The sequence below is a fragment of the Trichoplusia ni genome, chromosome 4, assembly GCF_003590095.1.
Source record: "Trichoplusia ni isolate ovarian cell line Hi5 chromosome 4, tn1, whole genome shotgun sequence".
Taxonomy (NCBI): Eukaryota; Metazoa; Arthropoda; class Insecta; order Lepidoptera; family Noctuidae; genus Trichoplusia; species Trichoplusia ni.
In genome coordinates, this window is record NC_039481.1 from 10,200,143 (window position 1) to 10,344,321 (window position 144,179).

General features: G+C 34.0%; 1 protein-coding gene and 1 long non-coding RNA gene across 2 annotated transcripts; one reads left to right on the forward strand and one right to left on the reverse strand.

Moving 5' to 3' along the window:
* Window positions 1-8,220: 8,220 nt before the first annotated feature.
* On the reverse strand, window positions 8,221-100,357 carry LOC113492984 (neuroligin-4, Y-linked-like). Its single transcript, XM_026870740.1, has 11 exons — window positions 99,428-100,357; window positions 43,367-43,878; window positions 40,121-40,338; window positions 23,231-23,383; window positions 19,942-20,142; window positions 18,097-18,595; window positions 16,853-16,943; window positions 14,900-15,061; window positions 14,234-14,385; window positions 10,337-10,455; window positions 8,221-10,031 (listed from the first exon to the last, which is right to left on the reverse strand). Exons 2-11 carry the CDS (start codon window positions 43,732-43,734, stop codon window positions 9,016-9,018), a joined length of 2,979 nt encoding a protein of 992 aa, XP_026726541.1. The 5' UTR covers window positions 43,735-43,878; window positions 99,428-100,357; the 3' UTR covers window positions 8,221-9,015.
* Window positions 36,602-38,417, forward strand: LOC113492985. Its single transcript, XR_003400539.1, has 3 exons — window positions 36,602-36,682; window positions 36,897-37,162; window positions 37,608-38,417. It is a non-coding gene; the product is annotated as an uncharacterized LOC113492985 (long non-coding RNA).
* Window positions 100,358-144,179: the final 43,822 nt, after the last annotated feature.

Sequence of the window (144,179 nt, forward strand, 5' to 3'; positions counted from 1 at the left end):
CAAATAATTTTCTCGATAACGCTACAATATTTAATCCGAATAAAAAGTGTATCACTAATGACGATCATTGCAGTGTTTCGACAGCCCTATTTGACGTTGCATACGCTGTGGCGACGGCAAGAGCCCTCGACGGGGCCCGAGGGTTCCATAATTTGGGTCAGCGGACGCAAAAGTTTCTGTCTAGCGAAAATTTTAATTTGATTAGTCTTCATTCCTGACGTTTTGAATTTGTTTCGGCGGCTGTTATTCTAGTTTTGACTTTTTGGGTCGGTTTAAGAGGTAGCTATGTAAGACGTCGGTTTAATTATTCAAGCGATCGTAAGTGGAGTAGTTTAAAACAAAATAAGGATTGTTTTCGATATAAACATGTCCTTCATCCAAACGGTTGAAGATGTTAGTCAAATGATGCATGTATTTAAAATATTTTCGTAATTATTTAGAATAAATAATAATAAAGCCTTAGTAACTTACAACATCATTAACATAAAATATAATTTATGAGAGCTCTATAAAATCATAATACATATTATATTTCGTAATTAAAAATTCTACGTTAAATAAAGGGAAGTCTCTCCAATTTTCTTTTTTAAATGATAATGTTATTTTAATGATGGTTATCAGAAATTAACGAATTTTCTAGCACTATCGAAAATTGGCTTCCATTAAATATTTATCGGATGATTAATATATTTTTATCGCCTCAACTTTGAACCAGTTGACGTTACCAAGTCTCCTGTGGAACAGTATCGATGTGACCTATTTTCTAGTGTGATAGCAGAGTTTTATCGGTACCTTAAAATCTGCAATATCGCGGTATATAACCAGTGCCTGTACCATGAGCTCTTGAACCAGCATTATCGCGATTCTGGATGCGAGATAGCACTTTACAATATATGTAGCGGCGTCTCGTTTTTTCAAGAGCAAACGATAGCAGCAGTGTTGCTCTACTAAATGATAGTAAGAGCACAGGTACTTGGTTATTAGAAACTTGTTGGTTTGCTGATAGTGGTTTCGTATCGTCTACTATAGTGGTTTTTGATGCTGTGAAGTGAAAGCTCCTTGTATTAAATGAAGTTTTTAGATTGTAGAGACCGTTATTGAGGAGGTGTCGAAAGATAATGTGTAGTTGTGATAAAAAATGACGATGCATGTCTGGGTATTACAAAGGTGAGTCTTTTATACTAAATTTATCGTCAGACACTGAGTGTGGGTGCGCTTCGCAGTTTACTCTATTATCGATACGTTTTAAAATTTTCACATCTACTCCGTTCTTAACTTCCTCATAGTTTCACGTATAGTAAGTCTGACACTATTTTATTATGATCATACGTTCATTATGAATACTCGGTTAGTCCACAATTACATTGAAAATAAACCAGAGAGATTTTATATGCGTTTTAAAAAGAGTCCAGCAAGCGATTGTCTTCAGCAATCCTTTAATCTGCTTTGCCTATATATCAGTAACGACTTACTTTATGACGGATGCTGCATAACACAAAATATTAAGACCTAAATACTCAGCGATATTAATACCGAACTAACGGAAAAAAAGTAATCTGCAACTCAATGGTCCTTGGTTGACTCTTCAACTCTCACTGCAAGCATTCACTTTGACCTGAATCTATCGTTGGGAAAAAGCTCATGTATATGCTACTGAATTGCCTACCTAACGCGGTAAAATATGTTTTATTATGTTCATATGTGATTGAAATTAATATTTGAAAGAGAGGCTGTTTAATAGTTTGAATGCCGTATTAATAAATACGAGCTCTTGAAAGGATGTTTTCAGCTTAATTTTCGAGTTATAAGAGTATTCTGGAATAAGAAAACCTCTTCTTGTAACCATTTTTGGTTTATCCGAAAAAAAACAATTCATTTTTTTAAAGGTTATTTTATGGTTTTTTTTCATTTGTTTATAAAACCTTCTCTACGTACAAAAATGTCTTAACCCAGCAAGAGACGCAGATAGAGGCTGGTGAACAGGATATATTTACGGATCTTGTGCAATTTATTTGTTTCAAACAGTATACGACTTTCGATTCACAAGATATCATCTAGCTAATGTAGAAACATGACGAGCAAAACTTTACACCTTACCCAACAAAATGTACTCTCATTTCTTCCACGAAAAATCACTGCATTTCACATTAGGTTTTATGTAAATAAAACAAGTCAAGAGCGAGTCAGACACGCGACACTGAAGGGTCCGTACCTACGAACAGGCTAAAAAAAAGAACTTTTGTAAAGGAAATTAATCAGCTGACAAATAAATCACTATCAATACTTGCTTCACTTAGATTTTTATTTGTATTAAATTTTCTGGTGACATTCGTACGGCAAGACGAGCAGATAGCTAAGCCTTAGTAATATTGTCTCGTTTTTACCCTTTAGCTGCAGAACCCTAAAAAGAAATAAAAGCTGCAATATTTCACGCCTCTGAACACCGCTACGTAACATAATGTGAACCATGAAAAAGATGAGAAAAGATAACTTCGTCAAAGGTGACTCTTTATGTGATATACGTAGGTATCCTTTGCAGCTAAAAAGCAGAGTGCTTTTCAAAAGAAAATGGACGCTCGCTTTTAGTCCCAGCGCTCTGCGACCTTTTATAACAGTTAGTAAATGTTCTTACTTATGTTTTGGTATTTTTTTAAGTGCTGCGTTTTTCAGATGCTTTTTTTGCACAAGGTAAACGTATTGATTTTGTTATGGACCGAACTTTATTTTCGACACGTTTTTTTTTATAACGATTCATTGTCGACTTATGAATCGTAGAAACATTAATGTTTTTCAACAGGTTTTTTTTTTATAAACGAATGATGTTTGATTTATGAATATACATAAAATACATAAATTCAAGTATAGTGTTTGATATTCAAAATGAAATAAAAAACTATTATCAATAAAAAAACTACGTGTATTGTAGCACAAAGTGTATTACTTCAGCAGAAATACCATATTGTTATTTAAAATATTTCATTATGTCAGTATCAATGTCAACGAATATAAAATTGTATTTAGACTCTACATAGAATTCTATAAACCATTTTTAAATAACCTCTTTTAAGGGCTACGTACCTATATATTATGGCTTTAAACATCTTTAATTTTAATATTTCCATACATTTCAAAAACATTGATAATTAAAATTTGAATAATTCCATCCACAAACCGAAACATTCTTCTGTGTCAACGGGAACAGTCATGTCACAAGTCTAGCGAACTATCAAACTTACTTTAAAATGTTTAAACAAGCATCTGTGCCCGTCACGCAAACCTAATCGAGTTTGAAACGCGTTTAGTTTTGAACTCCAACTTTTGGTGCTTATACAAAACTTTACTTTAAAAATATGTGTATTGTTTATTATAAGCGGTGTGCGCTTGTTCTTCTGTGTTCATGTTATTTGAAAGGAATAATATCGCGGTACGTACAACTGAAAGGTACAAGAATATAGTTCTAAAAAAAAGACGTTATTAAAAAGACGGAACAGACATTTAGGTTTTCGAAATGTTTCTTGCAAAATAAGTACAGGCAATGTTCAAATGACAGTTTATATCAAAATTGTTTTTTGTTTTTAGAATCAAGCATCCTTGAGTAGAAGTATTAAAAATATTATACCTTTTTGGCGGTTGTTTATGTAGTGTAGGAGTCTGATTAATTTTCTTCTTTTCAATACACACTGTACTAGCGTCGAAATTAATTGAAATTCAAATAAGCTTTTTTAATAAACGCACTAATATTCCATGTGAAATTTGAATTACTATTTATCAGTCCAAATAATTAGTTCTGGTCCACAGATTATTGTGTTATTATTTTATTGAAAATAAATAGACCATAAATTTGAAACATTTGCCAAATTTAAATAACAAACATGTTTGCAATAACATCACATGTTTTGAATGAATTTAATATTCAATATTCACGAGGATTATAACATACCAATACTCCATTTTGGATTCTGCTGTAGGAAAGCTTTCACTGTGTATTTGTTTAGTGCCTAAATGAAATTTTTTAGTGACATAAAATATTGTGTACTTAAAAGTCTTTTATACGATCAAATATGTATCGTAAATATTGGGGATAGAAAACAACGTAGTCTAATTGTTATAGTTCCTTCCGTGAAAAGGATTCATACTTAATAAATGCACCAGTTTACTTGTACGTATTTGTTGGGATAGCCCGACTAAATTAGTTTTGGACCTAACCAGTGATTACTCATGAACTCGAGACTCCAGTTAGGTCCAAATTAGTTGAGCAATCCCTATAAACAGGCATGAGTATTACGCTCGAGGTTAAGCTATAACCGCATAAGTGAATCGATCACAGGTTAAGCTATGCTTGACGCGGTTGGTCCGTAGATGAGTGACCATCTTTGTCATAGCGAGTGCTTCCGTGTTTCGGAAGGCACGTTAAAGTGTGGGCTGTTATTCCTACATCTTTGACAGTCGTTACAGGTAGTCAGAAGCTTGAAAAGTCTGACAACCAGTTTAACCAAGGGGTATCGTGTTACCCAGGTAACTGGGTTAAGGAGGTCAGATAGGCAGTCGCTCCTTGCAAAACGCTGGTACTTAGCTGAAACCGGTTGGACTGGTAGCCGACCCCAATATAGTTGGGAAAAGGCTAGGCCAATGATATTAAGTAATCTTTTAAGTTAGTAGTTTATTAAACTCGTCGCTGTCTGTCTGACCACCCGTTGGACACTCACCAACTTGTATCTCATGAGCCGTTATGGCTAGATCGTTGAAATTTCTATAGATGATTTGTTTGCACGCTTGTTTTAGAGCCTAAAAAAATAATTTCAGGTAAAAATAAAACAAAACCAAAAAAAGGGTTTTCACGAATTTTATTCTGTCTTATTTTTTTAAATTTTGATACTTGTCATAAGATTTCATAGTAACGGTTAGATAACTTGTTATCTTATAAATTTCCAACATATTATGATAATTACCAATTTAATAATAATTATACATTTTTACACAAACAATTTAGGTAAAATATACGATAAAAACTTACGTTAACACAAAATGTGTGTCGCTTTGAATTTTTTTGAACCAAGAAGTATCAAGTCTCCGCTTGCTCCTGTAAAAAGATCTTTATTCTTCAAGGCTTTAAGTTTAATTTCCAGTGAGATAATTTTAGCTATATTTGATGGTCAAAAAATTCAAAGCGATCCACGACACAAAATGTATGAATTATGTTACAACAGTCATACACCAATATAAAATTGACGGAATACGAGTAAAATAAATGAGTTTTAGCCGTACATGTGACACAGATTCCAAACTTATTACACATTTATTTCTTTAAAAATCATGAACATTTATTCCAATTTTATTACTTACTTTGAAAACACCGTTTCTTCGATATAATTCAGGTTATTCTGAAGCTAAATCAAATAACATCTCGGAATTATATTACTTAAATCCCAATAATACATCTAACATTCCCTCCCACCACAGTAAATTTATTAATTTACTCAGCAGTACTACACTCGCAGCCAACCAAAACTTTACCGTTGTTATAAGACCAGCTTAAGTCGAGAAACTTTGAGATCTCTGCAACTGAGCGGCAAAGTAGCTCCAGGCAACTAGAAGCAGCATTTTACCTGCCCAACCACACATGTTGCGACATTTTAGCTACACTTGTCTAGTAACTTGCACTTACTTCAAGCTAATCTAATTAGACGGTACAATTTGGGAGTTTATTAAGAAAATACGATGTTCAACTTAGATTTGTTTAGTTTGCAGACGTAGAATGAGAACAATAATCTGCAATGCAGAGAGAATTGTTAGAACAATGAGAATAAAGAAAACACAGATGTTTCTATGTTGGTAGAACTTGCTCATGCAGAAGAATTTGTTAAAATTCCAGATACATTCCCATCCATCCGCCACGTATTCGCGTTCAAAATAATTTAATTTATGGAAAAACAATTTTGCTTTTAACACCTTAAAATCAGTTAATGCGGTATTTGACTTAAAATCTAATTAGTCCTTTAGGCAGATTAAAAAAATATTAAAGATGTCAATAATAATAATGTCACTAGTTGGTAAAAATGTACTGGTATGTGACGTCACATGAGTTTTTTACTTACTATTATCATCTCAAATCTTTGTTTACATAATAAAAGTTTTATTTTGGAAGTATTGTTTAGATTTTTTTAAGTCAAACATTCCATTAGAGATGATATTTGCTTTTGTATCGGGCTGATCGAAAAACAAAACATAAGGTGAAGGGTCAATTTTTACCCTTTTTGAATCACACATAAACAACATAAAAATTGAAATCCCTAAAGTGTTACCAAAGGTATACAAAGAGTGATTTTCCATGGATCGGCTTATTTAATGCCCACAACCCATTTACCGGGTAAAATGACATCAAAAGTCTTATTTATATAGGCCCATAATAGGTGGCGAGTTTATAGCCATAGCGGTCACAATTTTTAATAAATTGAGGCTAAAATCCGATGTTTTCACAAAATTTACGGGAAACCAGTGCCGCTAATACTCGTATAAACCTATATGATTGCGGTCGCGTTGGTTGTTCGTAAATTGATGAAACGGGAATTTAAATTACTTTTGGGATCGGTAATGTACGAGCAGACATTGTTATTTTAAGTTAGGCTTTTGTTTTCAGATGAGTATTACGAGTGCGTACGTCATCGAGCCTGTTTTCGATTTAAGGGGAAGCTGATTGTGTGTTATTTGAAATAAGGCGTTTTTAAATTTTAGTGGCGTTAGGGGTTGGGATTTTTTGAAGTTGATGTTCCACGTGTGGGTTAATATTTCGACAAGCAATGCATAAAGATAGATTTAAACTGATTTTTTTTTAGATTTTTTGTACCTTAATTTGATGTAGAAGTTATTTTTCACTTGCTTTTTGCTCTTTTAGATTGTAAATACGAATAAAAGAATATATGTTACACTGTTATGATATTATACTATTTTGGGCCTAATATGTCTTACTGTAAAATTAGAATATGTTTTAGTGCACCAATAAAAAATTGTTACCTTTTTCCAACAAATGCCTGCATCAACAAAAAAAAAACAAACAATGGAAAATGTACAATTGAACCCCGGTACAAGTTTCAATACAAAATATTTAAACCTCCAAAGGCCCATTACAAATTCGTACGTTGTTGCACATGGCCGATTCAAAATGGCGACGCCCGACGTCCCCAAACTCTCAATAAATACAATTTTATTGATGACAATACAGATTGTTTTGACTTTTTTTTGTACATTTTTACGCATTTTCAACTAGTGAAACTACGGATATGTTGAAATATTAGGACATAATAATAAACAGATTTTTATTTAAACTTCTAACATTAGATTGCCATTAGGACCTTTATTTATTTCTGTTTAAGTATTTGTGTAGAAGACAGTACGAAACAAGAAGTGGCCAAGAACCCAAGAACTTGGGATCCAAGTTATGTCAAAATTCTAAGAGTTACAAAAATGTAAAACGACTTCCAAAAAAAAATGGGAAACTCATCACTTTGAAATCATCGGATTTCAAGACATTCATTTGCCCAAGTCCGTTGTGTACCAAGTCAAATTATACAAAACATTTCGAGTACATTTTAATTGGCTGGGGCACTGCCGTGTCCTCAGATCACGTATTGTTTCGGACAATTCTTTTTGAGGATCCTCTGACTGTATTAATAAATCATTATGTTCTCTTTGTACTCTCGTTAAGTGAAACAGTTTATTTATGCATGAAAAGGTAAAAAGTTTTTATTGGACGAAACATTACGAACCAATTCATATGTGAAAATGGAAACGTGGAAAATTTTATTTTCCTTTTTTATGCTAAAGTCCTGATTTGTTTGTTTCTCTGTTTGTGAATTTAAAATGCAATTTCATACAAGCAGTCAAGTTCTAATATCTATACTAATATATAAAGCTGAAGAGTTTGTTTGTTTGTTTGAACGCGCTAATCTCAGGAATTACTGGTTGAAATTGAAAAAATCTTTTTGAGTTCAATAGACCATTAATCGAGGAAAGTTTTAGGCTATATAGCATCACGCTGCAACTAATAGGAGCGAAGATCAATGGAAAATGTGGCAAAAACGGGGAAAATTTTAATCTTCGAGGGCTTGCGTTCAAAAATTCCTAACTTTCATGGACTTAACTGGCATGAATAGATTCCGATGCCTAATTACTGAAATAAATACAAACAAATCTACTATTTTCAACGAAGTGTACAATGTTTTAAAAACAATTCTTTGCGGACGTTGTTTTTATTTCATTTTCATTACTTACTTTACTCTGGTATCTCAATTTTATACTCGGTCAGGATCTCCGTGTAAATGAAACAAATTACTTTTTTTGTTCTAGAAACTTTGGAGCACGTACTTAGGCAGGAAAATAAAGATAATTTGCCGTCTTAAAAACTTCCTAATGCCGGCACTTTAACATCTCAAAGTAATTCGTTGCAAGAACCAAGTTGTCTGTGTCACATGGGCTGTTAGAACAGAAAATTGTCTTACTTTAAGTATACAGTCTTTAAGATTCTAGTTTATTTACAATATTAGTCATTTTCAATGACAGATCTAATGAAGTCACAATGTTTCCAGGTTCTGATTTTATTCCCGGTCTGATTCCATTGTTCCAATCATTCTCTGTTCACATTTATTTCGTTTATTCGTATGCTTAATGAGGTGACCGCGATTAATTTTTATCAAATGACTGGATCTCTGTCATCCATTTTCAATGGCGATGATATTACAAATTATAATATTTACATGATCAACGAACTTTTTTACAATTAATGTCGATTTCTGAAAAATTGGATTATCGTTTAAAAATGACAATTTATTCAGAAACCTAGAATTAGATACATTACATCTATGAATACTTAAAACGTTACCTGTATTACATATTACATTAATTTAACATCGTATATACACTTGTTTTAGTCCGATATTTACAACCATGGCTTGTCCCGTGACACTTTCACTGAAGGTTCCGACCGTCACTTTACACATAATTGTAAATATCTTCCATGTCTCATACGTTCATTTCAGACATGGCCGCCTGGGGGACTCGCGACTGCGAGAAGTGCTGCGCAGGGGGCGAGGCGGGCGGCGGCAGCACCGACCCGTTGCCCGGCCCTTGAGACTGCCCCGTCTGCGCCTGCACGTCGGGCAGATTACCCGCACTACTCATAAACGTCGTGTTCTTCGGCAACGTCATACAATTCGACGCGTTACATATCTGATTCTGCTGATAACTGAACCCCACTTTTCTCGGCAACGTCGTACATTGTCCCCTATTTGTTGGCGGACTCGATTTCTGTGACAAATTCGACATTTGTATCCCCGTGTGACAAACGTTCGGGCAATTGGCTGTAGTGAAGTGGGGAACTCGATTTGTCATTGCGATTATCGCGTTTTTGTCTTGATGATCGATGTCTACTATCGTACTCGAGCTTTGAGAGTGTCCGACGAAGTAATGGGGATGCTTCGAAGATACGCTATCAAACGTTGAGTTATGGTTTCGTTTCTGTTGCTGCTGGAGTGCTTTCACTTGCAGTCTAGTTTTATCTCTTTGGTAGTAAACGCCGGCGAATATGAGGACGTTCAATATGAGTAAAGAGCATCCTATCGCTATCGTGACACTTAAAGCTGTGGAGTACGCTGTATACCCTGCTACTTCTAAATTGGACACGTCTTGCGTGTGCGTGTTGTTTGGGACTTGGCTTTGTGTGACTGCGGAGCCAGGTCTGGCGGACATCACACTAATGCACGTCGTGACGTAAGCATCCATCGTAGTGGAGGGTATGTCTAATGAGAGGTTGTAGGTCGGTTTGCGGTACAGTTCCATCGTGGGATCGAAATAGTTGGCGCGTGTGAGCGGGTCGGGCCTGACGAGGCCGTCGTACAGCTCCGGGTCGTTGTGGTTCCTGAAAAGGTTGTGTTTCGCAACCACGTCCTTCATCCCCGCGCGGTGGATTTCGGGGATCAACCGTAGCCACACGGACAGCTGGTGTGCCCTATAATGGTTTTTCATCCGCGGTTTCATGCCTGCAATGGAATTTTGAGTGTGTAACGGGATAAAGAATTTAAAAGACGAAATTTGCGGTTGGCGTTTATGAAAAAGGTCGCTGTAATTAACTTTTGAAATTGGTATTACAGCGGTCAGGTGAGCGAGATTAAATTTTGTATGAGTTCAATATGGATATTGTCCTGTTTTCAACCGTTTATTAGCAATTTTTTTAAGGATACACCGATGAAATAATCAAGTTTTAGTCATTTAATTTGGTCTTTATTCTTTACAGCTTAAAACTCATTTTAGAAAAAATTAAATCTGGTTCAATTTAACGGCTTACCAATCTCCAGATACTTTTGGTACAGGGTGTCGTATTCGTCCCAGAGTATGCTCTTGTACTTATTCCGCTCTCGTGATATTGGCAGCACTGACTCTTGACGATGGACTTCGTTCGGGTTCCTAAAGAAAAATATAATATTAGAGTTAGCCACATGGTTGCGTTGCTGCGATTTATTACTTAACTGATTTTTGAATTCGGAAATGTTCAATTAAATTTAACCGCATCAGTTAGGATTATGTGGCGTTAAATAAAAAGAATTGAAATATATAAATGATTAAAAAAAACTCCCGCTATTAGAACTTTTACTTTGTGCGTCTTACAAACATTCAAGTCAATCAATCAATAACTTTATTGCATTCCATAATGTGTACAAAACTGGTGGGTAAAATTAAGAGAAACAATTATGGACCCTGTCGGGCACAGCAAAATTTGTTTTTTTAGAGGTCAAGTCATGTGCACAAAGACACCCAGACTTAAGCAGAGGTCGAACCCACGACAAGTGCCACAGTAGGTTTAGCGTGGTTTTCTATACCACTCAGATATCCATTTTGGTCAATACAAATTCCAATTCAAAATAGTTGTTCGTACTCTGTTGACTAAAGTTAGTATTCATTCAGACCAACACTAACGTGTTTAATTTTAATATCAGATACCTTTGCAAATTAAAATCCATAAAGAGTAAATTCACATAAAATATAATACTGGCAACCTTATCTTAAGCCTAAATCTGTTTATTGCCATTATTTAGGTCAAACTCAACGTTCTTGTCTATAATCCTTTCCATAATAGCAATAAACTTTTACGTAAAATTAATTCATTATAATAACAATAACAGTACTTCACGCAAACGATATTTGTTCGAAATTTAAACGATTCACCGCCTGTCTCTTGTTAGTTTAAATAAAATTATTTCACCTAAAACTTTGTTGACGGGTAGTTGGGAAATGTAACGGTTATTTCAATTAAATTGGAAAACAAACAATTGGGACTGGGAATAAAGTTTCTTCGTTGAAAATGTACGGGGAAACGCCGAAATACACTCAGTAAGCCTTGTAATGGATTTGTCGTATAAAATTTACAACTTAATGTAGGTTTTATTCAGTTTGTTGTCATTATTTGTTGCTACCTACGCATTTAAAATTTATTTTCGTTTCATGGTTATATAGAACAAAGGCGTTCTGGAGTATTGTTCGATAACGTTTATGAAACATAAGGTAAACAATGGCTGACTATTCAATTGTTTTATTTCCGGCTTTTTATTTTTTACTGTTGAGTAAAGGTAATCTTTGAAATTTTGTCACGCTATCTTTCATCATTCTCAAATAATATGAGTTTCTTTTTGTGATTGAATATACCTGAAATGCTTCTATGAATTATGAATTCCAATATACGAGGGCCAGAGGGAATACTTTCGCAGACTACGGCAAGGAGATGGGCATCTAAGTCAATAACAAATATGTAATCTATAAGACTTCTTTTCTTGATAAAACTTAGATTTAAAGCCAAACACACAATATCATTCGTTTAAAAGCTTACTACCAAGGGACCACAAAAAACGCCTCCCGCAATAAGGAATTTAATCACAAACATTCAAGTCACATGCATACGACACTCACTCATTGGTGAATTTTTACTTGGAGTCCAAAATCTTTACCGATATATAATAAAATAGTTATTTGAGAAAGAATTACCTTTATATTTCTTTTCTCCGAGAAAAATAATGATACGATATTTCGTTATATTCGCATTGATTAATACACGTTCGTGGGAAATAATGTTCACTCTTAAATGCCGAGTCGTATATAAATTTGGTACACACGCAACTATGATTTACGTAGCGTCAGCTAGAGTTATTGATTTTCTTTTAGCAAGGCTGAGTAAGGGTTAGGTAATTAGGTATAAACGTAGGTTATGCGTACGTTTACTTAATAAAGGTATTAACAATTCAATTTGGACGCTGCTGCTTTGATATTAAGGTAGGTATCTATGTTTTCCTTCAGCTGACTTATCACAGTCTGCTATTGACTGACCTTACTATGATGGTACTAAAAATTTACTACATCAAATATTCGTAAAAAAGAGAAAAGTTTTTAAGACTCTTTATTACCAATTAAAATAGATTACTCGTTATTTTCGTCGTGCCAAGGCATCAAGTATTCAATAGCAAAATTGAATTCCAAAGAAATTCTCTAAGACAAATATTTCAAATTCTTGGAAGCTAAAATCTGTTCTTTAATGGGAAAAACTCGTTTATCCATTTCCTAAACTCGACAAGGTCAAATATTATATTCAAATCGCCAATAAAAAAGGAAAAAGAAGAAATAAATCGCCGACAAATAAATCAAAGGGAGTCCTACATAAATAATAACAATTGCTTTGATTGATGAACGAGTATTGTGTTGAATTGTTGTAAGTAATGGTCTTAGTTGAATGCCCTTTTTGGCTACAATTCAATGTTTGTAGAGATTAGTACTTTGATTGATCTCATGTTGGGGCTAAGTGGTCCTTGTACTCTATAGGGATAAGTCGGTAAGTTGAGAGATATTATTTACTGAGGGAGGTCAACGTTTGATGGTTAATAGCTTTTGTGATGATAAGTATGTTTCGCTCATGAGAATCCAAAACATACTTTGCTTGCTTATTTGCGAACCATAGAGTCCTTTGCATTTAACTTTTCTTCTGATGTTATTTTCCACCTGGAGTTTTTGTAATCTTATTGAGTGTATAATCGTAGAAATATCAACTTACTAAACGGAATAAAAGTCAACAACAGTGCTGCAATTTTGCACATCATTCATCGCTCTTGAGGGCCTCAAGAGCGATCAATGATGTGCAAAATGGTTAGTCGAGCACCAATAGTGTATATAATAATAATAATACTGAATTAGATCTCTGTTTACTATTAAAAAAAAACAATTACGTTATCACAGAACACAAAAAAATACATAGACATTACAGTACCAATTTATAGGTGTCACGTTAAATATTGTGTCCCTCAATTTGATAACGATGATAACATTACTACCTCCATATCTCCAAGTGCATAGCAACACGAGGACATAAACTGGGGCAGAGCTACATGAGATGTTAGACTACACCCGCTGTGAGTGACACTCCATTAAGTACATCATAACTAGGTATTCACTTAACATAACTGAACTATGAGGACGCTACTGGCCACTAGAAATGTCTCGAATGTATAATTCATTTGAAAGTAATTTTCCTGACGATTCATACTTAGATTTGAATGATGCAGTTGTTTTTTCTTGCACTGCTAGACACCAGTTTGACTCACGACCCTACCGTGGCTTAGAGTCATAATTTGGCACACTGCTTTAAGTCGAAACTAGTCGGGCGACCTTTTAAAATTTAGTACGCTTAATTAGAGCTCATTTCATTATAGCAAGAAAGTCTGAAAGCAGTCTGACTAAAGGGTTGAGGAGGTGAAATAGGCAGTCACTCCTCTTAAAAGACTTGAACTTAGATGCATCCCCCGATATACTTGCCAAAAGGCAAGCAGGATAAAGACAAGAATTTTAAGCCGATTATGACTTTTTGTAATTGTAGGTACATAGGTGTCATATACAGTAATTGATCTTTAGTATAGATCATCACGAATGATTTGTCGCAGGTTAAATCTCCGTTTAGGACAAGCAAATGTGTGATCCACGAATGTTCGTTCTGAGTCTGTGTGTCTTGTGCATACGACTTGAATATTTGTGAAACCCCTCACGTAACAAATATTTTTTACCGGTTTATTTGTTCGGTGCAAAAAACAGCTTTAAATCAAAACAAACGTGACACTGAAATGATAATTTTAAATTTGTTTCCAAGTATGGAAAAGAACTTTCTCCCCGAATATGTTATAATTTTAAACATAGACGCAATAAAACTTACCCAGTCCTTGCAAAATTCGCCATATACAGTATGAAAGATTCAGATAACGCCACTTCAGATTTCGTGTAGTTTCTAGGAAAATGGCCGAGACCCTCGACTAATGGGGCCCCAAATAAATAAGGGAGCTCTTCTCCGTGTACCGAACCCATGCGCTAAAATATAAATTGATAATATTAGTTTTATATGCACTAGAAATATGAAATATGTATTTTAGTTGTACGCAGAGTTAGTTGGTAAGATGAAGAAGACATAGTGAAATAAAAATGAGCGCAACGTATCTATATACATATTATGTTGGTCGAGGACAACATTTTATATTAAGTAATCAAAATCAAAAGTTTTTGTTTTAAATAGGTCGTTTTCCAGGCGCTTTGATAACGTTACAATAATGAGTCGAGGCCATCAAATCATAAGGTTACCAAATGATAAAGTCTATTAATTAATTACGCACGAGTATAAATTGAATCAAAGTGTTTTTAATATGCCATGCATGGCATGCAAGTTATTAATTTATTATTAAGCTATCAAAATGACATTCAACATAAAAATCAACACAATAATTTACAAAAAACAAATCAGTGCGTACTGATTTGTTTTCAAACAATAAGTTCAACTAATACGAAAAATAAATAAAATAAAATAATATAAAAATATTCTAACCCTCACCTGAGGATAGTCCCCATCCTTGGTCTGGTAATCGAAGACGTAGAAGAATGTCCTGGGAGATGTGTCCGGGGAGCTGAGGAAGTCGCCGGTCTGCACCAGGGGCGCCACGTACTGCGCATCTGAGAGCGCCAGCACAGCTGCGTCCCGAGTGTTTATTGGATGCTGTTGGATAAACAAAGATTATAACTTATGGAAATAGGAAAAGAGAGGCAAGAAAATGGGTAAAAAATAGAATATTCAATTAAAGAACTGACGATCTAAAACAAGGTCTCGAAGTAAAAAATTTGCACCAAGTCTTAGTTACGAGGGGCGCCCAAATTAACGTGGATCCTACATAACGTACAGGGTTTGTCAAGTAATAAAATACATAGGAGTTTAACAAAACACCAGAAATTATTGAACATTAGTGTAACATTTCGACACCAAGAATTTTAAAATTGGTACAAGTGTATCCGAAATGTAATAAGTTTCACGTTTCGAATCCGATTTAATTTAGCTGATTTCTACACTACGAATAAAACGTCGTGAATTTTATCAAACAGAACGAATAGTTTTTACGAGCGAACCTTATTTTTGTAGGCAAGGCTGAAACAAGATTAACCTTTCCACCAAAGCTTTTGTAGAATGAATGCTAACGAAACTAGAATATATCCAACAAGCGTGATCTGCAAGTGTAATCACGTGCTTTCAAGCAATTCTAGACTTGAGAATAAAAAGCGTATCATTTCATGAGCAGGCAAAATTCTGCCCATTCTTTAGCATCAGAACTAATGATGGAAATTTCTGAGTCGTTTATGAGAATTCCTCAAAGCTAAATGTTTGTAAGTCCACCACAATCATTAACGGGGTCGGATTTGTACCGGTGACCTTTGGATTAGCGGTCAACAGCCCGCGGCTATATATACCAGGCGCTCACACGTTATGACACGCCTACTGAGAATGTGTTCCAGTATTATGAACCAGTTATTATAGACACGTGTATTTATAGATGGAAAATAATTTATGAGAAATTGAAAAGTTCGGAATTCAAGATCCGAATTAATTTAAAAGCAAAGCGATCAAAGTTTAATGTGAATGGCAGAATCAGAAAAAAGTTACAATCGTCATTATTTTTCTGATGAGATTCACGATATATACAAAGAAATAGTTGAATTGAAAATAACGGAGCCAACAAAAACGGAAAAGATTATTTGTATGACTACAAATGAATAATTTAAGTAAAATGAAACACCATAAATCGAATTCTGAGAGCTATTCAGAACTTATCCTATAAAATATATCCGGGACACCCAATACGAAGTCGCTTGAACTCGGAAACAGTGAGAATTTGGCAGTGCCAGGAATTTAGTGGCAAGTGCCAAACGCGCCTGTTGGTGCCATTGCCAAGTCATCACAAACGTGTGCCGTCTGAAGTTGGTTCAAGTAGGTTAACTTAGTTTAACTTTTAAAATCTTTAACTGAGATTGAGAGTTTGTTCGAAAAGTGGGAAGTTCTTGCAGGTGTTATTAGTTTTTGACATGTTAATTATGTGCTTCCCAAATGCACAGGTATATTATGGATATTTACTGCTTGCACTATCGAAGAACTTTCTATAATTTTGATACTTATGATTGTCATACTAAAATAAAAATAAAACAAAGTTTAAAAAAAACCTGGTCCCCATAAAACATTTTATGGGGACCAGGCTTTTTTAAACTTTGTTTTTTTTTAACGTAAAGATACCAAAGTATGGCCAGACAGGCAGTCTTAGAAAGAGGATTCCGTTTTACCCTATAAGTGCGTAATTCTAAAACATCTTCATCTCGCAATAAATAGAACCTTAGAGGAAGTCCCGAATAGCATTTTGCAGTTTGCGAAAAAATATTGTCTTGTGCATATTAGAAGAAGCATTTTTTATAATACTCAATTCTCTATTGTCTCTAAAGAGAGAAAAATACTGAATTTTATAATTACCTGGACTGTCCTTTCCCAATCGGTATATTCATTCACAATTGTGAAGAATATTTCACTTAAATGATATGTGTAGGCGTTTCTGACGTAAGTCCTGTGAACAATAATAATAATTTTTAATAACCATAATAATATATCAAATTTGTTAATGCACTTCAACATGAACCTTAGTTCTATCAGCTTAAGTCATACAATGTACAATTGTCGAAATGTCCCCATTTTGTTATCCTATTTAACGAATATCACATTAATCCACATATTTCCTTTATTTTGCACTCAAAACAAAATGCGTCACACATCTGCTACCGCACTAGTTAACAACTGTATCGCATAAAACCCCTTTTAAAAGCCTACGGATAAGCGTGTAATTGGTGCCTGTGTAAAAACAGCAAAAAGAAAGCTTCCACCGCGTGACAAGAACATTAAAAGGGGGATTTACAATGTTCATATTTTTCAAACAAAAGTAGGCTAATAAATGAAACGCAACTGTGTTTTTTCCAGTGGAAGTTTAGTTGAAGGAAACGTATTGCCTGAAATTACTTATGTACTTTAGAAGATGCTGAAAAAGGGCAATTATGTCGCCCCATATATAGGCGACCCTCCAGACAGAACAAATAACAAGCCCAATATTGGTTTAGAGAAACTTAGATCGGTAAAAGTTTCCTTTTTATTCGATTTTTGTTTTTCGTAAAATAGGCCTCGGATCAATACGCGTTGGTTGCTTTCAAGTACTCGAGTGCCTAATTGTTTTAAGAAATATTCAAACTTATTACAGGAGGCTTTTACACCCACAATATTTTACGTTTCAGGAGATTAACAGGGTAGAACAAACAAAATTGTAGGTAGTCAAATAAATTTCAATTACATCACGCCTGGCTTATTTTTGCGTATCTTTTACCTTGTCCTATTATAAATTTAGTAGCTACTGTTACATGTTCTAAAGAAGGTAACCACCGTTATTTTACAAAACGTACAAAATTTTACACTTCTTTTCGCTTATCTCAGTCTGAATAATTTATATTTGAACATGGCTTCACCGTTTTCCCTCTACAAACAAATTTTTCAAAGCGTGCGTCAGAAACATGAGTTTGCCTTGATGTAACAAATATACGAGTACTATGGAATTCGATGAAAAAAATATTTTGTGTTCACCTTCAATATCCAATACGTCTGATTACAACCTATTCACGAGGAGACGTCTATAGCCAAGTTCAAACACCAATTTGCTGAATAAACATCGACCTTACCTTATTATTCTATCCCTTCTTTCGCCTTCGAACCCATTTTGTATATCCTGAGCCGAGAATTTCCAGAGGGCTTCACTAGTGACAACACCGAAGAGCAGATCATACTTATTTTGTCCACCCCTTATCCCAAACATCCTTTCTCCGCTCCTTTTATCAGCTTTGAGGTTATTCACTCCGGATACACTGGAGAATCCTTGGAGATCGTTAGGTATAAAAAATGTGAGGAGTTCTTTGGCGTAATCAGTTTTGACGACAACGCCATCTACGGAAGGGCCAAAAGCTGTCAAATAACTCGGTGTACTGATCTCGGCTGACATCAGTTCTTCGAGTGGCACTTCTCGGAGGCAGTCAACTATGAGTTCGTGATCTTTGACGATGTCTTCTGGAAGCGTGCAGTTTGACTGTTTTGCTAATTGGACGGAAAAGCTGACTGGATCTTCGACTAACGCCCAGGAGCTTAGTGCTGATCCCGATAGAAGAATTGAACGATGAAATAGGCCTGTAAGAAGTGGAATATTTTAGTAGATGCCTGATAGATAATTATTTAATGTAGAATTTAGACTGTTCCAATACATTGATTAACTATTTTTTTATATTGCTCTTGTTAATTATCAAAGTTAATCAATTTTCAGTTCGAAACCATTTATTTTAGTAAAACTGAGAAATAAACCGACAAAGTTAGAGAAACCCAGAAAATTCTTTTTTACTACATAAGTAGATTTTAATGAAACGACTTCATGAAGTAGCCTTAAAAATAAAAATTTTATTTCGAAACAGAAATTATTTCATACAAATAAGGGCAAAAGCAATATCACGATATCAAAATGCAAAAAAAAAACTTTGAAATTTTCATTCCCTTTTATATTTTAGAATTTGCGCTCGAATGCGCTCTCAACACTTAATTGACTGAGTTTTTATACAAACACGAGAAAAGGGTCTGCTCACACATTTCTAATTAACTTTTTAATCTCGAGTCAGTTTCGTCCCATCATGAATATTCACGGTCCAAAGTCGTTGAAATAACATATGAATCAAAATGAACGGTTACGTTGAAAGTTCTAGTTTGATCGTCATCGACAAAAATACATTTGAAAATCCCAAATTCCCAAAGGAAGTCTAATTTTGAAACTGATGGAATAAATTCCGGGTTCAATTTTGCCAAATTTGTGCACAGCAAAGCGACTGATGATTACTTTGTTGAAATGCTCACTTTATACAACGTTTTACTGTCTAACTTGAACGTTGAGCCAATTAGGGATCACAAACGATTTTTACCTCTTCGAAAAGAATTTCTGACGTAAATAGCTGACAAAAAAAGATTGTCTGGAAAAATGGTACTGAACTTATGTTTTATTCTGTCTCATAAGGATTTTGTAATGGTATTTGATGTAAATAACAAAGTACCCTTAGCGATCTTGAACAAGTTGGACTATTTTTATTGAGGCTAATTTGATACTCAGGCTTCTTTTTCATTTGTAGAATTAGTATTTCAATAACTTAATAATTCATCTAGGACTACAACATTTTATTGAAATAAGGTTGAAAAAAAGCTTTGTAATAATTCCGACCCACTAGTATGGGGTGACTGAATAAAAGTTTACATTTTAACTTTTCTTGTATCAGCAAGCTTCATCTTGAACGGAATATCATAAAATACAAGCTGTTGCCCGCGGGCTCGCCCGCTACAAATCGAAAATAAAATCGGTATAAAAACTGTCCTATGTGTTAATACTGGTTATAAACTATCTGTGAACCAAATTTCGTCTAAATCCGTACTATGGTTTTTGTGTGATACAAGAACAAACTTTCGCGTTTATAATATTGTGGGATAAGTTCAAAACTTACCAGGCATCACGGTAGGTGATATCATGAGGAAATTGATACAAGCCGCTCCAGAGCCATGTCCCAGCATAGTGACATTGCCAGCGTCGCCTCCGAACAGCGCAATGTTCTGCTGCACCCAATGCAGGGCCGCTATCTGATCCATTAACCCGTAGTTCGCCACGCGGGCTTTTAAGTGAGGTATCGGGTTTGCGTTCAGGAAACCTAATGGAAGGAATATAGATAAGTTTGGGTGGAAGTGTGTTTGCAGTAGTACTGAAAAGACACAGCTGCAATGTCTTTTAGGAATCTGACAGACTGAGTGAAATAGTTGATGGAGATTGAGAATTTGTAAGACTTTTTTTCCTTAAAGAATTTGTAAGAGTCCTTCGTTGGACAAGAGAGAGCAGGCCATTAATAGTTTGAGCCCAAAATATACGTTCAGTAAAAATGTAATTAGTCTGTTTGGTAGACTGGTCGCTAAAATTCAGAAGACGCAAAAATACGAAATTAAAGGGTTTGGAAATGGACACTAGTAACGTTACTTCTTGGAAGAACGTGGATTGATAAGTGACGTCACACTAGATCTCAACTTACTGTATCATATCATTTTATTTTAACGCGATAAAGTTAATCCATCTGACGGACTTACTAGTTTTTTTAATCGAATACCTAATTACGAAGAGAAATTTAAATATCACTTATCCTATCACTATAATTATAAACATAGCTAAATGATTGAATAAATTTTCAAAGAAGTTTTTATTTCATTTAACATTTCAACTTTGATCGGGTTAACCTTTATCTAGTTTTGTAGCAGCCACCAAGAAGAAGCCTAACAATTAGGGTCTGCCCATTAAAATGATCTCTTCAATCAGAACTTTCACCGTGAGCAAACGAGACGCCGATAGACGCAGACCAGCTCTCTCACTTTCACAATGGCAGCCGTTTTGTAGTACAGATGCTGGTGTAACTTGAAATTATTCCGTTTTAATAATGTCTTTATTCTTTTGTTCCTTCACGTCTTTATTAAGAAGATTATAAAGCCCTTTGTGAGCTGACGACTTCAGAATCAGTTTGGTAGTTAAGATTATAAAGAACATCTTAACTGTGGCTGAATTAGACAAGGTTATCTGATGTCTGAGCTTTACCAGGAGGAGAGACGGTAAAATGGTTGTTAGGGTTCTGTAGGTAAAGGGTAAAACGTAATCCTTTTGCTGACAGTGGAGCTGTGTCTGTTACCTGGCTGTATCTCATGAATCGTGATAGATAGTTAAATTTTTAATAAAATTTTAAAGTAATAGAAAATTACATATTAAAACAGTTGCTGGAATCTAGACCTGCAACTATGTGCATAATAATTCAATCTTTGAATCCCTAGTTCACTTCTACTTAGACCTTTGTTAAGTCCTCGCTACCGCATTAGGTTCAGTAACCTATAATGGTAGATTAGTGTGATAATTAAATAAATAAATAATTTTCATAGATGATGAGTTCATGTTGGTGCTACAACAACACATACTAAATCAAGAATAATACGGGCTGTCACTGTCGTCAATTTGATGGACGAAGAATGTTGTTTGAAAATATCTTCATTGTCATATTTTGTAAGGGCCCTATCGTTCCACAAATCTGACTCGCACTTGACTGTTTTTTTTATATTTAAAAACTTTTTTTTATATTTGAAAGGTTTTATTTTAATGAAAGTTCGATTATAACCTCATCGCCTAATGATATAAAAACGCGAGTTTCAAGTCGCTCTGACTTGATTAGGCTTGACTAGGCATTTTAAGTTCAAAACAAACATTTTAAAAATGCGCATCACCGCAGTGTTACAACGAATAATAAAATTTAATTACTGTTTTACAAGAAAACCTTAAAGAAACGGAAGAACAACTGCCTGTGATTCACTGGCGAGAACTAATTAATATACACGAATAAAAGATAAACACTCCTCCACAAATCCTAATTTCGCGAAGAAAAATTCCTGTAACCTCAAGCGAGTTTAGACCTTACGTTACAGGAAATAAAGTTCACAATTACTTGTACCAATCGTGTAACCGAGTAATGTTTAATCAAGAAGAGTGGTACGTGACGAAAGCAAGAGTTTCGAGTTAATCATATAATTAGGTTGTATAGAAATAGGTCTAGCTAACAGCTTTGAGGATACATTAGCGTTAGACGTAATAGATTCAGTTGGAGATAAGATTATGATAACATTAATTAGAACTTTGATAGCAATATTTTTTTTGAGGGTGCTTTAACAAAAGGTCCTCATCATATGTTGAGGTCGGCTTCTAGTTGAACGTGCAGTGATTGGCCCGCAGCGCATCGCGTCATAGCCGTCACTCGCAATTGCATGCACCTCAAGACGACGAGTACGCACAACTGATTGGCGTTTTATTTTACCATGCGCAAAGCGATCCTCATCTTCCGCCGATTTCTGCGGCCGCTTCCGAGATTCGTGCCGGTAACTATACTTTGAACTACATTACTAGCGTACGTACTTAGTAGTAATACCTCAGTGAGTCTGTAACAGTTTTTATTCTTGCCATATTAAGGTTATGATTTTTAACATAATTCACAGCAATGTGTCTGCTGTGACTTTGATACAAGTTTAATTAGCTAGATATGTTATTCATTTATTTATTCGAATAGAATATTATTATATTCGCGCAATCTCTAAATGTATTCGCTATAGATAGCATCGGATATAAGTAAATAGTTTTTCAAACATGTTTTGTTTTCAAAACATTCATTAATGTTTCGCTTTGATAAAATATGATATTCATATTTTTATAAGCTCTGTCGTGTTTTAGTTTATACGTATGTTTACAATGTAGAAAAACAACAGTGATAGAGGATTAAAAAGTTATCAACAGAATTTGGCCTGTTTTTTTTATTTCCTTCTTTGCTTGTTAGTTTCTACTCGAATCCAAATCCTAGGTTCTTCGTTTAGAATTTAAACCTAGTTTTTGAGATGTTTAGGTTGAGTACCAATTAAATAATGACCTGCATTGGTGCAGGTCATTATTAGTTAGGACTACAAGCATTAAAATTAATTAAATAATTTATGGCTGATAAAGACTGTCATAATTACTTAAAATTATTGCTATAGACATACGACAGACTTGTTCCGATTATAAATGTTTACAGTTTTTTTGGCATAAAGGAAATAAAAGACACTAAAATTGAAATCCTTGTGTCGAGGGAGACTTTGAACAAGCATCCTTACACTACAAAAATGCTTGTTCTAAGCGAAGATCGACCTCGTGATTCATCGCGCAAACTCATATCTGTATTAAAAACTTACCCAGAATGCCAAGCCTGTAGTTGATGGTGATAACCACCATGCCTCCGTAGCTGGCTAAGACTGAGCCATCGTACACGTTCCCGGAGTTCCACTCGAACGATTCACCATGGATGAATATCACCACCGGATACTTCGCTTGCAGTGTTGGTCCAACTGTAACAACAGAAAACAACTTATTAAATCCACGTATTCAAATTTGGTAAGAAAGATATACTAGATTATAGTTCAAAATGCTAATACGAATTCGTGTTTTTTTTTCATTGACGGATTTAATAATAAACTTCATTGTTCGTTCCCATAATCTTCTCATTACTATAATAATAAACGGCAATTTTTCCCTTGGCGCTTCCCATTCCACCCTAATCCGACCCGGATTTTGTCAATCTCAACCAGGATTGTAGCATAATCCTTTTTATGTCACGCGTCCATCGCAAGACTAGTGCCATGTTGCTATATTTATGTTGACGCTTCCGTATTGTCATAATCACACCAGAATTTAGCCGAAGCTGTGAATATGACAACAACTCAATCAGTAGTTTCATTATTTATTTATTTACACTTTTATACATTACATTAAATGTACAATGGCGGACTTAATGCCTGAGGCATTCTCTACCAGTCAACCATTATTCTTAGGACGTTTTTGTGTGATTCACGAATGTATTATTTGTCCAGTCACACGATTTGCAACTTCGTTCGATTTGCAACAAATGCGTCTGATAACACTCAGTGGATCTTGGTTTGAGTTTAAATTGCCATTTCAGACCCTAAACGCGAAAACTCAAACATTACCAAAACAGTTTCGAGAATGAGCCAGCAAATTGACTAGATCATTAAAAATAATCTCATCATTTTTATGCACATCAAACCACTTTTACAACTACTAACTTTAGTCATTCATGTCATATTACGTACTTATAAAACCTGTGTAATCTCCTGCGTTATAAGTAGAATTAATATATTCCCTTCGTGAGCAAGCCGTGCGGGTGTTTACTGACTCGTAATATTAACATCAACACCTCGTGCCTTCAAAGATATTACTTAAAGGCTGCTTTTATCGTGGAATATGTTAAACGGGAATAAAATTAAGTTGATTTTTCATTTTCATGTGTTTTGTTTTGTTTAAATTAATCTTACACGTGTTTTGGTTTAAAAATGGCTTGGTATGAGCCTGGTTACATCTGGCGATGAGATTTTGAATCTTATTGACGTTTTTTTAGTGACTGAAATGGCTTAAACCTACATCGAGAACTAGAAAAACTTGTAAGAGGAATCATTCGAACTTTAATGTATATGCTTATAAAAATATACTGTCTTTACGTTCATAGAATGAACGTAAATACAGTGGTTGCGGCGGTCGTGTCGTTCTGTATATGGATTTGTCAACACGACATTGAGGTTCAATCCCAAGGCAGGCAAGGTACCAGTGTGACTTATTCATAATTAAATGTGCTTTTTTATTTTTCTATGACACCACTGACAAATAGTGATGGAAAATATTATCTTAAGGAAACCAAAATTCCGAACATTGCTGGTCTAACCCGTAGTCCGCTAGAATAGTGATCAATGCTCAAACCCTCCCCTTACGAGAACAGGCCTGTGCTCAGCACTGGAACTTAAACAGGCTAGTATAATTGTATTTTTTATACATAATATTATAGAGATAAAAAATACCATTGTTAAATGTAAACTTGTATTACAACAACAACTTTTCTTCGCAATTAATAATATTTATACGTTTCGGGTTACGCATGAAGAACTCGCTATTTCACGGTACATAAACTCAGAAAGATGAAGCCAAAATTTTAAAGTAACGAGTTAACTGCTCGCTACTTTTAGCCACAAACTACAATAATTTACAATTTTAATTATTTATAGAACTAAACATTTTTGCCAATTTTTGTACGAGAGAAAAGTTTTCAAAGATCACCTAACTCAAATTTATCCAATGCGTCCTGAGGGAAAAAAAACAAAGGATTCAAAATCCGATCCACATTTTTCAAATTTTCTTTGGTTTTAATGTTCGATGCAAAATAAATGATTGGTGAAAGCTCTACTAATGGACTCTTACTGGCTTGATGAAAGATTAGTATCTAACCTATATCCATTGCGTGATCCTTTTACAATCTATGATATGGGATCTACTTCTAGCTAAGCAAGGTTCAGCGAAATATCGTATTTTGCATGGAACAACTGACTTCTATTTCTCCAATCCCATTCGATGGGTAAAATAATAATCTCACCCCTACAAAGATGTGCATATGTTCCATTAGAACATTTTGTTGTAGCTTCTTATCATCACTTCTTACCGGCTCCAAAAACCCCCAAACGATTACAAATCAATCTTCCTTTTGTATTAAAAATGCTACATCGGCTTCAAAATTCAAAGAGTGTCTCGAAAGCGGATCGTTCGCCTTTCCGCAACTTTTGTTTATGTTATCAAGTTTATGCATGACAGCCCGTTGTATACTGTAGATAAAGTCGGAACATTGGATATGTGCCAACGGATATGAATTATATTTTTATCATTGAATAACAATGAATATACGCATTGTTTTCCAGATAAATAGCTTCAAATTTTCTGTGGAAGGTGTTCAAGGTTTTCGTTTTGGGATAAAGGTAAAATGTTTTCGTCTTTATGAAAATATTGCAAAGTCAGCCGACGTTGTAACCTAAAATTTTGATCACAGGACATGTTGATTTTCTTTAGAAAAGCATGTCCGACTACCAATACAAATAACCAGTCAAGTGCTAATTACACCCACGATAAACAGAACAACACTTCCTCATCCATCAAATTGAAGACCGTACCAACGGTTCCTCAACCAAATTTTTTTATGAAACTTAAACTTTCACTGTCAAAACTTCAACTAAATGGCTAGTATGGTTCATGAGACCGTCTGATGACAGAGCTATAAACATACGAGGCAACCTGAGTAATAGGGTTTCATATTTACCCATTAGGCATCGCGCAAAGTAGGTCATCTTGATATATTCATCGTTAAAAACTGCACGAGAACCTGCGTCAAGTACTAGGAAGGACACTAAAATGTGTTAAAACATTTTTATATTCTTAAGATATTAGAAGACAAGCAGTAAAGGAATATTACGGCGATGACACGTGGACGTAATGGAATAAAATCGCCAGCTCGCAGTGATCTTGGTCGTTCTTTTTTAGTATGCCGTGTGGGCCAGTAACAGGCTGATATTATTATCTTTTTTATTGGCATATAATAATATCTTATTGCTGTAATAATCTTAGTACAGCAAGACATTTGATGTCGTTATATTTTCAATTTTAAATCTACATTCATGTAAAATTTGTACGAGAATTGAATACATAATGTGCGTAGAGGGTAACTTTAAGAAGCTGAAGGTATGTATTTTAAACAGCGGTCAACTGAGTCAGAAATGGGACGCCGAGGGTTCTGTACAAATAAAAAATGGTAACAAAACATTTTTTTTGTTATCACAATTATAATTTGCGTTAATTCCAACTGTATGTGTGGCAGTTCATGAACAGACACTGCAGCTTTGTGACACACGGATAGATAGCCTTTTTTGAACTTTGGCTTCGGAAACCTAAAAATAATGACACGGCAAGAAGAAGAAGAATACCAAAATCAAATCTAGTTATCCATTCTATGACACCAGTCGAAGCTTTTCATAAACCTAAACTACTAAACACAAACAAAATAAAAGTCCGTTTCCTTATAAACTTGGCACAAAATCCAAGAAAATCACCGATCTATACGAAAACCTAACAACGTGGAAAAGTAATGCAACATTATCAAGCGCGCAATCTATTTTGTTTACCTATGATAATCCAAGTGACTTAACACAATGTGACTACAATCTAACCCTTCACGCCCTTCAAGACGTATTACCATAATATGAATGGAAGATGTTGCATTATTCAGATGCAAGGCGGTCTTTGCAGTTATGAAAGCGGTATAAATAATATTAAATGGAACACGATGGCTTGGATGGCATACAAAGGCTATGAATGTTGGAATAAGTCTAAAATAAATTTTATTGTAACGGGCATTTATATTTTAATTCAAATTCTCAATATGTATGATGTTCATGTCATTTTAATTGTATCGTTGCTTGAAGGTTTCGCATTTTAGATTTTGGGATCATGATTTTTGGGAACAAAGAGAAATTTTGCCAAAACACCATCATTTAAAGAACCCGGAGCAATAACATTGATTCATCTTCAACAACTTTGAAGGTATCTGCAGGTAAGATAGCAAAATATTATTCTTAAAAACTTAAGCGAAACTCTTTAACTCAAAATCCAAAACCAACCAACTTTCCAACAAATCACAAACCCCAATGTATTTTCAACTGAGTAATATTATACTGAGGAACGCGATATCAATTCGAGTTTCTCCGAAGAAATATCCCCTCGTGTTGGATTCCCGAATAACTAGTATTTTCGTATCGAATTCACAAGTCACTAGCGTAATAACATCGATAACGTTCAGTGTAACGTTCGTGCCCCTACTACAGATTTACAAGGTACAGAATTTATTTTACCGTGTTTAGTATTAATAAAATTGTGAACGCTGGATCGTAATTGAAGGTTTGTAGGGGAATGGGAGGCGATAGAGAATGCGATCGACAAATCGCTCGGTGATAAGGAAGAGGTTAGAGATGTTTATTGATTTATGCATGAGATGGTAATGTTTGCGGAACGAAAAACGTTGAGGATTGAATCTGTGGATGGAATCAACTTTTGTATGTCTTTGTTTTCTATGGAATTGTTGTTCTCGTTTAAATTGATTGTTTTTGTTGCAGTTGTAATTTTTATACAGTTAAAAGTAACAACGTTTATTTTGATTCAAAATTGTTTTCACTTTTTAATTTTCTCTTCGCGACATTTTTCTTTTGCGATTTAATTTAGTTCCTCCTTTATTAATGAAATTCTATGAAAAGTCTTAAGTATTTCTTAAATCTTAGTTCTGAAAATTTCATTTTGTAAAGTAATAAGGAATCTGTATAAATCTTGGTCTAAAAATATATTAACACTTACGATCACAAAGCACTTTCATTAGCCGTAATTCGGCTGAGGCAATACCTATTTCTGGAAAATAATCTACAATTTGTTCCAATCCACTTCTTGAGTGGTTACTTCAATTATCGATTTCTTGTTAAATTGTTACTGAGTTCCGTGTTTAGAAATTTTAGTGAAGCATGATTACTTTTTTAAGCCTCTAATAACTTTTCGTTAAATTAGTTTCTTTTGCAATTAACGTGATATGATACTTAAGTACATATGTTTTATTTACTTTAAGTTTTGTGATAATCTGGTTTGTGGATATGATGTTTTCATTTTCGTCATAATCAAAGAAAAAAACAATCTTTCTGTATTGATATTATTTTTACATGTATTGCTTAAAGATCCTAATTATAAAGCTATTGAAAAATGTTTGGCACATTTTCTCCTTCCGCTGTTGAGCCTATTATTAGCAACTGTAATGACTATGTTTAATAAGCTATACTTTTAGCGAACCTTTGAAAAAAAATAATGAATAAACATCGCTTATTGAAGTCTTCTCAATAAATATTGGCGTTCATAAACAGCACTTAGGTACAAGCTATTCTGAACATTAAAAGGACCTGAAAACCGTCCCTGTTTAGAATAAAATTATCCTCGTTTCAACCTCTTTTATTATGAAATGTATTTGAAATTCTCATACATTAGTACAAGGCATGTAAGCATGTCTAATGGAAGAATTTGCATTCCATTTGCCAATATTCCAGACGAGACATTTGACGAAATGTTGGGTACCTAAATGTTTTTGAAGTTGATGTTTCGTGATGTAATTTGAATGGTGTCGTTTCACAACATGTCAAGGTAGCTTAGGGGTTATTAGACTGGTTTAGTCGCTGATTGGAATATACTCATGTGGCGTTTTCATATGGAGACAAAATCTTAAAAATGTGTAGGAATGTCTTATGCCTTTTTTTAAGAAAAATGTTGTAATTATTGAAGAAAACGAAGTGTGGGATTCCATTATGGAATTTCAAATCGCTAACGCGTAATAGAGTAAGCTAAAGCATAAAAGTGAGAAAGTAGAAATTCTATTACGATCCTAAATTTTTTGCCTAAGTAAAATTTTCGCCCTGTTATTAACAGGTTGGTTTCGAAATTATACCAGACCACGTAATTATACCATCTCAAAATGAATTCCAATAAGATATACCCAAAAATGAACACAGACATACAATATTTATCCAACGTTTTTATTAAAACATACTCGAATGAAAAGTATTTTCACGTTCCCTTGTCTTAGCTTGTACGTCCACGTCTGCCATCCAAGAAATATATGGTATAAATATTTGTTCTACAACGTTCTGACGTCAGAACTCTTTTGATACATGTGATATTTTTCGGAGATAGAAATGTTTCATGCTTTTAAGAGATGATCAAATGTCATGTGGGGTAAGGAGCAATTTTGTTGCTGGATTGAATTGTAATTGAAGAACTTTTAATTACGTCAACGTTACCAATTAGAACCTGATTCATGCAAATCTGCTATTGTTAAATTTTCAAACAAATGTCTAACCCAATTTCGATGAAATTTGGGGTTAACTGGAATTTCCTTCATGATAGACCGATAACCTAAGAAAGATGGCTGGCTTGGATCTGGATGCAGAAGGCACATGAATAGAAATTGTAGTGCGACTTGAGGGAGGCATTATACGTCTGATTTTATAGTGGACGGCGACACTTCAATTTCAACCAATCTAGTCTATAGTCTAGTCTATAGTCTTCTCAGGTATTTTAACGATTTTGTCGCTGAAATATTGAAATGTTAAACAAAATTAAGTAAACTGATAGTTTAAAACAATACATAGCATCCGTATCCGCGTTTGCTCTGGCATAAAAGTTCCCCCACGCGCCCAACCTCAGACTAAAATCAAACATTAAACTAAATACGCAAATAACAAAATCAATTTCACTACAATGTAAAACCAATTTAATCTTATCAAAGTAAGTGATACGAACATAACAGCGAGTTGGAAATCAGAAACAAAAACAAGCGAGAAAGGCACGAAGATAAATTGTGTGCTAATTAACTACATGGTCTAAGAACGTCGTATTAATTAAGAGGATATCTGTAACGAGAGCGTAAGTAACTGACTGAACCGAGATCCTGTCACTGGGATGTTTTATTTATTGTATACTGCATTTGTTGGTAGAATTAATTTCTTCATTAATGACTTCGCTGTTCTCCTAATGCACGCTATGGTTTAATAATAGTTTTTTTTGTGTATCGAAGGAATGGGAAATGGGTTAAATAGTTTTGTGATGTAGTTCCAAAATTATATGAAGTGTATTTATTCTTTTTTATAGTGCAGGGTTAAAAAATATCTTTTGATGGTCCTTTGTCGCTGAAGATATTATAGATCTGTTAATTTCCATGTGAGATTTAGTTAAATTGTTTTTTTTGTGGTTAATTAACAAATAAGTATACGTTTATCTATTGAATACCAAAGTAAGTATAATACTATTTAATAATAAATCAATTAATGAAACGCTGCTTCACACGGTCTAGTCTACCGTCTCGCTTTCGAAACTTTAACAGTCTTTCTATGAGAGATTCATGGATCTTTAATATTCGACAACTTTTACTTAAAGATACAAGCTTTGTTCATCAACCAGTACTCATAGTACTCACATCGTACTTACTTAAATTTCCCTCAATACAATTAGAATATAGATAAGTTATAAAAATTCACAGAACAAATGATCGGGCTCATCGCACGAACATTTACCCTGGGTGGGAATCAAACCCACGCCTCTAATATAGAAGACAGTGCCACTAAACACTAGACCAACAAATTCAAACAGGATTAAAAAGTACCTAATTCGTATCAAATCCCCAATCATTACTGTTATCTTATGATTGAATCATTTGATACAGTTTGTCTTATTTCTGATTCAAAGCAACGAATCCCTTGAAATTTCTTCCTTCAGGATCATAGAAATAAAACACAGTTAAGTACTCCTGTTCAAGTACATTGAAGTTTTATAATGGAATATAGTTTAGAGCGACCCAAACTTTATGTTCGTGAAGCGCATGAGATAAGTTCTTAACTCCGTATAAAAGATGCCTGTTTCGACGCTTCACAAAAGGTGTATTATCTTTTATTTTATGAAAACTAAAAGTTGATGTAGTTGAACATTGTCTTTTATTATCTTTGATGTTTAAGACTTTGTACAATACGGGATAGGTAGTCAAATTTGGAGGTAATGTTGTAGGTAATGGTGAGGTTTTGTGGCAGATTGCATTAGATAAGTATTTTTTTAATTTCTGAATCAAATTATGGTGTGTGTAACAGTGTGATACTAGTATTTGCGTTGTATGTTTAGCTTGGTGGTGTGATCGTTCGTTAGGAAACCTTAACCTTAGAATATTTCAAAGGCGTGTTCAAAACAACGTCAGATTATAACGGTTTGTTTGACAACTCTGAAATATGGTTGAAAATCTAAATAAGAACACTATTATAACTTATTTTTTTTACGTCAAAACTATAAATTTTTCTGTATATATCCTTGGTTCACCGTCATGGTCATTCTTTGTTCTATACAACTGAAGGTTAAATGTAATTCCTAGAAGGAAACATGTTGTTCAAAACACAATAACATATTCATCAATTTATACCTCCCTACATATATTCACACTTTAAATAATTCTCTTTACGTCCTGATTGCAAACCTGACTCCATATTTACGAGGTTTGGTTGATAGACTGTATCTCAAACCTCGTGTAGGTTGCAAATGTCGAGGAAAACACATGTTTGCATGCATGCTGCAGTGTTTGTTCGAGTTAGTGTATGATTAGGGACATCAAAGAGATAATTAGTGGGGTGTGTGCTCATTTCTGTAACTGTTATTTGACTGAAAGCAGTTAGTCAATTATAGAGTTAGGTTACCACAGTGTTACCTAACTGGGTACTGGGTATACTATTTCTGGATTGTATACCAACAACTATGATAGGCTTATTTTTTAACGCTATTAATTGATTCAGCAAGATTTGAAGATGGGTGACCTTTTCTTTTTCATTTTACGGAACCCTCAAAGTCGTCAGCCCAATAAGGACGTGGCTTATTTTTGTATTACATACGCGGGTAGAAAATAACGAAAATCTGACCAACAAAATTAAAATCAATTTTAGTGTCAGTATAGGAAAATTGGCATTGTTTTTTTTGGAAAGAAAAAAGGTGTTGCAAAAAACCTGCATTTCCTTTCCAGTTTCAATTCACACATTTATCTTCGTTTCCAAATTGCAATCCAACACAGAGAGGCAAAAGGTCAAACAAAATGATAAACTCAATTCATCCAAGGCATATCAGGCGAGGATTATCTTGACATTATTGTATTGGCAGCTCTCCCCTTTGTTGATAGAACAAGGTATAATCAACCCAAATTTAATCAACTTTCGCAAAGGCGGTGTAGTAATTATTGAAACAACCGTACAAGCCTGTAGAAGTACTAGCAGAAACTGAATAAAGTAAAGTTTTCGTGAGTTGTAAATTTTAATGTATGGCTTGATTGGTTTCGAGAAAAGGACGTGCTGTTTTTTTTTGCCCGACTTGGCGGGTATTAACCATGCCTGTCGAAAGATTATGGTAATTACAAGTGTTGATACTAAGACAATTGGAATGGAATTTTATCAGTAGATATGAAGTTTGAATTTAAAATTGTTTAGATGCAGTATATTGTATTTTTTTTCCACGTTTTTTATTTAACAAATGCACTATAACAACACAACTAATTAAACATTCATAGTTTTATGTCAAAAGAGTAAACAATAAAATTATTTAGGATTTTCTATCACCGTTCTAGTTGTAAATATTAAGCGTAGGAAACGGTCGACTGGTATCGTAAACTGTAGACGTTCCTTGCTATGGGTAAACAGCACATCCTAATATATCGCGACAAATATCCAGTAAAATGATTATCAGAGCCAAAGTTTATGAGCCAAGTAATAAACTAGTGAAAATTGTAACCCTTTTTATGGTTATCGACTTTATAGCTTATACTTCGGGCGTCAACATTTTTGAAGAGGCACTAACGTTTAGGGCATTGCTTATTTATGTATTTATTTAGGGCTTCTTGTTCCGGGCAAAAACTGAAAATTATTTCTAAGACCTTTCGAAAGGCTATATCTCTGACGGGGACCTTGACAGCTAGAATATGAATTTTCACACATGATGTTTTTTTGTTAACGTACTAACAACAAATACAAAAACGATCGAGATTAAGAAACTGCTGTTGCGACCATAAATTTGTTGGGTGACCAATTTTTGCAAATAAAATAAATAATGCGGACAACATCACATACATTGTTCTGAACCTAAAGTAAGTTGCTAAAGCACTTGGGTTATGGAATTCAGATACAACGAAGGTACCACAAGCACCCAGGCCCGAGACAATATAGAAATGTGAATTTTTACATTGACTCGACCGGGGATCGAACCCGGGAGCTCAGAGCTAGCGACACCTTGAAACCGGTGCGTACGCCACTCGACCACGGAGGTCGTCAATCTATTTTACTTCGTGCTATTTGTACGGGAACCTCAGTATTTCAATCAGACTCCAACTTGACTGGTTCTACTTGCTTTTCTTCTTCCGATGTTGAAATACTTTTTAATTTTGACGTGACAACGTCTTAAATTAGGTTGCGGCTGGGAGTCACTCATGAAAAAGTGTAACGCCCGGTAACGTTACGATGAGTCACCGAACGAGAGAGAGGCCCGCCGAATGCCTTGCGCCTCTCTCCCATTCAACTATGATCGGTCTGCCGCGCGCGCAGCACTAGAGAATTAGGCGCATTGAATCGGCGCTTACATGTACAATGTTTTAGTAAACAAAATATATTTCTATAGTTAAAATTTGTGCAATTCTTATTTTCATTAAATTCCTTGTTCCTATTGTGCAATTTAATTATATTCATATCAATAAATATTCTACCGAGAAAAAGACGTTGTCACGTAAAATCTTCGCCCGTAAAACCGACTTTACAGGCAACCATTTTTTCTATCATTTTTGTTTTTCATAACTAATTCGATATTCAGCTACAAGTGTTTAATTGAAAGTCGACCTCACTCACACAGCGCTACAATCAACGATTTGGTTGGGTTACAGTGTAATGAATACACTTGACCGCACGTGGTAATATCATAATATGTTATTATATTAATTCGAACTTCAATAATGTTTACACGAATCATAAAACTGGTTAGCTTTTGTACGTGTTCATGCTCTTTGTTATTGATAAAATGCCTATCGATATGAGAAATACGAATATTTTCAGGGTCTAGTACCAAAAAGTTAAAAACAGAACTCTATTACTGAGGCTCCGCGAACCTACGTCTGTCCGTTTTTCTGTCCATTCGTCGGTTCACCCGTCTGTCCGTCCGTCCATCCGTTCGCGACTAGTTTTTATATCATGAATCGTGATAGCTAAAAAGTTATTTTTTTACAGATGTTATATAAATAAGTATTGATTTAAAGTATTTTTAATATCGCAAAGTAAACGTACATGTAGTTAAACAACAAGAAAACATTGCAAACATTTCTAACGAAAATAAACATTTTCATTATTTTTAGAGACTTTACAAACCATTATATTATACATTTTTATAACCACAATCCACAAACATTAATTTCTACTCCGAATCAGACATGGTTGACGTGTAATGGGTTCACGACATGCATTTCGTGCACCTTTTACACACACGTACGTACAAAGTTGTCACATTTCTATAAAAATCCATAGTTTTTATAAGTACAAAGGTCCTTGATACGTATAAAACGATTGAAGAACCCATCTTAGATCCAACAAACGCTTATTACATTCCAAAGAGCACTCAAATAATTTGTCTCCTTTATTCGATCTATATCTCAAGAGCAATCCAGCCTAACGTTAATAATTTCTTTACAAACTCTTCGCTCACAATCTTGCGCCTCTCATGTGACTATTGTTGCAGGCGAACAAAAGACTATCGTAACATAACTATCCCGATGAACGAGGAGACAAAACGTTGAAAACAGTGATTAAAATGTTCGGGCACAGTTTGCTTTCATTTCGCTTTTATGGTAAGATATTTCTGTATGCTAGGTAAAGTTAAAACTTACAATGAGTTTGTATTCAAAAGATAACGTGATATAGACAGCGATGTAGTTAAACAATCCGTTGTTCAATTTAAAATTGGTATATTTGAAGTATTTCATTTTGTAGATACATGAAAAGTTTTCAAGTCTCGAACATAAAATTTAAATTAAACTGAAATTGAAAATGTCAAAACTGTTCGAACATCACAAAGTTTTCCCGACTGTGTCTCTTTAATTCAATATGAAACCTGACTCATATTACGAAGTAATTCGAAGCAATATTATCGCGGTGTCCTCCAGCATACCGCGAATGCACTTTCCGAATAAATTGTATGGAAAAATGGAGTCAAATATTATTCTTTTTAGCCGTAAGTCAATGTTATTGCATTTTCGTTTGGCATTCCGACAGGATTTCGTGAAATCAAACAATTATTGAATGCGATTGTATAAGAATTTGTATTCAAATTTAACCAAATGCTTTTATTAGGTATTTACATATCGACTTCTATTGTTTCGTAAACCCTGATCGCTGCTATTGTGAAGTTGAATTGTAACCGTCGCTATTATTTAAGATTGATTGTATCTTTAACTTTAAATTGTCCATTCTAGATTTCGTTAATCTGATTAAGTTTGGCAGTAATTGAATTTGAGATCAAACTAATGGTATCTAAAGTTGTGTTTCAAAAAATAAAGTTACCAAATGATTAATATCTTTTTAATCTCGTTTAGATCTATCAATCAAGTTGGTTGACAATGAGATATTAAAATTAATATTTCGGCTTTTTTTCTATTTGGAAAGGCACATGATTTAGTTTGTCATCACATCACATAATCCAATGTAATAAAAATATCTGAACCGTACAAAACATCAAATCCCAGATAAGTACACATAAAAAGGCGAATATATAAAAACCATTACGGATTATAGCGAGAAATTCCCGATTATCATCATACCGACGCGACCTCTGAAATGCTGAAATACGTTTTCCTATGAACAATATGGAGGTTTGGCGTATCGAGGCAACTACGCGTAAGATCGAGTCGGCTTACATTTGGGTGCAATGAACCGTTGTATAGGTGCAGTGCGCGGAAACTGATTTATGACCGTACTATACTTGTGATTAGTTTCGTTGGATATTGTATTGGGATTCAGGTCTTGGTTGTGGTAGTAAAGATTTCGTGACTTATGATACAATTAAACCTTTGATCCATCTGTGGCATAAATAAAAATACCTTAAGGGATCCTTCACTGTCTGGACTAAAAACATCATATACATTGATCATATAATACGAATAATTTTTAATTATTTATTTGAAAGTAAGTTTTCAATGTCACAGCTGTATTTTATATCATCCTATCTTTCTCTCAAAAATACAAATAATAATACCTTATACCTTAAGTAAACGATATCTCTCATCATATTTGTAGTAATTTCGTGATACTAACTTCCCTAATACTATTTCACATCAAGACCTCAATCAAATCCATCCTAAATTATCCCAGACGTTAAGAAAAAGGCTTTTGTCAACAGGATTACGTAAGCAATAAAGGGAAAATTGGGTCAAAACAGGGACATACGTGAGTTGGGTACTGAATATCTTGTTTTTGGCCACAACTGTACCGACATATGAGGGTGACAAAGCATTCACACGAATGCAAGTTGAATAATAAGCAAAGGTAATTAGTCTATGGACCAAGGATCGAGGAAGACTGAGAATGAAGGTTACTCAAGATAATATTGTATCACATGAATTGGGTCGGATATAATTTCTTGTTACTCCACCAATTTCTATTATTGTAAGTAATGTAATTTCTTTGAAGGGATATCTTCTTATTTTTCCTCACTCCCTATTAATTCGTTTTGAATTATTGGCATCAAACGTGTTATTGAGATGAAGGATCAAATTGATGTTTTCGAGTGTAGGTAATAGGACAATAATATTGAAGAATAATTTGGAGGTTAGATTATATTTAGCCTAAAATATCTCTGTCTCTCGCCTTTATATCGAGAATGAGATCGTATACTCGTCACCATCATAATATAATTATATATTAGATATATAAAACCATTTTTTTTTTAAATATTATAAAATCAATCTGAATCTGAAGCAGTAAGCGACTAGACCTCACTTCATTTCAATAATAACCACTACAATAGAGGTAATAAGATTGAAGATCGAATGCTTCTGACACACTGACAAGGACTAATAAAAGAATACTAATATTAGTTTTATATTTGCAGACCTCTTCCTACAATGTTTAAGCCATTCCCTTTAGCAAGAGCTGGAAATGCAACCAACAGAGAAAATATTATTTTTCCTATCAAAGGACTTCCTTACAAGGTTCTCGTTTGCCTTGAACGATCGAGAACAAATACGTCGGGATAGCATCAATGGATATTTTCTACGATTTCCTCCAAAAATATTTCCGTACCTAGCCCAAAGGGGCCGAGCATCCGATGTTATAACACGATGCCTAAAACTGGGATCAAATTGGGAAAATAAGTGATATAAATAGACGCAAAGGTGTATTAATACATACTGGAGAAAATGGTGACCTTGAGACAGGCAGACTGACAAAGCTTTTGATCAAAGATAGATTGAGGGCAAGTTAATTATAAGCAGTTGGTAATTTAAATGGTTAATTATATCCTAAGGGCTTGATTTAAATTTATAAGACTGATACTAATAAGATTTTGTAATTAGTGGGTTAGATTCTGTTCTCGCTATTAAAGTTTTGTTAACTTACGATTTAGCCTTTAAGTTAGGCATTACAATTTTGTTTAAGTTTATACTAATTCTGGGTTAGTCTGTAAACTTGGTACAACATATTAAACTTACAGGACGGGCATGTAGAAAGCCACTGACAAAACTCTCTGCGACGGTAAATACCTTATGATTTTAAACAGACTTCAAAGAGATGTTTAATCATGCTTCCAAATATCCCTCTTGTATATACCCTATCATCAAGAGGCAGAACCATGGCAAGATTTGCCCTCGTCCAGCTAGCATTAGCGTCGGACAGCAGACTTGGGGAAGTCTGCTGAACAAGACATAGGCATGGGCTTTCACGCAGTGCTTCCACGAGCCTCTTAAAAGAAATAGAGAAAGCCTACTTCTACTCGTCACATGAACGAGAACGAGAATTCACGGGAACTACTCGTAAATTGTATCCCGTAATTTGAATGAGTTCACCCTTTGGGGTTCGCGGTGGCCAGCGAAAGTATTTCGCCCTCGGCTATAGAGAACAGAGAAGCATCCCGGTGATTGTAGCCGTGAAAAGTACGGCATACCCTTTCGCTTTCCTCAAGGCGAAGAAGTCCATGAGGATTTAAACCAATTCACAAAAAAATGTTCACATTCAAATGACACTCTAAGATGGTAAGTAGTGATAGGAAAACTATGAAGGCCAACCATTATTTAGTTAAACGAACGAGGGTAGGTATATTGGTTTTATAAAAGTGGTAGTTATTTAATTTATTGACATCAAGCGCCTCATTTTTACACTTTAAACTAATGACACCATAAACCATCAATTCGTGAGTTAAAAACATTTAAGCGAGTTGGCAATCAGATAATAGGACTATATTTTTCATTTATTCCCGTATTGGCATGGGAAGGGGTAATAAAATTCTAGACTACATTCATATCTTACTCAAATCGTCAGGGTTAAAATAATTTAAACCAATGCCAGAAATGGTATAAATTATTTCCGATTAATTTATGAATAATAGGCACACTATGTTTCAATTTATTGGTGTTCGTGATAAATATCTATTGGTATTGTTGGAGTATTATAGGGGTTGCGTTGTTTCTAAGGAATATTTGGTCGGTAGGGAACAATGCTTACGTACACTATAAATCTTTTTAATTTAAGTGCTACTTAGTTTAGTCTTTGAAAGAGAAAATTTCCAGCTTCGTACTGCTTTATAGCTCCTGTTTTGGAAATTGTAAAGAATTGTTTAGACATGATTTTAACCAGGTACTTTTGTCGAATGTTGGAATGATTGCCTATAATTTTCATCTGAGTTCAATTTTTATCCTTATGGGTACAGATTTATCTACCAGTAGAACAATTGCCTACTGGTATGATCATTAAAATTTTCCTTTAAAACAATAAAACCTCTTTAGTTAAGTGATAATTCAGTTTTTTCGGTCTCCACAGCTGAATTTAAAATTTATATTCCGGCGACAGTTCTGTAAATTAGGTTCTCTTTGTTATTTTTGTATGAACAAGTTAATGAGTATTCAGTTATTCAGTAACATTAATTTCGTCTGAAACTAACAATCTACAAATTAGTTCCGTCGCTCCTGGACCCTCGGGAATAACTAGTTGAGTTGTGTGTGAAATAGTTTTAGTAGATGAATAATTAGTTTTTCAACTATGCCCGTTATTTTGCTTTATTGTTTTGTTGAAAAGAATTTATGCGGCTCATTCACCCCTAGACTGTATGCTGGGTATAACGTACTTGTATGTTTAAAAATGATAACTTATATGACGTGGATTCATAGTTGTTTAAAAACGGTATATATTGGTATCGCCTACTAGGTTCGAACTCAACCGGAGTCATTAATCATGAGCTGATTGACATCATCATTATCATCGTTTTATCCTTATCAACAAAATATGCTGATGAACTACATGGTTGAACAAGGAATCACTTATTCAATTCCGATTCATATTTTATTTCAGCTGATTTCTGTATGTCCAGAACTAGCCCAATTAGCCCAAAATTATTAATAATTTTCAACTCACCTTGCACTGGCGTATAAATGTTCATGTACAGACAATCTTCGCTCTGGTTTTTGAGCCGTGGCAGTAATCTTCTCAGGTACTCCAGCCGGCCTTTGGGCATCCTCTCCAGAGCCAGGGTCTCGTTCGAGATGTCGGGTAACCTTTGCGGGCAGACCGGTCCCATTTGGTCTACCGTCTTGACGTCGTCCCACGGTGCTGGCGCTCTGGTTGGCGCGAACCTGGGGATAATGTAATTGTTAGGGTTTGTCTTTTGTGCTTACTTCCAGGTTAAAAGATTTGTCATTATTTACTGGAATTCCCTGAAGCCATAAAAGACCATAGTAGACCCAGGTGTAGATAGCGTGATTGGCTCAACTGGAAAGCACTTGTCCTATAGATGAACCAGGCAGTGGGACAGCATGGGCTTATAATAATAATATGGTCGCCGTTATCGAAAACGATAACTCCTGATATATACTGAAATATATATATAATAATAAATAATTTACTAGAATGGTTTCAAGGTGTTGGGTACAACTTTTACTCTCACATGTACGCACCTTATAAGGTGATAAATAGTGCAGGAAAGTTGAACAAAAATAATATAGTACGTAAAAAAAGTACCAATAACCACCTAAAAAAATAAATGTAGTCCATTCATATTCCTATTGCCCAAATTGCACTTTCAATGAATGCGCAATCAGCAATGTATCATTCATAGGCAAAATTCAAATTTATAGCTCTTGTTTTATATTTCTACAAAAATCAAACTAATTTGGATGTTTCGACGCTTCTGCTATTTTCTTTAGTTCAAAATGAATGAAATATTTTTTGAATGTATCTAGTTAGTCATTCTTTGTAGAACGCATTTTGATTATTTCACCCTTATCAAGCCATGTTTTGTGTAACTGTAGGCTTAGCGTTACAATTAAGTTTTGTTTAATTATTATTACTTGATAAACGCTCCGAAGTGTTTCTGCGCTTATTATAATTTACCGTCATTGAAGCAGATTGTCTGAAGAGGAGTATAATATAAACACAATATTTATTGGTGTACCTGAATCCCACCATCACGTAACTAGTGATGACTGTTGCCGCTTTAATAATAAAGATTGAGGTTAAGCAGCCACTGCTACGGTCTTAAATCCATTGGTGATGAAAATAAATTTAAAGCCACAATTTCACTAACCTAACCGAGTACCTTTTAATTGTACGGAACCTCCAGTGTTAAGAGTGCTAATTATTGACTTGATGTATCTATATTACATGTCATATTACATGTTTTATAGCAATAGTTTAATAATGTATCAATGTTCTTTGTTTGTTTGAAATGATTGGTTTATAATATATATATATACAGATACATATATATATATATATACATATATATATATATTATAAACCAATCATTTCAAACAAACAAAGAACATTGATACATTATTAAACTATTGCTATAAAACATGACACTATAATACATTATTCAGCCCCGATGTCATTAAAATGATAATATCACTCACTTCCGATCGGATCTCGTGATGTTAATAATCGAAGTGATACTGAATTTAAAATCGAAACGAACAAACGTTTTAAAATACATTAGTAGTAACATAGTAGCTTATATAATTTACTAGCTGCTGCCCGCGACGTCGTCCGCGTTGTTAGAAGATATACCTGCCCTGATTTTTCCACATTTTCCATTGTATCTTCGTTCCTATTAGTCGCAGCGTGATTTTATATAGCCTAAAACCTTCCTCGATTAAAGGTCCTTCAACACAAAAATATTTTTTCAATTTGAACCAGTAGTTTCTGAGATTAGCGCGTTCTAACAAACAATCAAATAAACTCTTCAGCTTTACATATTAATATAGATTAAAAATATAATATACATACATTAGCTTATATCATGTATCAAATTACTTAAAGCGCCCGACAACAACTTTTTAATGAATCAATTAATTATTGTTTCTGTAACATATTCAATAACTATTTTTTGCCTCTACTCAGAGGTACTGCCAACAATAGACGTCGGTCAATTCTTTGCGATTCTTTATCTACGCTATAGTAGAATTATCTCAATAGAACCTTATTGCATTTGATTGTTTGTAGTTATTTTAAAGCTCAGGTGCTTGCCACTAATTTCTTTTACTGACTGTACATAGTGTTTATTTTAGTATTTCGATAGTTTTTATATGACTGGATTAATATTCATCAATGCTTTTAATTAAATTTCAACTATAAAGATGTCTCTACAGGATTATTATAAAGCCCCAAAGGACGATTACATTTAAATAACTTGTCATGCGACTGATGGGTACCTACGTAATACTCGTAAATAAAACGTTGACTTAGCTTCTAGCTTCAAAAAATAAATACGTCGACAAATGATTTTCTACTAATTACATTTTCACCTTAAAAATTTCAAAAACTTAGTCTACAAAGGAATGTAATCAAGTAAAATATTTTTTAGAGTTGCTCGGAATAATGTCAAACAAGGTCACAATAAGCCCACGCTTCTATTACCAAAGAACATTTTTAATACTCGCTAATGATTTCTAAAAGTAATTTTTGACGAAACCTTCACTCATTTTTATTATTTCTACATTAAAATTGTTATTCGGGTGATAAATTTCCGTCTGTCTTAAGTCTTGACTCGAAGCTTAATGTAGCTGAGCTAAATGTTATAATTTCTGTAAGTATTTTGACTGTTGTAATTCATATTATGGATCTGTACTTCTAGAACATTATTATCAATTTCACGAGTACCTTAACATAGAATTGTAAAGATCTGGCTCAAATATACGTAATTTAACGATTGATAATAACTGGTATCAGAGTTTCGTTGAAAAACTTTGGTAGGTACATAATTAAACTTATCATTGATTGACCTTCTCACAAAACACCTTCGTTAGTGCCATAAACGATACAGCATAGCTTTATATTTAAAGCATTATATTCCATTTTGACTAACAACACAAGTACACGTCAGCCACAGCGACGAAACAGGAATAACATCCCTCGGGGTTTGATGATAACAAAGCGACAATGAAACTTCAACAATTCTAACTTCAGTTGCAACTAAAATGATATTCTAAACTTGTCTCGTACTCCATAAGAGCTATTATAGTTTCAGTTTAAACTACATCTTCACAAATAAATTCGTTCAAGAAACCGATCCATACATTCGACGTTTTCACTTTAGCGACACGTCGGGAGCTAGCCAAGCGTTTAATAAGATAAAACTGACCGACCATAAAATAGAGGACATACCTGTTTGACCCAGTCGGTGGAGTGGCGTAAGGAACCCCGAGGTACGCCTCTACCGGCTTCAAGTATTTATGTTGATCCATTGGCAATATCACTCCCTGGAGCTTCCCGTATCTCGTTCCAATCACTCTAGTTCTTAACATAGAATTCCTGCCACCAAATCCGTTGCAATTCGAATTTTGAGTCATTAACAGTATTAGCAACAACACTAGCTTCAACTTCTCCTGCAGTCCCAATTTCAATGTCAACTTTCTCTTCAGGTTATTTATCTTATTGTTGTGTAGCTTGACTATCTCCGTCACTATATCTACGTTTACCATATACTGTTTTATTGAATTGCAAATGTGTAGTGACAGTTTATGGGTGTCCATTTTCTGTGAATATCACCTTTGTATACCCATCTCTTTACTAGGTTCCTGTTTTATTTTGTTGTAAATTCATTTGATTTTTTATTACGACATCGTTGGGTCAGTGTTTATTTTGCTGGGTCAGCTTAACAACAGCCATGTTAGTAACTGAAACAAAAGGCATTGTTGTTACTCCAAAGGGTTTTGTTTACAGCACAATATTTAGTTCATGCCAACAACGTTATTATTTGCAGAGATGTAATTAAAACGGATTCTGTAGCAATAAAATGTGAATTAGCACTGGATCTCTCTGGCTTAACAGATTTAAAGCTTTGATCAATTTGTTTAGTCTTTAACGAAAATAAAACCGACTGTTTTTTCGAAGATGTGTCTTCAAATGGTTAGGACTTAACTTTGCATCGTTTAAAAAAATCTTTGGGAAAGCTTTATGTTTTAACTTTTCTTGAAGCTTCAATAACGCTTCAATAAGCTGAGCAATAACGACAAACAACTGAAACTTTAGAAAGAGACAGCTGTATGAACATTAGGTCGTGGAGAAAATCTCAGACATATTTCTTTAAGTCTTAGTAGCACATAATTTGATTATCCATACTGAAGTATTCAGACTGTAGCACGAAGTATTTAACGAAGTTCTGTTTCTCAAGCCAAGAAAAATAATTCCACAGTAAAAACTCACTCATTTAATTTCATTTGTATTCATAAGTATTTTTCTTTGCTGTTGAAATTATGAAATGTTAAGCTTCTAAAAGCCGGAAAAAACATTCGAAATGATTTTGTACAGTGATGTTGAAGAAAAGTTAGTCTCGGTTTTTTGTTTATCAGCAAACATAATTATTATAACAATGGCGTTTTGACTTACAAGTGAGGACTTAGTACTTGTTCAGCTAATATAATATTTACACAGGCTTATAAAATTAATATTTTCATAAAAAACAACACTCAATGTTCTTAATTACGCAGAATGGATATTTTCCTTATGACGGTATAGTATTGAACCAATTAATTTTATAGAACTTGATATCGTACAAGTATCAAAGTAATTAGTTTATCCGTACAAAATAAGCAACGTCAAAAGAGGCTGATGAAATTCCGTGGCACGGCGCGTTTGTAACGAGTAAAAAATACCAGCTCCCGTAGTCGTTACCGGGTGATGATATTTGACCGTTTTCATCCGGGGAACCGGATAGCCTTTGCCCCTGTGCCTCGTTAATATGAATTAATAATATCGTCCGGGTAAAAATTTTCCTCTTTTAACTATACATAGAAATTCAATACGAAAATACGAGTGTATACGATTCCGTTCAGAAATACAGGACGACTTGCTTCGTTTGTTCGGTGAACATAATTTATTATATTGTTGTATCTCTTTGTTTTTTCTGTTGCCGTGCATATTTGGGTAGGGATTAATTTTTCACCAGTGAAAAATGTGTTTAGAGGCTTTACATGTGTTAATGGGCGAACAAATTGTTTTGTTTGCTTCTAAATGGATGACGTATGACATTGTGACCTGTCCTTTACAACAATGAGAGAACAGAGTCAGTTAGAATCGGCGTCTTTTGTTTTATTGATACTGTTCTACTATTGTTCCAATTTAAATTGTTTGTTTGTCATATCCATGTTTCACTTTACTTTGTAACGCGACACCATAGTTTCGAACTAAACTATGAACAGTAAATTCACGCTTGCCAGCCGAGTTTTGCATAAAAACAAAAGAGCATACGCCAAGCGATGTTTGACAAAAAGCTATAGTTTCAATATCAAAAGCGCTTTACAGCTTAAACCTGCCGCAAAACTGGTGCTAAAGTTATTTACATGCTAAGATAGATCGTTAAAAGTATTTTAGCGGAAAGCGCTTTTAACGCTTGGTTTTGATTAGACGTCTTTATATTCTCATCAGTATTCATCACCTTTAATGGTACCTACATTTATTGATTTATAGCGAGCGTTCTCGGCGAATATAAAATAAGTAATTTGTCATATTTTTAATGTCTCCTGAGGTTTAAGTTCCTTTGTATCGATCGGATATTTTTAGCATGAGCGTGAAATTTTGATGATAGTATTCGTTTTTTTTAATGTTTATGATACGAAAGTTAAGAGAGAGTTATCCTTAAAAATATAATAGTTTAGAATTATGGATTCTATTTTTATAGTGACAATTTTCATAGGATAATTTATACTCAAATGCGACAAAGATTGGGTCTGGTAGGACAAGTGTTTGTGTGATTTACGAATGCTTGTTCCTAGTCTGGGTTTCCTGTGTATGTTGATTGAATTAATTGTATGTTTGTGGACACCCTCATATTCCGACATCAAATTCCTTGGAGACAACAACCTCATCTATTCCTATTACCAACACATATTTCCATCAGAACCCTTCAATAAAACGTGCTTTATTTATAACGTATTCGTATCTGAAAAATGAGTATTTGAAGGCGGGTGACGTCATAGGGTCCATAAAATATTACGCTTAAGGGTATAGGTGCCGTGAAAAGTAACGTTATCCGTCACATAAATATTTTAGTTTGCTCGAAATTGAGGCACGTACAAATTCTGAATGTAATTTTGTAACTTGTTAAACATATCTCCGAGGTATAATGTGTTACGTACTTAGAGAGATGTAGTGAATTTGTCGCTGTTGGATTTAGAATGGAATTTATTCTTTACGAGACAGTTTTAAGGTTCGTATGACAGATCAAATGAGATTTTGATTTATATTTATATGAACTGGTTTGCTGTTAAATGTAAGGAGGCTTTCTAGGGTTCTGTATATACAGTTTAGCACCAGAAACCGTTATAGGTAGACAGTAATTTTTACGGATAATGTATTTTTACAGTGTTATAACAAATATAATATTAACAGTAATCTGTAACCATTTTCTTTTGGGAAATTCTTTTCCTCTAGCATTTTTAACAAAACTCTCAGAATTGCAAATCCGACTCACACTTGAACGGCTTGATGTAAACTAACTCTTGAAAAACGTTTTGTTTTGATGCTGGCACTTGAGTGGCGAATAAAATATTTTGATGGTAGCTTATGAATAGGTTTTATCGCTTTTTTTCCGGGAAATCCCTTTGCAAATCGGAAAAACCAATATAATTCATCCCTACAAAACAAACCGCACATTTACAATTTCCTAAAATTTGCCTTTCCATTTTCAAATCAGGTGACTAAGGACAGAAGCGGCCGCAGAATGCCGGGGTTCGGTTAATAATTGTGCATAAATAATGAACAAGGTCTCTAGCATCGGTTACAGGGGCTATAATGACCCATTTCTTTTCGTCCCTCCCAACGTATGTTGAATGTTAAGTAGCTCACATATTGTACCGGTTTCTTCGTTCTCACGTTGTTGTATGCTTGAAATTTGATTTTTTTTTCAATAAATTGATTGTTTAAAATAGCAACGGATCATTTATTTTTCTTTCTAATATTTTTTGCTCTTCTTTTTTATATGTTTTAAACTAGATATACATATTTAAAATAACATATTATACATATTTTTTAACTAGATGTTTTTTGTCTAATGTTGAAACATGATCGTAAATTGATCCATCTACGTCTAAAATATAATCTAATCGTAAAAATATAAACCTTGCATACAACAAATCGACTTACTTACTGTTTAGTTCATGATCAATAAGAACATGGATACAAAGAAACCAAGAACAAATTTTCCTTACACGCAAACATTATAAGTTCAGTGTATAAAAGAAACATTTTCAAGTCTATCAGATTTGCATAGGAAATTGAGAGGACGAAGTGAATGTGAAATAGATCACGTTTCTCTCATAAATCTATGGGGCTAAGTTATATCGGGCTTACGAACTATTCCAGACTAAGTTTGGCGCGTCGCTTTGCCTACCGCCTTTGGAGTTATGTATTATATTATTGTTCTGTGTTATGCTTGTTTATTTGAGTAATGTTGTTTCGAGTTTAGAGTAGGTACATGTTGTATGGAATAACGGGAATTTAATTTTAAATTGATCCTTTTAATCATTTTCTTTTGTTGTGTTAGCGTTGGCTTGCAGTCATACTAAGTTTAGCAAAATATCGTACTAAGATTTCCATTTTAATTTTCTATGTGGCCACAGAATTACATAATTTTGAAATCGTTCTCACTTCGGAAAAACTTTTTAAAATAATACTTTTGGAGTTCTCATAGTTGTAACACAATATTTTCAAACAATTTATTCACTCATTGCATATATCACATACTGATTTTCCTACTTTACTTTACACTATTTTTTTCAAACCTAGTCTTGCATAACTCAACTCATTCCAGACTATTCTCTTCCTCAAGAGCATCATCATCAAGTTTTGATAACCCACTGCTGAACATAGGCTTCCTCTCCCCCCCCCTTATACCGTTAATACTATTCAACACGCACCGAGTCCGTTTTTGTATACATTTGAATATCAAACATTAACAATAAATGTTAGATCTATACAAAGGGTGGTCTTATCGTTAATAGCGATCCTTTCTCCATTAAGTACTTTTCTTCGGTATTGTGAGTGGTGTTCATGGAAACATCGAATTCTGTTTAATGTATTGATATTGCTTAACTTCTAACGTTATATGATCGTTTTGATTGTGATAGATATGTAAATGTCATCTTATTAATAATGTAATACAATTTAGGTATTGTCCTTCAAGTAAAATTGGTCCTTTTTTCGGTCATGTTTCTAGGTTTCTTTTTTCATCATTGTCCTAGCCTTTTCCTAAATTTTTTGATTTTATCTTATAGTCTAACCAGGATGCAGCTAAGTGCCAGTGTTTTGCAAGAAGCATTTGTGCAAATGATCTTCTCAACCCAGTTACCTGGGCAACACTATACATCCTAGTCGGACTGATTGTCATACTTTCTAGCTTCTCACTACCCATAACCACTGTCAAAGATGAACAAATTATGACATAGATGGTAACCCATACACTGATCAACCGTATCAAGTGATCTTACTTAACCTGTGATCGATCAACTTGTACAATTGTAGATTAGCCACGATAGTTATTTTAGATAGTTTTTTGAGATGTTTACATTCTTTCTAAATATTTTATTTTATAACCATCTAAAATCTTGGTTATTCAAAGGAAAACAGTTGGTTAAATTTGATCAAATTTAATAATAAATGGTTTTCGAAAGTTGTGTTCGATTTATCGAATTCTTAGAAATACTCTTTCAAACTTGTCACAGAAATATTTAACGCGTATTGTTGCAAAAATTTCATTATCACAATTTTATTTCGATTCTAAAAAAGCAAATTTACTCTCAGAAAATCATCATTGAATGGCACAAAATATTCAAGAATTTCAAGTAGTTATTTTTAAATTAAATTGTTGTAATGGGTTGGTGGTAAAATAATTGTTCTGCGAAATCATTTTTTATCAGGTGTGATGGGTTTAAACCTTCTGGTAATAGGCGCTAGTTACTAGAAGCAGTTCGATGAACAGATTTATTTTTATTAAATTTCGTGTTTAAATACAGTTAGTTCATTTACATCTCTGGTATGTACGCTGTCAATGTAGTAAAAATAATTGTGAGGATTTTGATGAACTTCAACTGACATTCTCAAGTACAATATTGTGGTAATGAATGCTCTTATTGTGTCTCCGTATTAACTGACGTTTGCCTAGTGGTGAAATCAAAAAACACTGTTTACGTTTTAAGCATTGCAGTGATATAGGTACGTACTTTAAGTATAAAAGTGTTAGATTACGCATTGTCTACCACGCTTATGACTACTTTGGCTTCAAACGACAAACTATTGTTTTTACCCAAGACAACTGATTCGGATAGTCAACTGTTATAGGTTACCATGCCAAATTCACAGTGCGGGATGTGCCGCGGATTCGATCCCCGCAAACGCTTCGACTTGATCATGTGACTTAGATCTCTGTGAGAGTCCTGCAGATACGAGGATTAAATTCCTTTCCGTCTTATTTGATACGCTGTCTCTGGGTCATCTCACGGAAATTTAACATCTAATAATGTTAAGATCGGACGGCCGATGAGGCAGAAAAGTTCTGTAGTGGAGACCACGCACCACCAAGCGTAGCGTGGGACGGCTACCTGCTAGATCTACCGACGACTTAGTGCAAGCCGCTGGGTCTCGTTGGATGCAGATAGCAATGGACCGATCGCGCTGGAGAACGTATGGAGAGGCCTATGTCCAGCAGTAGAAAACTATAGGCTGAGATGATGACGAAGGTTAAGTCCATGTCAATCCTTGAAGAGGTAAGAATAAAACTTGCACAAGCTTTTACTATCGAACAATATTATTTCAGTAATTATTTAATTAATGATTATGATGAATATCGTTATTTAAATAATAATAATGATAAATAGCATTATTAAATTAAATCCAAAAACAGTTGAAATAGTGTTTAAAACTAGTCGCTTTACAAACAACTGCAATAGCAAGAGAAAACTGATTGTTTAAATGTTTGTAACTCAATGAAATAGTGGAACAATTGATCACAGCGGGAAAATAGATTCGTTCAGTTGAGTTAGTATCGGACTTGAATGCAGCTACTAGCAAGTATTGGATTGCTTTTTGTGTTAAGATTGTCTTATGGTTTTTTAAGACGTTTGATTGAATTGAATTGAAACTGACCATTTAAAAGCTTAGTCTTATTTTGATTCACACAGAACTCGATCCTGCTGGTAACATTTTCATGTTTCTTAAAAATTAGATTAACGAAAAACATAACGTACGACGGCCATAAGAAGACGACCCCGAAAAAGAAAATGTCTGTAAAGTCATTGAATACTAAAATCATTTTAAAATTTAGAAGTATGTCTAAAATACGAAATTTGTTGTTGGGGAGAGAAATATGTGATGCCAAAAAACACATAAAGGTTTGTTCAAACATATTATATCTCTTTAATTTGGCCAAAATGTATCGAAAATACACGATACACAATATACGCGACTGACAAATTTGACAAAAAATATCTAAGTTTCAGATTCCTCAATATTAACACCTAAGAACCCGAACACATTTAACGAAAAGTCTTGTAGGCGTTAATACATGTACAATCGTAATAGCATCTTATATCTCATCCTCCCTACATAAAACTCTCATATTATAAAATTGGGATTCACAGTTTGGAAAGACGACAAAACTTTTGAGACTGGATAAAAGTTTAAAAGCGTTGGAAAAGTAGGGTTTCAGACACGTCTAAGAACGAGCGTTTTTACATTTTTAATAAGGAGCCATGACTTAAAAAATGTTATAATAGGTATATTGAAAGTGTAAAATAATTTACAATAATATTTTTTTCCCCTCGTATTTTTATACGTATTTTTAATTTAGTTTCCTATAGGAAACCTTATAGGCTTTACTCTGGTACCGGATACATAATTAACTCAATATAAAATATACCAGTATCGCGACCTAACTTCATGGTTGCTGGTAGATGACTGATGACAACGTGCGCCTTATATGTACAAACAAATGTGTCAGCAGTGTGTCCCTACACGCCCCAAATACTGAGATAAAGTAAATGTAAAAATATCGTATTGCCATCATATTACGTCATCAGAGATACTAACCTATTCATAATTCAAAGACGAAATCATATTGGTATAATCAGCAATATAAATTGCCAATGTCTAGAATATATTTTACCACATAAAAAGCGTCGAACGAAATTGTCCCTGAACCAAAACTCGATTATTTACAAAAGAAAACTTCTAGGCCTTGAGATTGAAATTACTTACCTTATGTAACAGAAATTGCTTAAGTTCAAAATTAAAATAAAAGTTTCTATAAAGTAAATAATGAATGAACAATTTGTACCTGGAGTTGGGTATTATTTTAATGATTCTCCAATCCACTGGGACTCGAACAGACTGTTTGAAACTAATTTAATAAATACAGATGAAGATTAAATTGATATACCTACTGAATTTGGATTAAAATTTGCTTGTCTGATTATAATAATGTCTTTATTAAATCAAAAGATTCACTTTAGTTACGAAAGAGTTTTTTATGACAATTATGGATCAAATAACTGTTTTTGAATTGGATATTATTTTTGTACGCAAAAACTACCGATTGATAATATGCTATGTATAGCATAAATTAATTAAGAGATAATATGCCTTCATGTGAACAGGTAAAATGATTGAAGAGTCTTGAAATTGAAAAATAATCTTCCATAAATAGGAAACAATTACACGTGTCATACAGAAAACTACCCAAAAAACAAGTACCTAACATTCAAATCTGTATTCATCCAAAAATTTGTTTATCTCACCGTACACGACTAGCAGCTGCTGGATAAGCATCCTAATTGAATTCAGTAACGTAACGTTCTCTAAACTTGAACACTTTCAAAGTATTAATCTTAATTAAATCAAAGTTCATAAATTTTGTTCAACAATATTTTTAGTTCTGAACAAAATTACTTGAAGGATTAAACACAAAACGCTAATGGAAGACATTGTCTGACATCGCGACCTTTGCGAAAACTATTCATAAATCCAAAAATCCTATTTATCGGATGAATGCAAACTAATGGATTTCTGTAATATATCTTTGTCGAATCGTTAGCTAATGTTTGACTGACATTTCTATTAATGGCAGCTGTAAATGAAAGGGTTTGAGTAGTTGGTGTATTTTAGTGTTTTGAGAGTGTCTATCTGTCTTCGAGGTCTCAGCTTTAGTTTGAAAGCTGAAATTAATAAGTTAGGAGCATTGGCCCAAGAACACCACCTTGAAGTAGCTTCTCGTCTCCTTATAAATTTTGGTTAAAAATGAGAGCAAATCCTTCGACCATACGTGGGTCAGATTTTAATAACAAATATACTCATTAAAATTAAGTGCTTGAATGTGTTGTGATGTGACACAACTTAGGAAAGATCTACTATGTAGGGCAGTTGACTGCGATTGGCAAAGTTGATTAATTGAATGCTTTTTAAATCACTTTCTAATATTATATAATCCGATGAGCTTACAAAATCGGACACAGATTAGCCAATTTTAAGTTTAACAAGGCTTCCAATTGTGTAGAATAAAATTGTACTTGCCAATAATATTTATTGAAATAACGTTACACATTTAATTCAGCCGCTCAATACTAAAATCCCTATTACAGGTATTACGAGAAAATTTTACCATCACTAAAAAGGTCAAATTAAATTTTTGTTTCCTTTACATTTTCCAATAAGGCTTTCCAATAAAACTGTCGCCGGTAAAGCAGGAATGAACTTAAAATCGTGGGAAGTCAGGTGAAAATTAAACCTAATAAGACCCTTGAAAGAAAGACCGAATGCTTTTAGTCAAACGATGTTAAGAAAAAACGTGACTAGATTTATTTAAGAAATTATTTGAATTAGAAACGAATACGTAATTAGTTAGTGAAGCTTAAGAATTGTTAAAAATATTTTGTGTATAGTAACATCTACTAATTTTAATGTTTGCTTTGCTTTGTCATAATAATAATAATACAGAAGGGAAAGGTTAAAACAACTCAAAATTGAAAATATTTTCCAGCAATTTTTAATAGATCCTAACATAACAGAGAAGCTCAACTTCGTTGAAAAAGATTAGAATAGAGCGAAACATGAATAAGCGAAGTCAAAAAGGAACGAATGAATTAAAGAAACAAAATATTATTTCAAAAATCATTATCATTGGCTAAGCCTTTTCTCAACTATGTTGGGGTCGACTACCAGTCTTACTGATTTCAGCTAAGTACTATTGTTTACAAAGAGCGACTGCCTACCTGACTTTACAAGCTACTGACTACCTGTAACGACTGTCAAAGATGTAGGAGTAACAGCCGGGACTCACAATTTAACGTGCCTTCCGAAACTCGTTATGTCAAAGATGGACACCCATCTACGCACTAACCGCGTCAAGCATAGCTTAACCTGTGATCGCTTCACTTATCACTATTATACATTTATCAAAATATTATTGCACCTTCCGCTATCCTGCACAAGGCTCTTGAGCACTAACTGTCAGTAGCCTTGTCCTGTAATTACATTCTCGTCAACACTGTTTCAAGCGGTTGGGACACAATGCATAATTATGTACTCGAGTTTCGTGGCATTTTGCTGCAGTCTAGTCTAAACGACACACCTGAATTAAATATACACCGAAATGAGTTTGCTGTTAAGTATTTGTAGTTTTAACCGCCACTTAGATGTTGTATTAAGCTTGGAGTTGAGAATATTGCTTAGGATTGAAGTAATTTTGTGTTAAAGTTTAGATAATTTTTAGTGTCCAGAAGTGGATTCAATTTGAGTACTCTGTCTATTTATTAACACTATGATCTGTGATAATTTTATTCTATTGATGAATATTTTCTATTTTTCCTCCATGCGAATGAAATTTTGAAACTAGGAAATTGTGATTATTAATTTAAGATCTAGAACGTTTTAAAGAGTTTACTTAAACTGTTATCAAATATATCACAATCGAAGTAATAAATATATCAGAATCATAAGACTACCCAAATTCAAATTTTCGAATTTACGAATCTTTGATTTATTGGACCTTCAAGGAAAATTTAATACAAATCCCGAACGAAGACTCAAAAGTACAGGTGAAATAAATAGCAAAGGAAATTTCCCAAGTATTTGCAACGACTCGAAAAACACAAAACGGATGAGGTTGGGGCAATCAATTGTTTCGAAGTTTTTAATTTTCACCTCGTTTTTTCCTTCCCGTTCTCCATTCGCCGTTTCCCTGGCATTTCTAAGTTTGTCACGTTTTAATCTACTTGAGAAAAAGTACTTCACCTTTACCTTTTTAGGTGTTTAATTACGTCCTTTATTCTTACTTTTTTTTGTAAAAATAGTGTCGAATCAGAATAGTGTTTCGATGTGTTTTAAAAGTGATTTTATCTATGGCAACTCTCCTCTTGAAAAGTTTGTGTTAGGTTAGTAAAGCAACGTTCAACGAATTCAGCTCTAGATTTGGCTTTTCACGTTTATTCAATCCATATACACATCGAAGCTTGAAGCAATACATGGATCACGCTCAAATTGTTTAAACCAAGCGAGGATCAAAGTCGCAGCATATTGCACACCTCGGCAATTGGCGTGATGACTTGTCACTCGACTATCCGTCCAGTGACCATGGAGGGCAGACTAAAGTTTTGACAGTGAACTTATAAGTATTTGCGTTACTTACTGGTTTTAATTACAGTAAAAAAAATCTTAAAAGCAGGTTAGTATGTTGTTAATATCATAAATTTGATAATTTGTAGACTTATTTTTGTATTGATTTGTTATAGTTTATTGGTAAGAAACCAAAATATCACACTTGACCAAACTTTATAGAAGAACTCAAATAATAATATTCATAGAAAAGACAAATTCATACAAGAAAGAAATCCTACTCAACAATTTCAACACATAAAATGGAATACAAAGTCAATAATAAATGGTAACAATAAAAACTGACTCGAACAGACGGAACACCTATCAACCCACATTCAATATCCAAAGAGGATGAAAAAAATCGCCTCACACCCCGTGTTACGTACCTTCGAGATATATTGGTAATTGAAATCGATGCACGGTACCGTAAAGGTGGCGCCACAGTAGAAAATGAGCGAGAAATGAATGTCGACAAATGTTTAGGTGAAAAACATGTTAACGTGCTTTTTGAATGTTGGCTTTGTCTAGATGTTGACTTAAACAAATCTTTGAGTTATTGGACTCAGTGGAGTCAAGTGAGTTGGACTGAGGGCTGAGGGCTCCGTAGCGGTAAGCGGTTGGGTGACAAATAAATTTATTTAACCAATCTAAAAAAAATATGACCGTAACAACTTGCTTAATCTCAATTTTTGTTTTGGTATTTATTGTTTCTACTATCACTACCACGGTTATAGATACAGCCTAATGATTCACAGACTAATAGAAGGAAAGTCAGTGGAGCCTCAGAATAAGAATCATTTTTAGTCATTGGGTATGATTTAATAAAAACGAATAGAAAATAAGCAGCTATAGATGATTAACTTTACCTCGAATTTCAGTAAGAAATTAACAAAGAAGATGAACTAACTTTGGAAAATAAACGAGATTTTCCAGATGATCAAATTCATTGAGAAACTAATTATGAAATGTTTATTGACTTTGATGAAAGTGCTTCAGTTTTATTACTTCTTTTGAAGTCTGAAGACTTTATCGATTTCAAAGAAAACAGATTGAAAGAAGACTTAATGGCAGGTAAAGTGATTTTTGCGGTAGACAGTTTACTGAATCTAATAATATCTATTGTAGGACTTGAGAGAGCCTCTTGATATTGTTGATATTGTTTAAATGTTTTATTGCAAATGGCTGCTTTTGATTCCGAAACTAAACAAGTAACCAAACCTGAACACAACTGTAATGAATATGACATTTGGAAGAAAATAGAAAAAAAGCTTTTGTTGGAAAGAAGAAAGTCGTGACAAAAATTCTGTTCTACAAAAGTCTTGTCAAAATCACTCCCAACCATAACTAACAGTTCGTTTATTCTCTAAGTGGTTGTAAATCTAACTTATCTCTTATGATTTATACCTCTTTTAGCTCAAACCTCTCTCTCGCTTAGCTACCGGTATCCTTAGCCGAACGCTTGTGATGTATGGAAGCAATTCAGTTTATTCCCCTTTTGTGAGCCTCACGACATATGAGAATTGTTGCGAAATTACCGAATAATTTGCTTACGGACTTTAAGAGGTAGGAAATTTAATTTGTTAGTTCTGAGTGGTTTGTTTTTTTATGCGATACGATGCATATCATGAAAGCAGTTTTCATGAATTTATTCATGACGCTAAACTTTGTTCACTAACATATTTCAATAAACTTATGCTCTATCGTTTGTTTGATAAACAGCTCACGTCACCAATTATTTATTTGCATACCAATCATATAAACGCAGTAATAATATCAATTCCACAATAACAGTGGTATTTATCAAATTCCCGATGTGATTATTATTTAACACGCTTACTTAATTATCCGTTTCCAGATCACATATTGTAATTACCTCACAAGCGCACAAAGCTCTAATAATAGCAACGTTTGAAACTTACATAATGGAGCAAATCACACTTACAACAGGTGAACGGAAATTCCCTCGTAATTCGAGTCATTACACACATTGCGTCGTAAGCACTTGTGTAACACGATGACTCATAATCGAAACCAGTAATGGAAGTAAAACAATTCCACCTTCCCGCTAAATTTACACAGCTGCGTGATATACATAGCCTGCTAAGTATGCACATACTAAAATATTTCACGTGTTAAGCCGGCCATGTAACAGGGCGCGCTGATTGGTTCGCCCACGAGGTAGTTGCTACTGAAATATTCAACCTTACAAAAGCATTTTAAACAGCAATGTTTCCCGGGAGTCGCGCCTTAATTTAAGGTTTCAAGTGTAAAGTTAAAAGTGGTCAAGTGCGTGATGTTTTCAAGTAGGTACCTAAATAAAATTAATAGTATGTACAAGGGCATATTGAGGCTAGATACGTTATTCAGTGTTTCGAATTGAAGATGCTTGTTTTCCGTTAGAGTTAAAAAAATACAGTCGATCCCTGAAGGGTTAAAATAATTCTACGGAAAACCAAAGAAAATTAATTATGAATTTATTAAATAAACTTAAATCTATAGCCTAAAAACATCATTAAACCTAATATAGGGAAACTAGCTCGTTTCCAAAAAAAAACAAGCCCTCTACTTGACTGGTACACAAATATTTCCTATTGTGGTGTTAGTGCGTGTGGATCGATATCGCTACATACCTTCGGAATTCCAGTACTTAATCACTGCGGTAATATTACTCTAACACAAGTTAACTACGAATTAACACACAAGGAAATGATGAAAGTAAATTGATATTTAGGGACTACAAAAGGGCCAAAGTGTTAGAAGCATATATTTTCCCATGGTGAAGAAGTTTCGCTAGCCAAAATTGCAAATTTGAGACTTGAACTTCTAATTTCTATTCCACCCCTCACGCCAAATTAAATTACAACGTATTTTGAACGTGTGCAAATCAATCAATACAAAAAGCTCATATTTATGAAGGTTTAATTCACGATCATCTGAGTGAAAATCTGAGTTTTCCCTATTCACGCTTACGAGTACAAATTGTATCTTGGCTTGATATAGGAACCGGCTAGATATAAGCTCAAACATAGCTTTACTATTACACCGTATGATTAATTAAAAAAACCGTTGCAAACATAGAGACTGAACAGGGTTTTAGGTCAAGCCCTGTATAGAAAAACCTATGCAGAATACAAGCAACTTGTATTACAAACAAAACCCTCCTAATTTGTTTTAACGAATATCAATACAAAATAAAGCACACAACACTTAAATATAATGCAAATTTGTATCGCAAATGGATATTAAACTGAATTTTGGTTAATACAATTTCCATTACTATGAATGATTAGTCTGTGGGTCATTAGAAATGTAAGGCCGGCTACAGTCGAGCGGTCGAAACGCGCGGTTTTGATGTTTCAAATTAAATGTTCGTCGGGAACTATGAATTGTTATTGTTTTGCCTAACGAGGGCCGCTCGCTGCAGTTAAAATTAATGTTCGAGGCTTATATTTTAGCGGCACGTATTTTTTTCTTCATTGTTTTGAGTGAGGCTTTAATGAAAACTGTTTTGTTTGAGGTAGCAGTTTTTTATTATGTGTTTTTGAGTGTGTTTTGTTATTGCTTTTTGTTCTGTGAGCGGGTGCATATGGAAAGCTTGTGTTGTAGTGTTATTAACAAAATAGTTATTTCTTAAAAGAATAGTTATTATAGACATAGCTCTTATTACAATGTGATGATATATGATGAATAGCCGGTTATTTTATTTTACGTATGTATGTTTTTCTTACCGAACTGGTCACTCGCGGCTCATGACAGAGACAAGTGGAGGAAGAGTGGGGAGGCCTTTGCCCAGCAGTGGGACATTCCAGGCTAGTAATAATAATAATAATGTATGTTTTGAGATGCTATATTGACTTTTTTTTACTTGAATGGTACCATTTTGAACTTGATTAATCATGTCAATAAAACGCGAAACAGTGAACTGCCTTAGCAATTACCGCTAACATTAAATCCACAAATAAAATTGAAATCTCAGTCACGCGAATTGAATGTTTTCACATTTTTTACATAGCTAATCTATTTTGTTCTACTAAATGGTTGAGGGCAACGCAATACGATCTAAAGTGAAGTTATTTTTAAAAGGAAATTGTAAAGAGAATTGAATGTCATAGAAGCTTACGAATGTAATGTAGTTTGTGCTGATTGTGGATAACTTTGAATTACATATGAGTTTCTTAGGTTTACGCGAATGTTAGACATTGAAATGAATCTACGTTTACGATTTTAGCTCCCAACGTTTCGACACCTTTGCAGGTATCATGGTCTGCCTGTGACCGCGATAAAATCCGTAAAAGTAGTTTCATTTCAATATATATAAGTTGCCAATTATAGTTTCAGTTTAGAAAGAAGAAATAGAGATAAACCATAAAAAATGTAATGTGCATGCATTACATTTTTTTATGGTTGTATGGTTGGTTTAGACAAAGATAAACTGCTTTAAAGCTTAAGAGAGGGGCTAGTGACGTAATTTCTTCGCGAAGTATTTACACAGAGGTGACGTCGAGTAAGTACCAATCACTTTAGTTTGAACAATTTAGTTTTAATAATTTAATTTCAATTTAGTTTAATGCAAGAGTAAAGACTTATTTCAAGAGTTGCAGCTCAAAACCAATACTGTAAACTAAAAACTCGACAAAAAGAACCACGACCACAAAACATTTAGAAAAAACAACCTATTTATTAAAGTCATCCACGAAAACATCAATACAATCCGATACAAATACCCGAAATCAGTTCAACGAGAGGAGAACAAAAATAGCCCCATTATTGTCACCCCGTGTGGTGATTTTATTACTACTTCTAGCCCATTACATGTTGGGGTGAATTACGTGAGGTTCTTACGTTTCCGTACTCGCAATAAAATAGAGGTTATGTTACTGGCATGTGTGACTGAGCAATCGATAGATAATGGGGATAGGTGGGTGTTTATATTTTCTTTTGCTGAAGAGTTTTTGAGACGAATGTTAGAATAGTTGCGATTTTGGGACTATGTTAATTTCCTGCAGGTTTAACAGTAGTATTAGGACTACCAGCTTCTGAAGCAGAATTGTTTTCAAAAGTGAGATGGCTTAATCTATTAGAAATTTTATAGCAGAGTGATTATTACATAAATAGTTTTAAAATAATGTGTATTTGATAATGATAATCTATAATTCCCATAAAATTATTTAAAATACATGTTATTCTAGACCGTTACAGACCGATGTTTCCGCTGCTTATGAATCTGATTTGAATCTAAATTGTAATTGAATACAAATTTCAATTCAATCTAAACTCTTTCTCTACACACATAAGATTTAAAATCAAATATCTTGCTCACCAAAAGGAGGTCTAAATTAAAGGCGATAAATACACATGTTGTTGTGTTTGGAGCCTCAATCTTGAATCGTGTTTAATACATGTCGAACCTCTTAAAGGCAGCCTATCAGTCACGCTTTGTGTATCAAGGCATTGATTAAATACGGTACTGAGGGAGTTTTAATGTCGATGTATACGCGTTTAATGTAGCTGCGTAAGCCGTCAATGTGTACCATTCCTTAAGATAAATTGAATATACGTATATTTTTATAGGACCGTAGAAATTAGCACGAGAAAGGGGAGGCCTATACCCAGCAGTGGGAGGATAAAGGCTGTGGATGATGATGATGATGATGAGACAGGGATAGGGGTTTTATAAGGACCTACATATATTTTTAAAGGCCCGGAATTTTTTTTTTTTAATTCTAACTGTTATTGTATTTGAACACGTTCCTGAATTTGTAGGTAATTGCCTACAAATTAAGGAACGCGCGTTTTATTAAAAAGAAAATTGACAAATCTACTGTAATTACTGACAGTAGATTTACCTAACAGCAGCAACCCTAGCTGTCAGTCAAATGAAACCAAAGAAAAGAGGTTTTTCCATTCACTTCTCTTATTTAACAATGAGATCAATGCTTCTATGCTAAATATCAAATAACCATAAAACCAAATAACAGTAATATGATACACAATTTAGAAAGTCTCCAAAATCCTATACGTACAGCTCTAAGAAATATTTTCCACCTTCGTGAGTGATTCAGCAAAAGTTCCGAGTAATATCCAGAGAGAAAAACCTCGTTTCTAGTTGTCAAGCGGCAGAAATCTGCAAAGTAATGCCCCTCCCCTATACGGCCGGCAGAAACAGGTCAAGATGTAGGTAACTGCTGTAGGGTTGCCACGAGACAAGACTTATGGGAATAAGGTTTGACAAAATGTGCTGATAGTTACTAAGGTACTAATTGGAAACAAAAGATTTATCCTTTAAATGTGTTTTTTTTACGCTTTCACCAATAAACTATTCTTAAAGTGGAGTATTTTTTTTTGTTTTTCGTATATTCGTTTAAATGTAAAATCAAATTTGTTGATTTTATTCGTTTTCTATTTCATCAAAATTAATGTAGCAATGCTTTACAAATATAAAACGCATACTATACGTCCTAAAATGCGTTGACACTACTACTGTTACTGACAACCCTATACAAAATTGGTCAGTCTGAGCATTTTTCGAATCTGATATTTTTTTTTGTGGCAAACAAAATTGTTTTATTATTCATTCTAGGCTTCGGAATACAATTGAAATCCTTTAGTGAGCATTTACTTTTTTACATATCTGAATGTAACTGAAATTACTTTTTGAAAGTAACGAAATTTATTTTCAATTTCATCTAAAGTTTCGAATCAGATATTTTCGAATCGAAATCTCCATATAGTAAGCTTCAATAAAAAACAAACCTAAAAGGTTAATTTAATTTCTTTTTATACATCAGTGCTTATTGGAATTATATTTTACATCGTAGAAGCTCGAACCAAAGCTGCTAAGGAACTTTCGCCTTCTGGTCACCGTCAATATTTCACTATATTATAAGTATACACCACATAGTTAACAAATCCAATTTTTAAGACATGGATCCTTTAATATTTTCGCATTTCCTTTTTTCTAATTTGCGAAAATTATTAGCCATAGATCTCGATGACATGCAATAGGAGAGGGCTATGTCCAGCAGTGGACGAAAATGGGCTGATGATGATGATGGACATGGACAAGATATTAACTATGACGGTACAGAAATATTCTTCTACCATATGTACCTACATTTTATAGCGACAATTTCTAGCACATTTCAAAGAAAATGTTCTCGAAATTTCTGAAGAAAATCGAACTCGCACATGTTATTTTAATACATCGCTGTTGAAACAGACAAAGTTCTCTTTGAAATAAACTTTATGAATACGTTGATTATAATAACGTTCTTACTTGTTATTGTTAAGATTTAGATTGTTAGCTTTTGTTCGCGGTTTTGCCTGTAATTTGTGAATTTTGGAAACTTTGTGAACGAAATTTTGTTGAACGTTGAAATTGCAAATTAAATTGTTATTATTCTTATTTGTTTCAGTAACATTTAAATAGATTACTCTGTTGGATACCGAGTCTTGTGCAACTCTTGATTTTAATACTTGAATAATAATCGAAAGTTCAAAGTGTTGTTATGTTGGATGCCATATTTCCTGCACCACCCAACTTAACACAAAGACAAGGTATCCTTACTCACTTAGTGACGTCATAATGTACTATTTACAAACGCTGTGTTTGATGACGGTTGTCACGCTGCTCTCGAAAATCGAATAGTAGATGTTGATATGACATGAGTACTAATGAAAATATTCATATCATTAACATTTTATCAGGTTGAAACAAAAAACATATTTAAAAAAAAAGAAGATTAAAAAGTTCTTTCGTATAGGGTTTAAAATCATTACTAGTTTAATCGTGTATACATGTTTGGGTAGATTTTTTGAGTTCAACCTGTCGCTCACAAATATCAATAGCCTTCTATCAATCAAAAAATCTGTGATTGGTTAAGTAAACCCTAAAATTATTACTACCCCCAACAACGGAACAATCTCACAAACTTCTTAATAATATTACTCGTACTATTATCACAGAAAACATAACAAAACTACCCCATTAGAGCAAGGAACAACAACACAAACAAAATATGAACAAAGCAAAATATTCTTGAACAAAACTCGATCGTCTAATATTCCCTTAAAGAAAAACGCCCACACACAAAATGTCTCTTAACTGTAACTCGATATAAGTCTTGCAATGCCGACATCGGTTCTATGCATTGTAAAGTATGTCCCCATAAAACAGGGGTCGTATTACTAAGAGTCCATTAGCGAACGTCTTGAAGAAAAGCGATTTTAATTATGTCTTGAAGAATAGAATATGTGAGATGTTGAAACACCTCTTTGAAAAAAGAGTATTTTGAGAACAATGTGAGGACGTTTATCGGCATTTACTATGTATGTATTGTTGTATCTAGTCCTATACTGTTTTGTTGTAGGGCAATGGAAACCTTCATGTTGTAACACAATAATAATATTTTCTTTAATATTGTGTAGCTTTTTTGGCAATCTGACTGCGTTAAGCGACATTACTGACTATATTAAAAGTGAAATCAATTTCTACATTTACAGTAATTCCAACATTTACAAAAATGTGTTCATGCTACGAGCTCTGACGTCTAACTACCACCAAATACCGCACTACAGACAAAAGTGAAATGAGATTCAAGCCCTCAGCAACGCAAGACTGTTTATACAAATTGCAATTACACAGGTAATACAAAACACAAAAGTAAGACAACACGAACAACAAACGCGTCTTTTCAAATCAATCATCATTACGCATTCCTTCACGAAGAGCTCTAACTACTAAGGAAAACCTTGAATTTCGTCGTGCCTCTGTGAACCCCGTAAAGAAAACGCGAAGACATTCACCCATTCTATCGCAGCAGTAAAAAAAAGTCTTTCCCCATAAAGCAATGAAGATCATATCGGTTGTTCTCTTTTAACAAAATTGTTCGACTTGATTGCGTCGAATTTAACTTTTCTTAGATCCATGATCATAAAGCTTGGTTGTTTAGGAAAATTTGTGGCTCGAAGAGTATAAGGAATTTATGGGGTTTTAATGGCAGAGTTTTTTCAAAGTTTGCGCAAAAAGTTCCGAGGAAAATTATTGATAATTAAGGCTTCTTTTTATGGGCTGGGTAAGTTTTTAAATATATTGAGGAAATTTATAGCCGGTTTGTAATAAATTTATAAACAAACATAAAAGTAAATTTCAAAAGCTTGTCAAAAATGTTGTTCTTAATATTTAATTAGCAAATAAAGAAGGTTTTTTTTAAGTATAAAAAGTTCATAATCATGAGTTCCTTCGATGTTTTTATACTCCCAATTTCTTCAACACATCTAAACAATTGATCAAACCTTATTTAATTTAAACCTTGAGAAAATGTCTTACATGTAAATCCTTATATCCCGGAAAATAAACCTGAGAGGAAAACTAATACAAAGCTCAAAGGTGTAATATTTTCACCTAAAATATTATGCCATACCACATCAAGAGTGCGAAACGTGATAAAATTTTACATCCGACTAAAAATATTGTTCCAAAATTTCGGGTCTCAAGAAATTCCTCTCTCGTTATACCTGACAAACAGGGCAAAAACTAGACCCCTAATACACGTAGATTATTCACAAAGAATTTAGTCAAGAATTTTGGCGAGAACAAATTCTTATCAACCACACCATTCTTCAGCTAAGACCGTCGAAAAACGTCCCATTTATATTTTCACACAACCCTTAAAATGAGCTACTATGTGAAGTAAACTCACAAATATGTCGCCCGCAATTTATGGTAACAAAAACGATATTTAGTCACAAAAGGGATAAAGGTTGACTTTTTGTCTTCTGAAGTTATGAATGTGTTAAAAAAGGGTTGACTTATGAAGTCATTAGGTTAGTCATGAGGTAATTATACTGGTCTTGACCCTATTTGGAGACATTTGGTCTTTCCTTAATTAGAGTCGTAACAAGGCTGGATGAAAAACCAAAGATAGCGGTAACAAGAAACTGGAAGTTCTGGTCACGTAGAATTTTTGTATAGTCTGTGAATAAGGGCTAAAATAATTTGTTGATATAAAGCTTATCTCTGACTTTTTTGGAGATATTCGACACCAGTCCAAACCAAATTGAAACCAGCATTATGTATCCTTGATTATGTTCAAGCTATAAAAACTGTCCAAGCGCGCAGCTCCTTCATCACATTGCGCTTTCATAGCTCTGGTCATTTACCAGCTGAAAAATAGGATATGGAAAAAAAATACTGCGAACTGTGACACACTTTTTATGTCCTATTTTATGAAAATACCTCGGTTTATTTCAATTTAATTGATAAGAAATCAGTTTTCTAAAACTAAATCAGTTCATATTGTATTCTATTCCAGTTGTTTATGGAATATTATATGCGACAACCCGTAGTAATTTTAATACTGTAGATCCATTTTGTCTTGGCAACCAAACAACCGGCAATTTTCAATGAAAAACCGCCTTCGCCTTTACATCGTTTAATTTATGGCTTAATTTATCAGAACAACGACCTAAGTATGGGAAAACAGTCGAGCAATTTAAAAGTATATTCAGCTAATCAGCTCATTTAGAAGTTCAAGGGATTGGAAAATGGATGATTATTTTCCTTGCTTTAACTTATAAGAGACCAATTCATTTTCACTTACTTTAACTGTTATGCGAGTTTAAATAACAAAACTGTTTTTTACTGCTGTTATTTTTGATACTGGATAACTAGTTTCAATTAATCCTTTCTTCGATTAAAAAAAAACTGTCAAATATGAGTTAAACCGGCAAAAATGAGGGTACCTCAAAAATTAAAAAAAAAAATGATTGATTTGATTTGTTGTTGATCTAACCTGTTTTTTTGTTGTTGTTATGGCGGTAACTGAAATACAAATTTGTAAATTTAAATGTAAATTTTCTAATTTCTAGCAATAGCGTTTCATTTAGCACATTATGGTGACATACGGACCGACAACGGAGCTTAAATAAAACGGTCTGTTTCTACCCTTTGGATACTAAACTCTGAAAATAATGTACCTAAATAATACCTGGGGAAAATTTTCATCAACATTGTTGGTTATCTTTTTAGTTTTACTTAGATATGTAGTTAAGATGTCTCCTTTGTTCTCAGTAATCTTATATCAGTAGAAATATCTAGACTTGAAAAAGATCTTAATCCTAGTTTGTTCTGGCATTTTTTCTCAAAGTTAGTCAGACCCACACCAACGTCCTATTTAAATAAAACTGCCTTGTAAAAGTGTTTTTGTAAAACCTATCTTCCTTCCTATCTTTGCTGGTACAGATGGCAAATTTACTGCTTCAGACTCAATTTCGCTCCTTGAAAACTTGTCGTTAAATGTTTAATAGCATCAGGAGCGTTGAAACTCAAAATCTAAAGTGTCTTCCAAATGTGTACATACTGATAGTGATAGACAATATTTAGAATGCTACTTCTGCCATGCAAAATAAAACCTTTCTACAAAATAACCTGTCAAGTATTTTGGGTCAAATGTGATTTAGACTCTCAACACGAGGTTCCATGAAAATTAACAAATAATAATAATATTCCACAAGTCTCACACAACGCCATCTAGGCTCAAAGTAAGCAAATCTTACTACTATGAGTATTATGTTTACTAGATGACTGATAAACATACTGAAATATTTGTACACAAATTGCAGCCAGACACAGAACAAATAATCGTGCTCATCAGACAAGCACGTGTCCTGGATGAGAATCAAAACCACGACCTCCGGTATAGCAGTCAGGGTTACTAACCGCTAGCAGGCCAGTCAAAATAGAAAGATTAAAAAAAATGGTAACATTTTTTTTGAATTTTTAATGTCACTTGCTTCACCTCCATATTGATTTTTTTTATTGCTAGATTCTATTCCTTTTTCTATTACACACCACTACACCTACATTGTAAACTTTTTACAGAGCGTAATTTCCAGTGCATAAACCACTTTCAACACTATATCCCTATTTAAATTCCGCGGATACTATTTCTCATTCTTCACATTTTAGGTCAAACGCCTTCCATTATAGCTTAATAGGTAAGCTTAGTGCTTTCCCATACTTACACAACTATTTTCCCCGTTTAAGCTCGCGTGTTACATGAGCCGGTTCTAGATAATAATATTTGTTTCTTATGGCGTTCATTTTTGTATCACGAACGGGGGAGTTTATGGGAAATCGATATGTGTTCGACTCGAGTTATATATTTCGAAGGTTTATGGTTTTCTTCCTGTGTTCTGAGGTTTTGTTCATGGCAAGTATACTTTTGTTTCGGGAGGTAATGGGGATGTGTTTGTGTGTAGTTCTGAGTGCCGTGGTATTTATTGTGTTTGTAATCTGGAGGGTTTTATGTTTCACTGTATTGGTTGGGTTTTATTTAATATTATGTATATTTTTTAAGTCCTCTCACATTAGGGCTTTCTTCTTGTATCGCAGGAAGTTATGCAATTTACAGGCACAAAGACACCGTGACTTAAGACAAACGCTTGTCCTGCATGGGTTCGGCGTGGTGACCTCAACGATTTGATTGACTGTGCAGGAATTATAACTCCTAGTCGGTAAGATTCGAGTTGCAATACACGGAAACTTTGGTTATCCGTCAAAAAGTACTCAATCATTCGACATTTTTAACTACCATCTTGCAATTTAAATGCAACTATCATTGTGCTATTTCCCTATCACAGCATTCCCTCGAACTTTATTCATTGGCCTAGCCTTTTCCCAACTATGTTGGGGTCGGCTACCAGTCTAACCGATTTCAGCTAAGTACCAGTGTTTTACAAGGAGCGACTGCCTCCTCAACCCAGTTACCTGGGCAACACGATACCCCATGGTTAAATTGGTTGTCAAACTTTTTCAAGCTTCTGACTACCTGTAACGACTATCAAAGATGTAGGAATACCAGCCGGGACCCACAATTTAACGTGCCTTCCGAAACACGGAGGAACTCATTATGACAAAGATGGTCACCCATCCACAGATCCGCGTCAAGCATAGCTTAACCTGTGATCGATTCACTTATGCGGTTATTCCCTCGAACTTTATTATCAAGGAAATCAAAATGACTAAGAATATCTGACGTACCATTATAAAAATGCAATCAGCTCTTTTGTGTTCCTTTACAACTACCCCAATCCATCAAAATATTTAATTAGCGACTCATATCGTACAGATCTGTACAATACTGCAAAGTGCTCACTGCAATATACTCGTAGTTTATGGGTACAATTGCAAGTAACTTGTTATTACACTGACGCTTACGACTGCAATTTGCCTTTATTAATTTTCTTGCGATCACGGTATTGTGTTCACATTCCTTTTGTATTACAGAACAAAATTTAAATGAGTTTATTTTCTTTGCAGTTTAGATCTACTTTATCAAATAAACTGTCCGCGTAATATTGTAATTCTTATTTAACTGTTTTTTTTTAAACCTATTACCACTTCAATTTGAAAATATGAAAATAATGATGGTCCTAGCCTAGAAAAGTATTCCACTTACGTTTAAATTCTAAAACCTGTACCTTCAAATAAATTACCAAATGACGTACTTAATAAAACATTTTCAATACATAATCACATCGTTCTACCGCCTACGGAAAAAGTTCCCTGAAATTGAGCGCCGAAAACTGGGTGAGTAAGCAAACGATATTTTTCCAAGGAAATTTATTAGTTTAGGAGTTATAATAATGTGTGTACATCGCTCCAGGGGTCCTGGTGTACGAATAGGTGTATTACATGAAAAAATATATCAAAAATCCTCATAATAAGTTACGTGTAGTTCGGCGTACAACGCGCGTAATAAGGATGTGGAGTGATACACCTGAGTCCCTTGAATATAAGAAAGATGTATTTAGATTAATTTAAGCTTCATTCTGATTTAAATTGTAAGCTTGTCATAAGCTTTTACAGAGGAATAGATTATGATATAAGTACTTTTGGGGCGACGAATGGTATCGTGCGTCGTGTTGCTTTTAAAATAGGGGCTATCATGCTACAAGAGGCTTGAAGGCTTGTTTCAAATAAGTCAAGACAAGAAACCAGTCGAGTACGAGTCAGACTATCGCAGTTCAGGGCTTCGTACTTAGATTCTAAAATAAAATAATTTTTCAATAGAACATATGTGATTGGACTAACCGTTGCCTAGCCACAATTTTGAAATTATTTATTTTTGTGCTTGCGGTTACAGCTAATACATCATAATATGTCTCAAACGGTTTATGAATTTCAGCAAAGTGCCCGATGCACGAACAGACGGACGGCAAAGACGTAGCAAATACGTTTTTACCCTTTATATACGGAAGCCCAATAAAAACAAACCCATTTCTTTTTGTAAAATTATAACGCAAGTGTAACCGTACACAATTGTTACTCTATACACTTTCCGTCTCTAAAGTGTCGCATCACTAGTTCAAACAAACAAATTCCCTTTTATCCCGTGTACTCTTACATCTTTATAGAGTAATGTGGGTGGATGGTTAACATCCCCTTTTTTCTAAGTAACGACGATAAAGTGCCTTTGTTGTTCAAGGCAGAGTTATTTCGGGTAACAGTTTACGTACTAAATTATGCAAAGGAGATAGATATTACGATGATAATAATAATAATAAACGTTTATTTTCTCACCACAATATAAACACATTATATATGTACATTTTAGAATCTCATAAAAATAAAAGTAAACAGTATATTGTGTGAGACTGGTGCCTAAGCTAGGCTTTATGGGCCTGTATTTCAGGTCACCAGGTCTCCACCCTTTAGCCATTATTGCTTTTTACAAAATTTTGTGCTATAACTATTATTGCGGTAAGTAATGTTAGTTAACAAATTTTACTTACTTAAACTAATAAAACAAAGTTATTAAAATTAAGAAAACAAAACGAGAATAGGTATTTAAAATAAGTTTAGTTGTGTAGTGTAGTGTGTTTGTAGTGCGAGTGTACATGTGAGTGTTTGTGTTTTGTGTGTGTTCGTGTGTGTGTGTGAGGGTGTGCGTGTGTGTATGTTTTTATTACATTACCTAGTTGTACATAGTACATAGACAGGAATTAGACTGGTATGCTAAGTAACTTTTCGGTTTCGATATAGTTTAATTGTAAAAGCCATGAATTTAACTTTTTTTTACACATTTTATTATTTAGGTTATAGATGGTTAGAAGATTATTTATTTTGTTATATAAAAATCCACCAAGGTGGCAGAAAAAGCGGTTAGAAAAAGCGGTTTTGAGATAGATGCCATGCCGATTTACAGGATTGAATCGCCTTCTACTTTCAGCCAAGGAGGGTTGGTAGGTGAGAAGAGAGTGCTGCCTTAAGATAGTGTTAAGTATGAACAGCTGACGCACCGTTAAAACTTTAGAGCATTTATATAGGTCTTCAGTAGGATAGCGATATGGTAGAAAATTGGAAACTTTTAGAATTGCTCTCTGGGCCCGTTCGAGTGCAATTAATGATGTTTTATGAGTCCCACCCCAGATAGTGACGCAGTAGCTAAGTAGCGACTGAGCCAGCGCGAAGTAGACTGATCTCTTACAGTTTTCATCAGCTACTGCTCTTAAGGTTTTGAAGACGTATATCAGCTTCCGTAATCTGGCACAGAGTGTATCTATGTGTTGCTGAAATCTTAAAGTGCTGTCGATTTGTACTCCTAGATACTTTATACTGTCTGTTCTATTTAGGTAGATGCATGTACAAGTATTATCTTGAGGTTTCGAACACAGGTGAGCTGTCAGTAAAAATTGATTGGACATCGGAGTATTGTTCTTCTTTAGGGAAAAGGTGATATACATCGTTTTGTCAGCGTTAAGGGTCAGTATATTATTTCTAAGCCATTTTGATACGGTGTTGAAGCCCGTTTGAGCATGGGTATAAACTTCTGGCCAAGAGTCGGCGTTGAATAATAAAGCAGTGTCATCTGCAAAACCGATAATTCTGCCTTGAGGTAGAGAGAGCATGCCCAGCTCGTTAATGTAGATGAGAAAGAGGGTAGGTCCGAGCACGCTCCCTTGAGGGGTGCCGTATGTAACAATTCGTTCACTACTGATGAACTCATCCACCTTAACGCACTGAACACGCTCACTCAGATAGTCTTCAAAAAGTTGGAGTGGTGTTCCTCTAATGCCCATATTCTCCATCTTATCTATTAGGATAGGCACAGAAACCGTGTCAAAGGCCTTGGCGAGGTCTAAGAATATGCCAAGAACTTTCTGACCTTTGTCTATATTTGTAACAATATAATTTGTTAATTCATGAATTGCGTCAGACGTTGATTTACCAGCCCGAAAACCATACTGTGATTCAGAAAGTAAGTTGTTCTTTTCTAGGTAGTCTACAAGTCTATTATTTAGGATCCGCTCCAGCACTTTAGACATGGCAGGTAGTACAGCTATAGGCCTGTAGTTGTTGACGCGATTCCTGTCCCCACTCTTATAAATTGGATGTATTATCGACTTTTTAAACGGTTTTGGAAATTTGCCGGTTTCAAGAGACAAATTGCAAATGTAAGTTAGTGGTGGTACAATAGTTGTCTTATGTTTCTTTAAAAGATCACTCGATATTCCATCCCAGCCCATCGCACAGTTGCTTCGTAGAGACATTATCAGCCTTGCGACTTCAGTCTCGTCCGTCGGCAAGAGTGCCATGGATTGAGAGCAGTGCTTTCCGAGTGCTTTGTGTTTACAAGACACTATTTTTTCTGCTAGGTTTTTGCCAATTTCAGCAAAATAATTGTTAACTAGTTTTAACGATAGTTCGGGTGTACTAGACAGTTTCAGCAAATTATTAGGGGATTCCTTCTTTTTGGATCTGTTAGTTATCTGATTGATTGCTGTCCACAGGTGTTTTGGGTTATTTCCGGCTTTATTTAATTCATTTTTCTCATAATCATTTTTTAATTTTTTTAATAGTTTGTTACAAAAATTTCTATACCTACTGAAAGTTATTTTTAATATATCGTTATTTGGTGTTATTTTAGTCTTTCTATGAAGGTTGTCTCTATGTCTTATGCAGCGGAGAAGGCCTGGGGTCATCCAAGGTTTGATAACTTTTTTACGATTTGGGACTTTAACTGTTTTGGAGTTTGCATCAATCACTTGCTTTACTAGTCCAATCAATACGTCTGCGGCTTTATGGGGGTCTTTAGAGTTATATACTTCACTAAAATCAAGTTGCTTTATGTCCTTATCCAACTGTTCTGAGTTCATACGTATAACTGTTCTTTTTGCAATTTTCCTTGTAATTTTTTTAGCAAGAAACAGTAGAACTGTTTCATGGTCTGTAAGAGACGAGTGGGCAACAAGAGTAGAAGCAGGGCGCTGAGTTTTTAATATGAAGTGGTCAAGGCAAGTGTTATGTCTTGTGGGAATCGTGTGGGCAGGTAGAAGACCATGTGATGCTAGTAAGTTAAGATACTCATATTTATTTGAGTCACGACATTCATCACTAATATTGATATTAATATCTCCACAGACTATAATATTATTATAACGTGCAATACTGGTTAGGATTGTATTTAACGACTGAAGAAAGTTGGTAATATCTTTAACGCCCGGTGGCCTATATATAGCAAGTAGCACAGTGTTTTGGTCAATTATTATCTGGAGACAATTTGCATTTATAAGTGGTGGTTCTTCTACCGAAACATTAAGTTCTTGGTGCACGTAGACAACGACACCTTCATTTTGAGTAAGATTGTTTTTGGTATTAAAAGAATTGTACCCATTAAGAGGGGGAATATTAAAAGTATTTGGAAGCCAGCATTCCGTTAGAGTAATGATGTCCCAGTCAATTTTTGTTCTACTTAGTATTGTTTCAAAACCACATATATTTTTTGTTATACTTCTTATGTTCTGATTAATAATTTTGAGTGATTGATTTAGCAAGATATTAGCGGGAACACAGTTATCTAAATCACAAGTGGCTGAGTCTGACACCGATACTGAGTCTATGTTTAGAGTGTTATTTATTAAATTATCGAATTTTAAAGTTATTTATTTGTGATTGCGTTTTTAAATTGTCTTTTATTTTAGAACCACGTAAAGACAGATTTATAAAATTATACAAAAGAGTAGTAAATAAATTATGTGTTTTAGCATATTTAAGTTTTATAGACAAGAATGTCATGATTAATGTATTTATTGTACTATTTATTAAAGCTTTCGTATTAGCTGTAATAACCTGGTAGGTATTGTATGAGTTTGTAAAAAGGGTGTGCATGTTTTTTTGTATAAGTTTTATTTTGTATGTATATGTTTGTGTTTTATCGTGTAATTTAGCAAGTGTTATGTGTATAATATAAGTTTGGTATTGTGTAAAAGCGTGAGTTTCATGTAGAGTGTTAGTACAAAAAATTATAAAATGTTTAAAATTAGAAAGTAACAAAATTAGTGAGTATAACAAAATTAGTGAGTATAACAAAATTGGTGAGTATAACAAAATAGACTTCAAAAAGTAAAATTCTAGTCATTTACATTGTTTACGTAGTTTTGCTAAGTCATCTTCAGACTTAATCAAACAACTCGGCATACCTTGTTTTTGACGTACGTACACTTTTCCATTGGCCGTCCAACATTGCTCGTACTCACTGCTTTTAACAAACTCGCGTGCTAGATAGTGTAGACGTTTCGCCATGGTGGTCAGCGCTTCTGATACGTAAAGAGGAACTTTAGGGCATTTATCTTGCAAATGAGTTGAGGAAAGGCGGTTATCCTTATGCTGCTTATTATAATTTCTTATTGATGTTAGGAACTGCTCTTTAGTGTTTGACGACGAGAATTCAGCAATGACAGTGCCCACTGACGCCGTTTTGCTCTTGAGGCGGAAGATATTTTTAATATCAGAATTTCGAACAGGTTGGTTTATAAGATTGCCGAGCTGCTGGACCTAGATAGGGTGCTAAAGGAATAACTTCTTGTATTTTAAGCTGTCAGCAACTGTTTTTATTGATATTTAACCTTATATTGGGGACGTAAAGTCTAATTTCGAAACTTTACTTATAGCAAATGAAAAGTGTTTCTTTTTATTGAAACGTATAAAATAATAGAACGATAATAATTCGAAAGAACAATTTAAAAAACCCATCTATAAAATCACTTTGGTAAATTAAGATTAAAAACCTTCCGAAAAATACAAAAAGAGCATTTCAGCTTCTAAATAAACAAATAGATAACAAAATTCCGAAAAATCCTTTTACTTTTACTCTTCCCTCATAAAATTATCTCAGAATTGTTTTACCAGCCATTTTTTTACAAAAGACTGTCACTCTCAAGATTAAAGGATTAAAATATGGAAAAGTGGAATCGGACTAATGCAGAGTGAAGAAAAATTCTTAATCTTACGATAAAAATCGACAGTGAATTTATAAGGAAACGCCTGGAATTGAAGCCCTGGAGGTTAGAGGGGTGATGGAGGGGGGGGGGGGATTCCTTTGGGATGAATAATTGTTTCGATGCGCATTGTTTGTTAAAAAGAATTGGATATGAAAATGTTTGGCGTGAATATTGAAAAGTAAATGAACGGTTTAAGCGAGGTTTGAAGGATGAAAGGTATAGACTTAATAATAGTTTTGTCGAAAAATTAATTGATTATAAAGTGTAATTGTAAAAAAATATTTAGATTCACCAGACTGAAAAAAAACTTGTGGAAATATAGCATTCAAGTAATCATGTAGTAACAATATTCGATTCAAAGTAATATTCCTATAAATTTTCCATTCAGTTTTAAATTAAGATTAAGTTTATAATATATTGGAAATTAGCATATTCATAATTTTTTTTCACAAATTTATCAAAGATCCTTCTTCCTTAAATTTTATGCAAAATGCTTGATGTAAAGCACGTTAACGAAACAACGTAATAGAAAAGCGTTTTCCACCAAATCGTTTTGGTAAGCGGGTACATAAGCGCTCAGTATTCCTTCGCAGAAAGGCGAGTAGATCGAATCAGTTGGACCCTTGCCAAGCTACGGAACCCCTTGAACTACTTCCCTGATGGTAGGGACCAACCTGGGATTTTCCTACTTAATGGGGCAGGGCATGGATAAGATAAACTGGCACAATTTTAAAATTAAAATATGTTCAGGTTTATTCAACCCATGCCTTTGTTTCAGGCTCCTTTGTTCTTTTTAAATAAGTGAAGTGTTTTAAATTCTGTACTTTTTCTTTGAAACACATTATCACAGATACAATTATTCTGAGTGATTCTTTATTATTGGACAATAACGCTTTGATTTCTTTCCAAATCTTTTTTTTTTTGTCGTAACCTTTAAACGGTGAGCAAATAGTGATATTCGATCCAGAAAAACACCATCTTCCCATTAGGAACTCACATAAATTGACTACTTTCGGAACCCCTGACATAAAAGGAAGTCCGTTCGATTCTATGAAACTATACAACGCGTATAAAGTTACAGATTGAATGTAATTACTTCCCTAGTTCGCTAATAGGTTAATTAATAAGGTTGTCTTGACCCTTCAGGCCCTTAAGATGAGACAGGAAGCCAATTTTGCCAATTTTGGGATGGTGTAGTGATTTGATCTCAAAATTTTGAGACATTAAATTATTTTGAGTGGATATTAGTCGTTGTTTTGTGACAAAGAGAGAGGTTATAATAACGGTATCGAGTAATATTTTGAAAATATAAATCTTTTGTAAATAAGGTTCACGTTCCACTGAAATTCCAATGAAATTATTGAACATGTTATTTTATGCTTCGTTACCGTGGTTCAAAAAGCTTAGACTTGAAAAAGTATAATCGCCATCATCAATAAAAAATCGGTTGGTATTTCACCAGAATTGTCTTTAACACTCAAATCTCATAGGAAAACTGAAGAGTTTCGTAATATTAACTCAGTATAGTTGGTCTCAGATCAAGAGCCAATTATGTTTATGACAGCACACGTAGCCATCAGTGTTCACTCCAAATAATCCACATATATATACATTAGGCTATATACACATTTGCGGTTTCCTCGCGCGATAACTTGTGGGAAACCGCGTCCCGCAGTGTGCGGCCAGCCTAAACGTTACACATTTAATATACATAGGTCTGTTATTACTTGAATTGTGTCCAACATCAACGTCAAGCTGTTTGGTCTTAATTAAACTTGGAGAACTTATTGTTTGCTCTTCTTTAAGCTTAGGTATTTTGCTGTACGTTTTCGACGGCTAGATTGAGGCAGATGCGAAATTATTGGGATGTTTCCGTAAGTTAGAGTTTTCATTAGTTGGTATAAGTTTCTGTTTTTATATTGCAATTTACATGGCGTTAATTCCTTCATATTTCCGAGGTCAGATGGATATAATATTCGTGTAATGGGGTAAAAAATGAATGATGGTAAAAAATGACCATAAATTGCAGGTTTAGCCGTCAAATGGAAAGCAGTAAGTTGTAAAGTAAATGTAGGGAAAAAATAACCATTTAAAGCAATTCTACAATTCGTTAACTATTCCAAAGCGGCTTCATTAACACCTCGCTATACGCGTGTCGTGCATGAACCTAACGTGTGCATTCGTGTTTAAAACTTGTATACATTTGATGTTTATTTTTTCGTCTATAATTTTCCGCATGTGCGCGCTGGGGGTTATTAAAAATCGTGACGCACGAAACTGTGTTGTCGTCACGTGAGCCTGGGAAATCCATTACCAGCAAATGCGGTTCGGTCGTGTGCCCTATTTTATAAGTGGTAGCTGTTTTATACAACATTATGATGAAATAGGTGTCGATTGGAATGATAAAGTATTGGGGAAGCTTGCTCGAGAATTGATTTTGTTTTTTCAGCGCAGTAAATAATTAAAGTTTTTTTAAGAGTCCGTGGCTAAATAAAACCTATACATGTTGATCGATCACAGTTTAAGCTACGCTTGATACGGTTGGTCTGTGGATGGATGACCATATAAGTTTAGAGCTATTCTGTGTTTCAGAAGGCACGTTAAATTGTGGTCCCGGCCCCGGATTATTATTGACACATCTTTAACAGTCATTATGGTTAGTCAGAAGCTAGATAATTTGACAACGAGTCTGTCTACGGGGTATCGAGTTATCGTGTTACCCAAGTACAGACGAGACTTATTTTATTTAATAACAATACTAAATATACAAAGGTTTTCAGAAAATATTGTGCAGATTTTTTTCCTAACAATATATTGTATTTATATTCCAGAAAATTAATATTTACTTTAAAATTTTTCATAAAACAAACTCAAACATATATCCATGTTCGCGGTCATATGACCAAATTCAGCGAAATGTATGTATACAGAACAAACTGTTTATTGGAGTTATTAATTTATTTGCAAAAAGATACTATGACAATATTCAAGCCTTATTGTGAAAAGCAAACAATACATCTGATATTTCACCGAGAACTCTATGCACGTGTAATAGTTTTATTCCGATAGCTCTTTAAAAACAGTTTTAAATAAATCAGCAAAGAATATCTGGCTATACACGGTGATTTTTTAGTCGTCTTACAAAAGGAGCCCATTTCATGTATCCGACGTAAAATACCCCTAGGCGCGATTATTATTTTTTTATCATCAACTAAGATAATAGGCACGAAGAAAAATGAAACATGAGAAATCTGAAACATACTCTTAAAAATGATAAAAACGCCATCGCCCGTGCCTCTCTCCATTGTTACAAGGCTCGGACCGCGCTCGCAACAGAGCTGTGTTTCTAAAACTACGAATTGCATCATAATCTATACATATAATAAAATTGTAGAAAAGTGAAAACTGTACATTGAATAATTTTTTAAAAGAATAATTGCTGGGTGGTCTACGAACGATTCCGATGCCGAAAATATGATTTTTAGAATTTTTGTCTGTTTGTCTGTTTGTCTGTTTGTCTGTTTGTCTGTATGTATGTCCGGAAAGATCTCGGAAAGTACTGGATAGATTTGATTAAAATTTTCTGAGAATATCAACAAGAGGTCCGGTCAACATACTTTTTACTTATTATCCCGCTTTTCGTTACAAGGGGTGAGCAGGAGCCTTTTATATCTATAAACAAATATCAAATTATATCATAATTTACTGAATATATTTCGTTCAAATTTTGCATGAACCTTATCATACACATGATACAACAAATATACAAAAACCATAACGCTACTATGAAGGGGGCATGAGCAGTAAAGTTTTAAATATTTGGACTCACCTGTAACATCGTTTAATACAATTATGAGGTGTATTTTCACCCCATTGAGTAGTAGGCAGAACGGTCATCAATTTACACAAAAAACATCACGCTATTTACCTTAAGACTTTTGGCAGAGCAATAATAGGATTTTTCGAAAATAAATCATTTTCACAAAATTAGTCATTTTATTCTCTTTCAAGTCTGATAGAGGCCTACTGCGACTATTTCACAAGTAAAATAAAAGAAACATAAACTAATACGTTTGTTTTATGTAATTGTTACCGTAATCGGTACATTCTTGAAAGAAAGGAACTTAAATTATTTTTATTTTTATTGATGTACTAAAATTACTCAAGTTCAAATGTGGAATGCCGTAATATGATTTTGTATTTATTTACATAGGTTTATATACCTATGTTTTTAGCTCGGTAACATTGGCGATGCTACTTCAAGATCAAAACATTTGCAGTGACACTCAACCCAAAGTTGCATGTAGTTCACATTGATCTCATCTATAATTATGCATAACAAAAAAATACTGAACGACACAGTTAATTATTACCTTGCATTACATTACCTATAACACAGTTAATTGTTAATTATTAATTGTAAAGATGTAGATGGTACATGGTAGATGCAGATGGTACATCTGTAACAACTAGAAACAATTTTTTTTTCTTCAATTTGCCACATTACATAGGCCAAATGTATTTCGGATAAAAAAGCCCAGAAAACTTGCATAATAGGTATGCAATGTGAAAGATCTATAAGACCAAAGCTATCAATGAATAGACATTATGTATCTATTGATAGAATAATGTCTACTGATACCTGGGATTTTCCAATATTTTAACGATTTGATCGGTCTACATCCGCCATTATAGAGACCGCACACGTGGTCCTTCCAAAAATTCCTTTAACAATTTATTGTAATCTCTACTTATTTAACATTTTCTTCTTTCGTAGTCTGGTAAAAACTGGGAAAGGAACGAGACTGAATGAGTTTCTGAGATCACTAAGCCGACGAGGATTAGGAACATATTTTTGGAAATTTCCCCAATAAGGCTGATAATAGAGTGTAGCTATCAGCACTTACATCCGTCATACAATGTCTGGAAAATTCATTTTGGCTATCGGTATCGACAGCGTAACCTCATAACCAACCTCATGTAGTCTTTATTTAAGTTCCATTTATGCAGTAGGGATGATGGTATTTTACTTCAATGATCGACAGGTAGGTTAACGAATAAAATACGTAATTTTTCTTTGTAAATTGGTACAGTAAATAGAACTCATGCGCATGAAGTCACTTTTATGTTCATATTTTGCTTTGTCGTAACATCACAAATTAAACATATCCTATACTATAAATTTTTGTCATTGTCAATTTTGAGAAAAGGGGTGTCTGTTATTTTTTTTATTATCACGCTATTTATTTATCAGCAATTTAAAGGCAAATCATGATCAAAACACCAGGGGGCCAAGATAACACGTTTACCAACTTTTTTATTTTGGAAATATTTCAAATGTTTGTGAGGAAGATCAGTTTTAATATTAAGACAACAATCAAACATAACGTGTTTCAGGACACCGTTTATTTGGGCGCAATTTTGCAAAATCTTTTATCTTATGACACTATGTAAAATCCACAGTTACCGAGCCCAACTCTCACTTCACCAGCTCCGTTCACAAAAATAATTTGACATCTTCTTTATATCGTCAGAAAACATCGTGTGTGAAAATAACAACTGTCTGGCTATCACTGTTCCTGAGAAACAGCCAGGTGACAGACAGAAAAACGGACACCGGGGCCTCAGTAATATGGTTCTGGTTAACCTTTTTGGTTACAGTACAATAATAATTTTTATGATACCTCATAATCACTGTCATAATCCCTCTAGCAATTTCAGGTGTAGGCCGGCCCAAGAACAGACGTGCTCGAAAATCATAACCCACTCAATTAGAAAATGGAAAACCCTCGAAAGTAAAACATTTTTAGCAGAAGTGCTAAGACTGAGTTATACCTTCTGTTATTTTGTACTACTAATCCCCCCCCCCCTATTTTTAAACGGCTCGATTTGTCAAACATGTCTCTAAACGAACACTCGCACATAATCCATGTTTAAATTAAAATCGTTCAATTCGTTCGGAAGCTATGATGTCACAGACAAACAGGCAGGCAGATATGTCAAAGTTATAAACCCCTCTTTTTGGGATTAAATAAGAAAAAGTCATTAAAACAGCTGTGAAATATATGACACCAGGATAGAATCGTAAACGATGAAATGTGTTTGATTCAAACATTTGATAGTCTTTGGGCCGCTCAAGATTCATTATAATTTAGAAATAAAAAAAGTGTTTCATTTTCAATATTGCATTACTTTTTTGAGATGATCGTTATTATTAAACTTCATAGTTTTACACGTCTTGAAAATCACGCAGACAAAGTCGCGGGCAACAGCTAGTATTGAATAAAAATTGCATTTTAAATTTATTCAAATATCATAAATACCATTTTTTTATCATGAACGTGTTCCAGTCATTGGATAGATGAACTGGGCTGCTTTTGTAAGACGACAAAAAAATCACGTTGTATTTTTTTCCTTATTTCTTTTTTGCAGCCAATACTTTTTCCACCGATTTGTTTATAACTTTAATATGCATACTAATAACTGAAAACTAATGGGTTGCTTCCAGTAGTTTAATGGGTTGATGCCAATTAACCAGGCCAATAGTGCAAATAAAATTAATTGTTTCACATGAACACTTAGTAAACGTCACGAACGTCATAGGATTCAAATACGTTCATGAAGTGTGGGAAAATAATTTTGCATTTTTACTTGCTGTGGCGGTATCGTCTGAAGGGGTTACCGTGGCTCCGGTTCACGAAGGGCAAAGGAAAGCACATGGGTGGGTTTTTGTCTGCGAACTAAAACAGACTTCAGACTTCTACTGAAGTCTGACACTCCCTTCAGCTCAATCCAAAGCTAAAGGTATCATTGAATGTTTTTTCATCCGAGAAAAAAAAATAAATTATTCGTCGCTGTAAGCAAGCCATAAAATCGCTATCTCTCATGACTAATAACACAATTTAACACGCCGAACACGGATTGGAAGTAGTAACGAAATTCGCTCGGGGACCAAAAGCATCACCTAACTTAAAATACGTACAAAGTTAAACCTATGTAATAGTTTCTACACATTTTATCTTCCAAAGTTTTCGGTAAGGCAATCGTCGTGTTTTTACTTTGTTACATGAGATTCCATTGCTTGTTTCGCACAAAAATTTTGCGTCGTTACTTCGTCGGTAAGATGTTAGCTAACATGCCCAAAGATGTTTTATTGGAAAGTTTCTTGAAACAAAAGCGACGTGGATATTCGATTTGGCCTTGTTTCTGATAGCCTTGTAAGGGATAGTATTATATTGTAAGTTTCTAAACGATATTGAGGCTATGAGAACACACGGACCCCACTAGCTCAAGGTACTTGTATTCTAGTGAGACTATCAGATCATCAGGTATGGGTTCGTTCAAAACTGATAAACACACTAGACTTGAAAAATTTTGTTTCATTCGGCATTGGGTCGTAAGAAGTCGTTGAAACCTGAAATGGTACCTGTGCTATTTATTTAAAAAGTTGTCATTAAACACCAACGGTCTCTTTCGTCTTAATAGGGAGGCCAAATATAGCTATACCATGCCAGGGGTGTAGTAAATAGATTCCGCATCAGAGGATTGATAAGCATCGGATTAAATCATCGAACTTGTTAAACTAATTTTGGACTACGATAATAAATTTTCTGTGCGATGGAATTTTTAGCAATCCTTTTGAAGTAAACCATCTGTAACTTTTGTTATATATTTATAGATTCAAATAATAGCTAATAATACATTTATGGTTTCCTCGGCGAAAGTAATTACAACTTCTAAGTCTTCATAGGCCCTTCAAAATTCAATATCACATTTCAAATAAGGTTACAGAAATAGACTAAATAGATATTTACATAATAAATGAAATAAGTAAAAAAATGTGTTCAGAAGTACATTATACTTCAATCTTTCTCACAATGGGATTTAATCAAGGCATAATATTTGCTGGTGACAGACGATTCGAGATGAAATCAACTCCTGATTGACAATACCCGGATCTTATTTATGACACCTTATTTTATTTAAATGGAAAATTCAATTAAATATATTTTTTTGGTAGGAACTTTGGGCGTGTTCCATTTGTTTTGGACTACGTGGCATAAAATGACTAGTACGAGTATACATGTTAATACTAGCTGTTCATTGGCTTCATTCTGCTACGTATCGGTTAAAGTTGCAAAAACTCCCCTATTTCAAATCTAAGATGTCAAGATTCAAGATGTCTGAGTATTAAATTTAATCGAAACCGGCCTACGTAACATACAGACACGTTTACATACTCTCGCATTAATATTATTTGTGATATTAGTCTGATGTATGTCTATAGTAGATACGGATATTATTTTCTGCAGTATTCACAAGAGTGCATCAGTTGTCACCTTTGTATAGATCTTTGTTGTCCATCCAAATGTTGTCTGTAATATATCGCCATTAGCGATAAGAACGCCATCGTGCTCCTCTACAATGGATCCAATAATTGTAATGCTTTAAATGTAAACTATATTAGAAATAACATCCTATTCTACTTCATTAAAATTGGTGACTATAAAAAAGGACCTTCAAATAAAGCAAGACTTAAAGTCAGTTAGCTAAAACGAATGTCCGTAAAACATTTCACAAAAAAAAATCAACAAAGGAATTCTGAACCCTAAAACACCAACCACGTGCCCTAATAAAAAACTAAATTAAAATGCCTCACCTTAAGCGAACCCTTTGAATTAAATTCAGCCACCTATGAAATTAAAACGTGCAACGTATAGGAGAAATAACAGAATCTGCAAGACAGAGGGCAGAGCGACATTACCCACCTCGTGTAGGATAAATTAACTTTATAATGGACTGTTTTGACAACTGTAATAAAATGTCAATTGACTTCGAGGGTAACTGTCGCAAACGGATAATGTCTTTGATGTTTGCAATTAATATTGCTTTCAGAGAACATCCTCTGGCCATTTTGAGAAATTACTTTTGGGTTGGTGTAATTTGAACTGGGAATATTATTTTAATGGCCTCAGTAGATGTTTTGTTAAATTTGCGTGCCCTAAACGAAAATGTTTATTCGTGTTGGCGTATGTTGACTGAATTTATTCTGCTAGTGGAAATATCAAATTGTCCGATAGCATATTGAAAGGAAGATCGATCTTAATGTTTATCAGGGTAGCCAATTTCATATTGACGACGTGATGAATGGCTTCACTATGTAAAGCATTAAGGGTATCGCCTACGCCAACGAAGCTAGTGAATAAATATTTGTCAAAAAAATCAGAAACAAAGTAAGCAAAAGGAATAAATCCTCAGCTGACCCAATACTGTTTCCATTGCCGCTAAATCGCCCAAAATACGAAAAAGTCATCGAAGAACTAAATCATCTACGTTAAAAGTTTCTTCTGTATCTGTATTAAGCTTCCACGGACTACCAAAAACTTTTTCTGTCCTTGAGGAACATATTTTCCCGGTCACGACATATGCCAAATATTACATCACACTTAACCGAAACTTCTGGATGGATAACGCAAAAATGAAATGGTTGTTCAAAAAGATTGGAGAGAGTTCGTCTAAGTAATCTAAGCTGGCTAAGTTTCGTGGTATTTCTTTGGTGATATAACAATAAATTATTGTGTCAATCATTTTAGTTTGACCATTCTGGTATGGAAGAGAAATTGTTGTAGGAAAAAGAGTAATAAAGAGAGATGGCAGTGTGCCATAATTGTGTTAAATACTAAACGTTTATTATAAGAGATAAGTCAAGCAGAGCAATTTTGTTCTTTTGACTTTTCAAGCAGCAGAACTATTATGGGAGTGAAATACAATAACCAACGTATTTGACTGATGAGGTTTAATTCAGCTTTAAGGTAGGTATAGTAGGTAATCCGAATTCAGAATCAAAATCGTAGTACTGCTAAAAAGGGTGAAATATGAGGGCCTACCACCACCGGCCAGCTGGACAGTCCGAAGAGAGAAGCTGCTTTTCGCTGTTTAGTGCGCTGTTAAGCTTTAATTACTGTAAGGCTTTTACGTTTAAAGTACCATGCAAAGACTGATTCTTCTAACTCGCAAAACTATTACATGAAGTAGTTGAAGACTAAAAAAAAAAAAGGTTTACAGATTTGGAGTTTTGATGAAATCGTGAATAAATGAACAAATATTTAGCTTTTCTTAGACTTAAACTTTTATTATAGATCCATTCTTCTTTAATTTATTTGCAAAACACGATTTAATCTTATAAAACTTCTACCTGAATATTGAAACTGGTTTCAGTGAATACAAAAATATTACTTCAGTAACAGGCTCATTTAATGAGATACACGGGATACTAAGAGGGAATTTTCGAAATAAATTGATGGAATATTTTCTCGTTATGAAAAATATAAAGCCAAGGTAGCTGAATTTTTAAAGCATTAAATCTATGAAGTCTGTGACGGGGTTTATTTAAATAAAATCCTGTCACTTAATTTCATTTAAGGGGCATTTTAATAAACAGATATTTCAGCTTAAAGCTCAAGTCATTTATCGATAACTATTTTCCTTTGACTGCTTGTATTGGTAGGGGTTTGGTTGAGGTCCCATGCCAAACCTACTATGCGTAAAATGTCGCGAGTTCGATCAACGCGTAGGACATGCGTTTATGTGATCCACGAATGCAAGTCTGATTCTGGGTGTCTTTGTACGTGTGACTTAATAGTCACCTTTTTTTGGGTACCTACTCTCTCGTGGTAGGGAACGGATAGTGTCGGACTCTTACTGACTAACGCCATGCTACGTCATCCTCGTTTTTGTGTCATTCTACGGCAATGCTTTGCAATCGTTTATGATAAAAATATAAATATAAAAAATAAAATGATAAAAAGTTTAGCTGTATTTATTTTACGTCAAATTTCTGACAACACCTCTTTTTCGTTGTTTAATTTGTGTAAGGTAATTCAAGTGTAATTTTGTGTGTGAGATTTTCAACAAGCAGTGTCCACTGAGACCTTTGATCTAATTTATCAAGAACTAACCTTATTTCTCGGTAGTACAGAGCGGATACTAAATGCATTCATGGATACGAGATACGTGCTGCGCTATTAAATAAATTATGGTCACTGAAATATTCAACATTCTACTCGGTTTGTGAGCAGAAATTCAAGATTTTCTCTGTAAGGGTAAAAATTTGGGGAAAATTGTTATGGTTGTAATAATAATTTTAAATGATTTCGAATTGGTATTTTCCACAAGTATAAATAAATAAGAGACTCCCCACAAAAAAAAATCTTGAACATCTTTTTTGGGTTCCATGGTCAAAGGGCAGGGTCGGAGCACGTCACGCAGACCCCTTGAAAGTCATGAACTCTGATTGCTAGAGTTATTTTTTATAACAAGGAATATCGAAAATAAAAATCGAATTTAACAACCGTAAATTGTTATTGTACAATTTTATTGACCGTTCTTTTGAAGCTTTAGGGAGTGACCAAAATGAATTGTGAATTTTGCGGTAGTGCTGTAATATTATTTTGGTTCATTCCCTCACTTTACAAATTCGCGAAAGCGGTAACACCTGAGAGATTTCTTCTGCACTCGTAAGAAAAAACCAAACGAAGCCCACTGAACCGAATGAAACATTAACTTTTCTTGCTAAATTGATGATATCCTGAGATTTAGGGTCATCAGCTGTTACGCTACATTGACCAAGGTCCACAAATTAATTTATTGAGTTGGAAAATACAGCGCTTTTGTTTCAACTGAACATTTTGAAAGAATGAACGCTTGGGCTGTCTCGTCTTGATGTGATAAAGGAACATTTATATAAGAATGGTTTTAGTTTTCAGTGGGTGTTCCAGTTTTTTTAGTTGCTATGGCAACGAAACGTCTTCGGAGGTTTCTTTGTTAGTTTAAATATGGTAACAATATCAATCGCAATTTTTGACGATAATTGTTTTCAGTTTGATTTACATAAATTCAATTCCATACTTGGTCCATTATATTCCAAAGACAATAATTATAGAGGTTAAAGCTTGAAATCGATGTCCAAAAACCAATTTAAATTAATCTCAATAAATAACATTAAATACAATGAAGGATGATGCCTCACTTTTATATCGTTATACATCGACCGCTACCGCCCAGTAATTAAAATATCTATTGTTTTAAAACCATCGTTGGTTAACGCTTTGTATCTGCTAATGGCGCCCGTGACGTCAGATTGGGTTGGTTTTTTGTGTTATCGCTAATGAAGCGGTGTATTGGCAGTTTTGTTTTGTGGTTAATGTTGGGTTAAATACCTTTCAGGGTCACTGCCGATGTGGAAAGAAGCTTGTGGAGGAATGTATTGTGGCCTTAATTGAGGGTCAAACGCAAATATTTCTGAAAATTCATGGAGAAAATTATATTTCATTTTGTTACAGCAAAAGGTACCCACTAAGGAGAGCGTTTGAAATATATATTTGTCTTTGCATTTTGTTGCCATAACAGTTAAGGTCGTATGTTACTATGCATCCTCTATGCGTCGTAGCATGAGATGGGTAAGCCTTTTGAACACCAACTGTGGCCGTTGGTATTATAAAGTTTTTTTACACGAAAAATTCACAAAAATGACCACCTTCTTTTATTTTTACATTAAGTAGGTAAGTAGGTACCGTTTCTGATCTTTAGTTTAAATAAGCTACTTTGTACTATGATCATATCCGCCACCCGCCCCATTAATAGCCTCTATAAGCCCGGATTAACCTCACAACACTATTGATCTGTGGCACCCGCCATCGCTTGTCTCTATTATTATTCACCACATTATTGTGCATTATTTAATGTCATCCCGATAACAATAACAAAAATACCCGTTCTGGATGTTTGCCAAGCTTTTCTGGGATGGTGTATGATTGTTGTGCTCTTTCTGTCATGTTAAATACAGTCAACCAAACGTCATATTGTTCTGTATTATCAAAAGTCGCCCTCATTGATAGTATTAATAAGGTTGAGTTCGATTATTTGCTATCACGGTTGTGTGGTCCTGTTCTTATTGCATTCTGACAAACAAGCAAAAAATGCAACGAAATGAGAAAATAAAATTTTTTTCCGAACTTTCAATTCAATAGTAATTTTAAAAGAAAAAGAGGTGACTGCAGGCTAAAAATTAAATTATTCAGACAATCTTAAAAATTGCTCCCTCAAATTCTTAAAAATCATTAAATATGTATTGTTTAATAAAATTATATACAATATTGATTAGAATTGCCCTTAAACTAAAGCCATTAATAAGTTTATAATTCAATTAGCAAGTTACCAACGTAAGGAATAAGTTGTCTGCCGCACAATTATAAGTTTCAAGAGTCGTATTACTGAGCTGAACTTCCCTCAAAATGTATAGGTAATGTATTTATTGTTGCTATAGTGTTTACTCTGACGTCAAAATGTTACAAGTAGTAACCATTCATTCATTTATATCGTCATGTAAATAAAAAGACTGTATACGAATAGAATAAATGTTACATACTGTTTAGTAATGATAAAAACGAAGACAGACAAAGGTATAATAACCTTGTTCTCATAAAATGGAATTTACGTGAGCCAATACGAAAGGATGAACATTCCGTTAAGAGTGATACCGACTAAGAAGAAAAAGGACACATATACATCCATACGCGTTGACTTATTATGGAAAGATACTTCATTTTTTTATAATAACTATCGTGAGACTGATTCATTATTAAATGATGTAACGTTTTACTCACGCGTATTTATCGGGGTAGCCCGACTAGTTTCGGACCCAACCGGAGTCCTGTTCGACCCCCCGAGTTCGACTCGCGATCCCGCCGCGTCTGCTCATGATTAAGGACTCCGGTTGAGTCCGAAACTAGTCGGGCTACCCCGATAAATACGCGTGAGTAAACCGTTACATCATTTAATAAAGATACTTCATATTACTCTGCGTTTCGAATGAGAAGATATTATTTACAATTGTCGAAACTTCACTTCATAATCATCAAATATTTACAGGTTGTCAACTAAATATCCCCTTTCAATGAGTACAGAGAGCATCACTAAAAACCAATTAATTAAACTATCTGTACATAATATGTTTTTTTTTGTAGGTAAAATTATAAGAATATAGTGGTTTCTTAGGTTTACGCGAATGTTAGACATTGAAATGAAACTACTTTTACTTAACCTAACCTAACCATGATACCTGCAAAGGTTTCGAAACGTCGGGAACTAAAATCTAAAATTAAACCGCGATAAAATCCGTAAAAGTAGTTTCATTTCAATTACAAGAATAGTTTTTTTTTAACTTATTTGCAACGGGTTGGCACATCTTACCAGTACTTAGACATTATGTCAAATATATATGTACAGAAATTTTGTAGATTAAAAGCATCTATTCTTGTAAAAGGGCTCTGCAATTTCATCCGATTCGATTTAGCTTGACTTGATATGGGTAAGGAAAATCAAAATGTCCAAACCAATAAACGGTCTAATAATAAAAAGAAAAAGAAAATAGAAGAAAAGTCTAACTTAATAATCAAAATAACTTAAGATAAAACGTTGATCTGTCGAAGAAAGAATGACTTTGAAATTATGACGAGGAACATTTTATTTTAGGATCTGATGACAATGATCGATCACAAACCTAAACAAATGTTCTGTATTTATTGAAAAGTAATTTGACTAAGTTTCTAGAGCAAACACCGAAACGAAAATTTATAAGGAATCCTGACAAATTCATAAGTCACGCGTGTTTATCTTTTAAGGAAATTTGAGCTTTACGTAATTAGAATAAGAACAAGTTTCCTTTGATACTTCCAGATGAACGCTTCAAGCCAGCGCAGGGGGATAAATAAACATGTTGGCTGAAACAGTATTTTCTTAAGTCACCTGAGGGTAAAATAAGTATTGAGGTTATATAAACTATTTAGCTCTTACGAATATTCAGATGAGGGATCCAAAATCTATTCCTAACACCTAAACTAGGGAAACAGCTCAGTACGATGATGCCGATAAGAAATTCGTTCAAAGATTACATTTTCCACCAAAATTCAGTATACTGACCTAATTCCGCAAACTTTTATACATACGTGTGTTCAAAAAGTTCTTGTAGAATGTATATTACGGAGGTTTCAGAATAAATTTTGGAAGACTTCCACCGGGACGCCTACCATGAAGTTTTACAGCAAAATGTGTTTTATCGTGTGAGCGAGATGTGGCTACGTACAGAGTATAGCGCCATCTTGCTTCCACAGCGGCAAAAGTTTCACCCTGTCGTGTTTAAGAGTTCGTGGTACAGGAACAGATTGTGTGGTGGCTTAATAATTTACGAATAAATTTTGCTCGCGTTATTTTGTATGGAATTATTTGGCAGAGCAATGGATTATGAATATGTATCGGTGCGTGCGTTGAATTAACGTTTTGTTTTTTTTATCTAAAGAAGGTTTTACTGTGTTAAGTTTGTTGGTAATTATAATTCGAAGTTATATTTATTATTGTTGCTTTTGTATTTGGACAGTATTTATCTTAAGTTAAATAATAATTTGGTATATAAATAAAAACTAATTTTGCATTTGGTTCAATTTGTCATGACTCTTAGTATACCTGCTGATTGTCATTTTTGTCGCCCTTAGTTTTAATAGTTACGCCTGCAAAACTAAACGTTAATAATATCTATCACATCGTAAAACACGTATCTTTTTAAGTTTCGAGATCCCCCACTATTACACTGTTCAAATAGAGAAACCCTCTTTACTAGACTACGTCACAATGCTTTCAAAAAACACACTCTCAACCCACCTCGCCAATATTTACGACCAGATTTATGAAAGTCGTTCCTAATAACATAATAGCCACACAACATGTTATCAAACGCGTGAGGGATGCATATAACCCTCTTTTAACCCTGCAACGTTTACTGCGTGACTTTAATTACGTGCGTGTCACTAACTAGTTACAGTTACCGCCCTAGCAAGGGTTCTGGGTTCTGTACTGTAATTTGATGGAAACCTTATTGTTAAATAATAGTTGTCGATTAAAGATGGTATGGAAAGTATTCGAGATTGATGAGTTTTTTTGAGTAATAGATATGCTTAGCACGCTTGTTATGTTACTATCAAATCGTGATAGATTTTTAGAGATCCGTATAGAAAATTGTAATAACGGAACCCTACTAATAAAGCTAGTCTAGACTCCGCTATCTGTGCTTCCTTCTGTCATCTGTCAGGTTTAAGTATATTATTATCCGTCAACTACATATTGATAAGAGACGAAAATATTTTTCCAAATTAGTTTTTAGTATTTTTGTACGGAACTCTCAGTGTCGCTATTTCAGTCACATTTGTCAGACTTTCAAACAAGATTTAAAACGCGCTAAACATTTCGAACAAACATTCCTTATGTATGAAAGAAAAAGTAATTAAAGACAACGAAAAACAAACCCGAGTTCAGCACATTGTTATTGTATAAGTAGAATGCAGCTCAATGCAGAACACAGCGTAGAACACTTGGTTAAATAAATAAAAGCTCTGGGTATCGGTAATCCCTGCGGTAACAGTGAGGTTGCATATTGTAACACTTGCTATTCCGAAGGATTTGAAACTTACGTAGATTTTTTAACTAGAAAGAAACAGATTTTTCATCTCTCCCTCTATCTTTTACGGCAGCGTATTGGATGAAATGGGAAAATATAATTAATTTTTATATTCGTCAATTTCTCCATTTCCCAAGTTCACATTTTTGTGGAAATTTGAACTCTATTGGCGTTTAGTTTAGTCATTAAGACAATTATAAACAAAACATTAATAAAGCATAGACTTCCACACAAAATTATAATTTAATAAGAATAATAATTTATGTCGTTCAAAATCAGTTGCTTATTAAAATTTCTGAGCTTGAGATGAGACTAATTAGAAGAAAAACTCAATATCATGGAGTTATTGGCATAAAAAATATCCTAGATATATTTTAGTAGTTTTTATCATAATTAAATCCGCACAAATATTCACATTTTTAGTGCTATTAGTGTATCAGACATTTGAACGGATTAACTGTTTAAAAAGCTTGCTATCAATCAAATTTTGTATGCAATTTCGTTTTACAAACATACATTTCATTTTCACTAAAAAATAAAAACAGCATTTTGATCGCATTATTTTATTTTATTGTAGATACAGCTATCCCTAAAATCTAATTTAGATTGGATCACATTTTAAAAAACGAAAAAAAAATCAGGAGACTTTTTCATTTTCATAATTTCAAACGCAGTATTCATATGTAACAGATCTCTTGTAAGCATTTAAGCTACAGCATACTAATGTTCCGGACGTTAATCTTCGCTGTTTTTTCAACTCAAATCCTAAATGCATAGACACTCATTTGTTTTTGCACTGCGATTCTTAGTATACTAGCCAAATAAGAATCCATTTTTTTTCTGGTTATTTAAATTCGAAAACATATACACAATCAATCATTCCAAAAAGATCAAGATCAAGTGTTGTAGAGTCTCGCTTTATCCGAATGTATAGACGCTGATATCTCAAACTCACAACTTTGCATACAGATTCGAGAATAAAGGAAAACAGAGGATCAATCTCTTATCGTTGCGCTCAATTTGCCTTAGTCAACTGAGCGGAAAGGGTTAGTACCGTACTCGAAAACGAATGAAAGGCTACAATTGTTTTTTTGGAGAATATAAACAAAACGAATGGTAAAATATATGAGGATAGATATATACATATGAGTGATATATGGAACATGGCCCTTAATAAATCGAAGCTTGAAACTATTCTTAAAGTCAAACAACGAAAAAAATCTTTTCTTTTTCATTTTAACACTGTCTGTTGTTGTCTGACGCGAAAAATGAAAACCTTACTTCAAAAAAGAAATTGCAACCTTACAGCTAATATTCTCAAAGTTCATATTTTCTGGACAATGACACCCCAAAAAGTTAAACGAATATTCGATTATTAAATAAATAAAATAAAATAAGCCTTTATTGCTGATTTTACAATATCATTCAATGTTTGTTATGGATCGGTACTTCTTCCCCCAGCTTGTCCTTCGACATAGGCCTCCTCCAAAGATTTCCATTTATTTCTATCCCTCGCAATTCTCATCCATTCTGGTCCAGCAGTTCTCTTTAGGTCATCCTCCCAACGGTTTGGTTGTCGCCCTTTGCTCCTCCTATTCGATTATTATGAAATAATTAATAAAGAGATTCTCATTTGACTCAAACCTAGCATTGTTTTAATCTTAAGATTTTCGACTGTGAAGTACTACAATCGATTCATTGTCCTTCTACATTTTGATGTTTTAATGAATGTCAATTTTTCGAAGTCGCAATGCAATCCCATTTATATAATAAAATGCAAAAGTGAGTGTTTTTTGTAGAAGTGTGTATGTTTGATACCTCATGATCACGGAACGACTATGCCGATTTAAATAAAATTTGGTATGAACTTAGCTGACTCCTTAGATTAGCATATTAGCTACTTGTATCCTGGTATTTGGTATTATCTTTGAAGCTATCAACATTCAGGTGGACGAAGCCGCAAGCAATAGTTGGTATGTTAATAAAAAACAAAATGTTCAATAAACGACGATCAAAGACAAATATTTAACCAAAATAGGTCCTTAAAACAATTTCATCCTCAATAAAGGGGTAATTTTACTGAAATAATATTAAAATTGACAATTGTAATGCTTTTATAACTTTTATTAAATGAAATAAAAAATACAGGTAACATTTTCAGCTATCAAATTCCGCACTAAAATTGGAATTCGAATATCATGAAATATATAAAATCACTTTCGTTTCGATATAACTATAAATGGATGGTCCGATAAAGGGTCTATCTGACCCAATTAGAGATTTCTACTATTAGGGCGATAGCAGAAGGAGGGTTGGACTTGTTTCGACGTTTTTGGGTGCGACAAATTAATTTGTAGGCCTCGAAAAGTCCTTAATGACACATTTACAATTTTTTTCCTTACTTATTATTTCTGAAACAACTATGTAGCTGTTGCTCGCGGCATTGCCCGTTAGGAAGTCGATTATAGCTGCAAAAAATATTACCGACCTTTTACCAATTTGGATAAAATTAAATATAATCCTATGTGTAAATCAGTAGCTTGTTAATCCAAGGTCACAGCGGTCTCAACAAAAAATTACTAAACACCATATACAAAAATATTCACATAGTTTCGCATTTGTAATGTTAGTGTAATTAGTGTGGTCCGGATAAAGCATTTATTCGGTCCACTTTTACAAAGCTGATATCAAAAAAAGACTTTTTTCAATAAACCTCTCTTGGTATCTGATTCTTCAATCACTTATGCTAACTTTTAGCCGTATACCTAGCCACTGTAACTAGCCTAACCTAGCAACTGTCTTTGCTAACTAAATGAAAAACGTTAAAAATACGAATATTCTGTCAATTGTATTCATGATAGAAGCTGTTTTCAATACGATGTATCAGAATAAAGGGTCAGTTTCCAAAACGTTGTACGTCAATGCAATTTCTGTTAAGGAATTTAGGACATTATCATCATCATCTTAAGCTTCATAATCGTCAAAAGATTAATGCCTAATTACAACAGACCGAGTGACTATTTCAACATTATTCACATCCCTAAAATCAAATATTGCCTTTGTATTTAATAGTCCACGGTTTAATAGCTCTCTTTATTTGGAACTTGTTCCTCGAAGTCCATTCCTTTAAGTTTTTATGATCGTTTATATAGGTTTTTGATTGTTTCAGGGCCTGCGTTAATTTATTCTTTATGGCGCCACTTCGAGTCTCTGTTTTATAGTTAGATTTAAATATTTCCTAAAATGTCACGTGCCAGATTGGTTTTTGAATTGTTGAAAAGTGGTTTCAGCAATTAGTGATGTATTTCTTTTTTGTAATTGCTTGTGTAAGAAACAAGGGTCTTGTTGCGACACTAAATGCAAAGAAAAAACTAATGCTTTAATAAAAATATTTATTAATAATTCGTTTGTGCATATATAGTAGTTGTTTGTTAATAGAAATAGTAACAAACAAACAAACAAACTATATTATACTGCAACTTGTTTTAGAACGAAGGAAACTACAACAATATTGTGAACATGTTATAAGCCTCCCCACCGTTGTTTATATTTACCCACCTTTCTCACTAAAGCCGGTATCGATACTTACAAGACAAATGAGAGGCTTAGTATAAGCTGTTACATGCAGTTAAGGTAATGTATCACAATCATTTTCTAAAGTAACTTAATTGCTGGTAAGGGAAATTTTGGTACCATGGAATATTTTATATTTTAGGAAATTATACGATGTTTTTGTACAAAACCTTATATCTATCTACCTTTCTTTAATACTAAATAATTAATTTATTCCTTTTACATCATCTTTCTTTGTTAATGATCATGACGCGATCATGACACGTATCAAGTATCATGTAAAGTTGTTTAGTGTTTTGGAGGGGCATCCTGGCCAGATTGTTTGTAATAAAAATCATAATAACAAAAGCGTCTCATCCAATGGTGCTAAAAATCCAAAAACCGATAAAAGAAAATCTCACACAACACTTGCTATAAACTCCCATAATTCCAAAATCCGAGACATTTATCATGTCAGTACTGGAGTAAGGAATTCCATTATCCTGTGAAGACATACGTTCATTTGATTGCTACCAATTGAAAATTGGGGGAACGCACGTTTCGATTTCCGAAGGAAATCATCGTAACGTACGGGCAAATTAAATGTTAGATCTACGTGTGTTCGTAATTTCATTGGTTTTGGGATAAATGAGAAACTACTATGAATAGTTGATGGAGAAAATAATGTAATACAGATTATCCTATCTTTATCCAACCAATTAGGGACTAGTAAAGCTTTGTGAGAAACTAATAGCATTATACTAGGGTATATTTGTCTAATAATCTTATCTTTACTGATGCAAAATTAAGATCTAAATAGAAGAGATCGAAGTTTTTAGATTTCCATCTCATGTTTTACATTATCTTATTATACTAAAACGATGCCATCTTCTAAAGCACAGGTGAGAAAGAAAATATTAGCAACTTCAAAAATACTATTTGATATCAGATTTTTTGGCGGCCTTTCAAAAGCAACAATGTGATTTGTCCAAAAACTAAGCTGTCTTATCGACTCTATTAAGGTTCCGAATCCGTTTTATCCGCCCGGTTTTCCCTCTGCAAGTCCAGTCCAACCAGATGCTTCTGAATCGTATTTCACACGCTCTGACCTCCAGAACCCAATTATTGGAGGATCTCGATATATGGCCACATTTGGGTCAGGCATTAAATGGGTGACCATTCTTTACACATCGAGACCCTCTCTGGAGAACACGTTAAGCCGTTGGTTTCGCTTGTCATACAAATATCTACGGAGAATGTTACGGAAACCACGAAGTTGACGGTTCTGAATTGAGACATGTTGTGTTCGTACGGCTCAGTAATTGCATTTCGTAGTGTTTAGGAGTATGATGAGAGTTGAGTATTATTGTCAGAAATATTCTGGAAAGAGATCTCTTAATTTACGTCAAATACTTTGAGATAAGTTTAACTTATTACAGGTACAACTTATCCATTATGTTAAAAAGAATATCAAAAGCGTAGACATGACCGAAAAATTGACAATCAACCAATATCTGTTTACGAACTTTGCAAATCAAAGACAAGCCACCACGATATCGCGACCTAACACACCTCAAACCTATCACAGCTCCAAAAAAACTAACATTAAGTAACTTTTATTGTCTTTTTATAGTTTGGCTTTTATTTTACCAAGTTTTCTGGTCACGGTTTGACTGTAAACGGTACCGTAGTGGAAAAGGTTCAAGGGGAAATAAAACTAAAGTCTTCTGAGAAATTCTAAAATTAGATTTGTTCCTTCAGGTAGTCAAGGGATCGAGCTATTGTAGTTTAAGGGAGATATCGCAATAGATTGGAGGAAAGATTCTCAGCTTTTTTAAATGTGATTATTTTTTAAAGTGATTTAGAGAATAAATGGCTTCGATACAGCAGAAATTGAAAAGGTTTTGTGTTTGTATCATATGATATCAAAATTGGCCTGTCGACTAACACGTTCCCAGATATACTTAAGTGTTCAGTTTCGAAATTTAGTTATCCGAGAATCTATTTTTTTGGTGTGTATCTTTGTTCAGATAATTGTAGCAACCATATTGAGGATGTAAATCTAGCCACATATTTCAATTTTATAAAATCTGGCTATCCCAAAAAATGCCAATACCCAATGTCACAATGACATTTATCGTCGCTATTTTTCGCATAAAAATATTGGGATTTTAAAATAATAACCAACATTAAAAAAAATAGGCTTACCATTTAACATTTTTAAACGAATTTACACAGCCGAACATTATTTTTGGAATAATCTAATGGTTTAAAATAAAAAAAAAACGTTTATTGACACTCACAAAAATTGACTTTACAATCGTACTTCGCTGAAAACAGCTGTGTATTTATTTGAGTAGCATACATTTCGCGAATATTCAACATAGGCTTACACGTGCGAAACGCAAAGTGCAGTCAAGCAAATAATTGTTTACTTTCATGTGTCTCCTGCCTTTGTTTGATACATTTGCTCATGCCTATCAAGTAAAGGTTATACATGCAAGAGTTTTAACACAATGGTTGAGTAAGCATATATTGTTACACAAGTATCGTGGGTGGACAGTTTTCGGTTCACGAAGAAAATTCTGTGACATTTTTGTGTTTGCCTTTTCTGATTGGGTTTTTAAGGCTGATCGATTTCATCTCTTGTCAAATACAAATCATGACTGTGATTGATAATTCAATAATATCAGGTATTTGCCTAAAAAAAAATGTTTTTTGTTGTATCTTTTTTAGAAAAGGAAAGTAGGTTTGATATGATATATTATTGTTTAAAAATTGAAACCATTTTATTAACCGGTTTGGAAAGGTAATTATTGAAAACAGCAACCCTTAATCGCCTGCAGCAAGCAGAGCTACACAGTTCAGGTTAAATAGAGTTATAATAAAAGTTGACATAGAAAAGTTTAAAAGCAACCAAATGTAGGTACATGACATCATTAATGTTGTATATTAAACGCTGTATATAAAAAAAAAACTCTTAATAAACCTTTAAGCATCAAATAAAACCACGAACAAAAAGATTTACAACATAGATCCAACATTGTTTTTAAACTAGAAAATACGGATAAAACAAAAATATTATTATAATAAAGATGAGTCAGCTTCCTTGTCTGCACAAGAATACATTTCCCCTGCAGCGGGCTAAGTTAATAAACTAAATAAAATCCCTATGTAACTTCCGTTTATTTTGAGAAAGGAAAATAAGAGACTTCAATACTCTTGAATTACGTGACGGCAAACACGAAGCAACGGTCGACTTCTCTTCAATATTAAAGTTTCCCTGTAACGAAACTCTTAGTATAAAAAGACTGGTATAACAATTTATTGTTAGTAAATTTCATATGGTTTAATAGTTTTCATCATGATCCCAGCCTTTTCCCCAACTCTGTTGGGGTCGGCTTCCAGCCCAAGCGGTTGCAACTTGGTACCAGTGTTTTAGCAGGAGCGACTGCCTATCTGACCTGGGTTCAATAGGTTTATTAAGTCAAAATCAAGTTAAAATATGTTCCAATGTGATTGAGATGGAGTTGGTACATTGGAAGCGGACACTAGCGCTTATCCGTGCATAGTAGCAGTAAAAAATGGGCAAAGGAAGGAATATTGTGTGGGTTTTAGCCAGTAGAAGTCTGACACACCCCCCTCTACTCAACCAAAGCCGAAGGAGTCATTTGATGATTGATTTCCCATCCAAAAAAAGAAAGGGTACTATTTGAAACTATGCTCGATCCACGCACTAATGACTCTGATAATAGTGGACCAGCATTAAGCATTTAGAAGAGTTTTAAACATTTAGGCCTCATAGTATAATGTAGCAGGTTTCAAACACACTATTGAATAATACATTCTCAGGTGTGGGGGCTTCCTCACGATATTGTCCTTCACCGTATAAGCAAGTAATAATTGCTTAATAATACGCACATGAGTTCGTAAAGACATAGTTTAGAGCCGGGCTTTGAACCAACCACTTTTGGCTTGGCAGTCGAACAGCCACACTACTGGGCTATCACTGCTGTAAGTTAAATAAAATATGTGTTTATTATTCTTTCTTAAATTACAAATATGTTTTCCATTGTATAATAAATATACAAAAGAATGGTTATTGTCAACATCACCACAGCTGTAACAATATATTCATGTCAACGGGTTATGTTGCAAAAAAGGAGTTATTGTTAAAATTTATAGTTTATTTAAGCTGAATTGACTATTATGGTGACATTCTGGATACGTACAGAACGTACATACAACATTTTAGAACATTATGTTTTTTTTTTGTTATGAATAAATTAATTTACTTTCAGTCATAGCGAATTATTGTTAATTTGATAAATGTACTGTTTTCCTGCAAATAAAAAGATTCTAACATTTTAATACAGACATATCACTAGTTCATCATTACGATTATTTGTATGTGATATAAAAGAAAAAAAAACGAAAAGATTTTATTTAAATATACAATGCACAATTATAACTATAAATGTGTGCTGCATTCTAACAACACTAATTATCACAACTAATTAAATTCTCATTAATTAAACCAGAACCAAAAAGTACGTAAAACACTAATTTAATTACTCCAAATCCCTTGCCTGCAAAACTGGAGCTAAAATGAAACATTAAAAGCTTTAGTCAGATCATCTGATAATGCCATGTCTAAACAACATTATGTCTTTAGAAACCCACCTCACAAAAACAAATAAATCTCGAAATCATAATTTGAAATTTAAATTTGCCATTGCAGGTTAGGAATTGCATTACCATAACGAAAATTATTAGCAGTACTATAATTTGAATGGATAGTATGAATGTTTAAAGAGAAATTATACAGCAAAATAGTAATAATATGTGAATAATAATGATACGTATAGTAATAGGTATAATACTGTATTTATCAAATTGTAAATCTTCGAAAGGAATCGTTTAAAATACTAGGTTACTTTCGGTCAACATTCTGATTACAAAATTAAGTACGTCACGACTTAGTGCAAATACTAGAAATTGAATCTCTAATGTAAATGATTTTTTAATTGAATTGCTTTTTGGTAACGTAAAAAAGCTCTTTAACCTCAAATTTTGAACGAACGCTTCAAAACATCAAAGATCTCGAGGAAACGGGAAATATATGAGGATTCCATTTATTCCTTTTGCGATTTCAAGTACCTATACATCCCGCGTCAAGAAGACACACATCAAAGACGTTCAAAAAATCTGTCAAATGTAAAATTCATGATATTACTCACATTCAAACGAGTCTCGCGCGAACGAACAAATCACTGGAACACAACACAACACAGTAGTTTGAACACACTAATTAGTTGGAAAACACTGCACTGGTCCTTACACTGTCTTGCCATAAACATGCGACACCGTGTCTATATTTTGGCAATTTTTTCCTTACGCACGTGTTTTTGTGAGGGATCGCGTCGAACCGAGGCTTGCAAACGTTCGGGGTATACTGAAACGTGCGGGCCTAGCCGTGTGCTCCGTTACGTCTGTCTCTTTCTGCCGCGTTCGTTTAGTGGCTCTGAGGGTCTCCCCTCTCGCTCGCACGCCCTGAAACTGTTCGGAGAGTACTCGTAATACGTATAGGTCAATATGAAAGCTCCTCGGGTGCTGGAGGCTGCAGTTAGGGTAGATATATGTTAGAATCTTTGAAAGGATATGTCAAGTTAAGTCGCGGAAGAAGATGAGTTCCGGAAATTTAGGGCTTTGATATTGTAGCCTAGGTTTATGTTTTATAAGCCTGCATTTTGGACATTTTTAACTTAACTTTTAAATTAAGGCTTTTATGAGGTGCTTTTGATGTTATTCAATTAATAAAAAGACTCAAATATAGCGAAATAACTCTAAAATGAAAATTAACAACTAGAAATCCTGATACATCTTAAACTCAAAGCTATGCATAAAGTTACGATAAATTTAAACTAAAAACATTTACTACAAACCTTTTTGATTGAAATTCCAAGAACCACACCTATTTACGTTTCCGTACATTTTTATTTAAAAGGAAATTAATTTTTAAATAAGTGTAAGTAATTTCATGTTCTCCGAAATACTCAAACAGCCAGTCTCGTGTTCGCCGCAGTACGTTCGCACCCTAGTCAATCCGGCTCGTATCAGCGTCTCTACGCATGCGCGGAACAGACGTCGCCTCACCGAGGTTCGTCACACACCCCTGAAAATTAATTATTTCAAACACTAAACTGTTCAGTGATACATTATTTAGTTTATTATAATTTTAATTTTGTTTTAAAAAAAATGGGTGTATTTTTTTTGCTGTGAAGCGTTTTCGATATACTCGTACCAGGCGATCATAAAATAAAAAAGCTAGTTTAGCTTAAGGTAAGGTCCCGGTAACTGACAGTCTTAAGATTAAACAAGTGTGATGATGTTTCACATTTCATTGGCGGTAAAAGCTTCTGTACAGCCTCCGCGACTGTATTTCGCATAGTGCAGCCGTAAAAACACCAGTTAGTACGCCATTCCTTTTAAGACTAAAATGTTTTAAACCTCTGCATATAACAGGCTCTTTCGATGATAGTGGCGTACTTTACTCGTAAAAGATATCACTGAAATATACTGACTCTTTTTGCAGGATTTTTTGTCTTTGGACTTATTTTTTATTATAATGAATTCTTAAAAAGATTTTTATAAAAACATCGTTACATTAAATGTCTTAGGAAGAAAAGAAAATACTTCTAAAATTAAAAGCAAAAAGTAAGGATAAATTCTCGTACCTTCAAAGATCCTGACGGAATTCATTGACCCACTTGCTTGTAAACATGGAGTCCCATGGGCAACTCACCTAGTTAGGAACAAGTATTTAAAATTATAATCTCGTCCAATTTTCGGCAAGTCTCCCCTTCCCATTCAAGCTTTCCCAATCCAATTATTCGTAAGTTTACATTACTTAACGTATAACATTGTTTTATATCTTAGAATTCCTTTGGAACTTAACTCGACTTTTAAGGTAAATTGAGCATTTAACAGGCTTTGATCGGGAGTCTGTCGCCAACATTCAAATGTCTGAAACGTTGGCCATTTTCAGACTAAATTGGACCGGATGATCCTTTACACAAAATACGAAGTTAATTAATTATTGTTTATACCGCAATCTCTTTCTTAAAACAGTGAACAAGTGTTCCGAAGTATTTTTCAATATTTCTCCTTTTTAATTAAGTGAATGCGTTGGGGATTTTTTTTTTGTGAAAGGCAGTCGGATTGTGAATAATTAATTTTAGGGGAATTCTGCGAGTTTTTGAGCTTTATTGAATCGTGTCGGTTTTGTTTTTGACTTTGAGGTTTATTGCTTATAGGAAATTGCACTGTTTCTGAATCGAAGCTTCGTGTTGCTTAGGTAACTAGGTTGAACAGATCAGATAGGTAGTCGGTCCTTGTAAAATACTGGTCCTTACCTGCATCCAGTTCGACTGGAAGCAAATCCCCACTTATTTTAGAAAAAGGCGAAGATGATGATGATCATGGAAGAGAGACGCCACTGCACGAGGTGTAGAGTGCAAGCACACTTCCACAATTACAAATATTTTTAGGTCATAGGGACAAATTGCAACAAAATTTAATAACTTTCTTCCTAATGTTGTGCCCCCTGCTGAACATAACATACACAACAGTGTGCTTTAAATATAATATTTCAGTATAATTTTGGTATCCAACATAAATTCTGTCGTCATTACAATTTCGTTTCTATTTTCCGTAAACAGTCTAATTGGCTGACAAATTAGCCTTAATTACGTCTACTTTGTGGGTCTACGTAACGACGCTTAATTTTTAGAAGATGTTTGTACAGAAACATACATTCTGTTTGGTGAATGTGTGCTACATGTTATACTAAACTTAACTCTACGTATGAATATAACATTGACGTAGACAGCTACGTCAGAGTTTGAATGTGGGTGTTCATAAGTTTAAATAATAAAATGGAAAGTAGAATTTACAGTCAACTTATATTACCAGCCTTTATCTCCCATTGGTAGGTACAGACACTTTCCATATGGGGAAGGTATGACCGCGGATCATCACCCTAGCTCACTGTATTTCAGTGTTAAGTTTCCCTGAGATGTTTTCCTTCACAGCTATTCAGTCGTAAATTAATATAGAAAATAAACTTAACTTTGAAACAACATTGTTACCTTAAAGCGTTGGGGGTGGAACCTCCACTACATAAAAATCACTACATTATTTCTCACCTTCACAAATTTCGAAACTTGGAACATGTTGTATCTAAGCATTAAATTGGCAGCTTGTCTCGAAAGCAATAGGCATGGTTACCTATTATACCACTCAGATGTCCGTGCATTCTATGAACAAATAGTGAAACATGGTTATCAATAACAAAACAAAGATGAGGTATCATACCTATATCGTTCTTTTGCACCCAAAATTTGACGTCATAATTATTTTTCAGGGGTGTAACAAATTTTATATAGAAGAGAAATGATAGATCAATGTTACCTGACGTTTATCATGTTTCCCCATCAAAGATGACTGATGGCGGTAATATTATTTTATTTACCACTTCTTAATATAATGGCTTGAGATTAAAGACGATTGCTTAGGGATATAAGAGTGAAAAATTCTTTAATATTTATTAAGATGTGATGTATCAGAATTACATACTTATATTTAAATTGTGATCTTTTTTGCTTTATATCTATTGCCACTTGGGAGCATGAATTTTAATACATCTGAAGGATGATTATTCCCATTTCAATTTCTGATAACAGTCTAGAATTTTCGTATTGAGGACTATATTATGGAAACATTTAGATCGTATGGGCTCAGAATTCAAAGCTCTTAAATTTAAGAGTGCTTCGATAGTATCTGGTAGATAGGTACTCGCTTTACGCAAAATTCAGTATTCAGGTGAATTAATTAACTTCGAAAGCCTACACCATCACAGCTTGGGGAAAATTCCCCATTAATAACGCTCGTCACGTACCCTGAAAGCTTGATAGGTAACAGATGATGTCTATATGCTGCCACTGTATCAAAAAATAATTAAACAAAATCGAGATTAAGCAACTGTTGGAGCGGTCTTAAATTTGATAGGTGATCAATTGCTTTTCTTTGCCTCATTTGTACGGAATCCTCAGTGTCTCGAGTCCGACTCACACTTAACTGGTCAGTTATAACAGGGACATACACATGCTAAGTTGTAAGTTACTTCAAATTTCCTTGTGGGATCCTCAGCCAAGGCCCGGGTATTATCCATTCTTCTCGGCAATAAATCAGTTCACGTCGGCAAAAGACTCACGTTCCATTGTACTCTCAGCACAAAACTGCAAAATTAGCATCCCCTATCTCACTTTACTTAACTTTACGACGTTAGCAACAATTTCTAGCCTCTTATCATTGAAAATTCAACGCTAAGATAATATTTGGTAAATAAAATGGAGAATGATTTAATTTCGGAGGCAACGGTGCAGAATACTAATTTTCTGGCTTGAAACGAGACAGGTATAAACAAGGAACATTGATGTTCTAAGAAATGAGGAAGCCCGAGAGTTATGAGGCCGTTTCTTAAATTTAAAATTATGATTTTTAATTTTATGCATATTTTATTTCCGCAGTTTTCGTTGGGCTTTATTAACGCTGTCTGATTTTGCTACCATAGTATTTTTGCTTGGCAAGAAATCATTTATCACAATCATGTTTATCTACTACTAGCTGTTGCCCGCGACTTCGTCCACGTGATCGATTGTATCTTCGCTCCTATTAGTCGCAGCGTGATGTTATATAGCCTATAGCCTTCCTTGATAAATGGTCTATACAACACAAAAAGAATTTTTCAATTCGAACCAGTAGTTCCTGAGATTAGCGCGTTCAAACAAACAAACAAACAAACAAACAAACTCTTCAGCTTTATATATTAGTATAGATTTCACTACTATCTACTTATATTTACTGTTAACGTACCATCACCAATTCTAGCCTAAATTTTGTTACAACAACTGTAAGCCAAAGCACAGGGGAAACGATTCTCTAAAACCATTTAGGAAATGTCATTATTTTAAAATCCTTGCGTTCCCGATATTGAACATCAAACCGCTGCAGTGTATAGTTCTGAGGAAATCCCAATAACATTTCTATTTCATCCTTGATCTGAGAATCGAGTGTATCAGCTGCATGCAATCCGGAGCTATTGAGTTGTGGGAAAGGTTTATTGGAGTGCTGCTAAATGAGGAGTGAGTTATCTCCGTACTTATAGCTATAGCCTTGGACTTGCTTGTTTTGTAATGTCTAAGCGAACGAGGAATTGAAGACGCTCGAGCTGATGAAGCTTGTTAAGTCGACACCGATAATCAATTCCTACGATTCGATGCAAGCTTTAAGATAAGTGATACCAAAACAAAGGATTGTTGAATAGAGGCCCTGGTGGTGCTCCCTGTCCAACTCTAGTGCATCTATGAGCTCGAGTTTTCTATGTAGCACTCCTAGAAGGTTAACACAAGATATTTTAATTGAAGGTTGCATGTTGTATGAGTACATGAAATAGCTGACACACTAATTAGCAACATATTTTATGAATTGTATTTGACAAAGGAGTTACCGAAATAGGAAGAAGAAGTCTGAATCCAAACTATGATTAAGAATAATAGACACTGGCTTATCAAAGGCTTTTTATAATTTAATTTTAAGATTTACAAAATAAATTTACCGCTATAACTCTGAACCAATATTGTGAATTGAGTTTTATTTTCTCTAAAAGCTGCTTATTATTCCGGTCGCACGGATCCAAGGGACACAGTAATTAGACAGCCGTAAGTAGTATTGTCCGTGATTGGCAATTGTTCACTTTATATTAAGGATTGAAACACAGTTTATTTTTGAGGAGTGTTTATTCGGATTTCAAGTTTAAACGGGTGTTTTTTTATTATGTAATGTATGTAATTCGCGTAGAGTGATAATTTGCGCAAGATGGGTGGCAGAAGTTATATGCGAACAACCGACGATAGATCAGGGAGGCCTATGTCCAGCAATGGAGATTATGAGCTGATGCTGCTGCTAATAGGGCAGTCAAGAAATTGATTTCAGCTTAAAGAAACAATAAACCATCCACATTTCGTAACCAACCACGAGAATATCCGAAGAACTCATAAAATGTGACCCAAAAATCCACTGACATCCATGAAGAAAAAAAAATCTCAAATAACAAAAGTCATTCGCATTTCTGTGAGGCAAACAAAACTGTCCCACTTCCCGGCAAAGAAACTCAAAGTGTAGCTGAATGAATAGCAAGGTTTCAAACCAAACACGATACGTTGTTTCGAGGGAAACATAAAAGCTGGTAAATCAAACTTAGAATATAGGGAAATTGTGTTTTGTTATTCGAATGTGCATTTCGTTTAGATTCTGTTACTAGATGCTGTTCGGTGTCAAAAATGTGAATAATAGGTGGTTATGGATACTTATTGTAATTTGAATCATGATGACGAAATATAGATGTAAAATATTTCGAAGTTAATGGTTAGAATAGAATAAGAATAGAAGAAAGATAAATACATAGTTTCTTTTAATAGAGCGTCAACGAAGTCTGTGTTTAAATTGGTTGTTAATTAACTCGGTCTCATATAATATAAATGAACGTTTCATTCATAAATGACAGTAATAATTTTGCTATAGTCACACAGATTAACTATGAAATGTGTACTTATACATTATTAGGAACGAAACCAAAGAAGTCTAAATTATCATAATAATACACAAATGCTTGTCCTACATGGACATCGAAACTGAACACGTTGCGCACGTCGAGTTTAGCATGGATTACGAATTGAAGGCAAGTAAGTAATAGATATTATTATGATTAAAGGAATGATAAAGCATGAGAGAGGAAATCTCAAAAACATCATAATTTTCGTTTATTATTCTAAACACCATCCTTCCATACTAATTTCCGTATTGAGTTCATATTGATCTCATTTCCCATTTGTGTCCTTATTCTATGAAAGGAAAAATTACTGACAAAATCGGTTAAGGAAAAAATTAACATAAACAAATGGCCCTGAGTAATTTCCCGGAGGTGAGGCGATTTTGATTCAAGGCTAGTTAGATAGTACTTTACACTAAGGTAAGACGCTAAGACGCTAAAGAGGGTTTTCAGACATAATCCATTTTTTGTTAGAAATCTCAAATAATTTAATTATTCCATGGTTGTATGAGTCTATGTAACTTAAATTGTGTGGTATTTGTATTTTTTTTGTTATTGAAATCGACTCCTTGTGTCTCGGGGGATTCACAAACATTAGATAGAACCAGCAACACGTCGCACTCATCGCAGTGAAATCCGTGCATCGAAAGACACACACATCATTTAATACTTTTTTTTACATTATACAACACACGTTACATGTTCTCGTATGTTGTGATTAAGATTGATTGACTAAGAAACTTTCTACCACAATAATCTCATAATGTCCCACTTCCTTCAGACAAGACTCAAAACAGCCTTCCAACGGACGAGCGAAAAGACGAATAGACGGTCATATGGGAAGCGAAGCCTTAGTAATAACATTCCATTTTGACCGTTTCAGTACAGAACCTTAAAAACGAAGAAATAGAAAGTCTGTATCTACTCGTACATACAAAATTACACAAAAAAAGGTCGCTTACAAAATATCTTACCAAAATACATTTGAGTACGTTGATCAAGATAATATGGACCATAATTTCGTATTGGCCTTTCAGAAATACGGACGCGGCGCGATGACTACTGAATACAAATTAGCCATGATCCTCAAGAGCACAGATTTGTTCGATTTTTAAATTATCCCTGACTTATCGTGTATTTTTATTACGAAGATCTTTGGGTTGAGAATTTTGGGAAGCTTAAATTTTAGTCTGTTTTTTTTATACGCTGTAGTTTATGGTTCTTCGTTTATCATGGCACTTTTGCTATTTTGCAGATGATATTATGCAGATGAGAAGGCCCTTAGACGACCATAATTTTGACTTAAAAAATCGTTTTGGTTTGACTCAAACGTGCCAATGACTTACATAAAATTGAAATATCCTTTTTTTCATCAACGAGGAGTTACATGTTTGACCCCTAAGGATCACTCCTAAGAACTCATCTCATCTCTACATTTACATACATGTTTTAAAATATTCCAATTATTACAAAATCGTATTTAATTTCTACATCGACTGTTTGTCTTATGAACTCAAATAACATTGATTTAATATTACTGTGAGTAAATTATGAAGGTTAGTATAAAACTTTTGAGTCGAGGGCTAAGTAAATGGAATTAAAAAAATAGAAGAATAAGAAAACTGAAAATTTAAGTCGGACCTGAATATTCAATGTTCTGGTAACATTACTCGCAGGACTGTGAAAGACGTACAAGGCCACTACTATTAAGAATAGAAAAGGGTAAAATTGTTAAAATTTAGTTTTTTAATTAAATTGACTTTACTTGACGTATAATTTTTGACCACTGACCGGTTAATTCTCTTCGGTAGAGGTATTTTTCTCAAGTAATATCATCTTAAGTTACTGAATAACATACATTATCTATATAAGCATAAAAAAACAAACAAATGTCCAATCGAATGACACTTAGTTTCTCAATGAATAAAATAGTAACCAGGTAGTACTTACAAATTCATGAAGAAAATCTTATGTCAAAGTCGGACTCGACACTTAGACAATGAAAAAATGAATAATTAGAATAATTTAAAACATAAATATAAGAAAACTAAATAACCCCAATCCTACGCTCTGGAACAAAATTGCTGCATCAAATTATAAAAGTTTTACTTAAAAAACTTAAAGTTCTTTTTTACATGAACGGCAAGAAATAAGTTTCTTGAGCGATGTTTTACGTAAAAGATTAGGTGCAAATGTACAATGTACGTAAAACGGTGTTGTAAGCAGCTCATAAGCTTCATTTAGGGCGTTTTTTTAGCTACGAGTATTTAGCTATACTTAGTGCTAAAGTTAAAGCTTGGTCTAGTTATTGTGTATGAAAATTTTAATAAAATATTTAATTTTGTGTGCTTTGGCTTCTCGTCTGTGGATAAAATTCATGTATTTTGCTTGGGGTTTAAATTTAATTTTAGGACCGTCTTACCAAAGTGATCTTAAAACGAAATCCTATTACCGAAACATCGGTATTGGCTTAATATCAAAAGAGACAGACACGGTAACTTCAAAATCTTTAATAGCCTAATTTAAAACGAAATAAATTATCATTTCTAGACACGCTACAGACGTTTTTCGTAAGCCACTTGCTATAATTATATGTGATACAATAGCAAACAATCGATCGACTCCTTCAAATTTAACAGTTTCTAGAATTGTGTATATTTGACACCTCTCATCCCGAGGCGCTGTATAATCTAATGTATTCACACACGTCACTCAGATGAAAGGCACCCTTAAGGGTCATGTTATCTTACTTTAAAGTGGAATGTAGAGACAAAGAGTCACGTGACAATGTCACTAAGTAAATAATATTATCTTTAAACGATACTTTTTGGTGTTTATGATGACAAATTCTTCTTCTAAAAGGATCGCCAAAAAAAAATCTGTTTATTCTCAGTCATCATCCCTATTCAAAAGTAACTGTATCTTCTATGAAACACATGGCACATTAGTGTCCCTGTTTGCCAATCGAAGGGACAGTTACATCCTAAACAAACACAACATAGTACCGAGGTAATCAAATCACAGCGAATGTTTAGTGTTAGTACAGACCTTTAGGAGAGCCCCAAAAATAGTTAGAAAGGATCTAATTTACTTCGAGATGTTTCAGCCAACCAATTGTTATATACTTCACGTAAAAATGCACCTTAGATAGTGAAGTTTAGAGTGCTTATTAGTATGTGTGCTGTGTTGTGTTTTAGAGAGCTTGCAAGCTTCTTGTAAGAGGTGTTGAAATGCTGACGATGGCGCTGTATGGAGCAATATGCTTCTACTTGTACTGTCGATAACAAAAGTTCATGTCCGGTAAAATCCTAGCGGTATTGGCTTGGTATTTCAGATTTAATTTTGTTTCACTGATAGGAATTGAAAGGAATTTGTCGACGAATGTACAATTTTTGTATTGCAAATGATAGCAATTGTTTCAGAGGCAGATAAGTCATAAAATGCTTTTCTCTGTTTTCATGTGTTTATTTTTAAAATATGCTTTTAGTGGATTCTACCAGTAATGATTATACTCATCTTTATTTGTAAGACGTATGCTACAGGTACTTAGAAAACTATACTTCATTAGATACATAATAAATGTTATCAGTCATTGATCTCTAGAATTAAATATCCTGAGCTACGACTCTCTTGACTTTCTTGACTTTTGTACTCAAACCATGATCGGACTCGTTTTCATATTAAAACCATTTTTTTTTTAATTTTGGTGACATGTCGCCCTGAGAAAACTCTAAAATAGAATCTAAAATCACGAATCTATAAGTTGGTAAGAGTGGTAATCAGCTAAGGTCTCCACGCGGCGAGGTGCGCGGGGGCTGACGTCAATTCCGGATTAAGGACACCGGTATGGTCTAAAACTAGTCGAGCTAATCCGATAAATTCGTATGAGTATACGGTTATTAAATAAATAATTGTCGTAATCGGTCGTAAGTGGTTTTTTGCAGGAATATTTTCAATATTTGATGGAAAATTATAGTCCGAATAAATGATTCTTAATTATAGGCAATTAACAATAAATTATTCTAACCACACTTACTGGCTAACCTATTCATAATAATTATCGAACATGCAATATGTTAGGTAATAGTTTAAAATATAATTAAACCGTTAGTTTTATATTACTAAACGCGTATTCGCGTCATAACACGGTCACAGTGGTTTGAGTTTAATAAGCTTCCAAATTATCACATAATTGGATTAAAACCAATTTGTGAGCTTCATTCAATTACGAAATTGAAATTCTATTTATTATTATGGTAGTAGAAAATTTCGTGCTAGGCAATACCCTGGTGCCTAGTGTGAAATTTTGTCATGAAAATTCAATTTGGTAGCACCATATAAAATTCGGTATTCAGCTGAATTTGTGAAAACTGGAAGTCGATTTCAAAATGTTTTGGGGAATAGGAAGGTAGATGAAGACGATAAAATTGAAACGAATGGAACAGCATGGCACAGAAAAGCAGGATTTGGTATAAATAAATTTTAACGGTCGTTTTAACTAAAATTAATAAGTTACCAGAAAGCGTGCATATATTAGTAGGATATAAAAATTTAATTTACATACATGATACCCTGTTAGGGCGCAGCAATACAGTTACATAGTAGGCATATAGACTTAGGCATAGTGACTTATTTGAGAAGTATCCTCCTTGTGTACTTTTAAATTTTGCTGTGAGGCTTTTTTTGTTCTGTCAGTAAACTAAACTGTCAAATACAGTAAACGATGAGATCAGGCCCTTAATACAAATTCAGTACTTTCCAATTGTATGTCACTCTACAGAGATATCCTTCTCCAATCTCCAATTTCTCCTTGATGACTGACATTGCCCTTTTGGTTTAAAGTTTAAAGAAACAACACAAATAAAACCATGAGTTCTCAAATATCTAAAATGACCAAAAACAAATACAGTCCGGGCCAGATTCTAAAGCCTTAGAATGTCTCAAGAGCCATCTGTGCTTCTAGAGGAAGTTGGGATAGCTGGACTGCAAACCTCCCAAAGCCACTTTATGGGTAATGTGCTAACTTTTAGCCCATGTTAGAAAAAGGAAGCCCACTCCTGTTACAGATTAGGGAATTGACCAGATTCTATTCTGAGAGATTTTTTGGAAAGACAAAACGACTAAATCATTTTACTTATAAACCACTACGGAACGGAAAATCAGACCTCCAAAATTCCGCATACTCATTAAACCAAATAAATAAAGTTTTACAACACAAAGTAATTTGTTTGCGAATTACTTTTCGGGCAAACATTCAGCTGTTTGAAACGCAATAATGTTGCGTCGCTACACTTTATTAGATACGCAAGTACCTACGAATAATTGTACGATATGGGCACACAAACGATCGGTTGTACACTTTTATAACATCCTTATTGCAAGGTGATAAAGTTTAAAATATCTCTAGCTGTGAATACCGTATTTAGGCAGAAAATAATTTAGAATGTCTGAATTTTCTCGAGAAATTCAAATATTGATTACTATTTTTAATTTTTTTTGTAAGAAACCTTAAATAAAACAAAGTGCAATAACTTACGTAGAAATGATTTGGATGACAATGGGAAGACAAGCCTTGCAAGTGTTTTGTCAGAACAGAACAGACACTGGTTCTTTTACAGGATTATCTAGAATGCCTATTATCCATAACTTAAAAATTACGTCTGTTTGTTTATACTTGAAGTGCTTATACATCGTCATAGGTTAAGCACTTAGAAAGCGATGAAGGCCAAACAGTAAGTAGTTATCAATAGAGTTATTTGTTCACTTGATCGCACTCCAAAGATGACTAGATAATATCAATGCGAAAGTATGTAAGCGTGTTTGTGTGTATGTTTAAAACCTCGCTTAAACGGCTGGACCCATTAAAATTTTTGAAGAATTATGTTTTGGAGATTGCTGACGCTTTAATACATTGGCTATTTTTACCCAACTTTGATTAAGGAGGGTAATGTTTTGCAGCAATAACCGTCAGCCAAGCGGCCAAATTTGCGAACATCAGCTAGTTAAGTTATCCTGAATAAAGGATTTTTTTTCCATTATGAAATAATCCAAAACAGGAATAAACGACAAAACTAATGAACGAGAGTATTGCAAATTATTTGGATTCAATGTTTTAGAGCTTTCAATTAATTGTTCGATGGTTATTAATTTAATTGGAAACATTTTATGAAGGCCAACAATGACATGCAAAACTTAAATTAATTATGTGCAATAAATGTCTATTATGAAAACATGTCTCTGTACAATAATTTATTGGGCTTTTGTAACTAAATATGTATTTAGATTGACGGTAGGTTAGGAAAAGGCTAGGTCGGCATAGCTTTTTCCCAACTATGTTGGGGTCGGCTCCCAGTCTAACCGAATTCAGCTACGTACCAGTGTTTTACAAGGAGCGACTGCCTATCTGACCTCCTCAACCCATTTACAGGGACCCACAATTTTAAGTGCCTTCCGAAACATGGATTAACTAGTTGTGACAAAGATGGTCACCCATCTACGAACCAACCGTGTCAGCATAGCTTAACCTGTGATCGATTCACTTGTGCGGTTATAGCTTAGCCGGATAAAGTAAAACTCATCATAGTCTAATACAACATTCTAGTGGATTACACCATCCTAGTTTTGTCTTGAAATTAATTGATGAAATTTAATTAGTCAAGTAAAAAAGTTCTTAATAACAGGCATTTAAGTCCAAAATCAAATATCCATGTTTAATACATTTACGTCTTGAAAGCGAAAATTTCTTTTTTCTATCCAAGTTTATTCTGCTTAAAATTTTTCAACCCAACCCAATTTTTTAGTATGCCCCACCCTCAGTCAAATAGTACTACTACTTCAATATAGCAATTTATACATAGATACAACCTCTGTTTTGAATTACACGAGACAAAACAAGGCTTTGTTTATTTCCGATAATCCGAGGCCAATAAACGATAAGCCTCAGCTTTGGCTAAGTGAAGCAAAAAAGCTCTCTGTAAACTACATACTATCGTTTAACTTGTCAGATTGGTTGGGCTTGAACAGTAATTCAATTAGCTTTTGTATGGCCGGTCAGATCTTGTAATGCTATTGTTTTAAAAAAATAATTATTTTGCATTTGATTTTGAAAATACATAAGTTTACCGGTAGGTACCGTTGTCAGCATGAAAATATTGTTTTTTTGCTAAAATCGACGAATAAAAAGGAGCATTCACGATTCTTTCTTGGATGTATGAAGGATATGTTAAGCCAAGTCAGAGGTCTACGGGCGGTTTATATACTCTAACAACAGGTTATACATCAACCATACGAAAGGAAATTAAAGGAAGATCACTCAATATACAAATGCAAGTAAATGCTAATATTCTGTTCAATGTTTTTTTTGCAGCTAGAGTCAACATTGAAGCGAAAAAAGCCACAGGCTAAGATTACCCATAAACGCAAGCAAAAAGGTCGGATGAAACCGCGGGATATAACTAGTATATTTACATCGCTTGTTTAATATTATAAGGTATCGTGTTTTACGATCCATTTTATGATAGCGATGGGGTAAAGTGTTATCCTAATTGGAAGGGGTATTCGTAATGAAACACGAAATTTGTTGTTCTTGTGGCGTGTTTAGCAGAATTTCTAGAAGTTAAGGAACTTTTGTTTCTAAAAAGAAAGTTATTTTACTCGTAAATACAATATACTTTAGACCAATATTTTATAAAGTTTGTAAAAATTGGTAGTACTAAGATGTTTATTTTACGTTGTTTATTAAACCATAAGCGTCAGAAGAGTTTAGTTGCATTCTTTGAAAAAGTGGACCCCTTAATTATAAAAGGCTCATGTGGCAGCTAGTGTTCAGTACCTAAGTAATACACAAAACCAGTCATTGTGATCTAAAGATCTAACTGGGACCTTATCACTATAATCTGTTCAGATAAATTATACATACCTGCAGATAAAAAAAAACGGAAGTGAAAATCCAGAGAACCAACCCAAACGAATATTAATTCCTGTTTATTATCAATGAAACTTAATATTAATTCTTACTTATCAAAACGCTTGTTAGTGCTTTATAAGTTTTCAAGTACCTACTAATTCGAACAATATATCAAATTACTATAATTTGCACAAAGGCCAACAACAAAAAATATTCTATGTCACATTGCTCAAAACACAGCCTCAGAAATTGCCCATAGCATTATATTATATTCTTGAAAATTAGGTGAGAATTTTCATCTCATAAACAAAATACCCTGATTTAATTTAGCTTATCCCATAACGCATAAGGAGAAGAAATAAAACACATAATTCACGTCCAAAGAAAAAACAAGGGAGTTAGACGGAATCTCGTTAAAGTGTCCGGCGTCCCTATTACGTGTGTAGCAATAACAAAGCAAAAGCAAATGAATACTGGTTTTACGATATCATGAGTAACCTTTCTATGTAAATTAAATGGCCTGTTGGTCTAGTGAATAGTGGCCCTGACTGCTATACCAAAGGTCTAGGGTTCGATTCCCACCTAGAACAAAATGTTTGTGTGATAAGCATTTTTTCGACATCCGATTGTCTAAAATATTAGCTAAGCTTAGTTTGAAGCTAAGTTTACACTATAAATATACCAGATATTAACTGGCCAACATCTACGTTAAATATCAAAGCTAGATGGCGCTGTGTGAATGTTGTTGAATCCGTGATTGGCCTGGGGTTTTAAAAAATTAAAATCACATGCATAAAGAGCGCCTAAATTTATATAAAGCACGAGTACGTGTTTGTGAATCATAGGTGAAATCTTTTCACTTAGCTATCCGTGCAATCTCTTTCGAGTAGAATAATTGCTGCTAATATGATTACTCGTTTGAAGCCGGAACATTTGATAAGGGAACTAGTCGGGTACCTTCCATAGCCTATTGACGTTTCAAAAGCATTCATTGCTCAATTTGCTCTGTTAATTCCTGTCACTTTGCTTATTGTACGTTACGTAATACCTCTGCGGCTCTCGGGGAAAATGAATAAGTTCCTATTTTGTTATGAAGCCTACTTTAAGCTGCTTTCCCTAAAGTATCAAAACAAATAAGATGATAAGTTTTCAAATTAATTTACGATGTGAAAAGCTGCATTTTTATAGCATCATAGATTTTTTTACCCGATTGTTTAGCAGCCTCGATATAATGACGGTAAATTGAACTTTATGAAATAATTTAATAAAGTCGAAAATTAAAAATTGTATCTCTTCAAAGGTGTTAGCGTTTCAATTTCTTTAGCTTTTGCGCCGGTTTTATCTTTCAAAATGTCAGTGTTTACCTCATAGGCTGATTTTAAGTGAAATTATCACGCTGATAAATTAAATATCTATCCTTGAGATTCGATCTTCTTCTATTATCTACCAATGATAAATTTAGCGGTTGCCTTATGAAATCATACAGACTGATATTGCCCTTTGCATTTAAATATTTGTTACTATGAATTGTATTTGTTATATTAGCTTATCTACGCTTGCTTAGAAACAGCTTAATACAGAGACATCGTTCAGTCAAATTTATTCATTCAAATTTATAAATTACAATTGATTCGAAATAATTGGTTCATTTGTCATTGTTAACTTATTGAGTATCACGTCAAAGTCACATTGACATTGAACTTAGTCAAACTTTGAACCCATATTCTAATCGAATCAATTTGTTTTCATAAGACGATCGTACGTAAGATCAACACTAACCCGATTAGATTCTCAAATCAAAATAAGAAAAAAAAAGCGATCTTGTTAAATAAATCGACGCCAAAACGAATCAGTACCGAAATATGATCCTAATAAAAACTTCATTGAATGAACGTTTTATGAAATTACGACAATTTCGCACAACCCTAGCATCGGACATTGATTGATGTGCGCTGTTGTTAACAACGTTCTGCGATCTCGATAGGGTTGTTACTTCAGCGTTTTAGATTATGTTTCGCCTTTTTTTACTTCGCGAGGAAATTGCATGCATGACAGTTTTTTTGTGTTGGGATTTTTATGTCAGAATGCTTTCACGAATACATTAGGTTTTTAGTTGGATGGGAGAAATGAGATTATTCGAGTGTGTTTAATAGGTTTTTCACCCAAATGGGAGGATAAGTACTAGGTTTTCTCCCAGTCCATTTTTCCATACAATTTTATTCTTATTTTTGAATGCTCACATGTTAAAACATTTTATCGGGATAGATCTAAATTGAGCACCTAAATATATAGATTATAATCTCCAACAAGGTTTCTCAATATCAAGAACAATTTGAAAGAGTAAAATGTCAAACAGAAAGGTAGAAATCGAAAGTGCCCTTTCTATCCCAATTGTATTTTCTTAGGACTTTCATACAAAAGAGTGGCGATAAAACAAACTAGATACCCGATAGAGGTTTCAGCGGTTTTAAATCTAAAGTGCTGGCAAATTAATCGAATTCCACTATGCCAGGATCTTCCGGGGAAAATTCCTGAAGATTTTTCCGTTACATATACTTTGAGCTTAGCCCGGGAATTTTGGGATCTTTTATTACTTATCTACCCGTGACGAGCTGTTTACGACTTTACCCTGTGACAAGTTGTGTGGAAATCTACGAAATATGTGTTTTGGCTTTTTATTTATTCACACAATACGTTTTAGGTATATATTGCTGGAGTGATGTAATATAATAGGCCAGATGTTCTAAACGTATACCACAAAATATATATTGTACTGGTAAAATGTGTTGTGTTTAATTTGAATTCGGCGGATTACAATTTCGATGAACTATGCATTATTCTACTACTACCAATTCGTTACATATTATTATGTTTTGTGTATTTGTACCATTATTGATAATTAATATTTTTTTAAGGCTTAAACAATGTTAATCTTAATACATATAAATCTCGTGTCACATAGATGTTTGTCCTCAATGGACTCCTAAACCACTTAACCGATTATAATAAAATTCGCACACCATGTGCACATCGATCCAACTTGAGAGATAGGATAGTTTAAATCTCAAGTTATAGTTGCAATTTCTTCTAACCACGCGGACGAAGTTGCGGGCAACAGCTAGTATCATATGCATAAAAGTTTCATCCAGGGCGTTTTTTAACTTAAGTCGTGGCATATACTAGTGTGCTTACTAACGGTTTGCTGATTTCAAATATCATTTAAATATAAACCTTTCCTAGTGACGTTTTCCTTCCCGACTATAAATATAATCTTAAAATACGTTTAAACAACAAACCCCTTCTCGAAATGAAAAAACAAACAGCCGAGAATACATGTTTCGTATCCTAGGTCCAATATCAGGTGTCGTAACTTGAAAAGGCTGTTTCTATGCACAATACCTCCACATACGACAATTTCTTCAGTATAACATATTGTAACGCTAGAAATTTAATATGTAAATAGTTTGAAACCACAAGAACTACATTATTTATCCAGGAAGGCATGCGTGAGGGTAAGCTACAGGTAAACCCTGGATTAGAATCGAGGATTTGTGTTCTTACTCTATTTATATGCTCTAAGGTAGACTATTTTTAGACGTATAAAAATAAAATTGTAAAGAAAATACAGTGTGTTCATATAAGATTTTTTTAATGTTTTCTTGAGTGTTCGTTCAATTATCATCATAATTTTACTTAAATGTAATCTCTTTCTGGTTTAGTTATTTAATGTTATCTCAAATGTATTTTTGATGAAACGAAACAGCATTAATATTTATCCAATTATGAACAGTAAATCATCAGCATTGAGGTTTTTTTTATTAGGCCGGTACATTTTCAGTACCTATGTCAATGATTGAATTTAGTAAATTAATATTACTACCACTTACTCTGACGTCACAAATTAAACTAAATAAAATCAATACTACACGACCAATCAAAGAGCTGAAGACTAAACCAACAATTCTAATCCTGTCGACCTACACAACACATAAACTCGTGTCAATACAAACGAGACGAGACCCACGTACCTTATCAAGTACCCAATACCAGAAAACAACGACGGAACGTCTCCCCACATTGACGGTCCAAACGGAATACTAGACCGCTTTGTAAGGTAGGCATCGTATCAAATATTTGCTCGACGAGACCAGTGGGCTTAATTTTGGCTTGTAAGTGTGCTTAAACGTAAATATTGTCACTGAGATTTTGAGAATCGGTGTTCTAATGCTTTTGTGTTATAGCAGTAATAGTCTTGTTGTGTTGACCTCTAAAACTTGTTCAGTTGCCACGTTTATTTTATAATTGTATTCCACTTTATCTTGTTGTAAAATGAAATACGGCTTGGTGTACTGTAGATTGCTGTGTTGTAAAGTTTTTTTTGCCATTTTTTCTTTACGGCTTGAGCATTTAGTAAGCGGTGAAGAGTGACTGAATTAGGGTGCCATACAATGTCTACTTTGAAAAACGACTTTTCTATTTTTTTTTTGAATCAAAGGTCACAGATTCGAAATTCTGCTCGCGCCGAAGATCGTACCTTTTAGGTTTCCTGAGCATATCAAAAACTAAATATTTCTTGCTGAGGCAATCATCGCGAGGAAACCAACGCGGCTGAATATTTTCAAGAGTGTGTAAAGCCGGGTCCCATTTTTACTAGTTTAAAACTACGACCAGCCAAGGTCACCAGATTGAACATCTACCATACGAAAATAAGAAGAAGCTTTAATTTATAAAATCTGGAAAGTAGTTTTGAAGCCCATCGTGGACAAACAATGTGACACCTAGTTTATATATCTTCAGGTATATATAAATTGCGTTGTACGCTACAACTCTCGGCCAAAGTACACAATTGGTACTATTACAACTTAGGTACAGGTTGCTAGTTCATTATTCTCAGGCGCTAAACTTGTCAAGTATTTTCTGTTCCGTCAGTTGTTAAGCATAACATTTCGAAGTTTGTAATATGTACCCTCACTATCACGTCGAAGTTCTAAATTTCCTAGGAAATTTCTCACAATTCTCTAGGTCATTATTATATCCGCAGACTTAGAAATTTGAATGGACTTTACTAGGAATACCTGAAAGTAAGACGAAATGTTTCGAACTTGTAGCTCAGGAATAGCTCAGAAATAGTGGACAGGTATCAATTATTAGGTTACGATCAAAAAGTATTGTAGCTTTGAACTTTTTAATTTGTCTAAGCGATAGTTTTCAATGTTACAATCTTTTTAAATCTGTGGCAGCAATTTTTGTAATTTCTATCGTCTTCCTCTGAAAATCAAGTAAAAACAAGTTTTTGAATTTGCAACTCAACATTCAATTAAAATATCAGCATGTTCATCCTTAAAAACCCCTAACAAACAAAAAACAACCTAATTAAAAAGTTCGCGATGAAAATTTTTAACGAAATTCCGTCATTTTCGAAATCGTTAAGGCACATCATTAACCTATTTAAAATTAAATTTTATGGTGAGTACTGAGGTTCCGTTGTCTGCCATTCTGTCAGTCTGTAGACCCGTCCGTCTGTCCGCCTGTCCATTTGTACATCTGGCCGACGCTCATCAGGCTATATCTCATAAACCGAGATAGAAGACATCCAAAATTGTCACAGAAGACCTCGGTGGTCGAGTGGTTCAAGGGTCGCTAGCTCTGAGGTCCCGGGTTCGATCCCCCTGGCCTCAGAGCAGGAAAATGTAAAAATTTACATTTCTACATTGTCAAGGGCCTGGATGTATGTGGTACCTTCATTGTATCTGAATTCCAAAACACAAGTGCTTTAGCAACTTACTTTGTTTTCAGAACAATGTATGTAATGTTGTCCGCCATTATTTATTTTTGCTGCCGCTGTAACAACAAAGATCGACGTTAAGCAACGGTTCTTATGTCGACCGACTATTTTGTTAATCTTTAGCGTATTGGTACTGAACACTCAGTGTCCCAACAGCTATTTTGTATTTTCTTTTTTTTTTAAAGAAAAGACTCCCTACCTAAGGAATTTAATCCTTGTGTCGCGTGGTGTTTCACAAACATACAATTCACATGCACAAAGACACCCAGACTTAGAACAAGCATTTGTGGATCACACAAATGCTTTTCCTTCGCGAAACTGGGTCTGGCGTGATGACCTCAAAGACTCGGCTATCCTGTATCCATGCAGTCAATCATTTTATAAGTCAAGTCTTTTTATAACCGTTTTTTTGACCTGTAATGTACCATTCGCACGAATGTTACATTACAAAGCAACAATCTAGTGTATAACCACCATACCTTGAATGTGGAACAAGTATCGCGCTTCACTGGGAACTTCCAATGGAGCCTGTAACGCGAATGGAACGGTGTCACTCCCGCTTACGAGTTCAAACACGTCTGCGGGGCGTTGACCTAAACTGACGTATTATAGGGACGGACTAAATTGAGGAGCGTTTAAGAAAATAACAGTCATTGTATCGAGATTTTTTTATAGAAACGGTTTAAGATATTTTTCCTGGAAGAAATAGAATTGGTTTTTGGTTGTGTGTCTCAATGGAAGTCTGTAGTCTTTTTAGTAAAAAAAAAGCGATACCCATGTTCCTTGGTTTTGATATCTATTCTGTACCGGATTCTAGGGTATCTTAAACCCATCATATTGTAAAGGAAGAAAGAATAACAACTTGGATCATATCTGATGAAATGTAACGACAAATTTTATTTTTCTGCATCTAGACTTACTTTAAATACCTAAATGAAAGGTTTTACTTACGAGTATTTGTCGGGGTTGTAGGACCGGACACGGTAATCATGAGCTGGCGAGGTGGAGGGATAACCCGCGATTAAAGACTCCTTTTGGATAGGAAACTAGTCGTGCGCTCTCGATAAATACGTGTGTTGCATCATTATCATTATCATTTACTCGTAGTTATAACTACTGCAGAGTATTCAATTCTATTCGTTATAGTGTTTTTGGGGTTGAAACAAGTTTAAATATAAATCAGCCTCAGGAAAGTTATTAAAAGAAAAAACACGTTTTTTCATGTTTATACCCCGTTTTGAAAAATCAGCGATTAAAACGTTAATTATTTTGTTTTTCTCCTCAAAACAACTGTTAATTGTGAACTGACAGTTGACAGCTGTCATGTAGCTCACTCTCAACAAATTAATTTTAATTTCAAAACGGTCTCAGCGCTCTTAAGCAATTTCGGAAAGACATTTTTTTTTGCGAAATAATTAAAAAAGGAATTTGTGAAAGTAATAAACTTTTTTATCGTTTTGTTTATATTTTTTTCGCTTGCTCATAGGGTTGTAAAACATTTAGTAACAGTTTTATATAACAACTGGCTGTTGCCCGCGACTTCGTCCGCGTGGTTAGAAAATATAAGTTATTATTGTATCTTCGCTCCTATTAGTCGCAGCGTGATGGATTATAGCCTATAAACGTATTCAATGAATGGTCTATTCAACACAAAAAGATTTTTTCAATTTGGACCAGTAGTTCCTGAGATTAGCGCGTTCAAACAAACAAACTCTTCTGCTTTAAATATTAGTATAGATTAAGGATTTCAAATAAAACAAAAATCTTTATTAACATTCAGGTCTCTCGCTCTGAATAAAAAAAAACAGTTTCCAAGAAATGTATTAAAGAAGCATAACCTATCAACATAAATGTATCCTTCATGTATTCAACACATTAAATTGTCACTTCGTCCATTAACATGCTTTTACAAAACAAACCCGATTCTACTGGCATTCTTTATGAACACCGTACAACCCTATCGAAACAATCTGTAGAATTCTCGAAAAAAGAATTAAGTATTCTATACCTCATAGTTATTAATTAAAGATAGTTAAGAAGCGCTGTTCAGTAAATTTCGCTTGCCCTCCTTTTATCAGTTTTTTTTTTCTTTTTACTTCTATTGTTTGAACGCTTGAATTTCACTTAACAGCACGTCCATTTTAAAATAAAAGTTCCTAACAAGTATTTCTACTGAAGTCTAAAGTATTATGAAAGAAAGTTGTTTAAATAAAATGAATATTTTAGGCGTTGTTGATCTCATACTTCCAAACTGTTTTGAGATAAAAAATGCATATAACACAATAATAAATAAAATCTGACTCGCTACACTGAAAACTCCGTAAGAATAGGATAAAGGACAAAAATGTTCACTAATTGGTTGCTTAACCTTGATCTTAATTTCTAGTATTTGTTTTTGTAGCGGCAACAGGAATACACCATCTGTGAAAATGTCATCTCTCTACCCATCACGTTCATGAGATACAGCCTGCTGCCAAACAGACGGAGCCTTAGTACTAAGTATTGTGTTTCTACCCTTTTTTTTAAGCAAAAGTGTGTGTACGTTTACTCCTTTATGGATAACTTTTAAAAGATGTAAAAACCTATATACGAATTCCGAACCAGCAAAGCCAAGTGAGGTAAATACTCTTACTATGAGCCATCCTTCGAGATAGTCTTATATATGGAGTTTACTGAAACATGAGAAGGATATTTTATATGGGATAACAAGATGGGTAAAGGATTTTACAAACATATTCACTGGAGCCAACGTATCTTCGAAACTCTTTTGCTTTTTGCGTAATAACATTACAAGTACAAGTATTATGAATAGGAACTTATCTGTATATCCATCCATCCGTGAGTCCTTTAACGACTAATTAAATCAATATTGATGAAACTTGCATTAAATGTTAACTAAACAAAGATAGTAGGTGACCGTAGGCTGACGTGTTCATGAATTTTAATAAGGGAAATTCTGAAAACCCAAAAAAGTCTTCTTCAGTCTTGTATAACTCACAATTGACTGTTCTGAAATCTGAAATTAAGAATAAGCCATTTTCTGAAATTATCAGTCAGTCCTTTTGGCTACACTATTTTGTTCCATTTCTTGATAATATTCTTTATTCAACTGGACATTAACAAAAGAGCCACAAATACAAGCTACAATGTTCAGTCCATATTATATAGTCATCGGAAAAAAAAACTCGCGGGCAGAGCCACAAGCAAACGCTTGTATCGCAAACTACAAACTGCACCCATTATGATAGCAACATAAGTCAAAGGCCCGGAAAACGGCGCTATCATAAAAGTACCGCGTCTATAGAATGGTGTCATCAATACTGCCTATTCAGAACCCAGAACCCAGATACCGACTGTCTTTTGTTCAGCAAAGAATATTAATTGATAGGTAGACAATGCTAGTGTATGGATTTATCAAGAGGAACTGCTGAGGGGAAGTATGGAGTAGCGCAGTTGCGATGGAATTTGGTGTTCAAGATAATGTATGTAATTTAATTTTAGGTCTAACAGTTTAGGTAGAGACATAATTTGTTGGAAACATTGAAACATTTTTTCGAAGATTGAATTAAGCTGGATAGGACTCGAGAACTTAGCCTGTATGGGGAAAGTATTTTATTCGTTGTAAAGCCTAAAAATAGTGATGATTTTTAAAACACTTTTGTGAGTCACTGTAGACTAAGTAAAAGCACTACCATCTAGGCTTCACCACACAAACACTATGTTGAATACTCAGACACCCTTTTTCGTGTGAAATAGAAGAGACTGTCAAACAATTCCGCTATTCGCAATGACTGTCAATCAAACCCTTTCGAAAAATCCCGCTACCCTGGATCCCCTAAATCCAACAACAGACAACTACATTATCTTTATAACATTCGTGGTAAACATACAAGATTGCAACAGTCTATTTTATATTTATCCACTGACTCTTCAGCTCAAAATGAGGTTACATGTATAAGAATTTTGTTCATGTCATATCCATCCTAAAAATTCCAAGTAGCAAAGCGGCCACAAACTAAATGCCGCCTGTACACCACGATAAAAGTATTAATGTTCGCGCAGTTACTTGCACTGCTTGTAAGCAAGAACTTACAGCGTAGTTTTACACAAATGTTGCAGTTTGTTCACTTTGAATTATGTATACGTACGTACGTTATTCTTACCGTTGCGTCGGAGTCTGCTTAGAATAAGTTTGGAAGTGTAGTTAAGAACTTAGCGTTACTGTTTTGTATGGCATTATAATTGTTGGAGATTCCTCGGGAAAAGTACCGTTGATTGCTATTTTAAGTATTTTTGCGATACGGATCTAAAGGAACTGGCTGGAATAACCTTGGTTCTGAAACTCCATCTCTATGACCGTTCGTCACAAAGCTGTACTTTAGGAACCCTGATAGCTAAATGCATAGCTAAAAAATTATATATTTATGTTGCCACTATAACAACAAACTATGTAATACTAGTGACCTACCCGGGCTTCGCACGGGTGGACATTTATTTTTTAAGCTTATTTTCCGGGATAAAATATACCCTATACGGATTCGAAAGAATCCCTCTAAGTAATGGTACCTAAAAGAAATTTTGAAATCGGTCCAGTAGTTTTTGAGCCTATTCAATACAAAAATACAAAGGTTTCCTCTTTATAATATTAGTGTAGATATATTTAGTAGTATAATTAAATAAAATCTTCAACTCAAGGCGAAATAAAAGTAACAGTCAACTATCTATCCTCCCTATTCTGTTATAAAATATTTCGCCACCGCAGAACTTATTAAAATACTTGTTTTTTTCTCCCCTCTCAGTGTTGTTTGCTGCAACTAGTCCTGTTTGCATAGTGTTAACTGTTTCACAGACACTGTAATTGGAAATTTTCTTAAAAACGCCTTTTTTTTAGTTTTCTCGTTAAGAGCGCTGCTGTGTTTATATATTTTTAAAATGTTTTTTAATGTTTTTAATAACAACATTCGTTATACTCGAGAAGGGAAATAATTAAAAGTTATATCACAGTAATAATATAATAATTGTGAAAGTATGTGAGTGTGTTTCAATGTTTATGTGTGTGTATGTTTGTAGAGTATTTATTGTCTTGAATTCCGCTAATCGATATCCGTTAATCGATTTTGATGAAATTTATAATGGAGTTAGCTAATAACTTTTATCCGACTTCCTAGGAGAGTAATATTTTTACACCTATAACTGCCATCCAGACAGTTTTGAATATTGTTATTTAATGCCTAAAGTGTCATGATGTGACATTCAACTGACTTGGAAAAAATAAAGGTAGGTATTGCTATGGCGAAAAGTATTTTACAATTTGGCACGAAATAAATAGCACCAGTTAGAATAAGCAACATTAAGAATTACCATGAAAACAAAAGTCATGCACGATTCGGATTCATGACGTAGAAAATTCAATATAAAGTCAATAATTTACAGATAAACAAATTTGCAAATAGAATGGCCAATTATCTAATAAAACGTTGCTTAGACTACATACTGAAATAATAGACAAAAATTTGCTAACTACTGTTTTAGCGGCCACACAAATACATAATATGTGGAAACTTCAAGTGTTCTTCACGTTTTATAAAAATCTGATAGACAAACATACAGAAAATAAAAAAAACAGCCCGACAGGCAAAGAGGAGAGCCTCAGAAATAGGGTTCCGGTATTACCCTTTGAAGATGGAACCCCTAAATTAGTCTCGTGAACTAACACACAAAACAAAATATGTAATTATGTAGGTCATAAAGAAATTCGCTCTTTAAATATTCCCTAAAATATTTATCCTCCACAGGCTTCAACTTAAGCACCGCCATCACTTCTATTTAATTCGCCACATCTTGTACCTATTGCCTAAAATCTTAAGCACTAAAATTGCTTGCAAATCATTTTCGGGAACGCTAAAACGGTGTGACTGGCTGCACAGAAACGCGAAACCTAAAGAAAATTAATCATATAAGCTTCTTATTCGAATTTCTACGGAGTATTTAACTTTCGCAGAAACTCTTTGTGTGAGCTGAATAAATTTATATGGTATTCGCTTTTAATCTAGGTTTGTAAACTTTAAGTTTTTCAAAGCATTTGTTGTAACGGCTGCGATGCTTAGACTTTTTTTTAATATAATTTATTTAGGAATTAACTTAGCCTTAGTGGCTCAATAATTATAATAGGTGTTTATATGCAACATGGCAATGATGCCAGCCTTCTGGGCTCGTTTCGCGCCTTTCGACATATTTTTGACGCTTTATTAAATAATACATTATTTTCAATTTATTTCGTAAGTTCTCGCATCTTTTTACCTTACTTCATGCAAAGAAGCAAATTTAGTCTATAGAATTCACACTAGTTAGGTACTGAAACCGCAATATAAATCTGAAACCTCCTTCGAAATTGGTCATTAAATTATGATAACTAAGTCATGCGGTTCCAAATTTCACTCTACCATGCCCAAAACGTTCAGCTGTAATTTGTATTGTCATCTCATTATTTTCGCCGGGCTAAATACTTTAAATTGACGTCAATCACTTTTAACAAACTCTCCCCTAACCAATTAACGGGCAAGCGAAAATCAAAAGCAAAATTTTAATTCTCCCCTAATTATTTCACAATAGCAGATCGAAATCACTCAAAGACAATTATAAGGTGAAAGAAAAAAGGACTTCCAAACGGAAAGTGTGTGTACGGAAAGAAAAAAATAAACTGAAGCTTAACATCAAAGCTTTTCCTTCAGAATTGAGTACCAGAGGAGTTTTTTTTACAACAAAAGCATTCGATTAAAGTCGAAGAAAGCGCGTCCTTTAACACTTGCGTGTCTATATACAAGCCTTAGCGGGTCGATTTAGAAGGGAGATACCGCTCTACAACCTGTATTGCGCTATCTCGCTCCCACAACTGAAATAGTGTGGTGGGCTTTCGAGTTTATGATATTATGGAGTTTTCTACTAAAGAGATTTCTTTAAAAAATTCAAATGGTCACCAGAAATTTCAATGAAAATAATGCATACCATAGATCCTTTCTTAATTTAATTTAAGTACGTGTTTGCGCTGTCCTGAAATTACTATATTTCTTTTTAATACCAATAAAGATAAAAAAAAAAATTAAGGGTTGTTTACCTTACGAATCTATTTTACTCATTCTACGTTCTACATGCCTGCCTTTGAGTAATGCCTTTGTGGGAGCAAGAAAAAAATTACATGGCGCAGCATCAAGCCACGTCTCTCTTCCATAATTATGATAGTTCTGTACAACAATATAAGTATAATATTTATGGCGTTTTGTTGATCATTTCCTGTATATCGTATATAGATACTTATTGCCCTGATCTGGTAAATAACGTGCTCATCTCCATGATAATATCATAAAACAATAAGCAATAATCCCTTTTGATATATTATGGCTGAAGTTACTGTGATCTTGTATTTATGTGTATGTATAGTAAGCTATTTACCTAAGCTTCAGTTATGATTCGATAATAAAATACAATTCTGAACAGCTAAGTTTTAATTTTACTTTATTGCCATATTTTTCAATCATAATCAGATTGTTTAAAGACATAAAATCTTTTCTAGTCAAAAAATATTAGATACCTAAATTAGTTTTCGGGTTATTCGATGAAAAAATAACAATAGAAGACTCAGGATTTCAATAGTCTATGATACCATGCAAAAATGCAAAACATAAATTCATTTCAGAGAATTCAAAATTCTTGAGATATTCACATGAATAGTTCTCAAATGCAGAGAAGTGGTGCCAAGAACTCAACAAATCATCTCTTACATATTTTGTTCAAGTGTGCATCTTAATATTTTATCTTTAAATGTTATTTTAAATTATTGTTTGGCTTCTTGACAATTTTTGGAAGTTATGTTATTGTTTTATAACCTATATAATGTGTACATGTCATAAAAAATCTTACTCATATTATGGACGCGAAAGTTTTTGGGGGACGTTTGTATGTGTTACTCTTTTACGCAAAAACTGCTGAACGGATTTTGATGAAATTTGGCACAGAAGATTGTTGCCTGGCTAACAAGCCACTTTTTATTAGACTTCAAAGTGGTATTATGCTTTAGGTACATCAGTAATCAACATCTACACGGGCCTAGAAGGTGCCGGTGCTATATCATAAAACGAGAAATTACTTACAGATATCTGTCATTTTTTTTATTCGGAATAGAACCGGCAAAATGTATGAAATTGCAATTAAAAAAAAAAGATTTTTTACGGTATTCATAAAATTATGTACCGTTCTATCTCTCAATTTTTCCTAAAGGATGTTTTGTTTTAGCCGTCACAAATAGGGGAACAAAACAAAACCCCTGCTTATAAACACTCTTAAAAAAAACAAGTGACGATCCATAAAGATTATTCCTGTAGGTACCGTAAATCGACATTCCCGATATTCGTACGTACGGCACACTTAGCACAGAAAGTATTGGGTCAGACGACATTTGGCCCAACTCCAAGGTACAATCTTGTAGCGTTTTCTTTTTTCCAACATTGTAAAGTAACAGAGCGTAACCGATTTAGCAATAAATGGGTCGCCGAACGGGTTGCATCATTTTTTCTTAATAATTTCTGCTTAGGGCTGTGGTTAAGAGGGCTAATGGGATAAGGAAGGCTGTTTATAATGGCTGCCACGTTTTTTATGTCGGTTGGGTGGATGGATATGATATTTTCTTATTAATGCTTTTAAAATACAGACTATAGAGAAAATTCAATGATATTTGGTAGATATGTCGAATCAGAGAGCAAAAAAAAATTGCTTCACCACTAAGGACTATAGGACAGAAAGAGAGAAAATTAGAATCAAAATTCATTTTATTGAAGTAAGGCTACTAATTAGCACTTTTCGAATGTCAGTTTATAGTGGACAGCGCCCAGATTCGCCCACATATCACCGAATCATCAAGAAAAAAAGAACTCATATTTATATTTAATATCATGAACTTAAATATGATACCAAAAACATAATGTAATCTTATTGTAAACAAAATTAATTTAAACTGCGACACCCCTAAAACTTACAAAAAGGCCAGACTGATGTGTTTATAACGTAAGCAGGATGCCAAGTTTGGGACTGGAAGCTTCAGACCGAGGGTTTTACTGAGAAAAACAACAAATATATCAAGAAACATAAGTTCAACGAGAGCGTAAAATATGCAATTTTGTAATGGGCCAAAGGGGCATACCAGGGGGATCCGGCATTGGAAAAGTCCATTGAGACAACTAAACCACTGCATAAGTAATTGTGAGTCAATATGTTAATTACCTGAATCTGATGTCAACGACATGGATTGACGAGTTGGTCACGCTAAGCCTAAAATGCGCGACGAGGATTCGATCCTTGAGTATGGCTAGCATCTGCATGTTTGATCCGAGTCTGGGTGCATGAGCATTAGACTTGAATGTTTGGGGCAAGTATCGAAACACAAGAATTAAAATTATTAGAGCCTTTTCCTTTATTAAAAACTAAACGCAATGCTACATCACGTTTTAATACAAGACCTAAAAATAAAACTATCCATTTTAATTCTATGCTAAAAGACTTGAATGTTTGATGATACTGAGATATAAATAAAGACACCTTTAGAATACATAAATGAATCCAGTCATTTTCATCTTCTAACCTTAATATTCCACCTCCGCATTCTCTTTCAATGTTATGTAAAAGAAATTCAATTTATCCATTTATTAACAACTAGCTTTTCGCCCGCGGCTTCGCCCGCATCGAGTTCGGTTATATCGCGTTTCCAAGGAACCTCTTCAAAAATCCGGGATAAAAACTATCCTATGTTCTTTCTCAGGGTCAATTCTATCTCTGTGCCAAATTTCATTAAAATCAGTTCAGTGGTTTAGACGTGAAAGCATAACAGACAGAGACAGACAGACATACAGATAGAGTTACTTTCACATTTATAATATTAGTAAGGATTTTAAATACATTCCGAGATTTCTTTTTTAACTTTGGAAGCCGGTCTCAAGCTGTCAACATAATGAATTCAAAAGTGAAACACACCGAGTTGTAATGCTCATTTTAATTTTAAAGTTATAAATATGAATGTTTCTCAGTTGTATAGTATTCAACGTTGCATTTGTGTCGCGGTGCTATCTGTTACTCGTTCTGAAAGTTGTTTACAGCAAATGAAGTTGATGTTAATGTTTCAAAAAGTTAGGATGTAATAATGATATAATTTTCCACAACTTGTATACAACGCCATCATCTGTCTGAAACTAAGCAAAGCTTGGTTTGTGAGTAGGTACTAGACACTGTTAAACATACTTATACATTCCTAAGTATTATATAAAAAAATAGATAAATTACACAGACGGAATAAAATATGTATGATCGTGCTCATTACACAAACTTTTGTAATGGGTGGATATCGAATCCACAATGTTCGGTATTGCAGTCAGACTCATTAACCACTTTAAAAACAGGCTAGTCAAATATATCTTGTAGATTTGTGTGAACTTTAACGTACTTTTGTCTTAATCTTGATGTTTATTTAATGTTATTAAATAATGAATTCTTTAAGTAGTCTTTGAGCATTTCATCACCACGATAGCTCACTCCTTATGCTCTATGGCAATGTAACTTATACATCATCTACCTAAACCACATACCTACCTACCTTTTGATACACTAACCAACACCTAACCTATTTCGTAACACACATAAACCTTTGCAGATAAGATCTAGTAAACCACAAACCGACGATGACAACGACGTATCCCAATAAACATGAAACATCGCTTTATTTATACACTACATTTCTGCGCACCTAACTAATGCGATTAGAAGACATTTATTGGGTAATGAAAGAACACCTGCTATGGCCGCCATACTCGGTGTTTGTCATCGTATATGGATGACGTCACGAGGCTTTTATTAAGGGTAATTGGATTCGGTGTGCAATTGAGTTCTGGGACGTTTTGGTACTAGCTTCGTTCGGGTATTTCACAGTAATATTTTGGTGTTTTACAGGTTGTTGGATCTTAAACTATATTCTTATGTTTTTACTGCTGTCCATTATCAATCTATACTATCTATACTAATATATAAAGCTGAAGAGTTTGTTTGTTTGTTTGAACGCGCTAATCTCAGGAACTACTGGTCCAAATTGAAAAATCTTTTTGTGTTGAATAGACCATTCATCGAGAAAGGCTTTAGGCTATAAACCATCACACTGCGACTAATAGCAGCGAAGATACAATGGAAAATGTGAAAAAAACAGGGCAGGTATAAATCATAACTTATATCTTCTACCCACGGGGACGAAGTCGCGGGCAACAGCTAGTAATGGATAAAGGAATATAGATATATCTCGGTAGAATACTTCAGTAGCATTTAGATATCTTGCAGATGATTCTAGTAGAAAAGAAAGACTCCCTTTCTAATGAATTTAACCCATGTGTCACAGTTGGCTTCATAAACTTTCAGTTTCATACACATAGCATTCGTAGATCACACAAATAACTTGTCCTACGCAGGGATTGAAAACTTAACACGACACGTGTATTAAGTTTGGTGACCTTTACCTGAGACTTTACCTGAGACTAACTTCAAGTAGTAGATGATCTAAAGTGATTAGCCATCATCATCCTAGCCTTTTTCCCAACTATATTGGGGTCGGATTCCCGTCCAACCGGTTGCAGCTCAGTACCAGTGTCTTACAAGGACCGATAGCCTATCTAACCTCCTCAACCCAGTTACCTAAACAACACGATACCTCATAGATAGATTGGTTGTCACCACTTAGTCAGACTGGTTTCCAGGCTTCTTTGCTACTGCTTAACCATAGCGACTGTCAAAGTTACAAAAAAAACAGCCGTGCCCCACAATTTAACGTGTGAATAATATATATTTAGAATACATTATTATTATTTGCCAATGAAACAATACTTAATTCTTTTACTCCAATTTTTTATGTATTTACAATCTTAGGTATCGCACAAAGAAGGCTTCGCTTAAAATCGAATATTCTCAAAAGGCTATAAAACTGGTAAGACAAAGGAAGCCGCCCTGGGTTAGGTAATGGGTTAATATCCCAGCTATCTATACTGTAGTCGGTATTTATTTTACACCTCACCGTCTGTGGTCTGGAGCCGCGCCAAAGTGATTAATCTTGCTATCTCTTAGCTGTGTCATTCTAAAACGAAACTTGAAAATAAGATCAAAAACAACAGCAATGAGTTTAGTGTATTACTTCGTTGGGGTAAGAATAATATGGAATACAAAAAAAATTGTTTTCTAGATTTTAATTTACCTTGAAATTTGAAAGTTAAGTATGGTATAAGCGCAACAGCAAGCATGAATAAAGGCTTACTAAAGCTTGTCATATTTCTCCAAGCGGTCATGCTGTTTGAATTCCTATAAATTTAGTCTACTTGTTATCACGTCGCATGACGAATATACATAATTCCCATTTTACCTAGTCGATTAGAGATAATGCTTGTAAAAAGCGCAGCGTGATGGTATATATCCGAAAACCTCCCTCGATGAATGGTCTATTCAACACAAAAAGATTTTTTTAATTTGAACCAGTCATTCCTGAGATTATCGCGTTCAAACAAACAAACTCTTCAGCTTTATATATTAGCATAGATCAGCCAATGTCATTTACCATACTTAACCCATAAAAGAACGAGTTACTTCTCACTCAAGGATCGCAACATTGTCAAGACAACTTTTAAAACAAAATCCAACAAAGAAAACCCATTATATGATAGTGCAATAACTCGCATTGTCGCGAATACAGTGTTAATAGCAATAGTTTCCGATACATCAAAAGATTGACGAAGTACAGTTCAGTTGTTGGCTGATTCGAAAAGTTTGGCCCGACGATTTGACGGTGATTCTCGAGTGCTTGGAGCCCCTACTATTGGATATTCCGTGTATATCGTAAGTATATTAGTTGTAAATTTGAGGAAAATATTTTGTGGAAACTTATGAATTTGATGAAAAGCATCGTAGTACGGATTTAAATGTGTTTTTTTTGGGAGAATTTACTACTAACCTACTATTGTGTTAACTGAACTTTTATATTAGGTTAACCGACATGTTTTCTGCTGATAACCATATTTAAGAAATTAAAATCTACATTAACAAACTTGGAAAAAAGAAAATGGTCGAAAAACAAAGGTGTCATTTTCTCAATTATTTTCTGTTGCATACTGTGTCATTATTCTTATATTCCATCTCAACATCACTAACATTTTACTAGAATAAATGTAGCAACTTCAACAAGTAAATTAATTGTCTCACAAAGATGTCACAATTCAAGTACATCAAAACTACAATCTCACTGCTATGACATTTAATAACTAATAAAACTAGGTACCTAACTACAAAGTCACCCGAACTCGAAATTAGTGTTTTACGATCGAGAACCAATAGTTAGGGCGAGGCCTCGGCCGTAACTAATGAGTAAAGATGTTACAACTTTGATTAACTTTAGTTTCCGACCCGATTAGTATTTTGTAACTATTTTCTTAAGGCGATTTATTATGATTTGTGAATACAGAAAAAGTTTTCGCGACTCGATGTGAGTTATGGAAAAGTTTTCTGCTTTGAGGCTGTTTATAAGATTTTTTTATTAGTATTAATGTTCTGAGATGTGTTGTCATATGAGGAATGGTTTGTATCTTTATAATACTTTATAGCGGAAGTAAGCCGCAATGTGTGACATGAGTTGTTGTTGGAATAGGGATGATGACAATTTTTTTTTGCAGTGTCCGTCTTGTAGTTTTTTGTATAATAATGGATACCTATTTTTAAATTTGCCCCGCAAACATAAATTGACCAAATTACAGTGAATGAAACTTACGCGTGACGTCACGATTGAGTATAAATTTTACTCTATCGTTACGTCACAAGCCCCCTCTCCTAAACTTTAAAGCAGTTAATCTTTGTCAATTCTAGTTTTTCTGAAAAAGGAAAAAAAATACGTGTCTCATACTTTTCAATTATCTAGCTGAGGGACTAATGAGATTTTTTCTTTTTATACCCAGTCAACATCCCTATTGCAAGTATAATGGGTGTTAAATCGTTTTAATTCATGATGTTGTTAGTGGAAAAAAACGATTATCTAACTTAGCAGTAAGTAGCTTAAGCAGTAATTAATAAATTAAACATGCTTAAAATGTCTTTAGGTAGACCTGAGGGTCTACCATTACGTATTAAAGTATTGTTATAATTCTGGAGGCATGACAGCGCATTACACAGGCAAAGCTGCAATGCTCTTCCGCAAGCGAAATACTTTGAAATGTTCCTGTAGGCCTCCAGAACCTCGAAAAGCGATCTTTTAGATGCCTTCTATCTACAAGCAAGATTTCCGGATTTGACTGTTTCCAAAGTACTTAAATGATATAATGATGTTATGTAAACGGTGTAGTCACGAGTATTTATGAGAATTGCCTGCTTTAAGTTCTTAAATTGTGAACTGATATCATTTAAGTGTGTATCAGTTTCAAGAAAGTCTTTACTGAGTACTTCAATGACACGGAAAGTAAATCAAATATCAACTGAAAGGTCTCTATCGATCTTAATATTGTTTTCCCATACATTCTATTGTTTCATCGAGTAAGGGTTACCCATACAATGGGCCCTTATTTTTAAATTTCGTCCCATGAATTTAAATTAGGGTGTTCTGCCTGATGAATGGTCTTTGGAAATTCATTTTATTCGCATACTGGCACCCAATGGTTTTTCTATAGGGATGCCCAAGAAGAAACGAAGGGTTTGCGATAAAATGTTTGGAGTACATAAGTAACAACTTCTTTAGGAGTCTGTACCTTAAGACTAAAAATGGAACTCAAATACTGAGCGTCAGGCTGTCTGTCTGATTATGTATCGCTTCGTCTGACTGTATATCAGGAACCGTGATAGCTAGACAGTTCTTACTAAACCTGACATAATATTTATTGCGAATAAAAAACACCATAAAATTACCGATAACATTTAACAATACGTAGGAAGTAACCGCTGACATTTTTATGGTGTATCGAATCCCAATATGGCCGATATAAATTATAACCATAAAAATAGTTTGAGCTGTAATGAGGATAACGCGAGTAGGGTGGGTACTCGATGTGTGGAGAGATATGAGTTGTATTAGTTAGGGTGACCAAATTGTAAGTAAGGATGAAATTGAAGAAACACATTTTGAAGTCCCAGTACAACATTTTGAAATCGATGAATAATATTTAGAAAATATTAAACACCAGAAATATGACTGACTTGGCTTTTCGGAAGGGCCTATATAGGTATGATAACCCCTAGTAGAAACATCATGAGGAACATTTTGTTAAAATTTGTTTTGAATAGATCACATCTACTAAAAACAAGTGTTTAGTTGATCATATTATTATTGTCTAGAACAAGATCCTGAGATCTTTTTCTCTCCGTATCATTCGACACCAAAAGAAAAAGTCCTACAGATACTTTTCCAAGGCCTAAACCCCAATTGGCCCTATTCTATTATAAGTAGTAATTGTAGCTATTTTTAGTTCAATTAGCACTTAGAACAGGTCGTGATTCGTGCTTTCATTTGCTAAGTACCGCTTAACCACGCTGAACCAGCAGTTTTGTTTAGTTTCTTATAAATTATTCAAATAATGTTTACGGTGAAGCTTTACTCAAATAAATTAACTTTGTTACGTTAATAAGTGTTCATTACGCGACATTGTTACCAATATTAGGTCTTGTATAAGAGTTTGGTGCTACAAATTATGTGTCATTGATTGTTTAGTTTGCTAGAACGATTAAATCTTCTTTATTTATATCATAAACTTTTGCAATAGATTTCCAAAAGATTTTAAAAACCGAAAATTTATTCTTGTTTGACTTTATTGTTCATAGGATTCATTTAATTTCTATTTAAACCTGTACCTATGTGTATCACATTTGGTCTACATAATTTATTTGTTTGGCGGACTATCTCACGCTTATTCTTTCTCAATTCTAGAAAATGCTTTTTAAATTCAGTATAATACAATACAATGTACTAGTTTATAAATATCTTCTTAAAAAATCAGATAAAGACTGCGCATAAAAAATCCAAAAAGCCAAAATTTTAAAAACGTATAATTTTTTATTTTTTTATTCTCATTAAATAAGTAAACTACGGACACCCCCTCTACAAAGACACGATCGTCTTTACGATCAATTCCATCGTTTTACTTCGGCTAACTTCGTGTTCGATTTACGAGCGCTCAATAAAACCTCTTAGATGACAGTTAAATGGATTTTAATGGTATGTGCAAGAGTGGAGACGTTTTAATATGAAAGGTAATAAGTGTTATAATGTAATATGTCTAATTAAATCTGTACAATAAATTCATACTTTAATTAATAAAAAATAAAATAGCTGTCTGAATCTATCTATAGAGACTCAATCCACTGAATTAGAAAAGAACACGGTTTATATTTGAAGTTCGTTTTCAGATCATATATTTTGTTTTTTCATTAGTTTCCTTAAACAATGTTTTATCAGATATTAATTGACGCGCCAACAGCAGAGTGCATTTATTTGAAACAAAAATTTAAAGGCCCAAAAACACTACCCTGTGGCATGAAATACACCATAAAACAGTAAGACAGGTACTAAGCCGCGCCCATCCGGCCATCAAAGTGGAGTAATATTCTGAACTTGCTAACTTACTATACTAAACCATGAGATCAATTTGAATAGTCATTAAGCTTCGTGATTAATATCGTCGGCAACAGACGTTTGAACTGAGCCGACTCATTTGCATGCTACAGATATTGAAGTGTCGCATTATACTGTGCAGCACCTACTATGACGCCGAGTTATTGAAACTGCATGTATTTCGGAGTTACTTGAAAAAAAGATATACATTTGCTCATTTTACATCAAAAACCCATCTACCTTTGCCTAAAACCATTTTAAGATGCAAATACAATAATTTAATAATGATTACCTAATCCGTCATCTGATAAAGACCAGTACTACCAGTACTTTATGAATAAAGCAAATAAACCTGGTTTGCCAAGTACCACTTTGGCCACTTCATGAGCCCTAAATCAAGCTAGCTCCTAAGCTGTGTCAAATAGAAAAGAGCATTCTGTTTGACACAAATTGGAAAATAATTATTATCACAATAACTGTAAAAGAAGATTTTGTGTTGGCTTTTTATGCATGGATTCGTATGAACGGTTTAATCGTGATTTTTTCAAAGTTATTATATACTTCCTTATAGCACTTGTAGGGGAGGGCTATGTTCAGCAATGGAGCTCACCTTGCTTAAATGCAAAACGTCTATGTCCATCAGGGAGACGTTTATAGGCTGGTATTATTAATTGTAAAGGAGAGCCAACTTTGCCTCCACAAAAATCTTTCGACGCGTTAAAATTCAATGGGTCAAGTAAAACTGGTCTTATAGGTTAAATTATGAAAGTAATTATATCCACTTCTCGACAAGAAATCAATATACTGCAGCTGTAATGATTTAAAAATTAATGCTTAATTTATTTTCCGCAGTAATTTGTTTGCAATCAATCATGAAACACATAATGATAATAATATTCATTTGTGCATTCGTATCGAATATTGATACGTTTTACAATCGTTTACAAAAACATGAACGCGTCTTTCGTGGTAAGAACGTTATTTAATTAATTAATTTATATTCAAATAAAAATTATGCCTATAAATTTTCGATACTAATTAATTGGTTTTAAGGGTTGTACTTGTTTTTCTTTCAGGACGAGGTTCTGCACAAGCATTTTGTTATTATGACACAGATTGTGAACCTTTATGTTCTTGTGCTGAAACTCTGTGTGTGTGTAACAATAAATAAAAATTAAAAACTTAAATATTATTTAAATTTATTACCGCGTCAATTTCAATGCCAACGTTAAAAACTCCCGAGGGTTGATTCTCAACGATGATGACTGAAATCGTCGTGCCACGTGTATTTGTTTTGGATTTAGGACAGGAAGCATCCTAATCATGTCAACGTGTTAACAAATTTTGATATTTTATTTAAGTATTATGGAAAAATTATGACATGTTCTTGTGGTGACGTCGGAAATATTTTTAACTAATTTCTACAGTATTTTAATCCAGGTTGACAGGTATTATCAAATATTTGAATTCACGCCTTCGAGCTCGTAATGTAATACAATGTAATACAAAGTTTCAGCAGTAAATAAACTAGTAGTATATTAAGGAAGATGATGGCTGACTTTTTCATCTTACTTGTGTCTGCGCATTGCTCGATGTGAAAAAAGGTCTTCAAATTTAGAAAATTTTCGGTCTTCCTTACATTTATAACTATACGCCTAGCCAAGTGATAATGGTGCCTACTACCAAGAACGCGTAGAACAAACATTTGTGTGATCCACAAATGCTTGTTTTGACTTGTCTTTATAGTAAATGTGACTTTAATTATTGTGAAGCGACCAGCTATAGAAGTTAATGTTTTAGTGCGAGAGTTCATTAAAAAATATTCTGAGGACTATTGGGAATATAAATTTTATCTTCACTGACTCTAATTATATTAAAATATTATGTGATAACTTTAATAGTTTAAGATTAACTCGATAAATAAATTACTTTACCTAATATCCTCAAAAGTACGTCCGACGGAGCTGAGATGTGAGATACGATGCAAATGACAAATTTATCTTTTTATATTATTTTCTCGTGATTAATTATGATTCTACCAACTTTAAATTTGTGTGCTTTTACTTTACTTGCTACACATATACAGACTGAACGATATTATGTTACTGAATATTAAGCGTTTACACACGCAAAGTGTCTGCAAATATTGAAACTACATAATGTGTTCTCTTCGCTGTGTAACTTGCTATTTCTCTTGCTTCTCTTAGAAGGTCATGGTTGTCTGACAGTCTTTTGTATTTTGATAACCTTGGAATTAGAATCAAGGTTTGTTCTGAAATATTAAATGGGTATTTAAAATTATTTCAATAGTAGAAGATCTAAATTTGTTTCTATATACTTTTCTATTACCTACTAAAAGGCAAAGGCTAAGCGTAGCTTAAGTTCTGCAATAAAATGCAAGTTTATTTGCGTGAGTACTGTAGTAGAGTAGTGAGTGAGATACTTTCTTTCGAGGTGTCTGCTCAAGGTTGCCAGTTAGGACACACCGATTTGAGCAAATTAAAAAAAAAATGACTTGTACAAGTAAACAATGCATCATACTTGGAGAATACACTATCTATTATCATTTTAAGTCTAAAAGCAATGACTATATAGAAAAAGATTCTTATTAATTTTTGCCTTCAACTATTCAAGCAACGACAAAAACTGGATCAAAACTTATAAGACCACTAAAAACTGTACACGGTACGATCACTGGCATCTGATAAAGGCTTTCTTACACTACAAACATCTAAACCGATCTTATATCACACCATAACGTAACCTGTCCTCAAAATATTAATATTTTAATTGTACAACATTCGCGTTGAATAAAATATTTCATTTGCCAACATGGTTTATTCAATGAGTTAATAAAATAACGTACAAGCTTTGTTTTAAACGTTGTCAATATTACATTTATTTGTTTGTTTTTGTATTTTTGGGGATTGGGTTTTGTATTTTTTTAATTATTACAACTTGGTGCATTTGTTATTAATTGCTTTTTTACACACAAATTATACTCTATATTGGAAGAATACTTTTGATTTAAATGAAATTATTTAGTACCATTTTTATTGCTTAAAATCGTTTTAATGATCATTATAACTTTTTATAAAAAGTGTCGCGTTTAAAGTATTTCTCGGTATTCGGCTATAGATACTTTTAAAGAATCAGGGTCGTCCTCTTGTAAAATATGACAAAATCTTAATTACAATACTTACTAAAGGAAAAATAGCCTTGTGACTTCAATGGAATATTTGAAAATACCTTTACTAACCATTATCTGTACTATTATACCGGAATAGTTAACTTTCTTGTTTTCCGCCAACGACTATTCCGATCCACCAAACAATGGAAGATCAGAAGAGATATTCAACAATATTGTTTGACCAAATGTTGGTCCCATATGGGATACCACATCACATAAGTACATCATCTTAGCAACATAAGCTGGATCACGATACCCGGAAATAACCTCACAAAATAAGCCTATTACGCCTTACGAGACGGTCTGACCGTCATCCGCAGTAAGCCAACGATACTTGGTGACTATGATTTATTACCAAAGTCTGATACTCCAGCATAGTTTTAGCTCCAACTTTGACACTATATTAACGTCTTGGACGTATTCACAATAACATTTCCGAACAGTCTATTAGGGTTGAGATCGAAGAACAAGAATGTTTGCAAGCAGTTCTTGTGTTCGGCGTCGATCCACTTACGTCAATGTTTAAGAGGTCTGCCAAACTTGTTTGTAATGTTATCGCTTTTTAATAGCAGAAAGGAGGCTTTCTACGATTAAGTTTTATAAATACTTTTCCAGTTCAAATTGTAATTTAACCTTAATGGTTTAAGTATATGAACTTGATTGAAATAAATGATATTCTACACGATTATTGATTCTTTAGACGAACAAAAAAAAAACAACAAGTACGTTTTTTTAATGATCTCTAGATCTCTCGCAAAGACTTGCGTAAAAAATTGTTTCTACACATCGTTACACAAAGTGCGCACCAAAATATTTCCAAAAAACGTTACAAACATAGAAGCCCCAACATATTTTGACCCGGAACTATCTCATATTACGTTACCCTCATTACCTTTCCCAGATTTCTAAAGAACCTATATAAAACCCGAGGGGTCCCTCAAGGGCCTAGCGCAGCGGGATCTGACCTTGACCCATTACGATAAATTTAAATTATTACATCCTGAAACTAGTTCTTCATCAGGGTTTAAACGAAAAAAATACTATTTTCTGGACCTGTAATATGGTTGCGAAAACGAGATGTACATAGGTACATTCGCTGTAGCAGCATCCCACTTTCACGTACTAAGTCGTAGTCATACTTACATAACTAAGAGTCAATGGTGAGGATATTACTAGTTCTGATTGAAGGTCGTTTATTTATCATCATTTTCAAAAGGCTTTTAATTTGAGCTCAATTTTAATCGCCATAAACGTAGGATAAATACAATTATGTAATACAAAATATTTAAACGAGAGCTTCTCCAAACAATACTTCACTTCCAGTTATCGATGATCATTAAATTTTCATTTTCACATTGTACAACACAATTTATTTTTCAAAAATATTCATATCAAAATTACAACCACATAAAAGGCCCTTGTAGGTTTGCAGAAGTTATTATTTTATATCCTGTTTCAGGTTTTGCTTATTGTCAACTGTACAGAAAACTATATTTTCCGTCGGGACAAACTCATTTGTTCAACTCAGGCTGTGAAGTTTTTCCCAGGTTTTAAACTAACTTTTCTGAATGGATCGTGGTGCACTTTAAGTCCGTGTATGTACATTTGAAACTCGGTCAGGTTAAAAAAACACTGTACTGTTTTAATGAAAGGAAAAGTAATGGAATTAGGATTCTTTATACGATCAAAATTACGCTTATTAGTTTATGAAAGATCTCATCAAAGGCTTTGTAGAAGACAATATATTTTTGATTAAGAAAATAAGGAAGTTGTTATGAAATATGAGTCAAGGTTGCTTGATATGGTAATAAACATCAAAACATCAAGTAATTGGCGAACAATTTGGCGAAATCAATAATTCTAAAGAAAATAATTCCATAGAAAAGGGTTAATAAGTATCTTTTTTGTCTTCTATTTTAATACGGAAAACAGAAAATTTTTCGATAAAAATATTTTTGTGAGCTAGAAATGAATAATACGGTAGGAGAAAAAGGTACGTTAAACACGTTAAAGAACCTTGCATAATATATAATATTAGAAAAAAATCACAATCCCATGATAAAGAATCAGTAAACGTTGAGATAACGAATTCCAGCAATGCACCAATTCCAAAAGATTATGGTTGCACGGAGATGATGACACAGATTTGTTTAAACTTACAAAAACATCTAAACAAGGCGGTCGTTACAGCGACGTCATACTGCGCAGTCGTATTTTTTCATATTTTCCCCGGAGTGCCATAATTCATGGAAAAAATGGATCAGCCGTACGATGTACCCAGGATATAGCATAGGCTGTGTTTCTATTAGCGACTGAGATGCTGGCCTTACTAGATGAGATCAGTAGGTCCATCACAATTATCATCAAACCGATTTTTATTTTTTACTTTTAACTTCAGATACATAATTAGCTTTTGATATCCAAAAAATAGCAATTGCAGTAGCAACAGTAACAATGTAAAGTTTGCTTTAAGCTAATATAACAATATCACATTTAAAATTGTCATCATTACGATCCTCTAATTTACCATTAAAAGCATTCAAACTCTCTCATGTATTTAAATCATTCAAATCAATCTAATCTTCATTATCATCAAAGCCACATCTAGCATCCCTATCACCGCGTCCATTCAGGTACAGTGCGTGATTTATTCCAACGGAGTTGCCACAATATGTCACTCGGGTACAAACGACATACCATTCGGTGCGTACCGATCGCTCGTTACTGTTTTACGGATTTTACGATTTAACTCCAACTGATTGTGAGCTAAATCTGGACCTATAAAGTTTGGGTAATGAATCGGTTTTAAGTTGCGTTGTTTAGGATGTTCTGAATTTGAATTGATCCAGATTTCAATATAGAACTGAAATTTTATGTATATTTTATAAATAAATTGATCTATGATTTTGAATTCAAACATGTCCAGAAAAAGAAATGCTTTGTCGTAATCTATATGGTAAAGTAATAATGGAAGCTGATCTCGAAATAGCTATAAAAAAAATCTAGACATAAAAGAAAAAGTTAAAATTTTTGCCTTCACTAAAGCCAATAACATTCGCGTTGTCTAGACTACCATGACACTGCGAAATCCAACAAAATTCTTCACAAGAAAGTAATTGATTCGTTAACCCCAAGCTGCCATTCAAGTCAATTAAAACCGCCAACAAAAACTAAATCTATAAACTCACGACATTGTATAGAAAGCAATACGTTAAAATGTCTTACGGCTGATATTTTATTATACGTACTTTCAACTTAATCCATGGTTATATGCGTCGTAAAAGCACCATAAAATAGGTACCAATGTAACTTAGTGTATCCTAACACAATTACGATAACCTTTAGAAAATGAGCCAATGGTTTTATTGCATCTTAAAGGCTTATAGAACGAACTTGGGGATGATCATTAAAATTGTATTATTTTTCGCATGAAAATACAAAATGTTTTTCCATTCTTTTATGTACTTTGCAACGGTTAGTAAGGCTGCCTTCTTCTTCGGTGCTTAGTTTCTCATTAGTTATGATCGTTTATCATAGAAGCCTATATTTTAAAATCTTACTAAGTGTACTTATCTTTTGTTGTAATATCCTTACTCTGCACAAGCAGTTAAATCGATGGATGGGCTATGCAGTTCTTGTTGAAGCTCTGAAAATACAGTTCTTGTACCAAAATCACACTTTTTAAATGTAATTTTTTTATGTCCTATTATTTGGTAAAAGGCCTCTCCCAAATCTTCCCATGATTCTCTATTCGGAGTAACCTGGATCAAAACCATACAGTACGAGCCCAAACCCTGTCAACGCTTCCTGGGCCGATCACGGTGGCAGCGTAGTCCATCCAATGGCTCCTATTTTGTGAGGACCCTAGATCAGCGGTTACTTCTACAGTTTCCGAATCCAGCAGAGACACATATTCACCAAATAATACCATGAAAAATGGGCATCTTTTTGCACTAGTCCCAGCTACTATTTCGCTTCATAAAACAATAAATTAAAATCATTCATAAATTTATCATCACCAGCGACAGCAGCTCATAAGTTCTAATAATATTACTCGTGAACAGATTAACATTCATCAATTATACATTTGTGCATAAACAGCGCATTAGATCTTATACATGTAATTATATGTATCATTAGAAATTAACACTGTATTGATGTGGTGGCCTACTGACCGAATTTCTGACAATCTGACGAGGTTTGATTTCGTAAGTAATAATAATAACTATAGTATATCGAAGTCCTTAATCATGAGCTGACGCAGTAGTCTCGCTAGGTCATTAAGGTCTCCTGTTAGGTCCGAAACTATTCAGGCGTTTTCGATAAATTCGCGTCAGAAAAACGTTTTTCAAATAACTATGATTATGCCTTATGAAAGTTTTCAGAATAGGTAACAGGTCCTAATCTTAATCACTGTCTCTCCATTTAATCCCCGCATTAAGAGGTGTTAAAAGTGCTCTTCTATATAATTTTTTTTTCAAATACAAAACCATCTAGTTATCCTTCTTATATTGTCACTACTTTATGCTAAATAATGCTCTATTGCCAATCCCTTTTTCAATGTAAATAGTAAAGAATTAAAATCAAAAGAAAAAAGTCAGTAAAAGTCGTTAAAAATATTGTTAGCAAAAAAACTAAACTACAATTCAGACTTACGATAAAACCCATTATATCAAAAGCCAAAACTTTTCAAGCAATCAATTATGAAGCTTAACAATACTATCATAAATTGCCAGACGATTGTAACCCTTAATCACTAAACAATAAAGGCGCAATATTGATACAT

Bases quoted from the DNA above. Each gene is read 5' to 3' on its own strand.
- LOC113492984 (XM_026870740.1), bottom strand. From the start codon at position 43,734: ATGGACACCCATAAACTGTCACTACACATTTGCAATTCAATAAAACAG. The intron at 16,944-18,096 runs GTAAGGTCGATG...TATTGTTCACAG, and splicing joins AGAAGGGATAGAATAATAAG to GACTTACGTCAGAAACGCCT. The intron at 10,456-14,233 runs GTAAGTTTTATT...ATTTTTCTTTAG, and splicing joins GCGAATTTTGCAAGGACTGG to GAACCCGAACGAAGTCCATC.